Source organism: Rhinolophus sinicus, chromosome 18 (genome assembly GCF_057876585.1).
Source record: "Rhinolophus sinicus isolate RSI-liver-muscle chromosome 18, RSI-T2T, whole genome shotgun sequence".
Classification (NCBI taxonomy): Eukaryota; Metazoa; Chordata; class Mammalia; order Chiroptera; family Rhinolophidae; genus Rhinolophus; species Rhinolophus sinicus.
This window is the reverse complement of record NC_142518.1, coordinates 66,765,727-66,909,905: the sequence shown is the minus strand read 5'-3', so window position 1 is coordinate 66,909,905 and position 144,179 is coordinate 66,765,727. Positions and strand designations below refer to the sequence as shown.

Genomic DNA, 144,179 nt, shown 5'->3' with positions numbered 1-144,179 from the left:
CAAAGAGAATAGGAAAGAAGATAGAATCAATAGTATTTTGAAAGCTGGAAAGCAAATGGTGAAGTGGTTAGTTTACTCAGCAGATCTGAGGAAGCTGAACCTTATAATAATACTGAGAAAATGAAGGGAATGAAAATTTTAATATATTCATTCAAGAAAATTTCCAAAAACTGAAGGTCTTGAGTTTCCAGGTTAAAAGATCACATGACTAATGAAAATGGACCCACACTAAGACACATCATAAAATATCTCAATGTTGAATTAAGATCATTCAAGCTTCCAGAGATAAAAACAGACCACATATAATGGATCAGAAATCAGAATGGCTTTGGATTTCTCAATATCAACATTGGAAACTAGGAGATGATGGAGAAATGCCTTCAAAATTCTGAAGGATAATTATTTTCAACCTAGAGTTCTGTACCCAGCCATGCTGTCAATCAAGTGTGAGGGTAGAATAAAGACATTTTCAGACAAACAAGGTTTCAAAAACTTACCCTTCATGTACCTCTTGATTAAAACAAAAGTTTTAAACCAAGAGAGGAAAGACTTGGGTTATTGGGCAAAGGATCCAGCATAAGACAGAGGCAAAAGGGAATCTCCAGGATGACAGCTGCACACACATCAGGAAAGAATAGAAGACAACCAGCTCATATAGGCCAGAAGACTTCAGGAGAGATACCTGATACACCTGAACACATGGAAAGGAGATGGAGGTAACTGATGAAGAGTTTAAAGTTGAATTTCTGCTAAGCTATTTAAAGAAAACTATTGAAAGAAAAAATTACTAGATCCAGGAAAAGTAAAAGGTTGTGTCAGTAAGGAAAAGTATCTGTGATACTTCATCACTCAACTGCAAATATCTACTTAGCCACCATGCTGTAAACACTGAAGAGTGGTCTAACCAAAATCATGATATGCCTATATTAGAAGAATGTAGGGATAGAAAGGGTCCTTGAGTGATGTGGGGAGCAGGGTGTGTGTAGGTATGTCAATGGACAATGCCAAAAACTAAAAAAGTCAAGAAGTAGCAACAAGATAATGCTACTTAGAGAACCAAGATAATCACCAAAAGATTCAGCTAAAAGATTCAAAAGCTCTTGCCTCTGGGGAGTGGGAAATTATGGAGAAGGAGAAAAGCACTGCTTCTCATAACAAAACTTATAGAACTATTTAACTCTGTAAACTATGATAATGTATAACTGTCGTGCGGCATCTCTGGTCCCGCTCCCTGCACAAGAACAGGATATGGTGAGGCCAAAAAGGAACACCAACGGAGCCATAGACAGCGGAGTCATACCACTGTATTCTCTCTAGCAGCTGGGTTGGAGACACAGGAAGCAGGAGCCACATGATCCCCAATCCGCCGTCCATTTCTCTGCCAACCAACCAACCCTCTAGCGTAGCCACTGCAGTTATATTAGTGTCTAACGGCTAACTGGTAACAGCTGATGGCCAACTAGTTACAGCTGATGGCCATCTACTGCCTGAGCCAGCACCTTTCCATGTGAGGCCAAGAGCCTGAAAACTGCTCTCTGGGACTCTGCCCCCACACTCAACCCCTACAGGCTCTTGCCTTACAATCTACATGACAAGCGCCTTCCGCGAGCGACCCTGTGCCGCATTAGCCTAAACACATCTACGGGAAGAAAGAAATAGTAGTCATAGGAACCAACAATGGCAAATCCCTTCCATCTGAGAGGATACATGCTAGCTTTTTGTCCTGGGAAAGGAGGGTCGCTGCCGCCGGCATCTTTCCTGGTTTGGGGACAGAGTCCCAAAGAGCAGTTTCCAGGCTCTCGGCCTCACGTGGAAAGGTGCTGGCTCGGGTAGTAGATGGCCGTTGGCTGTGGCTAGTTGGCCGTCAGCTGTAGCCGGTTAGCCAATTGGCCACTAATATAACTGCCGTGGCTGTGCTAGCGAGTCGAGTCGAGAGTTGGTGGGTTGGCAGGCAGAGAAGCAGACTGCAGGTTGCAGGTCACATGACTCCAGGCTCCACTGAGACTATAGTGCCACCAGTGAGACTATAGTGGTATGACTCCCCTACCTATGGCTCCGTGGGTGTTCCTTTTTGGCCTAGTCATATCCTGTGTTCTTATGTGGAGAGCGGGACTAGAGACCCTGCAGGCCATCTCGCACGACAAATGACGCAGCAAGCAGGGTCCCCCGCACGACACCCGGTTTGTAGTACCAGACCTTCATGGCAGTGCTTGGGGTCCCTTGCATAGTTTCAACAAGTAACAGAACAGGGGACCCCATAATAGGCCATAGTGAGAGCACATAGGTTCCCCGCAAAATTGTGCCGGCATCGGGATCTCCGTATATCACAGTTACTCGTGGTGGCCACTCAGCCACCACCCCTGGCGTCACTCGCAAATCATGAGTCAAACCGGACCCCATGGGGCTATCAGGCCCAACCACTGACAGTGGGGGATTTTGACCTGCCAGGGCCAAGTCCATTGCTGCCGTTCCCTTGTTTTCAAGCATGTGGGTGCTGGCAGCAAAATGTTTCCATTTCTGCCATAGACTGGCTTTAACAGAATCTCACTTGTGGTAACTTGTAACTAAATAGGAGCTGCAGTTCAATGTAGCAGAGCTTCTACTGGTGCGGGCCCTCCCTTCCATGGTCTCTCATTCAGGATTCTCAAGACGTCCCACAGGCGAGAGGCCCAGTTACGCATTGTGGGAGGGTGTTTTGACCGGAGGCCTCCCATCAAAAGGCTGTTGTAGCGTTCAATCATGCCAGCTGCTTATGAATTGTACGGGGTATGAAACAACCATTGCATGTCCATCCTGGCAGCCCAGCGCTGCACTTTTTGCCCCGTAAAATGAGTGCCCCTGTCACTTTCAATGGCTTGGGGGCGCCCATAGAGGGCACACAGCCGTGTAAGAGCGACCACTGTATGCCGCTGATCCACAGCCAGACACGGCCAAGCAAACATCAACCCCATAGCAGTGTCCACTGCTGTAAACACGTATATCGCATTGCGGGTCTTAGGCAGGGGTCCAATGTAATCCACTTGCCAGTGAGTGAGGGGCACCCTCCCTCGTGTAATCTGCTGTGTCTCCCAGGGGAACCTCCACCTGTGGGGGCTGTCCTGGGCACAGATGGCACAGTCATAGCAGGCATCTGCTATCTCCTGCCATTTCAAAGGCAGGCCCCAGAGTCTGCTCACCTGCCACATGGTTCAGCTTCCAGCGTGCTGCAATTTCCTATGCAGCCAGTGGGCCACATCAGTGGCAGGAGCCCGCTCTAACCATCGTACCCGTGCTAGGGCGTCTGCTTCATCATTACCTGGGGACACTAAGGGGGAGTGACCTGTGACATGTATTAGGGTCACCTTCTTTCTCTGCCCTAGGTCTCAGAGGTCCTGCCACATGGCTTGACCCCACAGTGGATGGTGTCCTACCAACCAGTTTTGGTGTTTCCACGTAGGGAGCCACAACGTTAGGCCCCGGAACACCGCCCAGCTGTCAGTACAAATAACTAGGGGCTCGGGCTCGTGGCTGATTATCATCCACACAGCCCGTAGCTCAGCCCACTGGCTACTCTGGCCCGTCCCAGTATCAAACCAAATGGTGTCTGTTTTGGGCTGCACACCAATAGCCGTCCAAATGGCTGCAGCCCCTCGGCTAGAACCATCGGTAAACCAGGCATCCTCAGGTACTGGGAACTGTCCTTCTTTGTAGGGCGAGGGCTCCAAGTCCTCCCCTCTAGGCAGAGCACTTGGCTCAGCCTGGGCTACAAGCTCCACAGGCCCCAGGACCTGTAGTAGATCTGTGCTCAAAGGGCTTGAACTAAGGGTGCTACGTTGCTCCAAGTAGGCACCCCAGTTGGCAAGGGTGGTGGTCTGTGCCACCCCCGTTTTGGGTCCCTGGGTCCACATATGGACCTGGGTCCACATATGGACCCACCCCTGGATGGGATAGGTTGTTCGAACCAACACCAGTGCTGTTCCTGTGATAACTTCTGTGGCCACTAGGGCTGCATACACAGCAGCCAGCTGTTTCTCTTACAGTAGTGGACTTCCGCTCCTTTCCACAATTGGGACCAAAATCTGACTAGCGACCGGAGACGCTCCTGCCGTTGCCAGAGGCCCCAACCATACCCCTCTTGGGTCACGTGAACATCAAGTTCAAATGGGCAGCCAGGGTTTACTACTTGCAGAGCCTGTGCCTGCTTTGCTGCACTGCCCATTCTGTGGCAACAAAGCCTTGCTCTGTAGCCTCTGTCCAATCCCATGAGGCCCGTTTTTTTTTATCATGTTATACAAGTTCCTTGCCATTTGTCCAAAATGGAGTACAAACCCCTGCCAATACCCCAGCAGACCCAAATATACGTCTAAAGTTGGGAGACCTTGGTCGGCCGGGAAAAGGCTTGTATTTTATAAGTAATCACCTCAGATATGACGTTTGTCTTACCCAACCACACAACACCCAAAAACTTCCCAGATAAGCCTTGGCCTTGGACCTTTTCCTCGTTCACCGCCCAGCCACGTGACTTCAGGTGGCGGAGAAGAGAGGGAGCTGCTTGCTCTAAATCTGAAGGAGAATCAGAAGTTAGCAATATGTCATCAACATAATGAAACAAAGCCACAGAGGATGGATGATCCCACTGTGCCAAGTCCTGGGGTACAAGTCCATGGCAAATAGCGGGGCTGTGCAAGTATCCTTGCGGAAGGACTTGAAAAGTCCACTGCCGCCCGTCCCAAGTAAAAGCAAATTGCTCTTGACACTCGGGTGCAATGTCAATGGAGAAAAAAGCATTGGCCAAGTCCACTGCACAGTGATATGTCCCCAGGCGGACAGTCAGACGATCCATCAAACCGTGTATTGAAGGTACTGCTGCGTGCAAAGGTGGCGTCACCTTATTTAACTCCCTACAGTCCACAGTCATTCGCCAGGTCCCATCTGGCTTTTTGACAGGCCATACTGGGGGTTAAAGGGACTGTGCATTGGCCTCACAATATGTGCCTTCTCCAAATCCAAAATTGTACGACCAATCTCCTGCCCTCCTGACAAGCAGTACTGTCGCAGTGTAACCACGCACCAGTGCTGTGGCAACACTTGAGGAGGGTGGTGATCATGCCCGCGTGTCACCGCTTTCACCACCTGGATCCGGAGACGGAACTCTCCTACCGACGTCTGTAAGCTGAGGCCATGTACAACGTCCACCCCTAGAATATACTCCGGAACGGGGGAGACATACACCTTGTAGGTACGAGGGGGAAGCCTTCCTATACCCAGTGGTAAGGAAACAGCTTTTACAGTCACAGTCTTTCCCCCGTAGCCATCAATGCAGAGTGCTGGTCTGGGGAACAGTTCTAGGTTCCCATAAATAAGACTGCAGCCTGCGCCAGTGTCACCTAGGGCCAAAACCCTCTGCACATTAGAAGGGGACCAATGTATGGACAGTGCCACGTGGGGCCTTTGATCCCCGCTCGTCCCCTCTGACTGGGTACCCTCCCCCTCCCCCAATCAAGCTGAAAGGAGTTGGCCTCAACCGGCAGCATGAAGTCCTGGAGGGACATGGGTAGTACTTTCCCAGACTTCTCCTTTAGGCTTTGCTGGAATTGCTTTTCTGCACGCAGCAGTTTCTAAATTTCCAACAAGAGTGCATTGAATTGTCGGTCTACTTTTTCCAGATCAAACCCTGCTGCCACAAAATCATGCCACATCTGTGCACGTGTTACTCTCTGAGGCCCGCGACCTCGCCTCCTTACTTTTGACTTGGACTTCCAGGCCTTGACTTTTCAGACCTCCTGTCTTAACTTCCCTTGCTGCTGGCTTTCAACATCCCCCAGGGTGGCCATAGCGGTGGTAACTTCATGGATCCACCACCCCACATAGGGCATAAGAATGGCAACCAAGGATCCAAAAGCACTTGCAGGGGCAGTATCCAAAACCAGATCTCTCATGCTGGTTGTAAAACGCTCGTCATCCGTCCCCCGCATATTAGGATTGAACATAACGTGTCTCATACCCATTTCACAGATGATTTGAGTAAGTTCAGTATAGGATTGCCATTTATGCACAGTGTCTGGCAGTTCGCCAGCCTCTCCCCATACTGTGCGTACCGCAGCCGTGAGCCACTCCATTAGAGAGTGGTTGCCCAGGTCTTGGGCCAACCTATGGCAGTTCTGTAACCTTTGTCGCAGGGATGGATGCACTGTCACAAAGACTAGCTTTTCCATCTCGCCTGGGGAGCAGAGAATGTTGTCTGCTCCCTCATCCCATAAATGTAGCAGCCAAGCCAAGACTGGCTCTCCAGGGCACTGTCTGTACTGCCTCCCCAGCTCCTGCAACTCAGTGGGAGTGTAAGGGGTGTAGGTTGTGAACTCAGTCACAGCTGGGTTACCTGCAGCAACGCCCCTGGGGCCCAAAGGTCTCTCATGCTTTACCTTTTCCTTCATGATGGGCTGGGTATGGGGCTTGGGAGCTACACTGTCTCCACTCACATCTTCTGTCTCTACCTCAGTCTCCACTGTGGGGCTCCTCCTCTAACAGGCAGACCCGAACTTCTAGCGCCTCCCCCCAGGCCTGCTGGTCCGGCACCTGAGTTATTTTATTAAGTGCGTCTTCCGTGCTACGACACAAGGTGGCGAGGAACATCCAGCCCACACGGCCAACTGTACCCTTTGCCTCCTCCGGCAACTGCTCAGCCAGAGCCTGCAGGGTGCTCTCCACACTGGCCAGAGAGCCATCCATGTCCTCCCATCCCTCCTCGGGGGTCCAACTCCTGAGAACAGTAGCTACCGGGTACCACACACTGTGTGGAGGCCACCTGTCCTCCTGCCCAGAGTCAGACACCATTCCTACCTGGCTGGAATCCTGCTCGCCGTGCCAGGTGTCCGACTGAGTGGAGGCCTCCGTGTAAGATGTCCGCAACCCTCAGAGCCCACGGCAGCAGCAGACTACCAAATAGCAGGTGACGCCTGCTATGGCCAACAGGGTGATGTGCCATCCGGAGGCTCAAGAGGACCACCAATTCACCGAGGGGTCACGTTTCTCCTAGGCAGATTGCATTTCTTGCTACCAGTGCCGGCTCCTCACAGGCTTCCTGAGACTTAGTGTTCATATGCACAAACTGCTCCACCATCCTTCGGAGAGCTTTGGCCGGCACCAAACCCTACTTGCTACGCCATGTGTCATGCGGGGTCTCTGTTCCCTCTTCCTGCACAAGAACACAGGACATGGTGAGGCCAAAAAGGAACACCCACGGAGCCATAGATAGGGGAGTCATACCACTATATTCTCGCTGGCGGCTGGGTTGGAGACACAAGAAGTAGTAGCCACAGGATCCGCAATCTGCCATCTGCTTCTCTGCCAACCAACGCAGTCACGGCAGTTATATTAGTGGCTAGTGGCTAACTGGTAACTGCTGATGGCCAACTAATAACAGCTGACGACTGTCTATTACCTGAGCCAGCATCTTTCCACATGAGGCCGAGAGCCTGGAAAGTGCTCTCTGGGACTCTGTCCTCACAATAACTTTGATAAAAAATAAAATAAATCAAAATATAAAAGAACTGCATGCCAATTATGAATAACTTAGTAAACTTAGAAAAGAAAAAAAATTACAGAGAAACTCACTGCTTATCAATCACCACATTTAATATTTTGCTATATTTCCTTTCAGGCTTTTTGCAAGCCAATTTTACATAGTTGTGATTATCCTGATATGTTGGCTTTTCTCTCTATTAACATCAAAGCATATACAACTTATATCCTGTTATATTCTTTTAAATGGCTATGTAGTGTTCCACTGTATAGATATATTGTAATCGACTTCACTATCCTCTACTAGTATTTAGATTGTTTACTTTCTTTGCCATTATAGCTAATGCTTCAATGAACATCTTTATTCTTAATTTTTCCTGTATTTCAAATTATTTCCCTAGTGTACATTCTGCAGAGTGGTACTGTATTGTGTGTTCCCAAAATTCATACGTTGAAGCATTAACCCCCAATGTGGCTGTCTGTATTGGAAATAGGGCATATAAGTAGGTAATAGAGATTAAGTAATAGGGAATAGAGTCAATGGAATTGTTAACAGCTATATACAATGTCAGAGGGGTAGTAGATTGGGGGAGGGGTGTTATCACTTTGTGAGGGGTGTAAATGTCTAACTATTACATTGTTTTGTACACCTGAAACTAATTTAAAGAAACCTTTCAATCCAGTTAGTTTTCCCATTTCTGTCTTGTTAGTCTGCCCCTTGGCCCTCTTCTTGTTAGCAACAATTTTACTTCCGGAGAGTATAGGTTCAGAAGGAGGGGTGGCAGTAAAACAAATCTCCATTAAGCTGAAGAAATACAAGTTTTAAAAAAACCTCTGAACTTTATAACAAGCTACCCAGTCTTCTATTACTGCAGATAATTAAAAACTGATTATGATTATGTGAATTTTGTTTTTCTCAAATCTTATCAATATCATCAATTGGTTACATTTTCTGTAAAGATCTCATCAGATTATCTAAAACTTTAGTCCTAGAAGGGATTGTATGACATTATCTGTGCCTGCCCATATGTCCTTGCCCTAGATCTACCCTGAATGTCATCCCAGACAGGTCCAGGTCTTCCTGCATATTCCTGTCTGAGGAGTCTTTCTAGTCTCCTCTGCAGTTAGGCCTGCATGAAGGGCTAGGGAGTTAATCCCTGTGGAACCACCCTCAACTCCACTTTTCCTTGCCTTGTAGTGGAACAGTTTTGAGTTGTCCTTCACAGTCTCTCAGTGGACCCCAGCACGACTGAGCCCCAGTGGCCCACAGAGTTGATTATCTCATTAACACACCCTTATTTTTTTGTTTTCCTTTCTTTTCTGTCTTACTTCTCTACTCCTTCATCTTGTTTCCTAGATTACCTCTCAAATAAACTGTTTGCATCCAAAAAAGAAAAAGGTTAAGTGAGGTCATAAGGATGAGGCTTTATTTTGATAAGGCTGGTGTCCTTATAAGAGAAGAAAGAGACACAAGAGGTTTCTCTCTCCCTGTCTCTCTTCTTCTCTCCTTCCATCTCTTCATCTCTCCCCTTCTCTGTGCACACAGAGGAAAGGCCATGTGAGGACACAGGAAGAAGGCAGCTTTTCTGCAAGCCAGGAAAAGAACTCTCACCAGAAACCAACCCTGGTGGTACTTTGATCTTGGATTTCTAGCCTTCAGAAATGTGAAAAAAGTAAATATCAGTTGTTTAAGCCACCCAGTCTGTGTATTTTGCTATGGAAGCACGAGTAGACTAATATACATGCTTTCTTTATATTTGAAAGCATCCATGGATGGAAACTAGACTTTTGGTCTGTAATGTATACAGATATCAAATTATAATGTTGTACACTTGAAACTTATATAATGTTATTAACCAATGTTACTTCAATAAAAAAATAAATAAAGCACCCATGTAAAAATGTCAGTGTCCCTGGGGAAGATTCACACAAAGGGGTATTGTCAGTCATTCATACCCTAGTGCAGGGGTGTCAAAACTGCAGCCCGCTAGCCAACTGCGGTCCACAATCCATTGTTAATTGGCCCGCAGCAAATTCCAAAAATATATTTAGTTTACTTAAATAAACCAGGAGAGGCAATACATACTTTACCTCAAGTGAGTGGCCCGGCTGTTTGTGTATTTTACCACATGTGGCCCTAGGTAAAAAACGTTGAAAAAAGCTTTGACACCCCTGCCCTAGTGGGACTTAATTTAATATGCTGCTTTGTCTTTTGCAATGAAGTGAAATACTGGCACCTGGAGGTGGAACTCACTGCAGCTAATAAGGGATTTGTAGAGCTTCTGAAAGTCACAGAGACCTACATAGCGGTGCCGAGTTAATAAATGCCAAAACAAGAGTTAATAATGCTAAGAATTATTTAGATTTGGAGCAATGTTTTCTTTTTGCTCAATGAGTTGTCACATTGTTTATCAATATGAATAAACATCACTGGTCCTCGTCCTCCTCAAAATATATCCTAAATCCACCATTTCTTCCTATCTCCACTGCTTTGACTCTAGACCAAGCCACTCTGATCACATGCCCCACTCCCATAATCTGTTCTTTACACCACTACCAGAGTATACTTATAAAAAATGGAAACCAGATCCCATCTCTTCCCTGCTCAGTACTGCTTTCTATCATATTAAAATAAAATCCAAACTCCTTACCATTTTATATCATATATGTGCAATGTTTTATCTTATCTATAATTTACTTCAAAACACTTCAGTATCACTGTGCAATTTATCTTATTTAATCTACTCTAAGATGTATATTTTTTTCACTTTTTATCACCTCTGAAATTGGAATGAATTTTACCATTAATGGTACGTCATAGTTTAATTGAGAACAATTTTTATTTCTTGGTACATAAAAGAATGATGGGTCCTATAACCCATGACATCTTGGATTTATGGAAGCAATGATTTAATGAAATTATGTGTATCTGTTCACAAAATTATTTTTTGAAATACTGGTCTAGGGTGAGGACAGTGGAGGTAGGAAGAAGGCATGGATTTAGTATGTATTTGGAAATGGAGAAGAACCAGAAAATGTTTATTCATACTGATAAACAATTTATACAGGTTGTTGTAAATTAGTTTTAATTCAGACTCTCTGGGTGGTTAGTTAACATTTGAATTATACTAATCAGAAATATGCACTCAGGCGTGCTTAGTCAGCATTTGAAAGACCCTATTCAGGTTTCCACAACTCAACCCCATGATGTTCACATTTTCCTACCTGAACATGTGCTGAACCAGGAGTTCTTAAACTTTCTCTGTGCCATGGGCCCCTTTTGTCAACTGGTGAACCCTTTTCAGAGCCACATTTTTAATGCACAAATTAAAACACATAGGATTACACTTAAAACAAATTGTGGTGAAATGCAATTATCAAAATAATAAAGTTACAATTTTGACATTAATATGTGTGCTTCTTTATTAACCTAGCAAATAACAAGATCTGGCAGCAGGTCCAATAATTTTGAAATAGTTATGAGCATAAATGACCTTTTGAGATATTGGCGACAGCTGTAATGTGAAGTGAAAATATCTTCAATATGTGTTGGTGACCAAGTCATAGATACTGCTAATAAGACTGTTGACTACATTCAATTACAAATTGATAGAAATAAAGGCATAACTTTTCCCGTTAAAGTCCATGGGCTCCCCTGAGCTCTACCCACAGGACCCAAGGTTAAGAAAACTTGCACCACTGACTCTATTAATTAGCATGAGGTGTAAGAAATGATATTTCATTGGTAAAAAGAATTGTGTTCAAAATATGTGGAGTGGCTAGAAATATTGTCCAGGTACCTGTAATCTTTCATGAATAGAACACGGTAGTACCTCGGTTTTCGAACGTCTCTGTAGACGAGCATTTTGGTTTATGAATACCGTAAACCAGGACGTAAATGCTTCAGTTTTCGAACATGCCTCGGAAGTCGAACATGTCACAGCTTCCGCTGAGTGCAAGATCCTGAGGCCTAGCTGTTGGCTGTTTTCAAAAGTTTCAGAACACCAATGGTCTTCCAGAACGGATTATGTTCAAAAACCAAGGTACCACTGTATAAACATCTAGCAAGCCAGCCCCACAGCTCAGCACTCTTTGGAGTAGCATTCTAGGCCTCAGACTCTGTGTAGTCCTCTATGCCGCTATGTGGCACCTAGCCTGACAGATAGTCCCCAGTGATGCCTCCTTTCTGTAGTCTCTTCCCGCACTGAATAGGGGCAACCTGTATAACCAGTAGGATATTATGGAAACGACAGAGTGTGACTCCCAAGACTATGAAAAGACATTGCAGCTTCTGTCTCTCTCTACCTTGGATCCTTGCTGTGATCTTGTTATGAGAACATGCAAGCAGCCCTATGGAGAGGTCCAGGTGGGGAACTGAGATCTCTTGCCAAGAACTAACGTGAACTTACTAGACATATGAGTGAACCACCTTTGGGAGAAGATCCCCGGCCCTATCAAGCCTTCAGATGGCTGCAGCCTTAGCCAATATCTTGACTGCAACCTCATGGGAGACTCTCAGTCAGGACCACCCAACTAAGCTGCTCCCAGATTTCTTTTTTTTTTTTTATTAAATTTATTGGGGTGACAATTGTTAGTAAAATTACATAGATTTCAGGTGTACAATTCTGTATTACATCATCTATAAATCCCATTGTGTGTTCATCACCCAGAGTCAGTTCTCCTTCCATCACCATATATTCGATCCCCCTTACCCTCATCTCCCACCCCCCACCCCCCGCCCCCGTTACTTTTTTAATTTATTGGGGTGACAATTGTTAGTAAAATTACATAGATTTCAGGTGTACAATTCTGTATAACATCATCTATAAATCCCATTGTGTGTTCACCACACAGAGTCAGTCCTCCTTCCATCACCACATATTTGATCCCCTTTACCCTCATCTGCCACCTCCCTCTCCCATTACCCTCTGGTAACCACTAAACTATTGTCTGTGTCTATGAGTTTTTGTTTCTCACTTGTTTGTCTTGTTCTTTTGTTGTTTTCAGTTTATATACCACATATCAGTGAAATCATATAATTCTCTGCTTTTTCTGTCTGAATTATTTCGCTTAGCATTATACTCTCAAGATCCATCCATGTTGTCACAAATGTTCCTATATCATCTTTTCTTACTGCCAAATAGTATTCCATTGTGTATATATACCACAACTTCTTTATCCTTTCATCTATCAAAGGACATTTTGGTTGTTTCCATGACTTGGCCACCGTAAACAAAGCTGCAATGAACATTGGAGCACACGTGTCTTTATGGATAAATGTTTTCAGATTTTTTGGTAGATACCCAGGAGAGGGATTGCTGGGTCATATGGTAATTCTATTCGTCATTTTTTGAGGAACCTCCACACTGCCTTCCATAATAGCTGCACCAGTCTGCATTCCCACCAACAGTGGATGAGGGTTCCTTTTTCTCCACAGCCTCTCCAACACTTGTTACTATATGTCTTGTTGATGATAGCCACTTTAACTGGGGTGAGGTGATATCGCATTGTGGTTTTCATTTGCATTTCTCTGATGATTAGTGATGTTGAGCATCTTTTCATATGTCTGTTTGGCATTTGTATGTCCTCTTTGGAGAAATGTCTCTTCAGGTCCTCTGCCCATTTTTCAATTGGTTTGTTTGTTTTTTTGTTATTGAGTTTCATGAGTTCCTTGTATATTTTGGATATTAGCCCCTTATCAGCGGCAATGTTTACAAAAATCTTCTCCCATTCAGTTGGTTGCCTCTTTATTTTGTCAATGGTTTCTTTTGCTGTGCAGAAGCTTTTAAGTTTCATATAGTCCCTTTAGTTTATTTTAGCTTTTACTTTCCTTGCCTTTGGAGTCAGATTCACAAAATGCTGTTTGAACCCAAGGTCCATAAGTTTAGTACCTCTGTTTTCTTCCATGCAGTTTATTGAGTCTGGTCTTATGCTTAAGTCTTTGATCCATTTTGAATTAATTTTGGTACATGGTGACAGATAGCATTCCAGTTTCATTCTTTTGCACGTGGCTATCCAATTCTCCCAGCACCATTTATTGAAGAGGCTGTTTTTTCTCCATTGGATGTGTTTTGCTTCTTTGTCAAAAATCGTCTGTCCATATTTATGAGGTTTTATTGCTGGGTTCTCAGTTCCATTTCATTGGTTTATGTGTCTGTTTTTCTGCCAATGCCATGCTGTTTTGATTATTGTAGCCCTGTAGTACAAGCTAAAGTCAAGGAGTGTGATACCTCCATTATTGTTCTTTTTTCTTAAGATTGCTTTGGCTATTCGGGGTCTTTTGTGGTTCCAAACAAATCTGATATTTTTTTGTTCTATGTCTTTAAAAAATACCATTGGGATTTTGATGGGGGTTACATTAATCTGTATATTGCTTTGGGTAATATGGCCATTTTAACTATGCTGATTCTTCCAACCCATGAGCACAGAATGTCTTTCCATTTCTTTGTGTCTTCTTCAATTTCTTTCAAAAATGTCTTATAGTTTTCAGCATATAGATCTTTCACATCCTTGGTTAAGTTTATTCCTAGCTATTTTATTCTTTTTGCTGCAATTTGCAAAAGGAATTGTTTTTTTTATTTCTTTTTCTGAGATTTCATTGTTAGTATATAGGAATGCAATGGACTTTTGTACGTTGATTTTGTAGCCAGCAACTTTACTGTATTCGTTGATTGTTTCTAACAGCTTTTTGGTGGAATCTTTAGGGTTTTCTATATATAGCATCATGTCATCTGCAAAGAGTGACAATTTAACTTCTTCATTCCCAATTTGGATGCCTTTTGTTTCTTTCTCTTGCCTGATTGCTCTGGCAAGGACTTCCAACACTATGTTGAAAAGCAGAGGTGATAGGGGGCAGCCCTGTCGTGTTCCTGAACGTAGAGCAAAGGGCTTTAGTTTCTCACCATTAATTATGAGATTAGCTGAGGGTTTGTCATATATGGCCTTTATTATGTTAAGGTATTTTCCTTCTATACCTATTTTATTAAGTGTTTTAATCATAAATGGACATTGTGTCTTGTCAAATGCTTTTTCTGCATCAATTGATATAATCATATGATTTTGTCCTTTATTTTGTTTATGTGATGTATCACATTGATGGATTTGCGGATGTTGAAACATCCTTGTGCCCCAGGGATGAGCCCCACTTGGTCGTGATGAATAATCTTTTTAATGCATTGTTGTATTCAATTTGCTAGAATTTTGTTTAGGATTTTGCATCTGCATTCATCAGAGATATTGGTCTGTAGTTTTCTTTTTTTGTGCTGTCCTTACCAGGTTTTGGTATCAGGGTAGTGTTGGCCTCATAAAATGAGTTAAGGAGTACTGTCTCTTCTTCAATTTTTTGGAAGAGTTTGAGCAGGGTTGGTATTAGATCCTCTTTGAAGGTTTGGTACAATTCACTTGTGAAGCCATCTGGTCCTGGACTTTTGCTTTTGGGAAGGTTTTGGATGACTGATTCAATTTCGTTACTGGTGATCGGTCTGTTTAGATTTTCCAGTTCTTCATGGTTCAACCTAGGAAGGCTATATGTTTCTAAGAACTTGTCCATTTCTTCTAGGTTATTGAATTTGGTGGCATATAGTCCTTCATAGTATTTTTGGATCATCCTTTGAATTTCTGTGGCATCCGTGATGACTTCCCCTTTTTCATATCTGATTTTGTTAATTAGTGTCTTCTCTCTTTTTATCTTAATGAGTCTAGCCAAGGGTTTGTCAATTTTGTTAATCTTTTCAAAGAACCAGCTCTTTGTCACATTAATTTTTTTCTATTGCCTTTTGTTCTCTATTTCATTTAGCTCTGCTCTGATTATTTCCTTTCTTCTGCTGACCTTGGGTTTCATTTGTTCTTCTTTTTCTAGTTCTCTAAGGTGTAACATGAGGTTATTTATTTGGGATTTTTCTTGTTTCTTGAGATAGGCCTGTAATGATATAAGTTTCCCTCTTAAAACTGCTTTCGCTGTGTCGTGCGGGAGACCCTGCTCGCTGAGCCATTTGTCGTGTGGGGCGGCCTGCGGGGTCTCTGGTCCCGCTCCCCACATAAGAACGCAGGATACAGTGAGGCCAACAAGGAACACCCACGGAGCCATAGGTAGGGGAGCCATACCACCACGGTCACACTGGAGGCTGGGCCCACCAGACGCCGACCTGCCGTCCGCTTTTCCGCCAACCGACTGACCGACGACTCTTCTCCACTCTCTCCTCTGTTCCTCTCTCTCGGCTCTCCTCTTCCACTCTCTTTGGCTCTGCTCGGCTCTGCTCAGCTCCTCGGCAATCCTCCGTAGTCGCAGCAGTTATACCAGCGGCCAATTGGCTAACCGGCCACAGCCGACGGCCAATCAGCCACAGCCGACGGCCATTCACCACCCGAGCCAGCACCCCTTCATGTGAGGCCGAGAGCCTGTAAACTACTCTCTGGGGCTCTGTCCCCACACGCTGCATCCCCAAAATTTTGGTAGGATGTATTTTATGTCCCAATATATGGTCTATCCTTGAGAATATTCCATGTACACTAGAAAAAAAATGTATAGTCTGATGTTTTAGGATGAAGTGCTCTACATATGTCAGTTATGTCCATTTCATCTAATGTGTCATTTAGGGCTACTCTTTTGTTATTTACTTTCTGTTTGGATGATCTATCCATAGCTGTCAATGATGTATTTAAGTCCCCTAGTATAATTGTGTTTTTGTCAATTTCTCCCTTCAGTTCTGTTAGTAGTTGCTTGGTATATTTCGGTGCTCCCTGATTGGGGGCATAAATATTGATGAATATTATGTCTTCTTGTTGTATAGTCCCCTTTACCATTATGAAATGACCATCTTTGTCTCTTGTTATCTTTTTCTCCCTGAAGTCTGTTTCATCTGATATCAGTACGGCTACACCTGATTTTCTCTGGGTACCATTTGCTTGGAGTGTCAATTTCCATCCTTTCACTTTGATTCTATGCTTGTCCTTGTAGCTGAGAGGTGTCTGTTGGAGACAGCACATGGTTGGGTTTAGTTTTTTGATCCAATCTGCTATTCTGTGCCTTTTTTTGGAGAGTTCAATCCATTTACATTTAGGGTGATTATCGATATGTGAGGATTTCCTGTCATTCTATCTTTAGTTTTCTGGTAAGGCTGTGTCTGCATTGTTTCTTTGCCTTTCTGTTGTTGTCTATTATTTCTGTGTGGTGGTATTCTATGATGTTTCCCTCTGTTTCTTCTTTTATTACCATATGTATTTCAGTTCTGGATTTTTTTTGAGTGGTTACCCTTAAGTTTATGTAAAAGAAAGTTTGATATTTAGAGTATTCTATTTTCTTCAGCACACTTACTTTCTCCATTCCCATATTTCAGTTTAGGCCATTACTCTCCCCCTTTTTAAGTTTTGGTTGCACAAATTGTTCCTGTTGATGGTGGTCGAATAGCCTCCTTTAGTATTTCTTGTAGTGCAGGTCGTGTATTAGAAAATTCCCTCAGCTTCTCTAGGTCTGGAAAGTTCTTTATTCCTGCTTCATATCTAAAGGATGTCTTTGCTGGATATATTGTCCTTGGCTGATAATTTCTCGCTGTCAATAGTGAATATTTGCTTCCACTCCCTCCTGGCTTGTAGAGTTTCTGCTGAAAAATCTGATGATAATCTAATGGGCTTTCCTTTGTAGGTTACCCTCTTCTTTTCCCTGGCTGCCTTGAGGATTCTTTCTTTTGTTGTTGATTTTAGACAGCTTCAATACAATGTGCCTTGGAGAAGGCCTGTTGGGATGAAGGTAATTAGGTGTTCTATTTGCTTCTTGGATTCGAGGATCGAGTTCTGTCCACAAGTTTGGGAAGTTCTCATCAACAATTTGTTTGAATATATTCTCTGTTCCCTTCTCTCTTTCTTCTCCTTCTGGTGTGCCCAGTATGCTTATATTGCTCTTTCTGATGGAGTCAGAAAGTTCTTGTAGAGTTCTTTCATTTCTTTTAAGTCTCAAGTCTCTTTCTTCTTCCATCTGTGTCATTTCCAGGTTTCTATCTTCGATGTCACTGATTCTTTCCTCCATCTGGTCAACTCTACTACCTAAGCTGGCTATTTCATTCTTAATTTGTTCTATTGAGTTCTTAATCTCCAGGAGTTCTATTTGGTTCTTTTTTAAAATTTCAATATCTTTCGTAAAATGCTCATGATTTTCTTTAATTGTGTTTCTGATTTCATTAAACTGCCTTTCTGTGTTTTCTTGCATCTCGTTGAGTTTTTTCAGAATTGCAATCTAGAATTCTCTGTCATTTAAGTCACATATTTCCATGTCTTTAAGTGCCTTTTCTGGAGACTTTTCACTTTCTTTCTGAGGTGTCTTGTTGCCTTGGTTATTCATGGCAATTACTGATTTACTATTTCTCTTCCTAGACATCTACAGGAGTGGCTTCTGCAACAGGTTGATAGGAAGAGGTCTTTCTTTTGTTTTCCAATACTTGTTGGTAGAATGTTTTATTTTCTCTCCGACTGCATCCTTTTTTTCTCTCTCACACGGTAGTGCTATGTTTTCTCTGTACTATTCCAAGTTCTCACACAATGGGGGGGGATTCCCTGGGAGATGGGCTTCTCCTCTGTTAATAGTTCGCCTGGGTCACAGGGCGCAGTGTCCGTGTGGGTATGTGGAGAGCTTTTGAAGTTCCAAAGCTCTTCCTGCACCAGATTCAGAGCCCGTATGTTTCAGCAGTTCTGTTTACTCCTCCAGGGATCCGCCCAGATAGGTGGGGCCAGGGGCACGGTGAGTTGTGAGAGGTGGCCGAGAGCAATGGCTGTGACCACCACCAGAGCCGGTCATGTTTCCATAGCTCCCTCCCCTTTGCCGGAACTAGTTGGGCTGTGAATCTGTGTCTGCGGTCCACAGTTCTCAGAACAGCAAATATTCTGTTCTTTTGATCTGACACTGCTACTGTTCTGCTTCTAGCACCGGGCAGGTGGGGGTGGGGCGAGCTCTGTGAGGGTAGGGAGGGAGCGGCTAGACTCAGTGCCTAAGGCTTCCGTTCTTTGTGGCAGTGAGGGCTTAAAGCACCGTTTTCATCCTTCTTTCCTCAGTCTTTTCTCCGTGGTCTCCGCCTTGAGCATTGGGTTCAACCATGTTATGTGCTGTCCCCTCAGCCCTGTGGGCCATAAACAGAGCCCTAGCTGTCCAAGTTCTTCCCACTCCTGCAGCTTTGGTAATTCCGGGATGCAGCGAGCTCGGAGCACTGAGCTAGGTCTGCGTCCTGCGCCCATGCAGCTCCGTCTCTGCACTTCTCCCTTCCCTTCTCCCCCGCTCACGCGATTCGCCCACCTATAGGTGAATTCAGTAGTGGGCCTCTTCGTCTTGCCTGTCTGCTGTGCAGGGAGTCTTTTGTGGAGTTATAGTTGTTCGATTAGTTGTAAATTCCAGGGAAGATTTACAGAGGCTCACCTCACGCCGCCATTTTGATGATGTCTCTCCTCCTAGATTTCTGACACACAGAAACTGTTTATTGTTTTGAGGCACTACATTTTGGTGTAATTTGTAGCATAGCAATAGATAATCACTTAATAGAAGATTTTCCTGCTCCGCCCAGAAGATAGACTGCTCCCGTTACCACATTATTAGGCCATGTGTTTTAGGTAAATCTTTCATGCAAGGAACTTGCTGGAGTTCCTAAAGGTCAGAGAACATGTATGTCACCCAGTTCACAAGAAGAGGTTATATGATTGCTTTCGTCCATTATCACTAATAACTGTATGAGCCATAGAATTCAGTCTGACAATTACCTTCACTGTAAGGTTCTGTTTAGTAAGGAGGCTGAGGGAGAGGTGACCTATAGCCCTCACCTACCTCTAATCTTCAGAGACTCCCTAAAGTCTACTCAAAACAATGGGTTTAGATCTATTTGCAATACATTGCAAAGGCCTGCAAGGCCCTAGGTAGCTAATCTGACTTTTATCTACTTCTCTGAACTCATTTCTTAGCACCTACTATCACTTCCTTCCAGCAACACTGGCTGTATTTGTTTTCTAGAGCTGCCGTAACTAAGTACCACACACAGAGTAGTTTAAACAACAGAAATTTGTTGTCTCACATTTCTGGAGGCTGGAAGTTGAGATCAAGATATTGGAAGGATTTGTTCCTCCTGAGAGCTGTGAAGAAGACTCTGTTGAAGAATAATCTGTTCCATGCCTGTTTCCTAGTTTCTGGTGCTTTGCTGACAATTTGGGGCATTCCTTGGCTTAGGGAAGCATCGCCTTGATTCCTGTTTTCATCTTCACATAATTTTTCTCCCCGTGTACATGTCTGTGTTCAAATTTCCCCCTTTTATAAGGACATATTGGAATAGAAGTCCACCCTACTGCAGTCCGACATCATCTTAACAAATTACATCCAAATAAGTTCACATTCTGGGGTACTGGGGGTTATGCCTTTAACATCCATTTTTGAGGAGACATGACTCAACCCATAACACTGGGCTTCTTGCTGCTCCTCTAGCACACCAAACTCATTTCCACTTTAGGTCCTTTATACATCATACCAGTCCTTCCATCTAGAACTCCAAAGAAGCATGACTGTTTCCTTCTCAGCACTTAAGTGTCATCTCATATATGTCACATTCTCAAAGAGGTCTTCTGATTATCTAGAATAGCCCCTCCAGCACACACACACACACACACACACTGTTCTCTGTTCAGAGAGCCTTACCTGTTTCAGTTTTCTTTTCTTTCTTTTAAAAAAAAATTTTATTGGGGAATATTGGGGAAATGTGTATTTCTCCAGGGCCCATCAGCTCCAAGTTGTTGTCCTTCAATCTAGTTGTGGAAGGTGCAGCTTACTGGCCAATATGGGAATTGAACCTGCAACACTGTTGTTAAGAACTCATGCTCTAACCAACAGAGTCATCTGGCTGCCCCATGTTTCAATTTTCTTCATAGTACTCATCACTACCTGAAATATATTTCTTTTAACTTTTTAAAAATTACTTTTTAAAAATTATATTAGTTTCAAGTGTACAAAACAACATAATGATTACACAATAACAACCCTCACAAAGTGATACCCCCCAATTCTACTACCCCTCTGACATTGTATATAGCTGTTACAATACCATTGACTATATTACCTATGCTGTACTTGACATCCTGTGATATCTATATCTACATCTACATCTACATCTACATCTACATCTATATCTATATCTCGGTGGTGCCAAAAATGTATACACATTTTAAGAGACGTTAACACTTTGGTCAACGTTGCTCAAACAGTAGTTTGCCATAATCGAAAGTGTCCGGACACTGATGGTAACCACTTTGAGCACCTCTTGCAACTGCAGAAGTGAAACATGACTTGTATTCATCTTTTGTTATCAGTATATATTAATACAGTTTTTCCCTGTATACATTGTTTTGCTCTCTCTCTCTCTCTCTCTCTCTCTCTCTCTCTCTCTCTCTCTATATATATATATATATATATATATATATATATATATATATATATATATATATAATTATAGTTGACATTCAATATTATTTTACTTGAGCTTCAGGTGTACAGCACAGTGGTCAGGCATCTACACAATCTATGAAGTGATCCCCTCAATAAGTCCAGTAGCCATCTGACACCCTACATACCGTGTTTCCCAGAAAATATGATTTAACCAGAAAATAATCCCTAGCATGATTTTTCAGGATGACATCCCCTGAACATAAGTCCTAATGCATCTTTTGGAGCAAGAATTAATATAAGACCCGGACTTATTTTCGGGGAAACACGGTAGTTTTTACAACATTCTTGACTATATTCCCAATACTGTATTTCACATCCCCACGACTATTTTGTGACTACCAATTTGTACTTTTTAATCCCTTCATCTTCTCCATCCCCCAGACCCCCTCCCATCTAGCAACCATCTGTTTTTTCTCTCTGTATCTCTGAGTCTGTTTCTGTTTTGTTTGCTCATTTATTCTGTTCTTTAGATTCCACATATAAGTTAGATCATGTACACTAATTCCAAAGAATATATGCACCCCTATGTTTATTGCAACACTATTCACAATAGCCAAGATATAGAAACAAATGAAATGCCCATCAGTAGATGTATGGCTAAAGAAACTGTGGTACATTTATACAATGGAGTATTACTCTGTTATAAAAAACAATGAAATCTTACCATTTGCAACAACATGGATGGACCTAGAGGATATTATCCTAAGTGAAATAAGTCTTTTTACTTGTTTGTATTAGTCCTTGTCACCAGAATATTAGTTCCATGAGGACAGGGAACTTGTCCATCTTATTTATTGCTATACCATCAGCTCCTAACACAGTACCTGTTAAAGAGTAAATATTTAATAAATGTTTGTTGAATAAACATTGACTGAGCAAATGCTCACTTTGTTGATTCTCTGATTTAGTCTTTGGAAAGCCCAGTAGAATCAAGTTTTCCCTGAGAAAATGGAACTTATCTCAAACTCCTCAAGGTATTCATTTCCCCCTTGTAAAATGAAACAATCCCCTCTAAAAGACCAATTACAAAGCAATAAAATAATATTACTTTTCTCCCCCAAAGTTGTCTGTTTTTCCTCTGTACTACCTAGAAACCACCCAAGGGCAGCAAAAAATCAGAGTGAAGAGAGGTCTGTTCTGAGTCAGAGGCACATTTTCAATCTTTCCTCAAAGATTGTCCACCACCTGCTCTCTTTCCAGCCGGGCTATTTTCAGGTTCAGTAGGCACACATTAACAAGACTGTCTGGATTACCTATTAGGGAAAAACGGGGATCCCATCATTGGACCAATTTGCTCAGAAAAGGCCAAGGAACTAAGCTGACTTTCAATTGAGATTTCTAAATGTAAGAGCCTTAAGTCAAAGCAATAGCTATATTTTGTTCCTCAAAGGTTTTGTTTGTTTGTTTGTTTGCTTCCTTGCTTGTTTTAAGAATTGTCCACTTTGAGTTCTGACCTGCCTGAAAGTAGAAGCGTCAACTTATTGACCTTCCACTTGTCTCCCAGCTTTTGGCTGTATGACCTATAACAGGTGCAAAGATAAAGTGATATCTAAACAGTCTCTCGGGGGTTTTTGATTATTGTTTGTTTTCATATTTCCTTAAACATCAAAAGAGGACTCGAACCAGAACCTTTGGTATTTATTCACCTAAACTCCTGCTCTTCCTGTAATAAAAAAGGGACTGTTTGTGGCTTGTGAACTGGGAAGATTCAAGCAAGAGGTGGGGGGAAGGAGGTTTAGTTTCTAAGCTAATTTTTAAAAGACAAATTTTTGTTTAATAAAAGGAGAAATGAATTTAATACACTATTTTGTGAGATCAATTCCCAACATTTTTTCCATTTAATCTTTTCCCAACACTGCTTAAGTCTGAAGTTTTTGAGCCCTATGGGTTGCAGACCCTTTAGAGCAGGGCTTCTCAAATTTAATATGTGCATGAATCACCTGGTAATCCTGTTAAAATTATAATTCTGATTCAGTGGGTCTGGAGAAGAAATTATAGGGTGGATCAAGTGGGTTTTCAAGCTTTCCCTTTCAGGCACTTACTTTGGCTTCAGCAGACCTCCAAACACCCAATGCAGCCCTGTTTTCCAAAGCCCACTCCTTCAGTACCCCATTATAACCACCTTTCTTGCCAGAAACCTATTTACAGATCTCTCTGTTTTTACCTTGCCTTCAAATTTACCTGTCCTAGGTCCCTTTCTCTATGGATCCTGCCTTCTGTGAAAATATAATTGTTAAGCCATATTTAGGCCAGGAGCAGAAACCTTATCTTAAAAGCCATCTTGTCTTGATCTCATCTTGCTTTATCTCCCAGGAGCCTGTGATCAGGGGGCCTGGGAGGGCCTGGGTGGTCCAGATGGCGACCTGGGGCCAGGGTGTGGAGCTGGAGGGCCTGGTCATGCCCTGAAACACTTTGTCAATGAAAACCCCCAAAGCATTGAAGGGGGAACAGCCTCATTTACAACCTCCTATAAAACTTCATACCCTTCTTTGCTCAGAGAGGTTATGGTCTTTTCTAGCCTGACCTCCCGCAGCTCAAACACACCAAATAAATTCCAATAGACTAATTTTGGTCTCCCGCGACTCATTCCTCCAGCCATGCCTAACAATAATGAGTAAGAGGTAATAGGTAAGTGGAAAAAAAAGATCATAAAAGTCACATATGGTATGATTCAAAATGTCCAGAATAAGCAAATCCATCAAGAAAGAAAAAAAATAACAAGGAGCAGAAAACAATTGCTAGGGGCTGGGGGAAGGCAAGCATGGGGAATGACTGCTTAATGGGTATGAGGTTTCTTTCCATGGTGATGAAAGTTTTCTGTGACTAGATACTGGTGATGGTTGCGCAGTATTGTGAATGTACAAAGTGCCACTGAGTTGTGTACTTTAAAATGGCTAACATAGTGAATTTTATGTTATGTGTACTCTTGCCCATGTTCAGACCGGAGGAGCAGTAGGCACAGGCTCTGGGTGCAGGCATTACTGTTACGGGGGTCTCGGTTCTTCTTGCCGACACAGTGAAGAATCAAAGGTCAGCAAGCTGATTAATATGCAAGCAGAGTTTATTAATGATACATTCTCAGGAAAGAGAACAGGCCTAGCTGAGGTGTGTGTGTGTGTGTGTGTGTGTGTGTGTGTGTGTGTGAGAGAGAGAGAGAGAGAGAGAGAGAGAGAGAGAGAGAGAGAGAGAGAGAGAAGCCTAGGTCCCTGGTGTTAGTGTTACATTCTGTCGACGAAAAAACATCCAGGCTAAGAGAAAGCTTATAAGAGTTTATCTGACCCAAACTGACAATTGCTGGGAAGCAAAGTCTCAACAGATTGAGAAAATGCTCCAGAAAATGGCCATTTTGCAACTTGTTTTATGTTGCCTTACAGCTGCCAAATTGTTTGTTCCCCCACGCTTTTCCCAGAATTTCACAAGGGAGTGCATCAGCAAACTGAGGCCTGATGGAATCATATTGCAGAGCTTCCTTGAGGGGATGTCTCAGCAAATTGAGACCCAATGGAATCATATCCGTCCCTCGTCTTCAATGGATACCCTGGGTCCCCTGGGGATGTGCGTGTGTGTGAAGGCAAAGTACAAGCAGGAGCACAATGGGGACTTTTGGGAAGACAGCCAGCAGGCCCATAACTCACAGATCTTGAGATTGACAATCTTTACCTCCTCAATTGTTAACTAATAAAAGCCATGTGTTGGCCCGATTCGGGGCTCAGTCCTTGATGCTTGAGTCCCTTCGCCCTGCTTGCAGTCTACTCTTGGCTACTGTCTTTCTTAACCTTGCGCCGCCCTTCTTGCTTCCCACAGCTCTTGTCGTGCAGGACATGACAATTTTATACATTAGAATCAAAGGAGGAAGGTTACATGAAATCTATTGGTTGTAGATTAAGGGGGTGGGAGAAAGCAAAGTGGGGAAGTCTCTGAGATTGGATAAAAAGTGAAATGGAAAGGCACACTTTTGTTTTACATTGGTGGGTACAGGATAGTTAATAACATTTTACAACACATAGAGATAATATTTGGGGAACAAGATAACAATGAGGGATTTTGTAGTTTCCTGCTATGGTGTGGTGGTTTGTGTCCCCTTGGGGGTCTGGAAAAAGGGATTACTCTGACATTCCAAGGGAACATTATCTTACATGCAAAAAGATGACAGACAGACTCACTTAAGGTAAAGACTGACCTTTGTCAAGGAGGCTACAGGCCAAGGATGTGACTTCCTGCCATGGCCCAGCTTAGTTAGGAATTTTTATGTTCACGCCATCCTCTATGGTTATTTTCAGTTTCCTGAGCTTGTCAGCTTTAATATGTGGCCCCTTTTCCACCCACAGTTCTCAGGGAAGAGAATGGGCTGAGGTGGGGGGGGAGAGAGAGAGAGAGAGAGAGAGAGAGAGAAAGCCCTTGTCCCAAGGACTTAAAGTTTGCTGGGCAGGGTGAGGGAGTTACATATTGATTTGGCGGGAAAAGTGATGCATGCTCTTCCACAGGAGGGCATGACCTCCTAAGATGGGTGGAGGTCTGTTGACTCAGATCCTTATCTTGCTCCAGACCACCTCTTGTCATCTGTCGTAAATATGACTGGAGACAGTCAAAGTTAGTTATGAGCTTTTTCTGTAGGCACTATGGATCCCCTCCCACCCCTCCTCCTACATTTTCTGACTTCTACCTAACATTACGCTTTAGTGTGGCTCTTCTCTCAATACACTTGACTAGCTATAGGTGTGGGGACAGCCTTCTAGGATTGAGCCCCAGAGCACCTGGGCCACCTTCTCTAACCCATTTAGCAATTCTCTTCCTTGTCTCCCCCACTTGGAAACTTCCCTGGGTTTCAGGATCCCTCTTCTCTATTCAAAACCCAGTTCTATTTTCTTTGCCAAGAGACCTTGATGACCCAAATCCTTAACAATCAAAAACTTTTTTATTTGACATCAAGAAAAGCTCAGTCCTCAAAATTTAGGTAATCTCATCTTGTGCTCTCTGGAAAGGAAGACAAATATCTGCATCCTGTTGTGGGAGAGTTTCCTTACCCCTAGAATGAGCTGAATATTTCTAATACAACAAAGGAAAAGGGTTTTTAAAAAGCAGTTGCATTTCCTTATTAAAAAGACCAATCATTTATATCTTGCTTTACTTGCAACGAAAATAGTTCTAACTCAATTACCCGACTGCACGTGTTATGCTAATGGTAGAGATTATAATCTGTCAACCTTTAGCTCTGAAAACTTGAGGCTTATAATTCTTTGTTAGGTGGAGTAGGAAGTTTAGAGCCAGTGAATAGTCACAGGGAAGTCATTTATTGCCATCTGTATTCATTTCCTATTGCTGCTGTAACAAATTACTACAAACTTGGTGGCTAAAAACAACACAAATTTATTATCTTACAGTTTTGGATGTTAGAAATCTGCAATGGGTCTCACTAGCCTAAAATCAAAGTTTTGGCAGGGCAGCATTCCTTTATTGTAGGTCGTAGGGAAGAACCTGTTTTTTTTGCCTTTTCCAGCTTCTATACTCCTTGGCTCATGCTCCCCTTCCTCCATCTTCAAAGCCAGCATAGAGGGTTGAGTTCTTCTCACATCACATCACTCTGACCTCTCCTTATGCCTCCCACTTTCACTTTTAAGGATACTTGTGTTTACACTGGGCCTATCTGTATAACCCAGAATAATCTCCCAGTTTTGAGATCAGCTGATTAGCAACTTTAATTCCATCTGCAACCTTAATTCCCCTTTGCCATGTAAGGTGACATAGTCACAGGGTTTAGGATGGGACATCTTTGAGGGTCTTTATACTGCCTACCGCACCATCACTTGACAAATGTTTATTGAGTACTTACTGTGCATGGACAGCTTCATGCTCTGACTTAGAGGGCCATCTGGATGAGACAGGATTTATTCAGAACAGGTAAATAACAATAAAAGTTTTTATAGGCTGCAGGAGAGATAAGACAAGAGGAAATTCTGCTATGAAAATTAGAAGAGGGTGTGGTGTGATTGTTGAGGTGTTCAGAGAAGGCTTCCTGGAAGAGGCAGAACTTGCTCAATCAATCTTAAAGAAAGGACAAAACTTGAATATTGCTTCAACAACATTTAAATATTGAACTGAATTCAATGAGTTAAACAAGTCTTACATACTGTTAAATTAATTAAACAAGGAAGCCATTAGACTGAGGTGGCTCTAATGCTTTACATAGGCCACTGAGGTGGCCTATGTAAACAAACCAAAACCTGTGCCTGTAAATGTCTCAAGGTTAAGAAATAGAATCCTATGGATACCCAATCACGAAGAGCCAACTAGGCTTTAAACTATAGCCAATCAAATAATTTCTTTCTTTCTTTTTTTTTTTTTTTGCTTCCTTACTTTCTTTAAATAAGTCATTCCCCTAGCTCTTGTCCATGGAGCACTCATAACCACTTCCGGTTTGGTGCTGCCTGATTCAAAATGACTTTTGCTTAAAGAAACTCTTCAAAGTTTTAATATGCCTCCGTTTATCTTTTAATAACACACATTTCTGAGTGCAGCTTTCCAATGTAACATTTGTAAAATGAAAGTACTCACTGCTATTCAAGTGATGCCACCATAACACTTATCAGCTTCAAAAGCACTTTTATAAGTTCATTTGATGCTCCTTATAGCCCTGTGAGGGAAGTAGGGAGGGCAGAGAACCACATGAATTTGTCATCATTAAGTCCCCAAACCTAGGTCTGCTTCCCATGTTCCTTCTTCCTTGTAGCCACAGGGACACAGCCTGTTTACTCTCCCTTTGGGATCTGGCTTCCTAAGCCTAGCTGAAGAATGAGACACAGTCTCTCTACCTCCCCCACTTCCTTGCTGCCATTTAAGCCAAGCAAACAGGCTCATATAATTTAAGGTTTGTCTGCTAACTGTTTTGGATAAACAGAGAATAAAGCTAAGAGATAAGGGAGTGGCAAAGGTTCCATAATCTTACAAAGTTTATATAATCATGGCCTCTAATATATAGTTTGTATTCCCTTTTTCAGTGGTAAAAGAAGGTACCATTGGGTTCAGGCCCTCAGCTTATATTTTCTTAGGGATCATTATCAACATAGCAGCAAGCAACTATGGAGTACATTGTTCCAATTGCTTTACATATTTTAACTCATTTAATTTTCACAACATTTAATTTTATGGATAAGTAAAATCAGGCAGACTTCAAACCCAGGTAGACTGGCTCTGAAATCTGTTTCTTACCACTATACAATACTGCCTCTTCCCTACCACCACCCTCCTTCTGCGGTCAATATAGGCTACCACTTGGACATTTTCTCTATGAGGAACCACTGCACTAACTTACAGATGAATAAACTGAGGCCTAGAAAAGTTAGACTTTTCTAAGGCAACATTGGTAGTGAGTGGGGAGCTAGGAGTTAAATCCAGCTCCATCACTCCATGTTATCTTTAAGAGAGACTGCTTTGTGAGATCTGGTTCTGATCCAACATAGTGAAAAGAACTGATTTCAAATGATTCCACACGCATCAATCCCTCTTATCATTATGGGATATTTAATCTTTGAGCACTGTGATCAAAGACCGATTAATACCTTTAGAAGCTGTAAGCTCTAAAAAGAGAAGGATGTCCTCCCAGCACCATCCTCTATGGATTCAAATTAGAAACAATTATAAACAGTAAAATAAATACAACAGAGTACATATTTTCTCTATCATGACTACTTAAAGTTTTCTTTGTGAAATCCTAACAATCAAATACTTAAAATAATTCTTAGAAGCATTTTTTTCTGGGTGTCCTAAGCACATGTTTAAACTGTTAAGTAATTCAGTACTGACTGTTACATATTACTTCCTGGAAAAGGTGTACATGAGTTATAATTGTCAAGGCAAGTTGGGGACAAATGATGACAGAGACAAGTGATCAGGAAGAACACAGAGCAAGCAAGTCAGGGCAGGGCTCTGTGTTAGCAATTTATCAAAATCCACCTACCATGGGTGGGAACAACGGTCTACAGGAAATCTTTCCAAAAGACTGTGGCCTGTAGTATAACTGTGGATAAGCTACTGATGACACTTCAGTACTCCCTAGAGATCTCCAGGAAGCAGCCAACCTCAAACTTAATATCAATCTATAAACCTGGGAAATGCAAACATTAAGACAGTCTGGTGAAACAAAGAAGGAGGGGAAATATTATGTCTAGAGCCAAAAGAAGGAAAGTGTTTCTTGGAGGATTTACAAGAAAGGGAGATGGATGACAAGAATTTTTTAGTGTACAATATTATTAGAACTAATAATGAGTTTAGCAACATTACTGGATACAAAAATCAGTATGTAAAAAACCTGTTGCACTTTTATTATTTTATTTTATTTATTTATTTATTTATTTTTAAAGATTATTGGGGAAGGGGAACAGGACTTTATTGGGGAACAGTGTGTATTTTTTCCAGGATTTTTTCCAAGTTGTCCTTTCAATCTTAGTTGTGGTGGGTGCCGTTCAGCTTCAAGTTGTTGTCCCTTCAGTCCCAATTGTGGAGGGTGCAGCCCAGCTCCCTGTCCAGCCGCCGTTGCTAGTTGCAGGGGGCGCAGCCCACCATCCCCTGTGGCAAATCGAACTGGCAACCTTGTGGTTGAGAGCCCATTGGCCCATGTGGGAATCGAACCGGCAGCCTTCGGAGTTAGGAGCACGGAGCTCCAACCGCCCGAGCCACGGGGCTGGCCCCCTGTTGCACTTTTAAATAATAGCCACAATTAAAATAAAAAGATAGTTTACAATTAGATAACAATATAAATTACTTAGGAGTAAATGTAACATAGGAAGTTCAAGAGGAAGTTGAATATAAAATTTACATGAAAGTGCAAAAGTTCAAGAACAGCCAAAGCACTCTTGAAGAACAAAGTTGGGGTAACTGGCCTTATCGAATATCAAGACTTATCATAAGACAGTAGGAATTATGGCTGTGGCATGGGGTGAACTAAACAGAGAGTTCAAGAACAAACCCACCCATATACAGACATTTTATGTATAATAGAACTGACATTTTAGGTCAGTGAAGGAAGGGTACTTTTCAAAAATGATACTGGCACAATAAGTTTTCCCTATGGTAAAACAGTAAATTGCATATACAGCATATACGAAAAATGAACTCAAGATGGGTTTAAAATATAAATGTGAAACAAAAAGTATAAAACTTTTGGAAGAAAACATTAGAGAATATTTTAATGATATCTGTGTAGTGAAGGATTTCTGAAGAAAGGCAGAAAATGTATAAAGGAAAATACTGGTAAATCAGAGTACATTAAAACTAAGAACTTCTATTTATCAGAAAACCCTATTGACAGAGTGAAAAGACAAGCCACAGACATAACCAATCAAGGATTACTATCAGATTATAAAGAGAACTCTAAGAATCTATAAGCCATAGAAAAATAAACCAATAGAAATATAGGCCAGAAACTAGAATAGGGACTTCTCAAGAGAGAAACCTCAAACGGACAATAGTTGAATTAAAAGATGCTTAACCTCATTAGTAACCAGGGAAATGAAAATAAAAATCACAATAAAATAGTATTTCACATTCACTAGAATCATAAAGATAAAAAAGTCTGGAAAGTACCAAGTGTTGGTAAGCACGCAGAGGAAGTAGAATGCTCATCGATGGCTTGCTGGAGTCTACATTTATGTGAGCACTCCGGAAAAGGATTTGACATTGCATAGTAGAGTTGAACGTGCACAAATCCCAGGACTCAGGAATTCCACTCCTGGGTATATACCTTAGCGAAACTGTAGCACATGTTCATCATTCCATCAACATTGTTCCATCATCATATCCAACAATAGTAGAATGGTTTATTTAAACCATGGTATATTCATGCCATGGAATATGATACAGCAGTGTAAATAAACTGAAACTATATGTACCAACATGTATGAATCTCAAAAACACAATGTTGAGTAAAAGAAATCCCAGGAGCATATATACATACGAACAGCTAGGTTCCATTTATTAAAAAGTTCAAAAACAGAAAAAGCTAAATAACAGATTCAGGGATGCATTTAGTTAGTTAAAACTATAAAGAAAAACAAGGCAATGATTATCCCCAATTTCAGGATAGTGGTTATATCTGATGGACGAAGAGAGAGGGCCAGCAGGGGGATGTGATCAGGGAGGGCCCCACAGCGGGCTTTAAGATACTGGAAATAAATGCTCTATTTTTTTTTTTAACTTAGGTATTGAGTACATAGATATTCGTTCCTTAAAACAATTCTTTAAGTTTCATATATGTTTTATATACCCTTCAGTGAATATTTTGCCATTTTAGAAAAGGAAAAACTCAGTGCCCAGAACCAAACACACAACTCTAGCTAATCAATCAAACTAGGAGACAATCACCTCCCTCATTTTGAGTACTTTGACTCCGTTTTGTGAACCGAGGTGTACACTTATACCGTTCACTTTTCTCTTATTCTATTTGGCCATTCTTTTCACTTGTCCTCCCAGCCAGTCAATCTCTCCCCAGAGCCAGATCATCCCCTTGGATACTGATCACCCTCCAGATACTGAAATTTCTAAGCCAGCCAGGCTTGATGTCCAAATCGCAGCTGGCAGATGTGGAGGCTCTTCTGAAAGCTCATGTTAAAGCAACTTCCTAAATATGCTTGCTTCCTGTCCTGCTTCTTCTGAGCTTATCTGTTGTTTATAGCCCAGCTTAATGTCTTTCTTGCAAGGAACCTTAGCAAATGCCTTATCAAGGAAGGCAATGCTTCACATTAGGTCATGTTGATAAGATGATGAGAGCATATTCTCACCCAAGAAGACTGCTATTTCCTGAAGGGATAAATCCCCACTAGGGAAAACCCCGGTGGTTCTCATAGGTAGGGCTGGTCTACCAAAGCTGATAACATAGTTCCGTCCAGAGGAGGAAGGTCGAATGTACTTATTTATTCCTGGAAGCTTTGTGGGTAGATGTGCGTCTTTCATCTCTTAAAGATTCACAGACCCTAGCTGGACAGAGGTTCCAACCCTGAAGAACCTCTCCAGAATCCAGGTTGCTGAATCTTCCTGCTACCTAGAGAGGATCCAAAGCACCTCTTGACAATGGGAAACTGGGTGGTTAACCACTGGCTGTCAGTTTTGGTTCTGGTAAGTGATGTTGTACTGCCTATTAATTACTTTTAACAGAGTAAAGAGACATCATGTTTGTTAATATTTGTAAAGTTATTTAAAGGGAAAGATTCCATGCCAATATTGGGCTTATCAAGGCCAGTTATCAGTTAAAAAGTCCAACTCTAGGACTGAAGATATGTATTTTATATAGTCTTCTATGTATGATATATTTCACCATTTTAGAAAAGGAAAAATATCCAACTCTAGAAATTGATAAAGGGACATGTAATATGCAATTGCTCATGTTTTCAAGCCACAAGTATTTGAAATTTCAATCTGTTTACATTTTCAGTCTTCTCTTTTCCTTTTCCATTTCACTTCTAACTACTGTTATGGAGCATTCATTTCTCCCCATCCTTCCTATACTGCTCACATCAAGATTTCATAAAATCATTGAACATTTGAGTTAGAGGTGATTTTAGAGACCATCTGGCTCAGGGCTGTCCACTAGAAATATAATGTGAGCCACATATGTGATTTTTAAATTTTCTAATGCTTACATTGAAAAAGGTAAAAAGAAATAGGTGAAATTAATGTTTAGTAATATATTTGTTTAACCCAATATGTCAAAAATGTTATCCTTTCAACATGTAATCAATATTGAAAATATTAATAAAGGTGTTTCTAGCTCTCAAATCCTCTGCGCTTTTTATCCCTCTCTTATTTTTTTCACAGAGAGTTCATCGCCCATGGTGGTGACTCACATTTAACAATCTATCTTTGAATTTCCTGTATCCCTCACCAATCCTGCTGGCAGGCTCAGACTTTTTGCTCTCTCTGACAGATACTCCTATGCACTACTTTTTTTAATGAAAAATAAATTACTCAAAAAATATTTTTACTCCTTTTTCCTGAAAGGTATTCTACTGCACTTTATTTTCCATTTATAGTGGAGGAAATGATAGGTGAGGTGAGAAATGGAACTCCTGACTCCCAGATGTCACTGTATCTCATCATTTGTCTTGTCTGCAATTGATTATGGGCGGACACAGAGGTTCTTGCCTCTGTGTCCCTCTCGGATCCCGAAATGTTTCTGCTCCCTCTAAATAAGTTTCTCTCCTCTATCTTCTGAATCTTGAGGTATCTGTGGCTTTCATCTCTTTTTCCATTAGGGTCAAAGAATCTCTGGAAGACACTCATCTCTGAAAGGGTATCTAAGCAAAGGATGTAGGAAGAAATTAATTGGTAAAGCCAGTCTGGTAACAATGCAACTCTGTAGCCGGCATTCATTGAGCTCTTACTATGCATCAAGCAGTGTATTAATTACTTAACATGCATTATTTCACATAAGCCTCACAGCAGTGCTGTGAGGTAGATATTGTCATTATTCTCATTTTACAGGTAAATAATTGAGGTTCAGAGAGTTAAATCACATGTCTGTCTAAGATTAGAGCTAGAAAGTGGTAGAGCTAGAATTTGAGCCCAAGGAGTTTGATTCCAGTACCACACTTTAAATCACTAGGCCATGCTGCTAGAGGTGTGTAAGTAGTTCAGATCTAGTGAATCTGAATGGGCAGGGATATGTTTTAGAAGTATCCCAGTGCCCTAGTGTCCTGTGCAGTTACAGACTAGCACCTCCAAGCTTGGGCTAGATCCCAACTGGTTGGTCTCCAAGGCAGTGGGCAGTGGGTTCCAATTATCCCCCTTTGCCAATGCAGAGGCAGAGCTTGGAATAGACAAAGCACTCTTAAGAACTCAAATGAGTCCAAAGCAATGATAGGTTAATTTGCAAAGAGACTCACAATCTGAAAACAGGAAAATGTGTGTCAGGGTGTAATTAAAGAGGCAGGCCCATCTGGAATGGTTTAGTTCTTTTCAGATGAATATTGTTACAGCTGTTAAATTTGTTCTTTTACTTTTTTTTCTTTAGAAATCTATATTCACTGATTGCCATATTTTAGGTAATATAGTTTAAATGCTCTAGTCCAGGAATTGGCAAATGTTTTCTGTAAAGGTCTGGATAGTACACGTTTTAGGCTTTGCAGGCCATATGGGCTCCATCACACCTAATCAATTCGTTCACTGTATCATGAAAGCAGTCATAAATAATACAGATGTAAGTAGACATGGCTGAGTTCCAATACCACTTTATTTTTAAACACTGAAATTTGAATTTCATATAATTTTCATGTAATAAAATGTCATTCTTCTTTTGATTTTTTCCAACCGTTTAAAAATGTGAAAACAAAAAAATGTAAAAATTGTTCTCAGTTGTAGGTTGTACAAAACAGGTAATGAGCCAGATTTGGCCCATGGACCTTTGTTTGCGGACCGTACTCATTAGTGTCTAATGCATGTATCGAAGTGCTAACTCACTCCGAAAATAAGTTAGATACTAGAGGAATTATACTGATTTAAAATGAAAACAGATAAATGCAAAATAGCCAAAGGATGACGCTATTTTCTACTCCTTATCTCCTCCTGCCCACCAAATTTCACTTAATTCTTTGTTTGTTTTACTTATTTTCCTCTAGGCTACTTGGTTGGGGCTGAATGTTTTCTTGTTTGTGCATGCCTTCCTATTATATGAGAAGGCCGACAAGTACTACTATACTAGAGAAATCCTGGGGGTGAGTATCACAGTTGTAATGTGGGGAATCTCGGCATTTTTCTTATTTCTGACCCTGGCTCCTTTGAGACACAATGCCCCTATTTCCTCTAAGGCTAGAGTTGCCAGAAAAAATACGGGATGCTCAGTTAAATTTAAATTCCAGAAAAATCACCATATATGAAGGAGAACTGACTCTGGGTGGTGAACACACAATGGGATTTATAGATGATGTAATACAGAATTGTACACCTGAAATCTATGTAATTTTACTAACAATTGTCACCCCAATAAATTAAAAAAAAATTCCAGAAAAATAACAAACCATCTGTTTTGGTATAAGTGTCTTCCAAATATTGCATGGGTCACAGGTATACAGTAAGTCCTCACTTAACGTCATCATTAATAGGTTTTGCGACTTTAAGCAAAATGAAGTATAACGAAACCAATTTTACCATAGGCTAATTGATATAAACAAGAGTTAAGTTCTTATGGCTTCTGATTAATACTATTATGAAACGACCTTAAATAAAAGACTTTATTCTAGAATCTGCTGTGCTAAAAAATTACAGGTTTCCCCTGCTATCTGAAAGTAGAGTGTTCCTATGAAACCTTTTATAAGCCAAAATGGCATAAATCAAAGAAGCAATTACCATTAATTTATATGGAAAACTTTTTTAGCATTCCTAGAATCCCCCCCAATAACCTACCAAATCATACCAAATATGTTTAATTACGTCCAGTTTTATGCTAAGTGTAACATCCTTACAAGCTCTGATACCTTAAAATGCATCTGGCTAACATATGCATGAAATGAATCCAGATAAAGCACAGATGTTCACAGACACAGTTCAAAGCTATGGTGGCTTGGTGCTGAGATGCTAAGTGTGGTTCCTGGGAAGGGACGTGGCTGGCCACTCTTGCTGTTGAGTGTTCACTGTGCCTCTATAAGGGCTCACTGCAAAACAAATGCTGAACGCTGTTTTCACTTTTCATTATTTTTCTTGTCTTTTTTTTTTTTTTCGGTTAAGGCAATAATCCTCTTTGGATTTTTATCAGTTAGTGAAAACAGGTACTACCATGTATGTATGTCATTTGTAAAAGCTAAGTGGAGTAATGCGAACTTTCAAAAAGAAGGAGATATCTGTATTCATTTTTTAAGTTTGATGTTCAAATTTAGCTGGATGTTCTGTATTTTTGTTCATTAAATCTGACAGCCCTATCAAGGGCACACTCCCCAGACCTATTAATGAAGAAAATGATTAAGCAGTGTTTTCAAATTGGTTTCTGCAGAAACTCAGGTGCTCCTACAGGGTGTGAGGAGACGGCTGACTGGTAGTGCTCTTGCCCCAGGCCCTACTGCAATCAAAGCAGCCTTCATCTGTCTCACGGACTCCTGCTTACGATTTTACGAGTTTAGTTAAAAATAAATAAACAACTTAAAACCACCACTGTGATGACCTTCCATCAAACAAGATGGATACTCAGAGAGGTGTGCGGGGCTGCAGAACTGAAGGCCTGCAGAAAGGTGGGAGTCAGGTCAGAGTAAGAGGATGGAGAAGGCGAGGGAAGTGGCAAATTAAGAATAGAAGACATGGTGCTTATATACAAGAGAATACTAGTCAGCCATAAAAAAGATGACATATTGCTCTTTGCAACAACATGGATGGATCTTGACAGTATCATGCTAAGTGAAATAAGTCAAAAATAAAAAGACAAGAACTGTATGATTTCACTCATATGTAGGATATAAAACAAAAGGTAACAAATGGACAAATAAACAACCCCCCCCAAAAAAAAACCCAAACAAACAAAAAACTGGTAGATACAGACAACAAAATGGTGGTTACCAGAACAGAAGGGGAGGATGGGGAGGATGAAGAGGGCAAAGGGGGTCAAATACATGGTGACAGAGGGAGACTAGACTTCGAGTGGTGAGCACACGATAGAGTATACAGATACCGTTTTATAAAGTTGTATACTTGAAAATTATATGTTATTAACCAATGTCATCACAGTAAATTTAATAATAAAAAAAGAATAAAAGAGGAAGGGTGGGGGTGGATAGGGCACATTGGTGTGGAAGTTTCTAGGAGGAAGCAAGGAGGTGAGAATGGTTCTCTCACAGGCTCATCAATCTGGCCACTACCCAATTAGAGAAGCAAATGTGACTGCTAACTCTAGTAAGTTATTCAGTAACGGGTAAAGGATTTAGTTAAATCCCTTTCTTGATGATGTCTTTTTCTGCTAGCTTTCCACAAAGACCTGTCTCATGTACGAGTTTAAAGAGAGCCTGTCTTTTTGAAAAAAAAGAATCCTTCTTTTCTTTCTATAATCAAAGGATTCATGTTGAGATCACAAATAATTTGAATGTTCTGTTCATGGCTTATTTCACCCTGCTGTTTTCCATTTTAAATGTTGGTTTTTGATCCTTCTTTGGAAACTATAACTCCAAAGGAAATGCTAATTTGCTTTATAATAGCTTTTAATGAAGAGAATGATGCAATAAATGTGACTAATTATTAAGAGCTGAATTGCTTTATGACCAAAAAGTCAACAGCGGAAAAATGAATCATGCCTCATGCTGATATCCTGTGGACATTTCATTTTTAAAGGTCTTCTCTATTAAAAAAAAATAATTATAAACGATACTGCTTTCAGTGAGGTCAAATGATATAGGCGTGTATAAATAAAATGTGAAAATCACCTTCCCATCTCATTGCCTAAAGATAACCACTGTTAATAGTTTGGTGTGTGTGCATATGTAGACATACTGAAATATGCTCACAAATACATCAGACATATGGGTTTTGTTTTGTTTTTGAGGTAGGTATACTATTCTTATTCATTTTTTTTCCTGTATATGGTAAAATTTGCACTTTTTGGTGTACTGTTCTTTGAGTTTTGATAAACACATTCAGTAGGACACATAGTTTTTGTTTTTGTTTTTGTTTTAACCACAAAAGGAGTCACGTTGTAGACATTGGCTAGAAATTTCTTCTTACACTTGGTTTATCTCAGATATCTTTTCATGTGGGTATGTAACCAGTGATGTGCTGGAACCAGCTAATACCAGCTTGCAATAGCCAGTTGTATGAATCTACCAACCCTTCATTCAGTGGTGTTCAATGACATCAAGTTGGTATCTTGAGATCTGCCACAGTGGGAGTACATACATCATGTAAATTGGCAAATGCTGGAAATCAAGACCCCTGTCTCCCCCCAAAAGCTGATTATTAAACATTTACCATCCCTACACCATTTCATATAGCTCTCATCCTTTTAAGAGCATAGCAGTCCATGGCATTGATGTGCCGTAATTTATTTAATCATTCTGTAGGGTATTTCTTAAATTCATGCTCCCTCTAGAAAAATGCAGAGACTTCTTTAATTCACTATGAAGCAGAGCAAATAAGTAGCTGAAGAAGGAGTTTAAATCCATAGTCAATGAGGCATTAATGACAGCAGCAGTTGAAGTAGAACATCAGTTACTGTTGATGTTGAAAAGTGCACATAAATTGGGATATTTCAATGTGCTGCAATGGGAAAAAAGATTTTCTCTAAAAAGAATTCATCCTATACAAATGGCCCCCACTGTGTGAAACTGTAGTTCTATATTTTCAATTCACTTGCCAATTTTAGCCTTAAGAAACCTCTGTGACTCAAATAAGCAAGCTGTGGGAACCAATGTGGAAATGCAGGATCTTTGAGATGAGCAGAGAAGTTTTACTCAGAAATGGAACAGGCTGTCTCTACCAAAAGCAGTTGGAGTGTGACTCAGCAGAGGGAGAAACACAGGTCATGTGGAAGAGCAAGAAATGAAAAACAGTAGGGCAGCTCTTGTTCACTGTGCTGCCTGACAAATTGTAAGCCATTATGGATGTGAGGCAGATCTTGTTTTGGCTTATTAAACCGATGTCATGTTGTCCTGGGTTTGGGGTGTATGGAAAAATAGTTTTTGTGCCAAAAATATTATTAGAAAAAGTCTGAGAAATTGTTAACTCGAACCCATATTCTTCCTCTTAGCAAGTCATTGACAGGCACACACGTAAGGCTAACCTGTTAGCTGAAGTGCAACAATAGCTGTGTGGCTGCTGTGAGACTGTCACACTCTCATAGCCTGCAGTTAGAAGTACATGGAGCTGACTCAGACCAGTTGTACAGGGTTGAGGAAAGAATTTGGATTTAGCTACCATGGAGTTGAGCATATTCTGTCCAGCCTAGACCTAATCAAGCCTGTTTCTGGGCTAAATACTTCTTTGAAGCACTGATTCCTTGTCTCCTTTTCTAACAGTTTCTACTGGTGGATCAGATAAGTCTTGATGTCTGCTGCCTGGCCACCCTAGGAAATCAGTTTGAAATTCTGTTTGCAGAAGCTCTCCCTTTTCAAATCTCTAAGTTTAAACTTTTTGCTCTGAGAGGTTCACTAGATTTGCCTAAGCTTTATTCAATTATTAAAAGCATCTTAAATACAAGTGCTTAAATCTTGAATTATTTTTATTACACAATTATTACATGCTTATAATTGCTACCTTAGAAAATACAAAAAAGAGAAAAAATAGTCACCATCTGTAATTATACCTTTAAATATATACACTTTATTTAAAATGCAAACAAAATATATATGATCCTCAAGATCGTTTCACAAATGATAATAAAATCACAACTGAGTACATTAAGCAAACATGCTTGTTGCAAAGTATTACAACCACAGATTGTGTTTTTTAACGTGGAATTATTAAATCCTGTTCTTTTTCATACTGATAAATGTATAGTCAAACATTTCCAAACCACCGTCATGGGAATTTCTCAAATCGATACTAAATTCAGCAAATTTTTGGTCATTTGCAAACGGAGGGCCTGGCCTGTTTGTTCTAGTTACTGAGAAAGAGGGGAGGAAGCTGCAGCCTGCCCATTTTAAGGTCTCAGACAAGTGCTCCCCTGCTAGATGGTGAAATGAAGCAGCTGATGGTCTCTTCTCTCCTCTGCTCTAGTCGGCGTTGGCCTGGGCCCGAGCCTCTGCTCGCTGCCTGAATTTCAACAGCATGCTGATCCTGTTTCCCATGTGTCGAAACCTGCTTTCCTTCCTGAGGGGAACTTGCTCAGTGAGTTCCAACCACTCGTAGGTCAACTTTCACATTAAAGGCAAAACACCCTGGACTCCTCAGTCGGACAGCCCTACACCAAGGTCATAGGAATAGAAGCTAGAGGTCTCCTTTGGTAGCCAAGGGTATGGGCAAATGTGGGTGGGTATTGGCGTGCTCTATGTAAGACATGTTGGTTATGGGTTAGTGAGTTTCATAAAGCCATCTGGAGACACCTGACTTCGATCACTTTACATTTATAGTTTTGCAGGTGCAGCCTGAGAAAGCAACTGGATCACAACCTCACCTTCCATAAGCTGGTGGCATATATGATCTGCCTACACACAGGTAACTGAGGCTTCCAGATATTCAGAATCTAGTTTCATTCATCCATGCATATAGACATTACAATATGGTAACAACTATGTATAGTTTCAGGTGGGTACTAGACAAGTCAGGGAGATCACTTCTTAAATTATGTAAATGTCTAACCAAATTATGTAAATGTCCAACCAAATGGGTATACACCTGAAATTAATATAAAATAATACTGAATGTCAACTGTAACTGAAAAATTTAAAAAGCAGGGGGAAAAGTGGAGGGTAATAAGAGGTTCAAATTTCCAGATAAAACATATAAGTCATTGGGATGTAATGTACAGCATGGGGAAGATAGTTAATAATATTGTGATGATAGTGTGGTACAGTGTCAGATGGTTGCTGGACTTATCATGGTGATCACTTCTTTAGGTTTATAAATGTTGAATAACTATGGTGTACCCCTGAAACTAATATAACACTGTATGTTAACTACAGATTTATTTTATTATATTTTAACTATATTCTTAATAAAAACATTCTTAAAAATAAAAAGAAATTTTTATTTTATACCTGGCACTGTTTGCCAGGTAGTATTCTAGGCCTACATTTTTTTTTTTTTTTTTTTTGGAACTTACATTCTATTCCTTTGGGAACAGAATATCAAAAAGATCTTGGATCTCTCTGCGATCAAGGTTTATTGGGCACTTTCTGTGGACTTGGCATTCTGCTAGACACTATCTATAGGATTCTCATTTTCTAAAGTGCATGCCTGCCATGATGTTCCTGAGACAGCTCTCATATTTCTTTCCATTTTTCCATTTAGCTATTCACATCATTGCACACCTGTTTAACTTTGAACGATACAGCAGGAGCCGACAGGCCACAGATGGATCCCTTGCTTCTGTTCTCTCTAGCCTATTTCAAGAGGAAGAGGGGGTTTCTTGGCTAAATCCCATCAAGTCTCCAAACACGGTGAGTTGACTCAATGGCAAAGCATCTGAGTTCTTGTCATGAACATCGAAGGCATGCTATCCTTAGTAGATATTGTGTCAAGCTGATATTTCTTCCTTTTTTTTAAAATCAAAGTTTATTGGGGTGACAAATGTTAGTAAAGTTACATAGATTTCAGGTGTACAATTCGGTATTACATCATCTATAAATCACATTGTGTGTTCACCACCCAGAGTCAGTTCTCCTTCCATCACCATATACTTGATCCCCTTTACCTTCATCTACCACCTCCCACCCCCTTACCCTTTGGTAACCACTAAACTATTGTCTGTGTCTATGAGTTTCTGTTTCTCATTTGTTTGCTTTGTTCTTTTGTTGTTTTTGGTTGATATACCACATATCAGTGAAATCATATGGTTCTCTGCTTTTTCTGTCTGACTTATTTCACTTAGCATTTATAATCTCCAGATCCATCTATGTTGTCACAAATGGTCCTATTTCATCTTTTCTTACCGCCGAATAGTATTCCATTGTGTATATATACCACAACCTCTTTATGCTTTCATCTATCGACAGACATTTTGGTTGTTTCCATGTCTTGGCCACCGTAAACAAAGCTGCAATGAACATTGGAGCACACATGTCTTTATCTATAAATGTTTTCAGATTTTTGGGGTAGAAACCCAGGAGAGGGATTGCTGGGTCATATGGCAATTCTATTCGTAATTTTTTGAGGAACCTCCACACTGCCTTCCATAACGGCTGCACCAGTCTGCATTCCCACCAACAGTGGATGAGGGTTCCTTTTTCTCCACAGCCTCTCCAACACTTGTTACTATTTGTCTTGTTGATGATGGCCACTCTAACTGGGGTGATGTGATATCTCATTGTGGTTTTTATTTGCATTTCTCTGATGATTAGTGATGTTGAGCATTTTTTCATATGTTTATTTGCCATTTGTATGTCCTCTTTGGAGAAATCTGTCTTCAGGTCCTCTGCCCATTTTTCAATTGGATTGTTTGTTCTTTTGTTATTGAGTTGCATGAGTTCCTTGTATATTTTGGATATTAGCCCCTTATCGGAGGCACTGTTTGCAAAAATCTTCTCACGTGCAGTTGGATGCCTCTTTATTTTGTCGATGGTTTCTTTTGCTGTGCAGAAACTTTAAAGTATGATATTGTCCCACTCACTTATTTGAGCTTTTACTTCGTTGCCTTTGGAGTCAAATTCATAAAATGCTCTTTGAACCCAAGGTCCATAAGTTTAGTACCTATGTTTTCTTCTATGCAGTTTATTGTTTCAGGTCTTTCTTTCTTTCTTTCTTTTTTTTTTTTTTCAGAGACTTGTTAGCTTTTTAATGTAACATCGTTTCCCTTTAAGGTTACTTTTTTAAATTTATTGGGGTGACAATTGTTAGTAAAATTATATAGATTTCAGGTGTACAAATCTGTATTACATCATCTATAAATCCCATTGTGTGTTCACCACCCAGAGTCAGTTCTCCTTCCATCACCATATAGTTGATCTCCCTTACCCTCATCTCCCACCCCCCAAACCCCTTACCCTCTGGTAACCACTAAACTATTGTCTGTGTCTATGAGATTTTGTTTCTCATTTGTTTGTCTTGTTCTTTTGTTGGTTTTGGTTTATATACCACATATCAGTGAAATCATATGGTTCTCTGCTTTTTCTATCTGACTTATTCAGGTCTTATGCTTAGGTCTTTGATCCATTTTGAATTAATTTTGGTACATGGTGACAGATAGCAGTCCAGTTTCATTCTTTTGCACGTGGCTTTCCAATTCTGCCAGCACCATTTATTGAAGAGGCTGTCTTTTCTCCATTGTACGTTTTCAGCTTCTTTGTCAAAAATTATCTGTCCATATTTATGTGGTTTTATTTCTGGGTTCTCAATTCTATTCCATTGGTCTACGTGTCTGTTTTTCTGCCAATACCATGCTGTTTTGATTATTGTAGCCCTGTAGTACAAGCTAAAGTCAGGGAGTGTGATACATCCAGTATTGTTCTTTTTTCTTAAGATTGCTATCGCTATTCGGGGTCTTTTGTGGTTCGAAACAAATCTGATGATTTTTTGCTCTATTTCTTTAAAAAATGCCATTGGGATTTTGATGGGGATTGCATTAAATCTGTATGTTGCTTTGGATAATATGGTCATTTTAACTATGTTGATTCTTCCAATCCATGAGCACGGAATGTCTTTCCATTTTTATTTTTTATTCATTTTAATTTTTTTTAAATTTTAATAATGTATTTTATTACCCCACTATATACAAAATATTACTATTTTATGATGCAATCTCTACTTAAAATCAAATGCTTACATTTTTCTTTTTGTACCAGTCTTCAAAATTCAGTATGTGTTCTTTTTTTTTTTTTTTTAATTTATTTTTTTAATTTATCGGGGTGACAATTGTTAGTAAAATTACATAGATTTCAGGTGTACAATTCTCTATTACATCATCTATAGATCCTATTGTCTGTTCACCACCCAGAGTCAGTTCTCCTTCCATCACCATATATTTGATCGCCCTTACCCTCATCTCCCACCCCCCACCCCCGTTACCCTCTGGTAACCACTAAACTATTGTCGGTGTCTATGAGTTTCTGTTTCTCATTTGTTTGTCTTGTTCTTTTGTTGTTTTTGGTTTATATACCACATATCAGTGAAATCACATGGTTCTCTGCTTTTTCTGTCTCACTTATTTCGCTCAGCATTACTCTCTAAAGATCCATCCATGTTGTCACAAATGTTCCTATATCATCTTTTCTTACCGCCGAATAGTATTCCATTGTGTATATATACCACAACTTCTTTATCCATTCATCTATCGAAGGACATTTTGGTTGTTTCCATGTCTTGGCCACCGTAAACAAAGCTGCAGTGAACATTGGAGCACACGTGTCTTTATGTATAAATGTTTTCAGATTTTTTTTGGGTAGATACCCAGGAGAGGGATTGCTGGGTCATATGGTAATTCTATTCGTAATTTTTTGAGGAACCTCCACACTGCCTTCCATAACGGCTGCACCAGTCTGCATTCCCACCAGCAGTGTATGAGGGTTTCTTTTTATCCATAGCATCTCCAACACTTCTTACTATTTGTCTTGTTGGTGATAGCCATTCTGACTGGGGTGAGGTGATATCTCATTGTAGTTTTTATTTGCATTTCTCTGATGATTAGTGATGCTGAGCATTTTTTTATATGTCTATTTGCCATTTGTATGTCCTCTTTGGAAAAATGTCTCTTCAAGTCCTCTGCCCATTTTTCAATTGGATTGTTTGGTTTTTTGTTGTTTAGTTGCATGAGTTCCTTGTATATTTTGGATATTAGCCCCTTATCAGAGGCACTGTTGGCAAAAATCTTCTCCCATTCAGTTGGTTTCCTCTTTATTTTGTTGATGAATTCTTTTGCTGTGCAGAAGCTTTTAAGTTTCATATAGTCCCATTCGTTTATTTTAGCTTTTACTTCCATTGCCTTTGGAGTCAAATTCATAAAATGCTCCTTGAACCCAAGGTCCATAAGTTTAGTACCTATGTTTTCTTCTACGCAGTTTATTGTGTCAGGTCTTATGCTTAAGTCTTTGATCCATTTTGAATTAATTTTGGTACATGGTGACAGACAGTAGTCCAGTTTCCTTCTTTTGCACATGGTTATCCAATTCTCCCAGCACCATTTATTGAAGAGGCTGTCTTTCCTCCATTGCATGTTTTCAGCTTCTCTGTCAAAAATTATCTGTCCATATTTATGTGGTTTTATTTCTGGGTTCTCAATTCTATTCCATTGGTCTATGTGTCTGTTTTTCTGCCAATACCATGCTTTTTTGATTATTGTAGCCCTGTAGTACAAGCTAAAGTCAGGAAGTGTGATACCTCCATTATTGTTCTTTTTTCTTAAGATTGCTTTGGCTATTCGGGGTCTTTTGTGGTTCCAAACAAATCTGATGATTTTTTGTTCTATTTCTTTAAAAAATGCCATTGGGATTTTGATCGGGATTGCATTGAATCTGTATATTGCTTTGGGTAATATGGCCATTTTAACTATGTTGATTCTTCCAATCCATGAGCACAGACTGTCTTTCTATTTCTTGGTGTCTTCTTCAATTTCTTTCAAAAATGTCTTATAGTTTTCAGCAAATAGGTCTTTCACATCCTTGGTTAAGTTTATTCCTAGGTATTTTATTCTTTTTGCTGCAATTGCAAAAGGAATTGTTTTTTGTATTTCTTTTTCTGAGATTTCATTGTTAGTATATAGGAATGCAATGGACTTTTGTATGTTGATTTTGTAGCCAGCAACTTTACTGTATTCGTTGATTGTTTCTAAAAGCTTTTTGGTGGAGTCTTTAGGGTTTTCTATACATAGCATCATGTCATCTGCAAAGAGTGACAATTTAACTTCTTCATTCCCAATTTGGATGCCTTTTGTTTCTTTCTCTTGCCTGATTGCTCTGGCAAGGACTTCCAACACTATGTTGATAGGGGGCAGCCCTGTCGTGTTCCTGAATGTAGACTAAAGGGCTTCAGTTTTTCACCATTAATTATGAGATTAGCTGAGGATTTGTCATATATGGTGTGGGGACAGGGCCGGGAGTGCAATTTCCAGTTTCTCGGCCTCACGTGGAGGGGTGCTGGCTCCGGTAGTGGATGGCCGTCAACTGTGATTGCATGGCCATCAGCTGTGGCTAGTTGGCTGTCGGCTGTGACCAGTGCGCTGTTGGCCACTAATATAACTGCTGTGGCTACGCTAGCAGAAAATGGAGGCTAGCAAGAAGATGGTGGCTGGGCTGGCAAGCGCGATTGCAGTTAGCATGGCGGAGAGCGGGTTGCGGATTGCAGAGAAGTGGACAGCAGGTTGCAGACAGTGTGGCTTCTGCTTCCTGTGTCTCCAACCCAGCAGTCAGCAAGAATTTAGTGGTGTGACTGCCCTATTTGTGGCTCCGTGAGTGTTCCCTTTTGGCCTCACCATATCCTGTGTTCTTATGTGGGGAGCAGGAGCAGAGAGCCCGCAGGCCGCCCCACACGACAAATGGCGCAGCGGGCAGGGTCTCCTGTATGACATATGGCCTTTATTATGTTACGGTATTTTCCTTCTATACATATTTTATTAAGTGTTTTAATCATAAATGGATGTTGTATCTTGTCAAATGCTTTTTCTGTATCAATTGATATAATCATATGATTTTTGTCCTTTATTTTGTTTATGTGATGTATCACATTGATGATTTTGCGTGTTGAACCATCCTTGTGCTCCGGGGATGAACCCTACTTGGTCGTGATGAATAATTTTTTAATGCATTGTTGCATTCGATTTGCTAGAATTTTGTTTAGGATTTTTGCATTTGTATTCATCAGAGATATTGGTCTGTAGTTTTCTTTTTTTGTGCTGTCCTTACCAGGTTTTGGTATCAGGGTAATGTCGGCTTCATAAAATGAGTTAAGGAGTACTGTCTCTTTTTCAATTTTTTGGAAGAGTTTGAGCAGGATTGGTATTAGATCCTCCTCTTTGAAGGTTTGGTAGAATTCACTAGTGAAGTCATCTGGTCCCGGACTTTTGCTTTTGGGAAGATTTTGGATGACTGATTCAATTTCCTGACTGGTGATCGGTCTGTTTAAATTTTCCATTTCTTCATGGTTCAGCCTAGGAAGGCTATATGTTTCTAAGAACTTGTGCATTTCTTCTATGTGATTGAATTTGGTGGCATATAGTCCTTCATAGTATTCTTGGATGATCCTTTGTATTTTTGTGGCATCGGTGATAATATCCCCTTTTTCATTTCTGATTTTGTTTATTAGTGTCTTCTCTCTTTTCATCTTAGTGAACCTAGCCAAGGGTTTGTCAATTTCGTTAATCTTTTCAAATAACCAGCTCTTTGTCAGAGTAATTTTTTCTATTGCCTCTTTGTCCTCTGTTTCATTTAGTTCTGCTCTGATTTTTATTATTTCCTTTCTTCTGCTGACCTTGGGTTTCATTAAGTTATTCTTTTTCTAGTTCTTTAAGGTGTAACATGAGGTTATTTATTTGGGATTTTTCTTGTTTCTTGAGATAGGCCTGTAATGATATAAATTTCCTTCTTAAAACTGCTTTTGCTGCAACCCCAACATTTTGGTAGGGTGTACTTTCATTGTCATTTGTTTCTATGTATCTTTTGATCTCTCCTCTAATTTCTTGTTTGACCCAGTCGTTCTTTAAAAGTATGTTGTTTAATCTCCATGTATTTGTGGTTTTTCCTGATTTCTTTTTGCAGTTGATATCCAATTTCAAAGCCTTGTGATCAGAGAATATGCTTGGTATGATTTCAATCTTAAATTTCCTGAGGTTAGTTTTATATCCCAATACATGGTCTATCGTTGAGAATGTTCCATGTACACTAGAAAAGAATGTATAGTCTGATGTTTTAAGATGAAGTGCTCTACATATGTCAATTATGCCCATTTCATCTAATGTGTCATTTAGGGCTGCAATTTCATTATTTATTTTCTGTTTGGATGATCTATCCATAGCTGTCAATGATGTATTTCGGTCCCCTAGTATTATTGTGTTTTTGTCAATTTCTCCCTTTAGCTCTGTTAGTAGTTGCTTGGTATATTTCGGTGCTCCCTGGTTGGGGCCATAAATATTGATGACTGTTATGTCTTCTTGTTGTATAGTCCCCTTTATCATTATGAACTGTTCATCTTTGTCTGTTGTTACCTTTTTCACCCTGAAGTCTCTTTCATCTGATATCAGTATGGCTATACGTGATTATCTCTGGATACCATTTGCTTGGAGTGTCAATTTCCACCCTTTCACTTTGAGTCTATGCTTGTCCTTGTAGCTGATATGTGTCTCTTGGAGACAGTATAGGTTGGGTTTAGTTTTTTGATCCAATCTGCTACTATGTGCCTTTTTATTGGTGAGTTCAGTCCATTTACATTTAGGGTGATTATTGATATGTGAGGATTTCCTGTCATTCTATCTTTAGTTTTCTGGTAAGATTGTGTCTCTATGGTTTCTTTACCTTTCTGTTGTTGTCCATTATTCCTGTGTGGTGGTATTCTTTGATGTTTCCCTCTGTTTTTCTTTTATTACAGTATATGTTTCAGTTCTGGAGTTTTTTTGAATGGTTGCCTTTAAGTTTATGTAAAAGAAAGTTTTATATTTAGATTATTCCATTTTCTTCAGCATGCTTGCTTTCTCCATTCCCATATTCCGGTTCAGGCCTTTACTATCCCCCTTTTTATGTTGTGGTTGCCACAAATTGTCCCTGTTGATGGTGGTCGAATAGCCTCCTTTAGTATTTCTTGTAGTGCAGGTCATATATTAGAAAATTTCCTCAGCTTCTGTATGTCTGGGAAGGTCTTTATTCCTCCTTCATATCTAAAGGATTTCTTTGCTGGATATATTATTTTTGGCTCATAATTTCTCGCTTTCAATAGTTTGAATATTTGGTTCCACTCCCTCCTGGCTTGTAGAGTTTCTGCTGAAAAATCTGACGATAATCTAATGGGCTTTCCTTTTCAGGTTACTGTCTTCTTTTCCCTGGCTGCCTTGAGGATTCTTTCTTTGTCGTTGATTTTAGACAGCTTCAATACAATGTGCCTTGGAGATGGCCTGTTGGGGTTGAGGTAATTAGGTGATCTATTTGCTTCTTGGATTCGAGGATCCCGTTCTGTCCACAAGTTTGGGAAGTTCTCGACAATTTGTTTGAATATATTCTCTATTCCCTTCTCTCTTTCTTCTCCTTCTGGTATGCCCATTATTCTTGTATTGCTCTTTCTGATGGAGTCAGAAAGTTCTTGCAGAGTTCTTTCATTTATTTTAAGTCTCAAGTCTCTTTCTTCTTCCATCTGTGTCATTTCCAGGTTTCTATCTTCGATATCACTGATTGTTTCCTCCATCTGGTCAACTCTACTACCTAAGCTGACTACTTCATTCTTAATTTATTCTATTGAGTTCTTAATCTCTCTAGAAATTCTATTTGCTTCTTCCTTGACATTTCAAATCTTTGTAAAATGTTGTTGTTGTTCTTTGATTGTGCTTCTGAGTTCATTAAACTGCCTTTCTGTGTTTTCTTGCATCTCGTTGAGTTTTTTCAGAACTGCAATCTTGAATTCTGTCATTTAAGTCACATATTTCCATATCTTTAAGTTCATTTTCTGGAGACTTTCACTTTCTTTCTGAGCTGTCTTGTTGCCTTCATTATTCATGGCAATTAATGATTTATTATTTCTCTTCCTAGACATCTACAGGAGTGAGTTCTTCAACAGGTTGATAGGAAGAGGTCTTTGTTTTGTTTTCCAGTATGTGCTGGTACAATGTTTTATTTTCTCTCCAACTGCAGCCTTTTTTTCTCTCTCACACACTGTAGTGTTATGTTTTCTCTGCACTATTCCAGCTTGTCATACAATGGGGTGAGTCCCTGGAAGTGGGGCTTCTGCTCTGTTAACAGTTTGCCTGGGTAATACAGTGACGCGTCCCTGTGGGTATGAGCTTTTGAAGTTCCGAAGCTCTTGCTGCACCAGATTCAGAGCCCGTGTGCTTCAGCAGTTCTGTTTACTCCTGCAGGGATCCACCCAGATGGGTGGGCACAGGGGAGGGATGAGTTGTGAGAGGTGGCCCAGAGTGATGGCGGGACCGCCACCACAGCCAGTCCCGTTTCCATAGCTCTCTCCCCTTTGCTTTAACTAGGTGGGCTGCAAATCTGTGTCTGTGGACCACAGTTCTCAGAATTACAAATATTCTGTTGTTTTGATCTGACACTGCTACTCTTCTGCTTCTAGCACTGGGAAGTTGGGAGTGGGGCGAGCTCTGTGAGGGTAGGGAGGGGGCAGCTAGTCTCAGTGCCTAAGGCTTCCGTTCGCTGCTCAGCAGTGAGGCTTAAACCATCATTTTCAGCCTTCTTCCCTCAGTCTTTGCTCCGAGGTCTCTGCCGTGAGCGTTGGGTTCAGCCACGTTATATGCTGTCCCCTCAGCCCTGTGGGCCATAAACGGAGCCCTAGCAGTCCGAGGTCTTCCGTCTCCCGCAGCTGCCGTAGTTCCGGGATGCAGCGAGCTCAGAGCAGGGAGCGGCTCCGTTCCTGCACTTCTCCCTTCACTCCTCCCCTGCTCGTGCAATTTGCCCCACTTTAGGTGAATTGAGTAGTGACCCTCTTCATCTCGCCTGTCTGCTGTGCAGGGATTCCTTTGTGGAGTTATGGTTGTTCAATTTGTTGTAAATTCCAGGGGAGATTTCCAGAGGTTCACCTCACGCCGCCATTTTGATGATGTCACTCTCTGATATTTCTCCTTTCATAGACAGTGACGTATGTGACATTCACCAGCATTCCTGGTCTCACTGGAGTGATCATCACAATAGCTCTGGTTCTCATGGTGACTTCCGCTACGGAGTTTATCCGGAGGAATTATTTTGAGGTCTTCTGGTATACACACCACATTTTTATTATTTACTTCATCGGCTTAGGAATTCACGGCATTGGGTAAGGTCCTCAAACTCCTTTCTCATGCACCAGACCCTGACCTTGCATAATTCTTCGCTCCAAACTGTCCTCCTTTGTCTATTTTAGTGGAATTGTACGGGGTCAAACGGAAGAGAGCATGAAGGAGAATCATCCTCACAGGTGTGCAGAGTCTTTTGAAAAGTGGAATGATCATAACTCCCACTGCAAGCCGCCCAGGTTTGAAGGGAACCCCGCTGAGGTAAAAACCCTATGGACAAGGATAGACTCTTGTTAGGAGCTGTTATTGTTGTTATTATTACTTATTATTATTATTAGCTCAGCGGCTATATTCACAAGGTTCCTACCATCAAGGAATTACAGTATCACTGGCAACAAGCTAGTGAACTATCATTAGCAGATAACCCTGAAGAGGAACAACTAATGGTTAATGCATTTTGTGAGACCCTCTCGAAAGGAAATAATGATAACCTGCATTATGAATAGTATTTACCATGGGCCAAGTTTGCTGCATAGCATAGATTATCTCATTTATACATAGCAATAACCTATGAGGTAGATACTTCTTTTGTCTCCATTTTGAGATATAAGGGCTGGGATTCAGAGAGATTAAGTGAATTGTGAAGCTCTCACAGTAAGTAACTTGTGGAGCTAGAATTCAAGCCCAGGCCTTTTGAATCCCAAAGATTATGCTCTTGACCATTGACCACTGTACTATCCCAAAACTTATTTGTAGAACCCAGTCGATGTTTTTGAGAAAAAGAAAACTGTTTTTTAGCTTTATTGAAGTATAGTTGATAAAATTGTATATACTTAAAGTGTATAATGTGATGAATGATATATGTATACTTTGTGAAATGATTACTGCAGTGAGGTTAATTAACACATCCGTCATTTTACGTAGTTACCATTTGTGTGTGTGTGTGCATGCGCGTGCGTGTGTGTGCATGCACGTGCGTGCGTGTGTGTGTGTGTGTGTGTGTGTGTGTGTGTGATGAGAATGCTTAAGATCTATTCTCTTAGCAAATTTCAAGTACACTATATGGTACTAGTAACTAACATCACCATATTGCACCTTAGATCCCCATAACTTATTCATCTTATAACTGAAGGTTTGTACCCTTTCACCAACATCTCCCCATTCTGCCCGCATCATGATCCCCACCACCAACCCCTGATTAACCACCTTTCTATTTTGTTTCTATGAGTTCAACTTTGTTTTTAAAAGCATTCTTGAGGTTGGCTTTCATTGGTGTTATAAGAACATACTTGGAAATTATTGTTAGACAATGGATGATGAAGAAACTGGGTTCCAGGGAACCCAAGGTGTGCCTCAGTGTAATTATGTAAATATAATGACTTATCTTTGATTGCTCATAAAATATGTTAGATTGAGGAATAAATGGAAAGGAAAGGTTAACTTGTGTTGCCTCAAAGTGATCTCAGGGTGATTAAAGTCTTTAAATCAGATGCAGAATGAAGAGCAATAGCTCAGTCCTCATCAAGAAAGGGGAAAATATCTTTAAAAATATGCCCTAAAGTTGTCAATTTAAATCAGTGGGGAAAAGATACAGTATTTAATAATTTTCTTTAGGATAATAGAATAAACATCTAGGAAAAAAAGCTGTATCTTTATTCTACACTTTACACTAAAATATGGATCAAGGATGCATGTATCAAGAATTTAAATGTTAAAAAAAAGAAAGAAATCATAAAAGCCCCCAAGACCACATGGGAATTTTTTTTCTCTAATTCTGGAGTAGTAGTAAAAAATACTCTCTAAATAAGATAAAAAATCTCGAAGCCAGAAAAGGGAAGATAATACAATTGGATTAAGTATATATTCAAACTTATTATCTTTATATATTCAAATTTATTATCATATATATATATATATATATATATATATATATATATATATATATATATAATTTTGTGTGGCAAAAAAACACATCATAAATAAAGACAGGCAACAAATTACTAAGGAGGAAAAGTATTTACAACTTATAGACCATGAACTAATTTCCTAATATATGACTCCTACAAATCAATAAAAGCCTACTATGCTATATACTTGAAACTAATATAAAATAATATTGAATGTCAACTATAATGGAAAAGTTAAAAAGGGGGGGAAAGGTGAAGGGGAATAAGAGGCTCAAATTTCCAGGTATAAAACAAATAAGTCTTGGGGATGTAACATACAGCATGGACAATATAATCAATAATATTGTGAGAGCATACTACAGTGTCAGATGGTTGCTGAACTTATCATGCTGATGACTTATTTAGGTATATAAATGTTGAATAACTATGGTGTACCCCTGAAACTAGTATAATATTGTATGTTAGCTACATTTTAATAAAAATCTTTTTAAAAATTGTCAAGATCATCAAAAACAAAGTCTGAGAAACCATTACAGCCAAGAGGAGCCTAAGGAGACATGATGACCAAATGTAACATTATATCCTGGATGGGATCCTGGAAGAGAAAAAGGTCATTAGACAAAAACTGAGGAAATGTGAATAACATATAGATTTCAGTTAAGATTCATGTCTCAATATTGGTTCACTAATTGCAACAAATGTAACACACTAATGTAAGATGTTATTATAATAACAGGGGAAACTGCATGTGGGGTATATCAGAATTCTCTGTACAATTTCTCCTCTTTATTTTGGAAATTTTCTATAAATCTGTTCAAAAATAAAAAGTTTACTTAAAAATAAGAAAAAGCCTAACAACCAAATAAAAAATAATAGAAGATATGAACAGAAAGATCACAGAAATGAAGATTTATGTTAATCTTAAATATATGAAATGATGCTTAATGTTATTCATAATGGAAGAAATGCAAAATAAAACTACATTAAGATACTCTTTTTTTAAGCAAACAGATTAGCCAAGATCAAAGAGCCTGTTTGTTCACAAGCTGTGTTGGCATTGCTCTCGTGCATTACTGGTGAGAGTGTAAACTTATACAACTGCTTGTAAGGGTGATTTGGCAGTATTTACCAAACTTTAAAATTCTACTTCCAGGAGGTTTTCTAAAAACATACTTGCATAGGTGTTAAATTACATGTGTTAGGTTATTCATTGTAGCATTGCTTGATAGAACAAAAGATTAGAAATAAGTGCCCATCGATATAAGACTAGTTAAATTATGGGAACTTCCTACAATGGAATACTCTACAACTATTGAAGTGAAAGAGGCAGCTGCATATGTACGAACAGGGACCGATCTCTAAGAAGTTAAATAAAAAAAAGGCAGGGTAGTGTGTATGGTCTGCTACCATTTGTACTTAATGCAATGTTATCACTTAAATGTGTATTTCCAGAAGGATTCACGAAATAATAACATTCTTTGTCTCTGGGGAGCTGGGTGACAGAGATGGAAGGCAGATTTGTACTTTTAAATTTTGTGCAATGTACATGTATTACTTATTTAAAAAATAATTTTGAAAGGACATACCTGGCATATGTTAACAGCACCTTTCATTTCAAAAGTCAGAGGAGCTGTAAGTTATAACCAGAGACCTTCTGTAGTATTTGACAAGAGGCCCTTAAAGACAGGAACCTATAAAGTTTGATCAGCCCATTACTAGCTGTTAATTCCCTGTCTTACCTTGCACATCAGTGTCTATCATTTTCTCCTAGATTGCCTGAGATAAGGTATATTTGGCCTATTTGGGGGTAGACTGAAAACTCAAGTGTTGCTTTGATTGGTCAAGTGATACCCCAAGGGAGAGGACACCAGTTTTGCCACCTATTTGAATGTACTGGTTTGTTTCTTTCATAAACATTAAAAAGTACTCTCTCCACATTCTCCCTATTTAAAAATTATAAAAATAACTCACTTTTATGTACAATTTGGAAAACGCAGAAACATATTCAGAGGAAAAAAAATCAAAATTTCAGAGTTCTACCACTTAGAGGTAATATTTTTTTCCTCTTCATCTATATCATTGGATACTTTCCTCTGTTGTCAAATATTTTTTCTGAAACATCTGTTTTTAGAAAGCTGTATGGTATACCATTTTTCATATTTTTTCTACATGGTTATTTTTAATGACCTTGCGGGCAATAGGCTAAGTGAAATAAGTCAGACAAAGACAAATACCATATGGTCTCACATACATGTGGAATCTAATAATAATAAAAAAAAACTGAGCTCATAGATACAGAGAAGAGATTAAAGGTTACCAGAGATTAAAGAGGCAGGGGATGGTGGTGGACAAAATGGGTGAAAGTGGTCAACAGGTACAAACAAATAAGTCCTGTGAGTGTAATGTACAGCATGGTGACTACAGTTAATACTGTATTGCGTATTTGAAAGTTGCCAAGAGAGTAGATTTTAAAAGTACTCATCATAAGAAAATATTTTTGTAACTATCTAAGGTGTTAACTAGACTTGTGGTGGTGATCATTTTGCAATATATACAAATATCGAATCATTATGTTGTACACCTAAAACTAATATAATATTATATGTCAATTATCTCTCAATACAAAAAAATAAAATTTTAAAAAGTTTGGTATTGGCAAAAAAATGTATAGTACACCATTTTGTCTTTTTTTTTCCTTAGGAAAACTAATGCGGCCATTACTATACTTGTATACTTTGTGCACACTTTCTTTTCTTTCTTTTTTTTCGGGGGGAGCTGAATTCATGTCTTCTGAATTCAGCTAGGGATTTTTTCCAAATAAGAAGTAGCATCAGATTGTATAATACCCACTCTCAGGTTCACTAGCCCTATCTCTGCCCCTTTTCTCCCCAGAGTTACCCAAGGAAGTTATTTACCTGAAACAGTATAAGAAACCTCATTCCACACAGTTCTGATGTATCACACTTGAACAATTGTGCAAGAAAGGACATTACTTAACATTGCTAGGGAATACATTTTCAGTAGCTCCTGTGCATATAGAAGCAACTTGCTACCTTTAAGAAGATCTCAGGGATAGAAAGGTTGCTTTGAAAAAAGTGTAGACAAGATAAAAAACATATTACTATGTTAGGTGTTTTGATTACCTGAGAAAAGAGGTGATGGATAAATACCAAGTTTTATATATTGTTGTTATCAATAGTGTCAGCCACGTACTTTCCCTTTTGTGTTAGTTTTGTTATTAATCATCTGCTTCTATTACACATCTACCGTGTCTGTTGGTTTTTCAGATTAGACAAGTTGTCTTGCAAAACAGTCTTAGATTCTTAAAATTATATATATATATATATATATATATATATATATATATATATATATATATATATATATATATATTTATTTACTGTGTACTTAATTTCTGTGCTTTTCTTTTGCTTCCTGGTGAAACCTGTAAAATTTCAGGAAGTGATCTGCTTTATGAGTAACAGATTAGCAAACAAAACCATTGTAGTTTATTCCTTTCCATTTGTGTCCTCAAGATTTGGTAAAATTAGTGGCTTAATAATGATACACATCAGACAACTCAATCAATATTTATTGAATGAGGGAACAAACTGCTACACAAGTAAATTCTAAATAAGAGATTAATGTATAACCACATTCTTTACTCTGTTTCTGTGCAGTCTTGGAAGTGGATCCTTGCACCAGTTGTTCTTTATATCTTTGAAAGGATCCTCCGATTTTATCGCTCCCAGCAGCCGGTTGTGATTACCAAGGTAAAGCATATGCAATTACATCTTGCCATGATAAGAGTTCTGTTCTTCCTGATTATAGAAATAAATTGCCATGTCGTCACCCTGAAGAGAATAAAAAAAAAGAATTTCGGGGTAACATAATACTTCAGTTCCTCCAGTGCTGGACAGAACCATGGGAAGAGGGTTTAGACAGAAATCATCACCATGGGTCTATGTCTGAGACTGCAAAACTGGCAGCCTGCGCCAGATCTAACCCACCGACGTATTCTATTTGGCCCACACATCTGATTGTTTAGAAAGTCAAACTGGTTGCTAACACTTAAAAATCTGGATGGAGGCTTTTACATTAGAAATGGCATTTCTGGCTTCTCTTGAAGAATCAGGTGAACTGATAGTATTGAGTCGCCACCTGGTAGTGCCAACATTGTCTGGCCTAAGTAACTGCTGCCCCCATTTGAAAGGACGTGCTCACAGTTCACCACTGTCACCAGCCCTCAAACTTTACTCATTTACTTTGTCTACCTGCCCCTGTCTCCATTTGAAATTGTCTCCTTTGGTCTCTGTGCTTCATTCACAGGTTGTCATGCATCCATCCAAAGTTTTGGAATTGCAGATGAACAAGCGTGGCTTCAGCATGGAAGTGGGACAGTATATTTTTGTGAATTGCCCCTCAATCTCTTACCTTGAGTGGCATCCCTTTACTCTGACCTCTAGTCCAGAGGAAGACTTCTTCTCCATTCATATCCGAGCAGTAGGGGACTGGACAGAAAATCTCCTAAGGACTTTTGAACAACAGCATTCACCGGTTCCCAGGTAGGTCCTGGACAGTAGCAGAGACCCAGATCAGGAATGCCAAAAGGCAGGAAAGAGAAAACAAATCGTTGTTGAACCTTAAGTCTGGTACAATATAATATGATGAAAATAAACAGGCCCAAAATCAGCCGTGGAAACCACTAAGTCTCTAGGAGGATGTTTGAGGTTGGGGGTGAGACTTCACTTGCCTGTTGTCTTCTGTCTTCTGCCAGGATTCAGGTGGATGGTCCGTTTGGTACTGTCAGCACGGATGTTTTCCATTATGAAGTGGCTGTGTTGGTTGGAGCAGGAATTGGGGTCACCCCCTTTGCTTCCATTTTAAAGTCCATCTGGTACAAATTCCGGCATGCAGATCACAGCCTCAAAACACAAACGGTACACTCCCTCATACCACTTTTCATCTGGTCTGGGCTTGACTAGTGCATTGCTTTCATGGGTTGAGCTCTTTAAAATTGATAAGAGTAACCCCTCCCTGGAGTTATGAGAGCAAGTGATCACTTCTTTCCGCCAAGGCATCTGCTTCTACAGATTAGCCATAAGAACAGGGTCTTCATTTTCAATTTGGAGTTTAAAATCACCTTGAACCAAAGATGACATTGGAGGTCTCTCTCCATAAGGCAAGTTGTCAGGACTCTGGACATTCATGCTGCCTAATGTTTGCTGTTCTGTAGAGGTGATTTTTCAGGTCACCCTTCACTTGACCAACAAATATAGAGTATATGTACCTAATCATGTCACCACAGTCCATATTGTAAAGGGAACTTAATAAGGCTGTGTTTTCTCTTGCTGGTTCCAGATCTATTTCTACTGGATCTGCAGGGAGATAGGTGCCTTTGCCTGGTTCAATGACCTATTGGCTTCCCTGGAACAGGAGATGGAGGACTTAGGCAAAGTGGGTTTTCTAAACTACCGTCTCTTCCTCACTGGATGGGACAGCAACATCGTGAGTTCAAACAACACACCAATTCCCATGTTGGATGCAAGCTGAATGTCAGACAAAAGATCATGCATGCTTATTGGAAATAATTATTTCTTGTGATTTCCTACCTGTCCTCACCCTCACGTCCAAGTTTTAAAATGGCTGAAAGAAGAGACAGTTATCAGGATCTGATTTTTCTAACTTTTTATTTCTCTGACTCCAGGCTGGTCATGCAGCATTAAACTTTGACAAAGCCACTGACATCCTGACAGGTCTGAAACACAAAACCTTCTTTGGGAGACCTATGTGGGACAATGAGTTTTGTACAATAGCTACCACCCACCCCAAGTAAGTGTATTCTCCTCTGGTTAGTTGAGTTTGCAGAACTAAGGTTTGGGAAAGGTATTACAACATGTTGAACACCCTTTGGAAAAGATCTCTGGGGCAGAAACTATTTGCACCATTCTTAGATTCCTGCTTAAAACTGAGGAAATTCCATCCGAGGTTTTAGCCAAATAAGGGTCATGATCTTGTAATTGAGAACATGTTTGCTGCTCCTACAAGCTCCTATTCAAATAGTGAGGCAAGGAGACTCAGTTCTGATCTGTATTACTAAACAAAATAATACAATTCAAATGCATTGCTTTTGGCCTTAGTGAGCTCTACTCAAAGTAGCAAGTGTTGGGAGTACATTATCTAATTAACTGGTTACCTGACCTTGGTCTTTCTGGAGGGGTTTTGAGACATGATAGAGCGTATAGGAAAATGTGGTGCCATGAGAGCAGCCATTCTGATGGGAAAGAGATTAAGCTGATCATGTTAGATAAATTCCCAGAACAACTTGGCAGGTGAAGATCAATTCAATTCCACAAACATTATTGGTTACCTTCTATAAGCTCAGCACTCACTATTCAGGAAGCTTTGGAGGCTGAGAGACAAACTCAATATGGTTCTTACCTTGAAGGAGCACACATTTTAATATGAGATGCATACAATCAACTCAAAGCAGAATGACGCACTCCGTGAAACAAGTGCATGGACATTGAGGGAGGGAAACTCTATGCCCACATGGGGTGATCTGGAAAGGATTAATGAAGGCAGTGGTCACTCAGTAACTTGAATTCAGTTGATCCTGGGTCCTAATGCTAGTTCTGAGACTTCCCAGGTCTGGGATCTCGAGCTAGAAGACCCTCTGATCTTCAGATTTCTCATCTGTAAAATGGGGGTTATGTTAATAGATGCCTGCTCTCTCACTTGCAGGATTGTTGTGAATATTAAGCGAGACAATGTTCTGTAAGCAGCAAATAAGCAACAGAGATTATTTTAATTAGTGGGTCGAGTTGACCATAGTTGAAATTATGAGATTGTTAACAGTGATAGAGACAGACTACAGGGTATTAAGGAATGCTTACATTATGTAGGAAGGGAGAAAGATGAACCAAGGAAGGAGGAGGAGAATGTGGAGAAGTAGTGTCACAGAATCCAAGGGAGGAAATATCAGAGAAGTGTGGTCAACAGTTTTGGAGGAGTGGCAGGGTCCGGGAAATGCTTGTTTAATATAAAGATGATCTAAGCATATTTAGACAGACCAGGAGCAAGTAGATAGGAACAAAATAAATATACAAAAGGGGGAGAGGGCTAGGATTGCCACAATAAAAGACCGGCAATAATAAGAGTTGACAAGGAAGTGGAGAAATTATAGGAGGGTTCCTCCTACATTGCTTGTTGGAATGTGAAACGGTGCAAACCTCGGGGAAAACGCATTTCTTCAAAATGTTAAACATAGAGTTATCACATGACCCAGCAATTTCACTCCTTAGTATGTTCCCAAGAGAAACAGAACATATGTCCCTGAAAAAACTTGTACACAAATGTACATAGAATAGCCCAAAAGTAGAAACAACCCAAGTGTCCATCAATAGATGAATGGATAAACCAAATGCAGCAGATGCATACAATGGAATGTTATTCAACTGTAAAAAGGAATGAGGTACCGATACATGCTACCACATGGGTGAACCTTGAAAATAGTATGTTAAGTGCAAGAAACCAGACAATAAGGCCACATACGATTTCATTTATATGAAATGTTCACAATAGACAAATCTAGAGACAGAAAGTAGATTTGGTTGTCTAGGGCTGGGGGTGAGCAGTTAGGAAGAAATGAGGAGTTACTGCTAATGAGTGTGGGGTTTCCTTCTGGGATGATGAAAATGTTCTGATTAGAAAGTGGTGATGGTTGCCCACCTTTTGTCTATACTAAAAAGCACTAACTGCACACTTTAAAAGGATGAATATTATGAAATGCGAATTACCTCAATTAAGTAAAAATGAGGGGAGAAGGTATGAGAGAAGGAGGAAGAGGGTGAGACCCTGAGAATAGATTACCCTCCACTGCCTCTTCAGTGAGAAATTTTGAAGTGGGGTTCAAATGGATGGGTTTAATGGCAGCTGACACATATGCACTTGCTATGTGCCAGGCATTTTTCTGATTGCTTTATGTATATTGTTTTCATTTAAACCTCAAAACAACCCTATGAGGTGGGTACTCTTTTTGTGTCCTTTTGACAGGTGTGGGGTGGGGTAGGGAACAGTAACACAGAGAGGTTAAGCTTCCCGAAGTCACACAGCTGGGACAAGTGTCGGAGCTGGGATTTGAACTCAGGCAGACTTGCTTTCTAGTCTAGCTAGCACTTAACCACCACAGGGCACAGAATCTCCTATCTGTTCTCTATAGGCTAGGCAAGGCTGAGTGCTAAGGACTGGAAGCATATTTGGGGCTTACAAGCAGAAAAGGTGAGAAAAGTACTATGAAGAATGTGAGGGGAGTCAACGGAATTTTTATGCAAGGTTGTTTGGAGTAGTAAAGGCCTGCAGAGGCCGGCTCTCCATTCTCACGAACATCACAGCCTTTGATGCATTCTAGCCCTGACTACTGTTCTATTCTTACAGGTCTGTGGTGGGAGTCTTCTTGTGTGGCCCTCAGGCTTTGGCAAAGAGCCTGCGCAAGTGCTGTCACCAATACTCCAGTCTGGATCCTAGGAAGGTTCAATTCTTCTTCAACAAAGAAAATTTCTGACTTATAGGAATAAGGATGCTAATCTGCATTTAAGCTCTCCTTTGTATCGTCAACAACTGACTTGGTATGGTCAGGTTTGGGCAGCTACTTAAGACAATATCTCTTATAAGCCTTGACTCCCTGGCATTTGTTTTTTGGATTCAACTTTGTTGTCACTGAGGTTCAAGAACCTAAGAACTTCAGAAGTCACAATACTTGCAAAGCCCACGGAATCTTTCTTGGGAAAACAACTTAATCATTCTGGAATGCCATGACTACAGCAAGGCCTGATAACAGAGGTGGTTAACAACTTAACCCAGGGTGATTTTGTTGATTCCAGTCGTTACTATTCCTGGACTTCGGGTCATATTCTCCCCTCCCTCCCACCCTCAAAGAAAATTTCTAAGTACAGTGATTTTTTAAACAAAAATTTATTTAAGAATTATTAACAAAAACATAATAATAAGCATAAATAATAAAACAAACATGAAATTACCAAGAACCCCATCACTATATTACACTATGTACATTCTTACTGTTATTTTAAACATGGTCTTTTCCAGTGTGAACAGCAATTTATGCTTTACTTATTTTTGCTTGTCAAAAAACGAAGGATTTTCTTGTTTTCTCAATAACTCTTTTGTTATTTTATCTAGGCTCTTTGTTTGGGAAAGAAAGTCTGGAAAGTATGCTAATCATAATTGTATAATAATTGAAAGTCAGCTATATTGTCATTCTCATGCATTGCTCTGTTGGAAATAATTGTGAAAACTTGAACTCCATCTTTGGATGACTTAGTCAACAATGGCTCTTTATCACCATTTTTATTAAGAGGGTTTATTAATGTCTAGTTTTAGAAGAAGGCAATTTAGAATTTTGATAACTTTTTTTGCTCCTACTTACTTATTCATTAGGGAAATCATTCACCTAATGACATAAGCAAAATGCCTTTTCCTTCTGTCAAAATGCTTTTTATTTCTCCCATCCACCTGGCTCTGGGATGTTAGTAGTCACAGTGAATCAGCAGAAAGGAATGAAGACAGGTCCCTTAAAAGAGGGAAAAAACCCATACTTTATTGTGCCCAAAGACAATTCAACTCCTTAGGTTTATAAGAATGTTTCTACTCAATTAGCATTATAGCACCTATTTTGCTACCATTTAGTGATCAAAAATGGATAAATGGTTGTTTCAAATTACCCAGAAACCTATATGACTTGAAGGATTAGTAAGATTTATTTTTTCAGTCACTAGTCTGAACAAAATAAAGGTAGGTCAGGAACTCATGGTAGCGAACTGTTTCATTTATTAATTGGACATAAGTAAAAAATACTACCGTGTTTCCCCAAAAATAAGACCTAGCCGGACAAGCAGCTCTAATGAGTCTTTTGGAGCAAAAATTAATATAAGACCCCATCTTATTTTACTATAAGATGGGATCTTATAATATCCAGTCTTATATAAGATCTTATATAATTTTTTATATGTCTTATATTAATATTTGCTCCAAAAGACGCATTAGAGCTGATTGTACAGCTAGGTCTTATTTTCGGGGAAACACGGTAACGGAGGCTTCCAAAGGAATATATTGGGATACCCCCACTGTTGCCAATTTCCTGGATGTCAGCTGTCTAAATTAAATTTAGTAAGATTTTAGAAAAATGCACAATGGAACCTTGACAATATGGTTCCTATTAGACAACTGCTGACCAAATGATAATTTGATCTTCAATGACTTTGATTTGGAATCTTAAGGTTCCTTGAAACTTATAACGAGTTCCTAATGAGAAAGGCTTCACTCTTTGTCTTAATGTCTAAATATATTGACACTTCAGGTTATGACTGCTGCTAAAATCAACATATCAAGGTCTAGAATATTCATGGAAGTAGGCAGAAAAGGTAATAATAACAAATCCTACATGTAATCAACATTCAAGCCCAAATTGGGGATGTGCAGGATACTCAGAAAGCTCCTCAGCTGTTTTGAGCAAGTTTTCCTTCTTCAGTTGTAATATGAAGTATCTTATTCAGCAAATTCATTGTAGTAAAGGCTTATATATGAGAGTAGAAAATCCCTCAATTTCAATGTCTCTCATAAAGTTGATTATCTTGGTTATCTTTGCATTCTTTTGCTTGACATGTAAGCAATATGCTATTACATTCTCTAAGCCTATGGCAGGCTTTTAATTCACTTGACCATAATCCTAACCTGGGGGTAGGATTCTGAGAATATAAATAGGCTCGAGTAGTTCCAGTGGAACTTTACTAATTATTAAGGTACCTCATAACCTCTTGAGGTTGGCCTGATGGAGAGACATCATGTCCCTCTTTAATGCCACTATGAGAGAGAGAACAGTAGGCTGGAAGAGCCATAGGGTAGAGCTGGGGAACTAATTATGTTCGGATCTATCTGCAAGGAAGCAGGTGGGGGAGGGGCTAATGTGCACTCTGACTGCTTGTGCTCTACATTTGGTCCTCTTAAAATAAATAAGAATGTAAAAGTTTCAGGTTTTCTATGTCCCAGAATAAATTTGGTTATAGGTTAGTGACTATCTAGAAGGTAGGATAACATGTATTTTGTTCACATGATTTCTGTTCAGTTTTTCTTTCACTGTGAACATATGGAAAATTAGTGGATTTTTAAACTTTTAGGGTTGACTACCAAGACTGAAGAGGGCTTTTTGGTATCCATGCTTTTCTTATCAAATATGCATTAGAACAGACAAGTAAATGTCAACAGTCTCTTGTGTTGTCGACACACTCAAACCAGTGGTTTATACAACATCTTTGTCTTAACTCTGAACTATGCATGTAAATAGACCTACTATTGACAAAAAAAGCATTTTGATATTTGAATTTTTCTAAACTAAATACACTAGCCTTTTTGCTTTGTTTGGCCTTCTGACCATTTTATAGCTCTAAGCACGTGCTATTTTCTCCCAGTAGACTCAAAAGTTCTAGCAAGTTCTCAAAGGGCAAATCTCATTATTCCTGCTGGAAGCAAACTAAGTAAAAACTAAGTTTCAGAAAACATGGTTTCTGAGAAATTCTCAAATATCATTAAGAAGAATAAATGGTTAACTTAAAAGGAAAAACAGAGCTACAGCAATGTAACAACCAAGTACAATACTGCGGTAAGGGCAGAAAATACATCTAAGGTTTCACCCTTGGTATTCAGCTTTTTAAAAGCAAAAAGGTCATGTATATCAATTTGCAGTATACTAAAATTGTGTTCAAAGTTTATTTCAAGTCACAGAAAGTATACAAACTCAGACAACAGAATGAACTGGTTTCGTTCTGAGAGAAGGTGATGGGAGGCCTCCACCTGGCACCAATTTGAGTCATTCAAGGGTTAGGATGTAGAAGTCATCTTTTTGTAACATTTCAACAAGTTATGGAATTAACTTCCAGACTTGTTGCCAGGTATTTTTGAAAACCTGTAAGGAAAAGTTGGGAGAAAGCCATTAGAAGTGGAGACAAAGTTCTCTTCCCCAAACCTCAGGGGAAAAAAATTAAAGGCGCGGGAGGGAGGCTATGCATAAGAGCCAAACACCAGGGGCAGAATCCCAAGGTATCTGCCTCCTGCCTCCCCAAAGTAATCATCCTTTACAGCAAGGTTTCTCAACCTCAGCACTACAGACATTTGGGACCAGATAACTCTTTGTTATGGGGGGATGTCCTGTGCATTACAGGATGTTTAGTAGCATCTCTGGTCTCTACCTACTGAATGCCAGCAGCCCACCATAGTCCCTAAAGCTGTGACAACCAAAAATGTCTCCAGACATTTCCAAATGTCCTATAGTGGGCAAAACTGCTTCTGGCTGAGAACTGGTGATCTAATGGTAATGGCATGTAAACCTGTCAGTGACAGTAGAGATGGATTAAAACTAGCGAGGTATAGGATGGATGGAGAGCCAACATTTTGACTACAGTATGCAGATACTAGCAAATACACGTTAAAACTTTGCCTGTGTAAAACTGCATAGAACTGCATGCACACAATACACACACACACACACACACACACACACACACACACACATTAATGTAGTTTTAAAGAATGGTGAAAACTGAGTAAGGTCTGTAGTCTAGTTAGCAGTAATGTACCAATGTCAATTTATTGGTTTTCTACTACAATCCAAAAAGGTATCGTACAACAGCTTCTCAAGATGTTATCATTGGGGGAAGGGTACAAGAGGCTCTTGGTACTATTTTCCCAACTACCTGTGAATTTACAATTATTTCAAAATAAAAGATAAAATAAAAACCTTACCCTGTGGTTTATGTGCAAGTCTCTGATATGAGATATAAGCAAGAATACATAATGAAAGAACTTTCTGAAACATTTTTATCTCCACTACCCCAAAATAATCATTTCCTGACATTGTAGGGAATACTTTCTCTGGCATAAATAAATTAGAAAAAGTAAAAGAGGAAGTGTTTGTTTTTTATCTGTTCCTCTGAATATAAGTAGTCTATACTTTTACTGAGGAACACAGAACGCGTTGGGTATTTGGACTAAAAAGTTAAAGTGCTGGTCATACCGATAGTCTAGCTAGCCATTCATCCATTACAGATATGATGCATATTTCAGGTTTGGATGCTTCAAGGACATTACAAATACGGATTAAAATACAATGTATTTGGTTAAGACTGCTAATTAGTGTAAATGCGTTCACTATTATATGATACTATATGGATGGAAATTATAATACAAATGGGGTGAAAAGTAGAAATTCAAAATATGATGTTCCAATTGACACTGGGACAATGTGACTTGTAAAGTGTTCTTGGGAAACAATTGTTTATGAAATACAGATGTTGGGGGGAAATTTTTTAAAAGAAACACCAATACATGTAATCTAGTTAGGTCACATGATCATGATCCTTTTTACCTGGCCGATGAGCAGGAAAGACAAGGGCAGCAGCGTACAGCAACCTGTAAAATGTATCGGAACTGATGGTGACGGCGGACACCCACGATCTTAATTATGCGCCACAGTACTTCAACCTCCAAACAGTCAATATAAAATAAATACTGGGAACTAAAACATTAATACATTTTACTAAAATGCTTTGTATTTTTTTCCATTTATATGGGACAGTTTGGAATAAAATAACTGATTATCTGGAAGAATATACACTAAACTTTATTTTAGAAGTTATGTCTGGGGATCAAGATTGAGGATACAGTGCTTTTTACCCTGAACTTTTTACTTTCTTGTTTTTGATTAATTTTGTTAAACTGATTGTATGTTACTTTTGCCACTAGGAAGGAAAAGTTAAAAAAGATGACAACTAATGCAACAAATGCCCTGTAGCCTTCCACTATCCTGATAGGGCTGAGCGACTGAAGGGTGAAAAGTCTAGCCAAGGAATGCAGGCCTTAGAGCCTTGAGATCAGGACAGTTTTGTTGGCCGAGGTTGAAAGTACATACCCCAAATACACATGGAGCTTGTTTCACTCAGGTGGGGTGGGTCTGCTCACCTTTCAAGGTGCTCCAGTGGATTTCTGTATCTGTTCCTTTAAGATCAGGATACTCTGCCTCTGCTCAGGAGGCAGCATGGCGATCTGGTCTGCAGTCAGTTGAAGGACCTGCATGATCAAAGCAGCCTGTGCAGAGAAAAAAAAAGTAGGAAGTTTTCATGACAGCAGCTAAAAACAACAACATCAGCTTCTGTCCAAAAAGGACGGATATTTCACACATAGGAAACAGCCCCCGCCACCAAATCAACCCAAACCACACAAAAAACCCAAAAGCAGCTGGTGAGAAAAGCCACACTAAAAAGCTCAGGGACAATAATACCCAAGATTAGAAGACTCAAAACAGACACCATCATGAACCCAAAGCTCTTGCAGACTAAATTGGTATCTGTGAGCCCTGGGAAGTCTTCAATTTTTAATCCTGTTTTGAAAGTCTCTCCTTTTTACAAGTTTCAGCCTTTTCATCAGACATAAGCTTCCCAAAATGGTAAAATATAGAAACAGAAAGATATTCGTGGGGAATCTGCTACTGTTTTCAGGGATAAGGTAGAAAAGGGAAGGAAGGGATTTGGATTGTCAGGTAAATCGGGCCTGCACAAAAAAACTGCTATTGGCAGATAAGCCTGAAATGTAAGATAAGCTGCCATTTACATACATCCATTTAAGGATTTTAGGACCGGCCCACAAATTTTCAGGTAACAAGAACATCAAGAGTTCTAAGAGTAAATGTCATTTCCAAAGGGACTCCGAAAACCCAGGACTTGTACATGGTAACTAAAAAGAGGAAGACAGCATATGGAGGCAGTCAGCACTGCTTACCTTCTCATGGTCTTGTGGGGTGACCTGGTTCTGGCCAGGACTAAAGCCACCAGGCTGGCCTCCACCCTGGATGCTTGCTCCTTGCATCCCTGTACCCTGCATGACTGGGACCTATGTGCACAAAGAGAGGAGAGATTTCGGAACTTGTCATCTAGGTAACCAGAATCCAGTAACAGCAATGTGAAAAACAGGATCTGATTATGGATGTAACAGAAGCAAATTAATGACTATGAAGATCAGTTCCCAGTGCTAGCAATGGCAGAAGGAAGGATGTAGGCAGAGGCCAACGAGCAAGTTAGACACATCTGCTTACCACAGCTCCAGCATCATCAACAAATACCACCGCACAACAGGATACCATCAAATCAACTAAAATTTAGCCACGTGAGCACAGAGAAAACTGAGAGCATCCAGGAAACTAGTGCTCAGTGGAAACCGACAGTCTAAAGATAATGTGTGCTGGTCCATGGGGAAACTCCATTCACAGGGACACCGCCTACCTCTGGTTCAATTAGACACAGGTGGTTCATCCCAAAGGGCCTATCCCACAAGTAAGGCAGAGATGATAAAGCCAGCAGAGGCAGAAAAGAGATGGGAAGGCCTCTGGGAAGAAGACTGCCATTAGCCCAACATTTGCTTTTTGTAATTTCCAGCGAATATACAGCAGATGCTTTCTGCTAAAGACAGACCAAGAAATATGACTGACCTGAATTAAATGAACAAAGTGCAGTTATATCATACCTATTGGTATTTAAGATCTTCAGTGAGTTCAACCTTTGGGAAGACTACCAGAACCCAAGAAAAGGCCTCAAAGCACTGAGAATAAGTATTAAAAGGTCCCTGTGCTGGAGTTATGTTCACACTGAGGCATTCACCCAGAGCTTAGGTATTCTTATTAAACACAAACTGTTAATAAACATGTTACCTGCTTCCCCAGCATATTAGAAGCAACGAAGCATAAAAGAAATGTCGACAGACCCTTAGAAGCAGACACCATGACAGAAATGGGAGGAGCCAGGTGACAGCCTGATGGTGAAGGAACCAGAAGCTAAACAGGAGATAACTGTGTTTTCTATTTCTATCATACATATACAATAATGGGTACATGTAATGAAGGCCTTGAGTAATCAAAAGGATTAGAATAATTTTGTATATCCTGTTTAAGAAGGGAAGGAAGCATATACACTTTCTAAATTATTTTTCACTCAAGTAGTTTAAAAACTTGGTAGAATATTCCTATTACCTGAAACATTCACTTACATGTATTGCTCATTTCCCAAAGACACCAGAGATGATACATGATGAGTACAGCTTTGTACAGATTGCTAGAATATTATCACTTTCTGTTCTTTATTAATACTGAATCCAGAGACTGGTCTGAACTTTCAAAATCTGTTACGGATTGGAAACATCTCTGAGAAGAACCTTTTTGAAACTTCACTCAATACTAATTTGAAGTACTGCAATGTGATCTGACCATCCACTAATTGCCATTTAAAGTTTCCAGGAGCACCTGTTCTAGGCAGACAAGTAGTAATATGGGTGATCACACATCTAGGTTTGCCTAAGACAGTCCCAGTTTATGCTTTTGTCCCAGAGTAATTACCAATAGCATTTTCACTGTCAAACATGTCCCTGTTTGAATAAGTTATATAATCGCTAATAAGCCTTTTACCGACCAATTTCCAACTTAGGTGCACTGGAGTTAATTTTAAAATCTGATTTAAAATTATTAAGGATATACTGTTAAGTAAAAAACCAAGGTCCAGAAGAGTTAGAGGAGGGAAATATAAGAGTATATGTATATTCATATTTGAAACAAATAAGAATATATATTCTTATTTGCTAGAAGGATACATAAAAAAAATCTAGTGACAATTACCTATAGGAGATGGGTCACAGGGAAGATTGGTACAGGGGAGAAAGTAAGATTCTTATTGTGTATCTATTATATATGAGTGAATGTATTTTATATATTTATTTATAAGTAAACACTGATTTAGACAATTTTTAAAAGGTTTGAAGATAATTTTTTTTTATTTTTTTCTACCTCAGATCTAATTAGCTGTATAGAATCTACTAATGAAAACTATATAAATCTAATATTACATAGTAATCAGTTCAAGCACTAGCAGAGATAAAGGAGCAAGATATTATCCAGAAGTGGTCTTCCAACCATTCTTTTCAATATCTTTCTCCACAGAATTATCAACAGATTTATATAAGCACATCATGTAGTTATTTCTTGTTTGCCTCTCCAACTAGAACACGAGCCTAATGGGGCAGGGACTTCGTTTTGTTCACACTGCTACATCCTAGTACATATAGCTCTGTCTGGTACATAGTAGGTGGTCAATAAATATTTGTCGAATGACTGAATGCACAAAAACCATTTCTATGAGGCTACTGACCATAGAGGGCACAATAAACATCAAGGTCCATGAACACATTTTTTTTTAAAGCACAACTTGAAAAACAACAGAGATTTCTTCTACACATACCAGAAACAATATGCTCAGATTTCATATTAAAGAGGGGGCGGTAGACACATCTGTACACATATACAACATGCAGATAACAGTACAATGGAAAAAACAGTGGATCCTATTCCTTGCTCTGCCACTTTTCAGTTGTGTGAATTTAGATTAAGTCAACTGAATTCTTGGGTCTCAGTTTCCAAACTTACAAAATGAAAGAACTGGAAAATTGACATGTTCCATTTTAGCTCTCACATTCTCTCTCTCTCTCTCTCTCTCTCTCTCTCTCTCTCTCACACACACACACACACACACACACACACACATTCAAACATGGGGAGGAAGGCACAGAAGCATATGGAAGAGGAAAGAGACAGAAGTATAGGAAGGAGAAAGACACATACAGGAAAAAGGAAGGTGGAGGGGGTCGAGGGAGATGAAGGTTCTAGCATATAAAAACTCAGGGAAGAAATGCATACACCACCTCCCCATAACAAATTGGGGGTGAAGAGGGAGGTGGTGACAACACAAAAATAATCAGAGACTACCATATACTCATAGATGGAGAGAGGTAAACAAAGAGAAAGCAGAGATAAAAATTCAGTCCCATGGGTTTTAAGGTTAGCATTAGTAAATTGCCTTTCATACTCCACTGTTCACTGAGGCTATGCAATCAAAGTAAATTAAAATAGGTTTATACAAACCTAAGATTATCCAAACGACCACTAAGTGCTCTTCACATGCTGTAATGCAAGTGGCTCTTAGTGTTGTACTTTAGAATAGCTTGTGGGAGACTTTCAAATGACCCATGCCTAGATTCTACGGATATACTACCTCCTGAATTTCCAGGGCCTCTTCTCTGAATGGAAGAGCTCCTGAAATAGTGAGACAAGGTTGCTCTTTTGGATTACAATCTTGGTCGCCAGAAAATCACCACCCTAAGTGACAGAGAAAGCAAAGGAAGGGAGATTCTAATCTTCCCTTTCTAACAAACTGAGAAATAGCCCAAATCAGAAAGCAGTAATAATCAGGCTCAATAATAAATTCCTCAATAGATCAAGATTTCACATAGAAGCTAGAAGTATTTCACATACCTGTCTGGACCCCTGGGGGCCAACTGCCCCCATGTTCATTGGACTGGGACCCTGGATTCCACTAGGTATAGGGCCTCTAGGACCAGGGACAGGGCCCCTTGCATCCATACTTCGCGCCTCCATCCCTCTGACTTCCATTGCACGGGCCTCCATTGCACGGGCCTCCATTGCACGGGCCTCCATTGCACGGGCTTCCATTGCACGGGCCTCCAATCCTCTAGCATCTAATCCTCTTGCCTCCATGGCTCGTGCCTCCATGGCTCGTGCCTCCATGCTTCTAGGATCTCTTCCACCTATAAAACAAGGCGCAAGAAAACTACTGTGTACCTATTCACCTTTACTGCAAAAAGAACCAACAACCCAAGAAAGAGAGAAATCTGTTCCTTTAGTCACATCTCCCCCTAACTACGTAAGACTATTTCTCCTCCCCAATTTCTCAGATTTGCAGATAAACCTTAAAAATACTTACCAACCCTATCACCCCAGCATTCTGTATCCTAGATTAGCGCCTAACAGTCAAGTTTATCATCAGCTCGCCATTACCAGTCGGTCTTGTGACGTGGTCTACCCTTACCTCTGCCATCCAAGGGTGGACCCCTCTGATCTAGCATGGGTCCTCTTGGCTCTGCCATTAGAGGTCTGGGCTCGGCTAATGGTCCTCCCCTCATCTCATGTGGGGGTGGGCCACGGCCGTCATGGCCAGGGACATGGTGCATGGGTGGGCCCTGATGAGGTGGTCCCAGGTAACCTCTACAGATGGAAAAACACGTTATATTTTAAAACAGAACAAAACAACAAGATAAAAGTGTCAGCCAGAGGATCAGTTAAGTAAAAATCAGATAAAGAAATGATGCAAACATCAGTCTATAAATGCTAAGAGAATAACATCAAACAGGTTGAAGAAAAGCTATGGAGATGTAAATCAACATATTTTAGAATTTCATATTTGGTTAGGGCACTTATAATTAAGGAGGGATTAATGGATATCCATTATATATAATGAGTATGCAGTATAGTGCTTCAGGACATGATTACCGTATGGGTTCAAATATAGGCTCCATCACTTATTAGCTGTGTGATCTTGGGCACACTTACTTAAGTTCTCTATGCCTTGGTTTCTTCATCTATAAAATGGTACTGATATTAGTATCAATCTTACAGGGCTGTTGTGTGGATTTAATCAGATGATCTAAGTAAAGTATTCAGAGCAGAGTCAGAGGCACAATCACCATGAATATCAACTACTATTGTTGCCATGATTAATATGACTATTACCAATAAGCAATATGAGTTTTTCCTGTTCAGGTATGTGTGCTAGACTTTCCAATTTCTGAAGATGGAGTAGCCATCGTTCAAAATGACAGACTCAATTACACAGTTCTGCCCAAGGAGAGGTGCTTAGTTTTGGACAGCAGCCTACAGATACAACTGGTATGGAAAGACTTTGTTCTCAAAGCAAGGGAAAACTGTGATTCCTCTAAGCTTTTCCTTCTATGTCACTGCTTACCTAGGCTCTACTTCTCCAGTTACAGAAAGTAAAGTGCCTCCACGTGGGTCATTGGGAGCGTCTCCTAACAAACCGCGAGGAGTTGGGACGTTGGCAGGCAAGGGCCCACGCTGCATAGCTGCTCTGGGGTCTTGCATTGGCACTGACGGGGAAACAAATGGGGAGTTACTGCTGTGAAGGACACAGAAGGAAACCAGAAATGACTCTATAGACCATTGACAACATAATTCAGAAGCCTTACAGTGGGTGAAACCTCACCATAGCAGACTCCTCTTGCAGCTCAAGAACAGTGTAGGCAGAGTCTGTGCCATGTCAGAGGTATGGATGGAATTATACAGAAGAGCAAACTGGGGAGGAATGTGCCCAAGACTAGCACTGCAACCTGAAGAAACTTATGCTCCTGGTTCTCCTTATAATTAATCTTAGTTCAAGGACCAGAGTCACAAAAGAGAGGTAGGCTCTTGGCATATGTGAACACTGCCATGGCTCTGCCAGAACCTGCTGTCTCCTTACACTCTGCTATTTCATCCAAGCTTCCTGACACCAGATGGGAGGGAGTACAACCTTGGACAGACCCCCGTATCATCCATGTTCTCTGCCCTGTGTGAGATGATCAATCTTAGGCTTGTGGCCCCCAACAGGAAAAAATTAAAAAACAAAAACCCAAAACACTATCTTTCTGGGTTCTGACAGTGAGGATGACTGCCAAGCAGCCCTTGTCCTTCCAACGTCCCACCCTGAACACCACAGGCAAAAGGAAACCTGCAGACACAATGGGTACCTTGAACTCGCTCAATTGATGCAGGCCCGGCAGGTCCCACGGGCGAGTGCTGTAGTGTTCCTAGGTGAGCAGTAAGTTCAAAAGGAGAAAGAGCAGACACTTAAAATAGCTTGCACACACATGCAGAAACATACGCGTACAGACATTGGAAATTTATACACGTACGTTAAGAAGCCAAGAGTTCATTAGATTGCCCCAGGCTACAAAATCTTCCTAAACTATACTAGTTTCTTTGGGATCTGAAGTTCTTCTGCTTTGATGAGATTGCTTCCTAAGCTGAAACAGTTGGGCCACTGATTTTATTTGGGCAGGAATAACCAACTACTTTCAATTTTCACCTCTGCCCCTGATTCCCCCTAAATCTCCTTATGATACCATTAGAAAAAGAAACAAAATGTTGAAAGGATGGTTCTGAATCTCTAGTTAGGTAAAAAACAGACATATGACATAAGGAAAAATCAAAGAAATTATACTGCATCTGGAAGGCAAAATTTATTCTGGAGAGGCCCATAACAGTTACTATTTTGCCATATTTTAAAGCATAACAATTTCTGCTATCAAAAAGTGTCAAATGGGGAAATGCAGTGAATGGACTTTAGACAACGAGAGAGTATCACTCCTCAAGAAATACTCCACTACTGCGAGTCTTTGATAATAAATAATCACGACAACAGCAAACAAAGATTAATGCGATGACAAGGGCACCAATACTAGACAAAGGTGGCACAAGGCAAGAGGAAGTATCTTCTTAAACATATCACTGTCTCCTTTCTCCATTACAAATGTGCAAAAGAAGCAAGCATTCCAGGGCGGAAAAAAAAGACAAACTAAGTATAAAGGGAAAGATTCTTGCTTCCTCTGCTGGGTACTGAAGGAAAACTATAAAAGGAAACTCATCTCACTTTGTCTCCTCATGAAGACAGCCTTGATATACCTTCAAAACTTGAGTCATTTCCCTTTGTTAACTTTTGACCAGGAGGATGAAGATAACTACAGCAGGAAAGATGTCTGACAATTAAGTTTGCGAACTTGCTGCAATGATGTTGCTAACTTTTCTGATATCAGAGGGATTATTATGAATTTGTACCAACTGGACAGTTAACCACATTTACTATTTGGAAGTGCTGAAAAGGCTGTGCGAAAAAGTTCGATGACCTGAACTTTTTGCCAACAATCCCTGGCTCTTGCATCACAACAATGTACCAGCTCACCCGGCACTGTCTGTGAGGGAGTTTTTAGCCAGTAAACAAATAACTGTATTGGAACACTCTCCCTACTCACCTGATCTGACCCCCAATTACTTCTTTCTTTACCCAAAGATCAAGGAAATATTGAAAGGAAGACATTTGGATGACATTCGGGACATCAAGTGTAATACGATGACAACTCTGATGGCCATTCCAGAAAAAGAGTTCCGAAATTGCTTTGAAGGGTGGACTAGGGGTTGGCGTCGGTGCATAGCTTCCCCAGGGGAGTACTTTGAAGGTAACCATAGTGATATTCAGCAATGAGATATTGTAGCACTTTTTCTATGATGAGTTTGCAAACTTAATTGTCAGACCCCTGTATATTAAATAGCTCTAGCCTGACTGATGACTTGGGGAGAGGTAAAAGTATGACTGAAACCCCAATTCCTTCTCACTACTGCAAAAATACTTTGGGGTAATACACAATCTACTGATTAGCCAAGGGGTGGGGCACAATAGCATAAAAGCATGGGCTGCTCAGATGAGGTATTTAGTCAAGAGCTTGTCCCACTGTCAACCATCTGACAAGATTATTAGTCTGTCACTTCAGTAACTAACCCCAGTGTACAAACTATAGACAAAGAGTACAGTACATATGCCTATTTCTTAATATTTTGCTTAAAAAATAAGTTTCACTTACAGGCCGTGTGCTAAGAAGAAGTAACTTAAGCTTCTCTCTGTGTGTCCAAAGTTGTTCTTTTTCATCACAAGGACATAATGAATAAGAAAAGGAGACACTGCAGAATATTTTTGGAAGTTAATATAGGCAGTGTGGATTGACAAAAAGAGGATAGATTCTAGAATCAGAGACTTCGGAATTTTAGCTCTGCCACCTACTAGATGGAAAAGAAGATGAGTGCACCAAGTCCAGTCCCTGCTACTCAGATATTGGTATTTTTACCATGTCCCCTTGAGTAAGTAACTTAAAACTCGGCTTCCATTTCTTTATCTGAAAACTTGAGGCGCTGCCCCTTAACTCACAAGATTGTTTATGAAAATCCAAGTGCCTGGCCTATAGCATGCACTGTTTTATGGTTAGTTCCTCCTGTTTTCTCACTCTCTCTCCTCCTAACGTCAATTTTAACTGAACCACTGCACTTTCTTTTTCTTCAAACTCCAATAACATAGAGAAATACCCTGGAAATTTTTGAGCAGTTGCTACTGTGGTATCCAGTGTTACTGGCACAGTATAACATTCATCCATCAAATAGGCTTCATAGATCTTTGATCCCCTCCCAGTTTTCTCTGGGGTTTCAATGTAGTCTTCTATATAACTGGCTGCATATTACTTGCTCATTATTAAAATTCCTTACTCAGTCAATAGATATTCATAGAGGGAGAGCAAACATGTCAGCAGAATCATTAGACTATCAGGAAAAGGTGATGTAAATTAAATGGAAACAAAGAATCCATTTGCTTTGTCATCAGTTCTTGCAGACCTGGGCTTTGAATCACTAGATGGAAAGTCTAGACCAGTGGTGTCCAACAGAATTTTCTGCAATGATAGAAATGTTCTATATTTGCAATATCCAGTAGGGTATCCACTGGCCACATGTGGCCATTGAGCACTCGTAACGTGGCTAGTGTGAATGAGGAACTGAATTTTAGATTTTAGCTAACTTAATTACTTTAACATTCAAATAGCTGTATGTGGTTAGTGGCTGCCACATTGCCATCTTAGTGCAGGTATAGAACATTTCCAATCCAGTCCACATTAATCAGACATTACTATTTATTTACCTTGTCCCCGTTCCATGGACACTGGTCCACTTCCTGGCATTCCAACCTGGGCCTGCATTCCTCCTGGAAGACAAAGGGCCAGAAAGAAAACATAAATTAGGACCGCTGGAAACAAAATTGCGATAATGGCGGAATTAACAAATTTCCTTTTTCTGCCCTATAAGCAGAAACCTACCAGGAAAATAACTACCATCAAACAATGCAGTTATACAGAAGATGGAATTTGTTAGTACACTTTAGACTTCAGTGACAGAAAAGTGCATTATAAGAATACTTAATCTCATTGGTTATCAATACCTTGGCAGGAAGTTCTTCTGTAATACAGGAGAACAATGGCACTTACCCATGTAACTCCTCTCACAGTAATATTCACAGGGTATTTGGTAATGTGTGGGTATACTGTTTTGGTTGTGACAAAGATTTGTGAGGGCAAAGGTGGTGTTTAATGACTATTCAAAAAGATATATGCACCCCTCTGTTCATTGCAACACTATTTATAATAGCCAAGACATGGAAGCAACCCAAGTGCCCATCAATGGACGATTGCATAAAGAAGATGTGGTACATATATACAGTGGAATATTACTTGGCCATAAAAAAGAATGAAATCTTATAATTTGTGACAACATGGATGGATCTAGAAGTATTACGCTAAGTGAAATAAGTCAGACAAAGAAAGACGGGTACCATATGATCTTACTTACATGTGGAATCTAAAGAACAAAATAAATGAATAAATAAAACAGAAACAGATTCATAGATACAGAGAGCAAACGGATGGTTGCCAGAGCGGAGCTGGGGAGTTCAGTGAAAAAAGTGGAGGGATGACAAAGTGCAAAATTGTCACGGGGATGTAAAGTACAGCATAGGAAACATAGTCAATAATGTTGCAACAATTCTGTATAGTGCCAGGTGGGTACTAGACTAATAGGGGGGATCACTGCATAAATTACATAAATGTCCTACTGCTACGCTGCACACCTAAAACTAATATAAAATAATACTGAATATCAACTGTAACTAAAAAAACAAGACATAAATAATTAAAAAAAAATAAAAAACTCTGGCGTTTAATGAGAACCCAACAGGGATAATAGATGTCCTACAATGTATGAGATAGACCCACAAAATTAAGAATTACCGTCTTGTAAACTTTCACTGATGTCAACAGTTGTGTTATTTGAGTTGCCAAAAAAAATACCTATATCTGTCTACATTTGTAGCTTTTACATTTGTGGTATAGGTGCAAGCATCTGATTCCTATCTTTTGTTTTCTAGTGCAGTTGTGCCTAAACACTTGCATAATAAAAAATACTTTTTATTATAAATTGATTTCCTTTTACTTACCCTTTATGCTATAGTTAGGGCATTATACTGATTTTTTTGGAAATCATGTTTAGTAGCTTCTATCATCTGTGCATTTCCTTTCCGGATAGTAAAGAGTCACTGCAAACTACTTGTTATGAAGAGAGACCGCTGGGTCTTACAGAGTTGAGAAGCACTGGTTTATTCTAACCAGTCAAGGTATGATGACTGCTCCATAAAGAATAATCATGTACCACAAGTCCTCGTCTGGCCCTTTCCACAAAGCAATAATTCTCTTTTCCTCAAAGGAACAATATATGCTGTGAGTGGGGAGAAAAGACAAGCTGAACTGTTTGCAGTCATTAATACTTACCTAAACTATCAAAGTACAGTTCACATTCACTTCCATTCCATTTTAACATGCCAGGCATCAAAGAGTCATGGATAAAAAACCTGAATCTGTGCTATCTCTACCCCTGCTACTAAGTAATTGTCATTTTGAGCAAGTGATCTGATAAAATTAACATATTTCCAGGCTTCCTCATCTGTAATGTGAAGGAGCTGGCTTAAACCAGTGGTTCTTAGAACATGGTCCTCAGACCAAGTGTTAGCATCACCAGGGACTTGTTAGAACTGCAAATTCTCAGTACCCTACCTCAGACCTGCTGAATTAGAAAGTCTGGGGATGGGGACCAGCAATCTGTGTTTTATTAAACCCCTTATGTGATTCTAATGCACACCAAAGTTTGAGAACCATAGGTCTAACTGATTTCAAAGCTCTCTTCTAGCCATAACATTCTATGATTTATTTAGACTACTCACCAAAACAATACAAAGATTTAGGATTTGAAGAAATTGGTAGTAGAAGAGATTATGGGCATCATTTCTCATATTATACACTCACATAGCAGTGCTTTCCTTGTATGGGCTAGCTTCCCAGAAATGGAATTGGTGGGTCAAAGTGTATATGAGTTTTTAATATGAGATTACTTTCTTAAAAGTAGCTTCACAATTGCACCCAGAATCTATACCACATTCCCCACCAACATTCCCCACCAATAGTAAGTGTTATCTCTCTTTGAAATTTTTGCTAGTCTGAAGGGTTTAAGTAAAGTGAAATGTCCTTATTTAATTTTCAACCTCCTGACCATAAGTGAATTTGTTTTTGTTGCCATTTGGATTTGTACTTCTATGAAGTGCCTACTCCTCCACCCCAACTCCAGTTCAAGCCGTTGTTCTCAGTCTAATTGTGTAGGATGCAGCTCCCTGGCCCATGCTGATATTATGAGCCTTGTGCTCCCCTCCACCCTGCTGAGGCAGTCGGTCACCACCCACGGCAGCCCAAGGCTGCCCAGCTCCAGGTCGAGCTGTTGTTCACAATCTTAACTGTAGAGGGCGCAGCTCACAGACCCATGTGGGAATTGAACTGGCAACCTTGGTGTTAGGAGCACAGCACTCCAACCACCTGAGCCACTGCGCTGCCTTCCCTACTCAATTTCTTTGCCTACTTTCCTAATGGGTTATTCCGCCTTCTCATCAACTGTCAAAGCTTTGTACAGGGTACCTCAAAAATCTTAAGTGAAGTATTTTTTTGTTTGTTTGTTTTAAATTTTATTTTATTAAATTTATTGGGGTGACAATTGTTAGTAAAATTACATAGATTTCAGGTGTACAATTCTGTATTACATCATCTATAAATCCCATTGTGTGTTCATCACCCAGAGTCAGTTCTCCTTCCATCACCATATATTCGATCCCCCTTACCTTCATCTCCCACCCCTTAAGTGAAGTTTTAATAACTTCAGAAGTATAAATGGTACAAACACAAAAAAACACTTGAAAATTAAATTATTTTAAGTTTCTTTTACACTTACTTTCAGCTTTTATATGTATTAATTTCCTCTTCTTGGTAGCTTTATTAAAAATTATTTTTCTAATTCTTTAAAACTAGTCGAGGTCCTTTATTCCTTAATAGTATAGGTATTCAAGGATATTCATTTTCCTTTAAGTACTGCTTTCACTATTTCCTGTACTTTTTTTGTATGAAGTGTACTACTTTTTGTTCTCTTGTAGTTAATTCATAAATGTCTTTCTATTTCCTCTTTAATTCAAGGGTTACCTAGAGTATGTCCCTTAATTTTCTAAGTGAAGGTTTTTTTCAGTCACCTTTTAATTACTTATTTCTAATTTTACTGGCCTATAATCAGTGAATACAGCCTGTAAAATACCCATATTTTAAAATTTGTTTTTATTTTATGGCTAAGTACGTGGTCATTTTTTTTTTCTTTTTACTGTTCCATAGTCATTGGTGGGGGGCAGTGCATTCTCTAGTCAAGAGATACAAGGTGCCCTCTATATAGTAAATCAGGCTTATTGGTTCCACTATTTTATCCTTAATGCCCTTACTTATTTTTTGTCCACTAACACAAATGCTACTCAAATTGTGGTTCACAGACATTGTTGATCCATGCTCTGTGTGTTAACAGTTCATGACAATGTAAGTATAGAAATGGAGAGCAGACACTTAGAAGCTTTTATAGCAATCTGGCATTGCTGTGACATCCAAGTGAGTGATCAGTGCACTTGTCTCACTGAACAGGGTATTCATGTGTTTTTCAACTCATGTAATGAGCTGCATATGTCCTAGCTTGTATACTTGTCATGTGTAGTAGGCCCGCATTACAAATTGTGATATTTTATGATAAACTACTCACCTACAGCTCAAAAACGTATAAATTACAGACTCTATTTCTTTCACCGAAAGATAATTTAACTATAACTCTATAGGATAAATAAAAATTTTGAGTTTGCTGGAATTTCTTTAAAAATCCCTTCTTCCATTCCTTGTCAACTTTGCTCTGTATAAAACAGAACAATTTAGATTAAATTATCCCCCATGAGTAGTGTTAGTCGATCTAACCTAAATTAGATGAATTATCAAGAAGCAAGTTCGTTGCACAAAAACTTTCAATATTGATATACTTGTGTTCATACAGGCATTTCATATGGAGATCACTATTTCACCCATAACTTTTTTAGTTATGATTGTTGAATGATAAAAAGCTACAAGTGTAATAGCAATACTCTATTAATTCCTATATATACACTTCCCGTGAAAATATAGTTTCTAAAATTCTCTTTTCCTTTTGTTCTTTGGTCTGATTATTTTTATGAAATGCAATTTTATGTCTGTTAAGTATAACAAGGAGAAACATGACCATGTATTCTGTGTGTTTTTTTCATGTACTTTTTAATCTCTGGCTTTTAATGGGAGAATTCAGTCCATGCACATTCAGTAAAATAATCATTATATGAGATGCTATTCCTTCCATCTTACTCTACGTTTATTACTACTTATTTTACAACGTCATATCCTTTTCTCTGTATTTACTGGATTGGTCTAGTTTTCATTCATTCTAATTTTCCCTTCGTTAATTTGGAGGTTTTACTGTACTTTTCCACTTTACTGTCCTGTTCTTGTAATCAGACATATAGGATTTGTATATTAAAAAACAACTATTTCCTCCATTTAGGATATATACTTCCTAGCTGTGTATTAGTCTTATATCGAGATTTATCCCATTCGCTATAATAAAACCTGAGCAAAATACCAATACAGTGAAGGCTGTAAATGAAACCTACCTCCAGGAGCTAAGGCACCAGGGCCAGGTCCTGTTACAGCGGCTGGTATCTGTCCTGGTGCTGGGACTCCAGCCTGCATAGAAGCTTGCATCAAAGGAGGTGCGCCATTGACATGCATTCCACCCTGACCAAGAGAAAAACTGCAGTCAACACACATAGCTTACGGCCTTAAAGAACTCTTCAAATTGACACCCTCCAATAGTCTACCAAATACCCTTTCTGCAGAGTGTATCTCATGCAGCATTAGATTCATAAAACACTTTGAACAGAAGTTACAATACACGCGAAGAGCATGGTTATAACATGGTTAAGATGGACCCTATTCTAAAAGTCGAGACTGACACGTCTTATCTGTGTGGTGCGGCTGCAGGCAGCACCTATTGTTGACTTCATGACTGGGGCCTGGTGATAAGAGTCGGAAAAAAAAGTGCCTTGAATCCAAGGAGAAAAAGAGGAGACTGGGACTTTTTAATAAAGAAACTGCTGGCAGCCTGCACTTTTAACATGAAAAAAAAATTCATTTGACCAATCTTTTCTCATCCCTGTCCTCAGATATAATTCTGGTTTGGGGGCAATGTTAATTTTTTTTAATGCTACATTAAAGTTCCTGGAGGAGGGGTAGGCGGGTGGGGGCGAAAACAGGGCCTAAGTAGAACGGCGGCGACAGCAGTGGCTACGGCAGCTTGGGACCGAGTACAAATAACAGAATCACTATGATATTTCAGAGGCTCTTCAGGGTCTCCGGTCATTCAGCCTGCAATCTCAGTCCATTTGAGGAGGAATATTGGTGTTACAGCAGTGGCATTTAATAAGGAACTTGATCTACACAGAAACTCTTCGTGGACAAGATTAGAGCATGTAGTACTAAGTGACAGTCATCTGGAGAACCTGTTGATACTGGCACAGATTATCAGCAAGATTTGGAGAGGGGGCTTTCTGAGCTTAAGCAAATGTATGGCAAAGTAGACAGGATTTCTACTTTGAAGTTTTAAAGGATTTTTAAATTTGAAGTCATTGAAAAACCCCAGTCCTGAAAAAACAGTGTAAAATTTATCTGGTAATTTGTCCTAGATAAATTGTACAACTGATCACAAGTATCAGAATAAATATACATTTCACAACTTAAAAAAAAAGAAAGTAAAAAAGCTCCAGGAACAAAAGGGAATGTTATGTTTTCACCTGTGTAGTCTCCAGAGAACTGAGCAGTCCCTTGGAATAGAAAAGAGCCCAATTAAGAAAGAATAAAAGCCAAGTTATAAAAAAAAAAAATCACATATACTCTCAGAGAACACAAAACTCTAGAACAGAAAATTGTATAGTGAGGTGGCTAAGAGAAAACAGGCTATGAGGTCAGACAGAACCAGGTTCAGTTCCTGAATTTGCCATTTGCAATTGTTATTTTTGGACCAGTTAACTTCTCAGGGTCATAATTTATTTTCTTTCTATTTCCAAAAAAGTATTTGTTGAATTAGAGCAGGGGTCAGCAAACTATGGCCCATGGGCCAAATCTGGCTTACTGCCTAGTTTCATACATAAAGTTTTATTGGACTGTAACTACGCACATTTGTTTATGTATTGTCTGTAGCTGACTTCAAATTCCAACTGCAGAATTGACTAGTTAGGAGAGACTCCACGGCCTGCAAAGCCAGAAATATTTACTATCTGGCCATTTACAGAAGTTGTTTGCCAGCCGCTGTCTTAAACCTTTGTATGATCCATCCAAGTTGTTTGCCTCTGCCAATCTGAAAGGTGAAAAATGGTAGTTTATTGTACTTTCTGTTTGTATTTATCTTGTTTTGTTGTTGAACACTTTTCATATATTTAACATATATTTGGATTTCCACTTTTGTGAACTGTTTATGTCCATTGCATACTTTTCTACTGGCTTATTGGTAATTTTCTTACTAATTTATAGGAGGTCCTTTTTTATTATGAAAAATTCCAGATATATGATTTACATATAAAATAAAATTAACCACACAGCTTAGGAAATAAATTATATATACAATTAAAACGTCCCATGTGGTCTTCCCCAATTGCACCCTATATCCCCCTTTTAGACAACCACTTAAGAATTCTTATAGATGTTTTGAAATTTTATGTAAATCATTACATACTGAACATATTCATTGCAACTCATTCAAAATATTTTTGGGACATATGCAGACACATATTTCCCATATTTTGGGAATGCTTCCACATTCTTATTTTCACTTCCGTATGGTATTGTCTTTAAGTTATCTGTGTTGATACTACATATCCTAGTTCATCTTAACTGCTGTATAGAATTATGTTTTTTAAAGTCATTCATGGTGACACATGTAGTTTATTTAACTGTTACAGAGTATAGCACATTTTCACCACTCTTCTGCTGATGTACATTTAGGATGTTTCTAATTTTTCACTTTATAATGTGGCAATAAACATTCCTGAACATGATTGAGGGCTCTTAGGCAATCAGCCTGTTGTCCATCATGTGTATGGCAAATACTTTTCCCCCAATCTGTCATTTGTCTTTGGTGTTTATTTCTTTTTCTCCATAGAAAAATTTTTCAATTTTCAAATGTACTGATCTTTTATGGCTTCAGGGTTTTGGTGTCACTTAGAAAGCTAGCTTTATTTTTTTCATTGGTAAGAATGGAGACAATAAGAGTGCCACACTCATACAACTGTTATTAAATGAAACAGTGTATATGGAAAAACAAAGTGTTAACCACAGTGCCACGCATGCACATACACACAAAATTAACTTATAAAAATTTTTATAACTTATAAAAATTAACTTAGCATACAGGCAGAATCTCTTTGTTTTACAAACCTGGCACCCGATCTATATTCATTCAGATGCCAAATAGTCTGCAACTTGGAAACTGCTTTCATGCCTGGAAATTCAAATTATCATCTCTGGCTCCTGACTACTCTTCTTTCAATATATCCTCCTAAAATGAAAATGACATTCTAAAACAGATAAAGGAAATGTTAAGGGGCAAAGCCCTACCAAAGGCTGGGCCTGAGGGGCCTGAGGATTCTGCTGGTTCATTGACACACTGGATCCTGTGGCAGGCCCAGCATTGTGGACTGGCTGCGGGTTGCCTGCAATTAGCGTTGGGATATTTGTCTGGCGATGCAGAATTTTCTACAAAGTGAAAAGACAAATCTATGAGCTGCCTGTTTAACAAAGCAATCAGGTAGTTCCTACCCCACTCATGCATTACCCTGGCATTTCCATAAAAGAACCAGAAGTACTCACCAGAGCAATCTCTGGATCCACAATTCTCATTACTACCTGTGCTTGTAGCAAAGCATAAGCCAGTTGAGGATTTTGGAGTAACATGTTCCGTGCTTCCTGGGGACTATTCTGGACACAGAGCTGAGAAGATAAACAGATTCATCATCGGGTTTAATATTTATTACTTAGAAATTGACAGTTATTTAGAGCCATTCCCACCTGAGAAGTGTAATATTCCAGAGGCTTTTTAAGCTGTCACTGGTTTTTGCACAGCACAATCTTGGTCATGGCAGGCAAGAGAAGAGGCATTTCAAATACCACATTATCATTCAGGGAAAAAGCCACATTTTAATATCTACATCTGTTAGCTATGGGTCACAGAAACACAACCAGATGGTGTTGGTGTTTGTGCACAAAAATGGAAAGCTCTCTGCATGAAATACAAAACACACCAGGCACACATGGAATATTGAAGGTGCAAGAAATGGTGGTCAACAGGCACGCCTTCTATTGAGCTCAGGAAATCATTTCCATTAAGTTTATCAACAAACTCTTGAAAATTTGATGTGATTGGATTTATTCATAACTTAATCCCCCTCCCACCTTCATTTGTTTCATCAGCTCAAACATCTGCTCTGGTGGAAGACTGGCAACTGCTTTGCTAATGGACTCAGGGGCATCCTCAGGACTGATGGTCTCTCCATAAGGTGATTCAATGACGGGGGCACCAGTGCCAAGACCTGATTAGGAAGAAAGTACAAAAAAGTTAAGGAGGCAAAATAAAGAGATAAATCATTTCAAGTATCTACTTTCCAGGGCTGTTTAAGGACCCACTGATAACTTTAAATTCTCTAGAGCTGAGAAATAAATGATTTCCAAGTCTCTTACTTCTGTGGAGGAAAGTGACAGGATGTATTTTCTGTTCTCAAGAGTAAAGCTGGGACCAGGATCATATAGGTGGACAATGTTAACCTAAATTAGGGATTAGGCACATTAACTTTCTTTGATAAGCCATTTCAGAAACAAAAGGTTTAAACAGAAAAAGATGCTAATTTCAAAATGGAATTCCTGGATCTATAAACCTCATTAAAAAAAAAAGCCGTAAGAATGCTAATATCCTCACCAGATATAGATCTGGCAACATAGTTACAGGAGTGGCAAACACCAACGACATAGTTAGCACTATTAATCGCTTGGTGAGCCTGAACTCATCTTCAACTGGAATCAACTCCTTGGCAACTGAAGGACTTCTAAAGTCAACTTTACCTTGTTTCTCAAAGATACACACTTCCCTAATGCAAACACCTCAGGTGAGTCAAGTAAAGAAGCTGAGTGGGTAACCATTTCAGCAGATGCTAAAACGTATCATAAATGGAAAATCTTCATTATTACATCTTTACTAACTCGTGTTGCATACAACTTGGGTTTATACTCACTCTTCAGCTCTTCTTTGTTCTTTTCACTGGCAGCATTGTCTACTCGAAGTGCTCTCCCACTGAATTCACGCCCATTCAGGTTTCGCATGGCACTAAGTGCCGTCTCTTGGTCTTGGTATTCACAGAAGCCATAACCTTTTGGCTTTCCTGTCTCCCTATCATATACCAACCTGGAGAGCAGAACCAAGTATAGGCACAAATGTTACATACACACAGGGTTCCTGCTAACATTGACATATTCCAATTTGGTCAACTGTAAGACAAATAACCTTATCACTCACTGAAATATTTTTTAAACACTTTTTTTTTTTTATCAATTACTGTTGACATGCATAAACATTTTTTTTTAAAAATGAATCCCTCCCCCAGCTCAGTTGACAAGAAGATTTTCCAGGGCAGGACAGGTCATAAGGACCAGTAACTTCTCTGTGACTAGTGAAGGGGCTTGCTCAATTTGGTGTGGTGGGAAAAGCCTACACCTAGCAGTGTTGTCTGTAGAAGTAACAATTACAGGGGCAGTGGAGTAGGGAATGCTCACAGCTCCACTAGCGTGAGGTTGTAATCCTTGTTGGAGAGAGCGTATTTTTGTGCTTGACTGTGTGCACATACAGCAGATTCTGCAGAAAACCCAAACCAGTTACACATACCTGGCTGACCCTGAAGCTGAACACGTGCATGGGAAACACAAAAGTGCCTAGCAGACAGTAAAAGCCTGGGCATACTTGAAACTGGCATGCACTTTGAATGCCACCTGCCCATACCCACATACATTTAAAGAAATCTATCTTTTAGTAAAAATGAATGGGAATTGTATGGTATGTGAATTATATCACAATGAAGCTGTTACAAACAAAGAAAGGAGAATGCATAGGAAAAGTCACCAGTATAAACCTTGTCATAATTACTAAGGGCCAAATTTTGTGATGATTTTAAAGAAAGTCCCACCAGGTAGTGAAAAGGAACCTCACCTGAAACTAACAACAGGTCCAACTTCAGAAAAGATGTCCTTTAATTGCTCTTCAGTAGCCTCGTATGGAATGTTTCCCACTAAGAAAACAGATAACATTAAAATTCTGAGTTTGTAACCTACATCTTTATTAAGAAAATACAGTACCAATTTATATCAGAAAATGTGACAACTTGCTCAAAATACAGTGCTGCTCCAATCCCAGTTCCAAGATTTCACTCTTGTCTGCTAACTTTAATTGCAAGAGAAATAAACCACTGAAACTAAACACAAAAGGTGTAGACATTCCTAAACACCTTTATCAATTCTCAGACTGATCTGACAAGTGTTGGATTTTCCTTAGTTTTGGTGAAAAATACTTAGGCATTGCTATTTACCTGAAGGGCTGCAAGTATTATCAATAACTACTAAAAATAGCAACATTTTAATTCTTAAAACCGACTCATATGTCCGGATCACTCCCCCTCCACCCCCTACACACATTCACTCAAAGGAGAATGATCATGGAAGTAGTGGAAGATGTTTAATAATTATTCTTAAGTGTTTTGTCATGTCCCTTCCAAACAGTGATTTAAAATCACCACACATACTTTAAAAACACAACTTATTTCGGCTGAAAAGATTCCTTAGAATAGATTCGATCCTCTTTAAAATTTCTTCGACGAGGTCTTAATCGTTCATTCATTCATTCATCTACAATCCACCTTAAGATGCCAGGTTGCCGCTACCACTATTAACGAACTAAAATGTTACGGGCTAAAAGCAGAGGATGAAAGTCGTTAGGAGCAAGCGGGAAGTGGACACAAGGATCCCAGCACATAATCTGTATTCTGGGAGAGGGGATGAGAAGTAGTAGGGGACAGCTGCCATGCGCATTCGCTTCTAGAAAATTGAAGCTCGTGAAAGGAGAAACGCATAGAAGTTGAACGCTAGTTTAACTTCTTCAGCCACATCGTGGTAGGGCTGCAAAACCTCGGAGTAAGGGGAGCATCCCTTTGCCCACGAGTCCACCAGCTTGCCCGCCGCACAAGAGGCAGGGAGAGCTGCACGCCGGCCCCATCACCGGTTCCCGCGTCGATTCATGAGATGCAGGGGGCGTTCCTCGCCGCTCACTGCCTCTTTCTGTCCCTTCCCCATGCTTGGTTCCACCGAATTCCTCTCACCGAACACTGAACGTAGAGAACGATCCACCGCAGGGTCTCTCACAGTCAAACCCGCCATCGCTCTTCTCCCGAGGCTTCCGGTGCGCCAGGGCACACTTCCGTAAGACGCGTGCGTCCAGCACCCAACACGCTTCCGTATTGTGCGTGAACCGGAAACACCTGGCCGGGGGGACGCAGGGCCCCTCCCCTGGCGTCATTGCGTCACAGCCCGCGCACGTTACTTCCCAGAGAGCATTAACCCTTCCGGGCAGGGCTGCCGCTTGTCGTTCACGGTCGGATTCCGGTAGGCCCAGGGTAATTTGAAACCTTTATTGTTCATGTTTTACTTAAGCTAACGCAAGTAATTGTCGACCACAATAAAGATGGAAGCAGTGGCTTTACCATAGTAACAGAGAAGTCATTTGCTATCAACCGTGGCACTTTCATTTTAATTACGCCCTGTTGGGGGAGGGAAGTGCTTGGCCGCGCCCCAGCGGCGTGCACATTATCATTTTGCAAATACTGTGAGTTTACGGAGTGCGATGGGGAAAGAAAGTCGCGGCAGCCTAGAGAATAAGAGCGTGAGGGGCACTAAACGTTATGGCGTTAACATAGCTGAGCAGATGGGGAGGTAAAGGGAGAACAGACCCATATCTACGCTGGTCTAGCCCCTGGGCTCCATGTTCCAGGTAATGGGGGGCGGGGCGGGGCGGCCGAGGACATTGGCCGGCAGGGTATCAGAAAACATCAGAACAGGAAACACCATTGACCGGTGGTACACAACAAGCAGCTAAAGCATGATTTGAACTCAGGTTGCTTTGGCTCCAGAGACTGAACGCTTACTGCTGTATCTGTTGCCTCCCAGGATAACTGAGAGAATGTGGGTGGCTCAACGTATTACCACTGCTGGAAAAGAACTTAGAGCATGTGACCTGATGATGTTGGGTCAATGACTCACAATAATAAACCACCCAAGACTAGGTTGAAGCACTTAGCCAGAGCTTGTTCTGCTGTGATTAATCATTTGTGGAGAACTTACTGTTGGTTCTATCATTTCATCAACCAACCCTACTCTACTGGTTATAAAAGAGGAGGTGTGTGCAAGGAATATTTCCTAAGTTTTGTTTTTTTTATATTTGAGTTTCACTTATAGGCTATGTGCTAGTGACCCCATCCTCAGCGTCTTTTGTCTATGAGAGTGTTGGGAAACTTCACTGTGGCACTCCCAGAGTGACACATTTCCTTTGCCTTCCAGTTATAGCAAAATAAAGACGGAAGATGGGACGTCTGACACTGTTGTAGGTATCATGGCTCGGCCTCATTTAACAATGATACAGGTACAGTATGAAGAGGTAGGAGGAAAACTAGGAAAGATACATGACTACACAAAAGGGACTAAATATATAGGATAGGTGTTATTTGGGGGCCTTGAGCAGAAAACGGCTTTGTATGTAGCGGAGAACCAAAGAATTTGGGAAATCACAGGCAAGATTTGTGGGTCATTGGCAGAAAGTTTTGTGGAAAAGTTCTGAGTTCTTATTCAATCTTGTTGATGACACTAAGAATCTTAGATAATGTACAATTGAAGCAAGCAAAGATGTTCAGAATTGTGAGGGCCCAGAGACTTGGGTTCTTTCTTCTGACCATACAAGGTCAAACTTCCACAGCTGGTTAAGTACTACTTCATGTTTGACCCACATTTAAAGCTCCTCAAAGAGTCATGGAATGAAATCCCTCATTGTTCCTCCAGGGAATATCTGGGAAGGCAGCAACTCCTGGACAGACATCATAGCATGAAAAAGATTCCAGATGGCACTGTACCCGTGTTAGGAGAAATCCTCAATAATTAATGCCTGAAGAGCTACGGAAACTAGGAGCCCTCAGAGAGCACCTGAATGCTGAAACAGATCCTAGTCTGTATCTGGACGTAGGTACCAATTGGTTTGTTTTCCAGAAAGAAACATCATTCCTAAGTTTTGCACTACTGCATTATCACACTGCTTCTGCAGCAATATCTGTACTTTCTGGGAATATTTAAGGGTTCAGCTCTGAGGCTACTCTACAGAGAGTTGTCCAGTCCATCCAAGCTGGTCATTCTGGTCTTTTGATTTTAGCATTTTCATTTTTTATTTCTTATTTAACTGCTTTTGCTCTCAGTTCATGCTCAGTGAATACATTTTCTGTATTCTTTTCCCAGAAGGTTCAGAATTCTTCACCTGCTCAAAGGCTGCCTTATAAGATACATTGCTTGGCAGCAGGCCAAGGAGCTGGGTGATCACCTGAATTGGAGGAAGATTTCCACTGTTCTTGACAATGGCATGGTGACCTCTTCTTGCTGAATGAGGACTGCTTCCAAGCCAAACATTAGGGAAAACAGAATAAGAGGAGGAAGTCTGAGTTCTTTCCTTAGAATCCACCAACCTTGTCTAAAGCTTAAGTCTTTTGGCGGACTTGTTCTGTTTCAGAACCAGAACTCTGGGAGACTATTGGCTTTGCACTTGGAATCCAAAGTTTAGTAAAACAAAAGTGGATGTCACTGGACAGCATTTAAACTCCAACAGTGTGCTGCTGGGTGAGCATGACTGGATAGAGAATGTGGATAATGGTGTCAGATTGGGGTTAACGGTAATAATGATTAAAACAGCTAATATTTGTGAAGGGCCATATAGAATACAAAGCTTTTCTACATAGATCTCACTTGATTCTCATAATACCTGGGAAATAATTTTAGTATGCAACTTTTTTATTGTGGTAAAATAAAATTTACCATTTTAACCCATTTTAAGTGTACAATTCAGTGGCATTAAATATATTCACATTGTGCAACCATCATTACTATCCATCTCCAGAACTTTTCATTTTCTTAGACTCGAACTCTATACCCATTAAGCATTAATTTCCCATTCTCCACTACCCCTGTCCTCTGGCAGCCACCACTCTACTTTCTGTCTCTATGAATTTGACTACTATAGGTACCTCATATAAGTGGAATCATAACACTATTTTTCCTTTTGTGTCTGGCTTATTTCACTTAGCATAATGTTTTCAAAGTTCATCCATATTGTGACGTGTCAGAATTTCCTTCCTTTTTAAGGCTGAATAATGTCCCATTGTATGTATATACCACATTTTGTTTATCCACTCACCCATTGATGGACACTTGGGTTGATAAAGAGATACATAGGGTGAGGTCTGGGAGGGTCCCGACAGCAGGAACTTCTTTCTTTCCCCATGGAGTTGGGGACCCTCCTGGTACATGGATGTGTTCACCCACCTGGAAATTATTTGAACTCCCTCCATTTGTGACAGATATGGAGGCATCATCACATAGGCATGATCAATCATTAACTCCATTACCAGCTCCTTTCCCTCTCTGGATGATGGGGGGGTTGGGCTGAAAATTCTAAGCTGCTAATCATGGCTTGGTCATCCCATCCAGGAATCCACCCAGAGTTGCCTCATTAGAACAAAAGGTGCTTCTAATGCTCTTATCACTTAGGAAGGCACAAGAGTTTTAGGAGCTCTGTGCCAGGAACTGGGGGCAGAGACCAATATATTTATATTTCTGTTATCTCATACTTTTTTTTTCTAATTGGGGAATATTGGGGAACAGTGTGTTTTTCTAGGACCTATCAGCTCCATGTCAAAGTCGTTGTTTTTCAGTATAGTTGTGGGGGGGCGCAGCTCAGCTCCAAGTCAAGTCTTTGTTTTCAATCTAGTTGTGGAGGGCGCAGCTCACTGGCCCATGTGGGACTCGAATCGGCGGCCTTGGTGTTATGAGCACTGCACTCTAACTACCAAGCCAACCAGCCGCCCACCGTGGGCTCAGCCCGAAGCTCAAGCCATTGTTTTCAGTCTAGTTGTGGAGGGCGCAGTTCACAGGCCCATGTAGGAATAGAACCAGCAACCTTGTTAAGAGCTCGAGCTCTAACCAACTGAGCCGTCCAGCTGCCCCGTTATCTCATACTTAATGGTCAGTGAGGTTGAACATCTTTTAATGTGTTTATTGCCCATTTATAAATCTTTTTTTGGAGAAATGTCTATTTAAGTCCTTTTCCCTTTTTTTAAATTGGATTGTTTGTTTTTTAGCTGGTTAAGTTGTACAAGTTCTTTAACAGATTCTGGATACTAATCTTTTATCAGATATATGATTTCTAAATATTTTAAATATTTGTAAATGTTTTTTCCTATTCTGAGGGTTGCTTTTTTACTCATTTGATAATGTTCTTTGATGCATAAAAGTTTTTAATTTCTTTTTCATTTTGATGGAGTTTATTTTTTTTATTTTTTTATTAGTTTCAGGTGTACAAAACAAAGTATTAGTTAGACATTTATAATTTATATCCCTCCCACAGTGATAACCCCCCACTCCCCATCTACTACCCCTCTGACATTGCAAGCAGCCATTACATTTCCACTGTCTGTTCCTAATGCTGTACTCCACTTCTTGTAACTATATATGTGTATAAAATTGCAATTGACATTCAATATTGTTCAGCTTCAGGTGTACAGTGTAATGATCAGGCATCTACACCATCCCTGAAGTGGTCTTCCTAATGAGACAAGTGTCCATCGGATACCCTACAAAATATTTACAACATTATTGAGTACGTTCCCCAAAGTGACTTTCGTATCCCTGTGGCAATCTTGTGGTTACCAATTGTGCTGTCTAATCCCCTCACCTTCCACCTTATACCCACCACTCCCTCCCATCTAGCAACCCTCAGTTTTTCTCTGTCTCTGAGACTGTTTCTGATTAGTTCATTCATTTATGCTTTTCTTTAGATTCCACATATAAGTGAGATTATATGGTATTTGTTTTTCTCTGTCTGACTTATTTCACTTAGCATAATGTTCCCTACGTCCATCCATATTGTTGCAAATGGTAAGATTTCACTCTTTTTATGGCTGCCTAATACTTCATTGTATAAATGTACCACAGTTTCTTAATACAATCATCTACCGATGGGCATTTTGGTTGTTTCCAAGTCTTGGCTATTGTGTATAGTGCTGCAATAAACACAGGGGTGCATAAGTTTTTTCGAATTACGGATAGATACCTAGGAGTGGAATTGCTGGGTCATAAGGTAGTTCCATTTTCAGTTTTTTGAGATACCTCCATACTGTTTTCCGTAGTGGCTGCACCAATCTACAACCCCACCAACAGTGCACAAAGGTTCCCTTTTCTCCACATCCTCCCCAGCACTTGTTGTTTGTTGATTTATTGATGATAGCCATTTTGACTGGGGTGAGGTGGTATCTCGTTGTGGTTTTTATTTGCATTTCTCTAATGATTAGTGAGGTTGAGCATTTTTTCATATGTCTGTTTGCCATCTATATGTCCTCTTTAGAAAAACATCTCTTCATGTCCTCTGCTCATTTTTTAATTTGGGGTTTGTTTTTTTGGAGTTAAGTGAGTTTTTTATAAATTTTGGATATTAACCCCTTATCAGATATATCATTGGCAAATATCTTCTCCCATTCAGTAGGATCCCTTTTTGTCTTATTGATGATTTCCTTTGCTGTGAAAAAAACTTTTTACTTTGATGTAATCCCACATGTTTATTTTTTATCTTACTTCCCTTGCCCAAGGGGATATATCAGTAAAAATCTTACTCCGGGTAATGTCTGTAAACTTTTATCTAGTAGTTTTATGGTTTCAGATCTTACATTTAAGTCTTTAATCCATTTTCAAGTTATTCTTGTATATGGTGTAAGGAGGTGGTCCACCTTCATTTTTCTGCATGTATCTGTCCAGGTTTCCCAGCACCATTTATTGAACAGACTGTCTTTACCCACCATACATTCTTGCTTCCATTGTCGTAGATTAAGTGACCATATAGGCATGGATTTATTTCTGGGCTCTCTATTCTGTTCCATTGATCTATATGTCTGTTTTTATGCCAGTACCGTGCTGTTTTGATTACTGTAGCCTTGTAGTATAATTTGATGTCAGGTATTGTTATACCTCCCACTTTGTTCTTATTTCTCAAGCTTGCCAAGGCTATCTGGGGTCTTCTATGGTTCCATATAAATTTTAGGATTATATGTTCTATTTCTGTGAAAAATGTCCTTGGTAGTTTGATAGGAATTGCGTTGAATCTGTATATTGCTTAGGCACTATGGACATTTTAACGGTATTAATTCTTCCTATCCATGAGCATGGTATGTGTTTCCATCTATTTGTGTCTTATTTAATTTCTCTCTTCGGTGTCTTATAATTTTCTGAGTACAGATCTTTTACTTCTTTGGTTAAATTTATTCCTAGGTATTTTATACTCTTTGAAGCAATTGTAAATGGGATTGTTTTCTTAATTTCTCCATCTGATATTTTATTATTGTTACATATAAATGCAACTGATTTCTGAATATTAATTTTGTATCCTGCTACTTTACTAAATTCATGTATCAGTTCTAATAGTTTTTTGGTGGATTCTTTAGGGTTCTCTATATATAGTATCATGTCATCTGCATGACAATTTTACTTCCTCCTTCCCAATTTGGATGCCTTTTATTTCTTTTTATTGTCTGATTGCTGTGGCTAGAACTTCCAGCACTATGTTGAATAAAAGTGGAGAAAGTGGGCAACCTTGCCTTGTTCCTGATCTTAAGGGGAATTGTTTTAGCTTTTCCCCATTGAGTATGATATTAGCTGTGGGTTTATCATACGTGGCCTTTATTATGTTGAGATATGGTCCCTCTATTCTCACTTTCTTAAGAGTTTTTATCATAAATTGCTGCTAGATTTTGTCAAATGCTTTTTCTGCATCTGTCAGTATGATCACATAATTTTTATTTTTCATTATGTTAATGTGGTGTATCACATTAATTGATTTGCGGATGTTGAACCACCCTTGCATACCAGGAATGAATCCCACCTGATCATGATGTATGATCTTTTTAATGTATTGCAGAATTTTCTTCGCTAATATTTTGTTGAGAGTTTTTGCATCTATTTTCATTAGGCGTATTGGCCTGTAGTTTTCTTTTTTTGTAATGTCTCTGTCTGATTATGGGATCAGGATGATAGTGACCTCGTAAAAAGAGTTTGGGAGCCTTCCCTCCTTCCGGATTTTTTGGAATAGTTTGAGGAGAATAGGTGATAATTCTTTTTTGAATGTTTTGTAAAATTCACCTGTAAAGCGATCCGGTCCAGGGCTTTTGTTTGTTGGGAGCTTGTTGATTACTGATTCAATTTCCGTGGTGGTCGTCAGTTTATTCAGGTTTTCCGTTTCTTCTTGAGTTAGCTGTGGAAGGTTGTATGTTTCTAGAAAATTGTCCATTTCTTCCAGATTGTCTAATTTATTGGCATATAGGTTGCTCATAGTAATTTTTAAATTTTTTTTTTTGTATTTCTGTGGTGTCTGTTGTCACCTCTCTTTCATTTCTGATTTTATTAATTTGGGTCCTCGCTCTCTCTTTTGATGAGTCTGGCTAAAAGTTTGTCAATTTTGTTTTTCTTCTCTAAAAACCAGCTCTTGGATTCATTCATCTTTTGTATTGTTTTTTGGGTTTTTTTTGTTTTTTTTTTTGGTCTCTATTTCAATTATTTTTGCTTTGATCTTTATTATCTCCTTCATTGTACTCCTTCTGGGCTTATTTTGCTGTTCTTTTTCCAGATCCCTTAAGTGTGAAGATAAACGGTTGATTAGTGGTGTTTGTTTCTCTAGGTAGGCCTTCATTGCTATGAATTTCGCTCTTAGGACTGCTCTCGCTGCATCCCATAGATTTTGGGTCAGTGTGTTTTCATTTTCATTTGTTTCGAGATAGCTTTTGATTTCTTCCTTGATTTCATTGTTGACACATTCATTATTTAGTAATATGTTATTCAGCCTCCATGTATTTGTGTGTCATCCAGTTTTTTTCCTGTAGTTGATTTCCAATTTCATAGCACTGTGGTCAGAGAAGACAATTGGTATGATTTCATTTTCTTAAATTTATGAAAACTTGTTTTGGGGCCTAACGTGGTCTATCTTGGAAAATGTTCAATGTGTGCTTGAGAAGAACGTGTATTCTGTAGCTTTGGAGTGAAATGCTCTGAACATATCGATTAAATCCAACTGGTTCAATGTGTCGTTTAAAGCCATTGTTTCCGTATTCATTTTCTGTCTGGAAGACCTGTCCCTCGTTGTCAGAAGTGTTTTGAAGTCCCCTACTATGATAGATAGCGTCACTGTTGATCTCTCTGTATGTCAGTCAATATCTGTTTTATATATTTAGATGCTCCTATGTTGGGTGCATAGATGTTTTCTAGTGTTATGTCCTCTTGTTGGATCGATCCGTTTATTATTATATAGTGCCAATCTTTGTCTTTTAATATATTCTTCGTTTTAAAGTATATTTTGTCAGATATGAGTATTGCAACTCCAGCTTTTTTATCATTTCCATTTGCATGAAATATCTTACTCCAACCCTTCACTTTCAGCCTGTGTGTGTCTTTTGATCTAAGGTGAGTCTCTTGTATACAGCATATGCAAGGGTCTTGCTTTCTTATCCACTCAGCCACCGATCAGTCTTTTGATTGGTGCACATAATCCATTGACATTTAAAGTGATTATTGATAGGTCCATAGTTATTGCCATTTTTTAAATTTGTAGTTAGATTGTTTTCATCTTTCTTCTGTTTACAGAAGGCTTTTTAATATTTCCTGCAATGCTGGCTCGGTAATAAATTCCTTTAGCTTATTCTTTTCTGGGTAGCTCTTTATCTCTCCTTCCATTTTAAATGATAGCATTGCTGGATAAAGCAGTCTAGGTTGTAGGCCTTTGTTTTCCATCACTTTGAGTATCTCCTGCCACTCCCTCCTGGCTTTTTAATGTTTCTGCAGAAAAGTCATTTGATAGTCTTATGAGAGTTCCGCTGTATGTAACCCTCTGTCTTTCTCTTGCTGCTTTTCGGATTCTTTCTTTGTCTTTAACCTTTGCTATTTTAAGTATAACATGTCCTGGTGTGGACCTGTTTGGGTTTATCCTGGTTGGAACTCTCTGCACTTCCTGGGTTTGTATGTCTGTTTCCTTCACCAGGTTAGGGAAGTTTACGGTCATTATTACTTCAAATATTTCCTCGGTCCCTTGCTCCCTCCCTTCACCTTCTGGTATTCCTATGATGCTCATGTTGTTGTGCTTGATGTTATCCTAGAGGTCTCTTAAACCATTTTCATTGTTTGTTTATTCTTTTTTCTTTCTGTTCTGTTTGGGTGATCTCTGCTAACTTGTCTTCTAAGTCGTTGATTCAGTCTTCTGCCTCATCTAACCTGCTGGTAATTCCTTCAGGTGTGTTCTTTATTTCAGTTATTGTATTCTTTAGTTCTAACTGGTTGTTGGTTATGATTTCTCTATCTTTCATTATGTCATCACTAAGCTCCTTAAACATTCTTATCATCAGTGTTCTGAATTCTGTCTCTGATAGGTTGGTTACCTCTATTTCATTTGGTTCCAATTCTGGAGGTTTCTTCTGTTCTTTTATTTGGGACATGTTTGTTTCTCCATTGTGGGAGACTCTCTGTGTTTCCTTTGATATATTAGGTAGATCCCCTAGGGTTCTTGGTTTTTGCTAGGTTATCTTATGTAGTATGTGTCCTTTATATTTGACTTGCACCACTTCCCTATTCTCTTGTGCGTGTGCTCCAAAGGTGACCCTTGTGTTGTGTATATATATTGTCCTGTTAAAGTTGAGCTTTAATTGCTTTTGGCTTGTCAGTAGGTGGGATTTACTCCTAGGCTGACTAGTTGTGAGACTTGGCTCTGCCCACCGCAGGGTGTTCTGCTACGTGAGGGTTGACCACTTAAATGTGGTTTGGCCCCTTTGGGCTCTGTGCCGGTAGAGAATTCCCTCTGGATGTGTCCCTTGTAGGTCAAACCCGGTAATAGTCTGGTTTGGTCTGGAGTTGGCCTCTGGGTGTATTGAATCTTGTGCCTCTTGGGCTGGGCCCTGGTGTAGGACAATTTCAGAACAAAGGAAATCACCAAGCACAACAACAACAAAAACAACAAAAAAAGAACCAAATACACTCATATGTAAAACCAACCGATAACCCACACTCAACACCATCAAAAATATATAAAAAATACAAAAACGAAAAAAGTAGCGCCAGTCTTGGCTTAAGCCCACCAAATAATCTCCAGGTTGTCCTCTGCTGTACCAAAGAGTCCTCTACATCTTGTGCAGGCAGAGCTGGTCACCTGGTGCCCAGAGTGACCCTGGGACTGCAGTTCTAGATGAGTGGGTCTATGGGGTCTGGATGATACTTTTTACAAAGTCAGTGCAGTTTCTGCTTTTGCCTGCACATATGCACACTGAGAGTAACAGAGCCAGCCCTGTCCCCAGGTCTCCTGCGTTAGGGCACTTCTTCCGTGTGTGTGTGTGTGTGCTTGTGCTTGTGTGTGTGTGTGGAGTGCGCGAGATTTCTGAGCTGCTGAAAGACCAGACCTGCTTTTGCCACCTGCTGCTGACCCCTGGGGAGTGTCTCTGCAGTTGTAATTACCCTGCCCTAGGCAGGCCAGAAGAGGTGGGGGCTGGGGATGGAGGAGTCTTCTGTCTCCCAGCCTAGCAGTGTCACACTCTTCCCAGCCTCTTCCCTGGGTCAGAGTTGCAAACTGTGTCCTCCCAGATCCTGAGCACTACTGCTCCTCTGTAATCTGACACTACTCCTCAGTTCGGAGGCCAGCTTGAGTCTCTGGAAGGGCGGAGGTACGATTGGGAGAGTCGCATGAGGGGCCCAGGTATGCTGCTTATGTTCTTTGTCCAACCTAGGGCCCAGCTGGAGATCTCAGCTAAGGTTACTGCCTCAAAGGCTGGATATGCTGCTCTCTTGTCAGGAGAGATCAGCTGTGGGAAGCAGGGAGAGAGCCCACCTCCTGGCTCTTGTGGTCTCTATTTTGTTCTGGAACTCCCTGCGTCTCTGCAGCAGCGGCTGCGGGCTATGTCTCCACTCTGCTCCCTTCCCTCTTCCCCTGCTTGCCCAGTTTGCCCACCTTCAAGTAATCCTCCTACGAGTCTCTTAGCTGTTCTGTGTGATGAGCAGAGAGTCCTTTGATGGGTTATAGATGTTCAATTTGTGTTAAGTTCCGGAGGAGAACTCAAGAAGACCATCTCACTGCTGCCATTCCTATGACGTCCCAAAGTTTTTAATTTTGATGGAAACCAACATCTATTTTTGTAAAATTTGTGGCTTGTGCATTTTGTGTTATATCCACGAAATCTTTGCCAAGTTCAGTGTTAAAAAACTTTTCTCCTCTATTCTAAGAGTTTTGTAGGTTTAGCTCTTACACTTAGGTCTTTGATCCAACATGAATTAATGTTTTTATATGGTTTAAGGTAAGGGTCCAACTTCTTCGTTTTGCATATGAATGTCCAGTTTTCCCAGTGCCGTTTGTTGAAAAGACTGTCCATTCCCAATTGAATGGTCTTGGTACACTTGTCAAAAGTCATTTGACCTTGTATGTGAGGGTTTTTTTCTGGGCTTCCTATTCTATTACATTGATCTATGTTTCTTTCTTTATGTCATTACCGCATGTTTTGATTATTGTAGCTTGGCGGTAAGTTTTGAAATCAGGAAATGTGAGGTCTCTAACTTTGTTCTTTCTCAAGATTGTGTGACCATTCAGAATCGCTTGAGTTTTCATATGAATTTTAGGTAGATTTTTCTATTTCTGCAAAAAATGTCATTAGGATTTTAATAGGGATTACTTTGAATACATAGATCATTTTTGGTGGTATTGACGTTATTAACAATATTGAATCTTCATGAACATGGGATGGCATTCCATTTATTTGTGTATTCCTTAGTTTCTTTCATCAAACTTCCATAGTTTTCAGTGTAAAAGTCTTTCACCTCCTTGGTTAAGTTTATTCCTGAGTATTTTATTCTTTGATAGATAGATAGATAGATAGATAGATAGATAGATAGATATAATTGACATATTATATTAGTATCAGGTGTACAATGTAATGATTCGATATTTGTATATATTACAAAATAATCACCACAATAAGTCTAGTTAACATCTATCACCACACATAATTACAACTTTTTTTCTCATGATGAGAATTTTTAAGATCTACTCTCTTACCATGTTTCCCCAAAAATAAGCCCTAGCTGGACAGTTAGCTCTAATGTGTCTTTTGGAGCAAAAATTAATATAAGATCTGGTCTTATGTAACATAATATAATATAATAATGGGTCTTATACCCCATCTTATAGTAAAATAAGACCGGGTCTTATACTAATTTTTGCTCCAAAAGATGCATTAGAGCTGATTGTCCAGCTGGGTCTTATTTTTGGGGAAACAAGGTAGTAACTTTCAAGTATACTATACAGTATTATTAACTATAGTCACCACTCCCAGGACTTATTTATTTTATAATTGGAAGTTTGTACCTTTTGACCACCTTCACTCATTTCACTCATTCCCCATCCCGTGCCTCTGGCATGCATCAATTTGTTCTCTGTATCTATGAATCCATTTTTTTTCCAGATTCCACATATACCGTGTTTCCCCGAAAATAAGACCTAGCCGGGCAATTAGCTCTAATGCATCTTTTGGAGCAAAAATTAATATAAGACCCAGTCTTATTTTGCTATAAGACCAGGTCTTATATAATATTATAATGTAATATATAATGTAATGTAATATAATATAACATAATATAAAATTTAATACTGGGTCTTATATTAATTTTTGCTCCAAAAGACACATTAGAGCTGATTGTCCGGCTAGGTCTTATTTTCGGGGAAACAGGGTAAGTGAGATCATATGGTATTTGTCTCTCTTTGATTTATTTCAGTTAGCATAATGTCCTCAAGGTCCATCTATGTTATCACAAATGGCAAGATTTCATTCTTTTTCTTTGGCTGAATAATATTCTGTTTTATATGTATACCACATTATGTTTATCCATGCATGCATCCATGGACACTTAGCTTGCTTCCATGTCTTGGCTGTTGTAAATAATGCTCCAGTGAACATAGGGGTACAGACCTCTTTTCAGGTTAGTGTTTTTGTTTCCTTTGGATAAATGCCCAGAAGTGGGATTGCTGGATCATTTGGTAGTTCTATTTTTAGATTATGAGGAGTCTGCATACTGTTTTCTGTAGTGGCTGCACCAGTTTACGTCCCCCCAACAGTGCATGAGCATTTCCTCTTTTCATCCTTGCCAACACTTGCTATTTCTTGTATTTTTGATAAGTCATTCTAATAGGTGTGAGGTGATACTTCATTCTGGTTTTGATTGGCATTTTCCTGATGATTAGTGATGTTGAGCACCTTTTCATGTACCTGTTGGCCATCTGTATGTTGTCGTCTTTGGAAAACTGTCTATTCAGATTCTCTGCTCAGTTTTTAATCATATTGGTTCTTTTTGTATTGTTATTGACTTTTATGAGTTCTTTATATAGTGTGGATATTAACCCCTTTTCAGATATGATTTGTAAATATTTTCTCCCATTTGGTAGGTTGCCTTTCCTTTCATTTTGTTGATTGTTTCTTTTGCTGTGCAGAAGCTTTTTAGTTTGATGTATATGCACTTGTTTATTTTTGCTTTTGTTGCCTTTGCTTATTCTTTTTGATACTATTGTAAATGGTATTTTCCTAATTTCCTTTGCAGGTTGTTCATTTTTAGTGTATAGAAACTGATTCTTGCATATTGATTTTTTATCCTGTAGTTTTGCTGAATTCATTTATTCTGCTGGGGTTTTTTTTGGGGGGTTGGGTATTTAGGGTGTTCTACATACGAGATCATGTCATCTGCATACAGAGGTAATTTTAATTCTTCCTTCCTTTCCAATTTGAATGCCTTTTATTAATTTTTCTTGCCTAATTGCTGTGACTAAAATCTTTGTGGTGTTGAATATTGTTTATCTGAAAATGTCTTAATTTTGCCTTTATTTCTGAAGGGCAGTTTTGCTAGGTATAGAATTCTCAACCGACATTTCGTTGTTTTTCTTTTAGCCCTTTATTACCGCATCCCTCTGGTCTTCGAGGTTTTCACTGAGAAATTTGCTGATAATTTTATTCAGGATCCCTTGTATATGAAGAGTTGCTTTTTTCTTTTTTCTTGCTCCTTTCAAGATTCTGACTTGGGTTGTTGAGAGTTTAGTTATAATGAATCTTGATGTAGGCCTCTTTTGGTTAGTCTTATTTCATTGTGATTCTTGGACTTGTAAATCCATGATTTTCCTGAGCTTTACAAAGATTTTAATGATTATTTCTTCAGATAATCTCTCTGCCTAAAGAGAGATTCCTTTGTTTCTCTTTTAACCTTCTGGAACTCTCATAATGCATATATTGCCTGCTGATGTTCCATAAGTTTCTTCATCTTTGTCCACTTTTTTCTTCATTCTATTTTTTTTCTCCTTAGACTCGATAATTTCTAATTATCTATCTTCACCTTCACTGATTCTTTCTTCCTGTTTGAGTCTGCTGTTGAACATCTCTGGTGAATATTTCATTTCAGTGATTATATTTTCAATTCTAGAATTTTTGTTTGGTTCCTTTTTATAATTTTTATCTCTTTGTTGTTATTCTCATTTTTAAAATACATTATTTCCCTCATTCCCTTAGTTCTTTGTGCTTTCTTTAGCTCTGAGCATATTTCAGACAGTAGTTTTAGTCTTTGTGTAATACTTCTGATGCCTGTGTTTCTTCAGGGACAGTTTCTGCCATTTTCTTTTGAATATGGTACATTTTCTTGTTTTCTTGTATGCTTTGTGATTTTTCTTCTGAAAATTTATTATTGGAAAAAACAGTTTTGCAGATGGACTCTGTGCTGAGGAAGACATTCACTAATTATCAGGGCTTGCTGTGAGCCTTGGGATAAGCCTCATGTGAAGGCTTAAAGTCTTCTTAGATCTTTTCTAGGCATACATCTTGTCTCGGCCTGTGTGGGTGCTTTTTTCAATTCCCCTAAATACACATCTGTTTTTAAGTGTCTTCATTTCCCAGAGTGTCACCTCTGCTTTTTCTGGGTACTTTTGACGTTCTATTGTGTTTTCTAACACTAATCTCTTACCCCAGGTGTTGTTAAGCTATAGTCCTTCTATAGCTTCCAGAAGCAATGTCCACCATTTCTTGTGGATTTTCCTAGCCTGAGATCCAAGCTGTGCCACTTTTCTCTGTCTGAACTCCAGATTAGGTGACCCTGCAGGCAGATTAGAACATTGTGAAAAAAAGGTTCAACTTTCTCTAGTTAGAGGGATGAAACTGGCAGCTGGGCCACTGCTTCCCCTGGACGGTGCTGCAGTGCATATGTGGGAAGGAGGGGGTGGGGTACAGGTAAGTAAAAATACTCTGGTATTTCCTATCATTTTCCGTGTGTCTTTTTCTTGATTAAGCATTTGCTTGGTTGCTGTAGACTGTGTTTCAGAGCTCCTATAAAGTTATTTTAGCTAGTCTCTAGTTAAAATATTTGTTAAAATGTTAGCGTGGTTGGAGGAAGGAGGGCCTGGAGCTTCCTAGTCTGCCAAGTTGCAGATGTCACTAAAAAAAAGTAGTACTGTATCTGTTTTATAAACAGGGATACCAAAGCTTAGAAAGTGACCTTTGTATGGTTACACAGTTAATAAGGATAAAAGCTGGGATTTAACTCTATTTCTTCTTTTTCCAAGTTTTGTGATTATTTAAAATAGACTTTGTATTTTAAAATAATTTTAGATATACCAAAAAGTTGCAAAGATAGTACAGAGAGTTCCCATATCCACCTATCCCCTGCCCTGCACACAGTTATCCCTTTTATCAACATGTTAGATTAGTATGGTACATTTGTCACAATTAATGAACCAATACTGATTCATTATTATTAACTAAAGTCCATACTTTATTCAGGTGTCCTTAGTTTTTCCCTAGTGTCTTTTTCTGTTCTAGGATCCAGTCCAGGATACCACATTACATTGTTGTCATATCTCCTTAGACTCCTCTTGTCTGTGACTGTTTCTTAGAATTTCTTTGTTTTGATGACCTTAACAGTATTGAGGAGTACTGCTTTCAGTTATTTTGTAGACTTTTCCTCAGTTGAGATTTGTCTGATGCTTTCCTCATTAGACTGGGATTATGGGTGTTTGGGAGGAAGACTATACAGCTAAAATGCCATTCTTATCATATCATATCATATCATATATCATATCATATCATACATCATATCAAGGCCTTGATCAGTTGGACAAAGCAGTATGTGCTGGGTTGCTCCTCTGTAAAGTTACGTTCCCCACTTTCTATACTCTGTTTTTTTCCCCCCTTCTGCCTTCCCCCGGTTGAAGCTATTGTTTCTCAGTCTAGTTGTGTAGCACACAGCTCCCTGGCTCATGCTGGTATTATGAGCTTTGCCTCCCCCCAACCCCCCCGCCCCCCCGCCCCCCCCACCCCCCCACTGAGGCAGTCGGTCGCCAGGCATTGGTAGGCCGCTCAGGGCAGCTCTCGCTGGCTGCCAGCTGCTCACGATGGCTGCCGGCCACTCATGCTGGCTGCAGCACTCAGCATCCTGCAGCCATTCAGGGAAGCCCACGGCAGCCCAGCTCCATGGAGAGCTATTGTTCACAATCTTAGCTGTAGAGGGTGCAGCTCACTGGCCCATGTGGGAATCAAACCGGCGACCTCAGCGTTAGGAGCACGGCACTGCAATCAGCTGAGCCACTAGGCCAGCCCTATACTCTGTTTTTTTAGAAGTAAGTCATTAAGTCCAGCCCACATTCGAGAAAGGCTGGGAAAGATAAAGCTCCACTTTATGGAGAGCGAGAATCTACATAAATTCAGCACTCTTCTATAAGGAAGAATTGTTTGTCTCAAATTGTTTCAGTTTTGTCCATTGGAAGTTCTATCACTTTGGTTCCTATGTCCCCTTGGCATGACCCCATTGTTTGTGTTTTGGGCACTTTCTTACTTTCTGGCACTATGAGATACTCATTTTATATATTCTCTGCCACAGCCATTGTAGAATCAGCCATTTCTCCAAGGAACCTTGGTTCCTTTTAGTAAATCACAATGTCTTCTAGAATATGAAAGATCTAGTAGATTGTGGTAGAGCCAATGGAAACCCATTTGGAAGGGTATGTATGTATAGGAAGTGGTTAAGAGGGTCAAAAGAAAAAGAGAAAGGTGGAAGGGTCATAATCTAAACTAAAGGATAGTTTACTATACAATTTTTTTCCCAACAAGTACCACTATACCACACACACACTCGCATGCACACATGGACTGAAAATATTAATGGTTACAACACAAAAAGAGCCACAAACTTTACTACTAGCTACAAATAAACAAAGCTATTTTTGTATTATTAGTTTCAGGTGTACAAAACAATGTAATAGTTAGATGTTTACACACCTCCCAAAGTGATAACCCCCCCTCCCCCGATCTACTACCCCTCTGACATGGTATATAGCTGTTAAAAGTCCATTGACTCTATTCCCTATGCTGTACTCCACATCCTGTGACTATATATAAATTAAGTTATAGTTGACATTCAGTATTATTCAGCTTCAGCTTCAGGTGTACACTGCAGTGTTCAGGCATCTATACAGTCCATGAAGTGGTCTCCCTAATAAGACCTGTCCACTGTACTATACAATTTAAGAGCACAAACTATGAGTCATACACCTTAGGTTCACCTGCCAGCTCTGTCACTTTTTAGCTGAATGTCTGTGGACCTCAATTTTCTCATTTGTAATATGGGTTTAATAGCCTCATGAGGTTGTTGGGATGATGATTAAATAATATAGAACCCACGCTTTGCACAGTGCCTGCCACATAGTAAGCATTTATATTTTAGCTATTGTTATTAGTTTCGATTCTTGTCTGAACTAGCTACTATAATGAACAACTGTGAGCCCTCGCTTTTTTTGTTTGATGAATGTGTTATTCAGCTTCCCTCTTGTTATATTTTTTTTCCTAGGAATAATTTTGATGTGAGCCAGTGCATGTTCTCCTTTGAGATCATCACCGAGAAGCTGCACGTGCCATCACTGCCCTGTGCTGGACAAGCACTAGGGGATTTCTATGAAGGTGACTTTTTATTGGGGAATATTGGGGAACAGTGTGTTTCTCCAGGGCCCATCAGCTCCAAGTCATTGTCCTTCAATCTAGTTGTGGAGGGCGCAGCTCAGCTCCAAGTCCAGTTGCCGTTTCCAATCTTTAGTTGCAGGGGGTGCAAGCCACCATCCCATGCAGGAATTGAACCAACAACCTTGTTGTTGAGAGCTCGCGCTCTAACCACCTGAGCCATCTGCCTGCCCCTCCAGAAGCTCAGCTGCAGCTCCTTGTCTTCAGTCTAGTTGTGGAGGGTGCAGCTCACTGGCCCATGTGGGAATCAAACTAAACCCTGTTGTTCAGAGCTCGCTCTCTAACCAACTGAGCCATCCAACCACCCCTGAAGCTGACACTTTTTGAGACCACTGGCTTGAAATAGCCACCTCTTCCCCAAAACCCTGTTCAGGTTCAGTCCACTCTTGAGTCTTTATCAAGGGGAGAAGATAAAGCTCCACTTCCTGGAGGGTGAAAAATTATGTTGTTTGAATATGATATATTCATATTAAAGTGCACTGAATACCAAAATTTTTTTTGTTAATAGAATAAAAATTCTTTGTTGCCCTCCTAACAAATTTAATGTCCCCTTGCTAGGTTAGGTGAGCTCTTTAAAGTGATTCCTTTAAGAAGAAAATGTCTTCCTTTTGATCATGTGGTTCTCCTCCTAACAGGACTTCCTATTTCACTATGGATGAAGTCTAAAATCGTCCTCCTGAGTGTCAGCACCCACATTTTTTATACCTGTGAGTCTTCTCCCATGATGCCCATGCCTGACATGTTCTTTTCTTATAATTTCCTTTACTAGATTATCATTCAAATAACTTTTCAAACTCCACCTGGAGTAATTTAAGGAGTGCTAATACCTCCCTGTCTACTGTCTTTTGAACACTACTGTTCAATTATCTCCTAGAATGAACTGGCCCTTGATATGTATATGGTATAAATATTCTAACGTATTCAACGTTTGGTCTATGTATCTTCTAAATATTTGTGATGTTAATGTTATGTTCTCTCTAAAGAACATGTATATAAGTATTCCAGTTAAGATAGTACTAAGTATCTGCTTACTGGTAACAAGGAGAAAGATAAAGACTCTCTCTAAGAGACCTAGAGTCTAGTCATCTACAAATTTGAATAAGGGGAATTCTTACGTCTGAGCTCATCAGTTTTACTGTGCCTTTAGTCCATTGGCTGTGATTATAAGAAATTAACTCCCAACTCAGTCCAAAACTGGGTGTTCCCTCAAGGCAATTGCTATTTCTGAGTCTCAGAAATACATTGGAACCTTTCTTTATGGTTGGCCACTGGGGCCCATGATTTCAAACAGTGTCTAATTTTTCTGTAGGAATCTACTGTTCTACATTGCCATTTCTAGTGCATGCTACTGCTGCCTCCGTCCATGCCTGTGATTGGAATCCTCATGCTGTAGCTGCTCTGAGGCAAAAATCGAGAGATAAATGGTATAGCAGATGGGTGTCAAATATACTTTGAGGATAACAAGAAGGTGAGTGCAGGGTAAATACATCTTCTGACAACTCCGAGTGACTTTCCATATATACTATCAGGCAGTGACTTTCAGAAAACATTTCTCCAAAAACCAAACAAGACCAACTGTATTGCTTGCCTTCATCATCTTACTATACAAAGTACTAGACTCATACTGAAGGATTTTACTCAGAGAATTTGAGTGACATAATGTAGAAAGTTAATTGCATGTTATTGGTTGGGGGAGGAGACGAGGTAAGCAGCCAAGGTCTGGAACCAGTAAAGTAAGATAATAAAATGGTTGAAATAAAACTATGGGACTTTAGACTGTGAGTGCTATTTAAAGATGTGGACTGCCTGCTCTAAAAGAAATTGGAGAGGAAAACAATGGGGAAAATGTTAAGCTGGAGTGATAACTCATGAAATGTGAGTCATCCTCATTGTCTACAAAATAAAGTGGAGAAGAACTGGCTTTTTTCCCCCTTCTTTTCTTTTCAAAATACACAACTAGAAAAGAGAATTGGGAAAATCTACGTGGTCATTTTTCTTCTTGCCATGCTATGGCTGTGTCCCATTTGACGGTACTGCTGTTTTTCCTCATTTCGTTGTCTTTATACCTTTTGTAGCTGAAACTGTTCTGCAACGCTGATGGTGTAATCCTGGGGATGGTCCTCAGCGCTGAAAAAAGCTGCTTCATTGCGTGCCAAATGTTACATCAGGACCCTGGGAGCATTTTGCATGTCCACCAAAATGTGGAATCTTTTCTGGGGGAAGAATTTCAGCTTCCTGGAAGCAGAGAAATAGAGGAGCAGAAGCACTGTCATTATCCTCAGCAAATTATCAGTGACCAGCGGAAATATAAAGCTACCAGGGTTTCTGTGAGGGAAATGCTAGTGGTAGCCACCAAGCCAGAGTGGCAAAAGTGGACTCAGTCTGTAGAAACTCCCATTGCCATTCTTCATCAGCAAGAGTACAGTAAGGCATGGAGGACACAGATCCGGAAGACTCAGCCAGTGAAATCCTATGCTGCTCATGTGGATCACAGTCCTGGATCTGAGCTGTAACCCCTGTCCTCTGCTAGAGGAGATACATCCTGCGGCAAGGGTTCCATGTGTGAGTTACCCTCCTTAGTCAATCCCCTTAACTTATTAGCTCAACCCAAGTTCTAATCCCCTTGCCTCCTCGTGAACTGTTTTAATTTGTTTTTTTGTTGTTGTTGTTTTTAGAAAAACAGCTTTATTGTGATATATTCACATTTAAAGTATGCATATTCACATTTAAAGTATGCAATTCAGTGGTTTTTAGTATATTCACAATTGTGGAACCATTATCAGTCATTTTTAGAATATTTTTATCACCTCAAAAAGAAACCCTGTAACCTTTAGCTGTAACTACCCTAATCCTACATTCCCTCAAGCCTTGGGCAACCACTAATGTATATTTTGTCCTATATATTTGTCTGTTCTGAACATTTCATATATGGTAAATGGAATCATATAATATGTGGCTTTTTCTGACTGGCTGCTTTTAGTTAGCATAGTTTTCAAGGTTCATTCCTGTTGTAGCATACTAGTACTTCATTCCACATATATGTGTGAGTGTGTATGTGTACACTTAGCAGCTATATTGAGATATTATTCATATAACTTACAATTCACACATTTAAAGTGAATAATTCAATGTTACTTAGTATAATCACAGAGGCATGCAATTATCAGTAGTTTTAAATCGTTTTAGAACACCTGTTTTCAATTACCTAGGAGTGGAATTGCTGGGTCATATGGTAATTCTATGTTTATCTCTTCGAAAAAGTGCCAAACTTCACATAGTGGCTGCACCAACAATGTACAAAGGTTCTAGTTTATCCACACACTCAGCAACACTTGTTTCTGTTTTCTTTATGGCCAGCATAGTGGGTATAAAGTGGTATCTCCTTGTGGTTTTATTTCGCATTTCTCTAATAATGCTGTTGAGCATCTTTTCATGTGCTTGTTGGCCATCTGTATATCTTCTTTGGCAAATGTCTATTCAAGTCTTTTGTATATATTTTAATTGGGCTGTTTGTCATTTTGTTGTTGAATTGTAAGAGTTCTTCAGACATAATTTGCAAATATTTTCTTCCATTCTCTGAATTGTCTTCTTTGTTAAAGACTTTATTTAGAGTAGTTGTAGGTTCACAGAAAATTTGAGAGAAAGGTACAGAGATTTCCCAAATAGCCCCTGCCTCTACACATGTGTAGCCTCCCCCACTTTCATCATTCCTCACCAGAGTGGTACTTTTGTTACAATTGATGAACCTATATTGACACATCATAATCACCCAAAGTTCATAGTTTACCTTAGGGTTCACTCTTGATGTACATTCTTTGGGCTTGGACAAATATATAATGACATGTATCCATCATTGTAGTATCCTACACAATATTTCTAGTGCCCTAAAAAATCCTTTGTGCTCAATCTATTCCTGCCTTGCAATCCCTGTCGACCACTGATCTTTTTTTTTTTTTTTTTTTAGATAATTTATTGTTAAATGAAGAAGTCACAAAGCAAAATGGAGTGGGACAGATGATGAAGATAAATTAAAAAAAATAATATTTGTCAAATACTATTTTGGATTCCTAAGGTTAGGAAAAGTGTCAGATGAAAAGGTAATCATTCTTTTTAAAATATCTGGATTTGAAAACAGCTTTTCTCTGAAAATACAAATAATCCTTATTACATAATTTAACAGACTGAGAAAAAAGAGTTTTTAATAAGTAAGCTGTATCTCCCACATACACTTAGGAATGTTTGGTTTTATTGAGTGAGTTTTAAAAATCCTTGTTTCTACCGTGAAAACCAACATGAATCCACCGTTTGCAGATGTCATTTACCTACCCTGAAGTGTCCCATTGTGTCTTCACATGCTTCCTTTTCTGCAACTTGCAGCCAATCAGGTTTGAAGAAAAAGGATTAGAAAGAACTAAAGTTGGTTCCCTAGTGAATAACTTAACAAAATAAAACCTGTTTTTCCATTAGCATTACATGTTCGTAGTGGCTCACTTCTACTTACTTTATTGATATAGTTCAGATTCTCTCCATACCTAGAATGATTTGCTGGATCTTAATCCAATCCCCTAAGCAAAATCTCATGGACCTCTCAGAACATCGCTGTGATCAAAGGTCATGTTCTCCCACACTTGTCTCTTCTGTCAAGCTGCCCACCATAGTTATAGCATTCTGAGCTCATTTAAGTGTCCCCATGGGGCCAGAGCAAAGCTTTAGGAATTCTCTTAACATAACTTAAAAATTATGTTAACCATTTGTCTTAATTGACAAGATCATGGAATCAGAGAGAAAAATCTGTTTTTATCACCAATGCAGTGGCATTTACTCTTCCAAATGCAGGACGTATTTGTTGCTCTGTGTGGCTGAGGAGACTACAGGGTCCCAGAGTGCCCATCTGAGGGGTCTCCGCTGAGCCTCACCGTGGCAAACTCCAGACGACCAGCCCACTGCAGGCTCCCCTGAGGGGGTGCCTCCAATTAGGAGCACGGACAGACTAAACTGTTAAATCTGAAGAGGACACCTGACAATTTGGCTTTGTAGGCCTTCAATCACTTTAAATGAGTGTGATTATCATCACACCTGCTCTCCTCAGAACAAATCCCTGCTGTGGCTCCAGGGTATGCATAGAGCCATCAATTCTGCTTTCAGGACAGATGGAAGCTGTCAACAGAAACCTGGAGATATAGTGGGAGTCCAAGCTTACAATACTCTGTAACCCTTGAGCAGTTGAGCACTTGACATAATTTGGATGTATTCAGAGGATGGACTTACAGTTTGTTCTTTCCAGAATTGGAAGAGAAAGAGCTATCTGCCCCTTTCTTCACTCAACCTCAGGGATTGGCAGGCGGAAGAAGTAAGGGTTGGGGTGAGGCTGAGCGGGCAGGTAGTGAAGCCAAAGGTGGCCTAGCCCACTGTACCCTCCTAGCCCAGCTGCCCTCCCTGCTTCTGAGGCCAGTTCAGCTGAATTTAGTATCTTCATTTCACACCTGACAACATCAGTGTCACACTAAACTGAACGCTTGAATGTGTACCATCAAAACTGCACCCAGGTTTTGGAGTTGGACTTGTGACATCATTCCCTATTTTGAATTCACCTTTGCTTCACCTGAGGGAGAAGGGGCTGCAATTTCCTTGCTTATGGCTTAGACCTAAGGTACCTGCAGTATTGTCTGCAATGTTGACCCAAAGTTCTAAGAGCAGTTGACCCAGGGTACCTGGAGACGACATCCGTCCTGATGAACCAGATCACCTAAAACATCCACAGCCACCTCCTGCCAGACTTCGCCAGATCCCAGGTGTGGCCACCTGTTCCTGTCGTGAGTGAAACCACCCATCGTGTAGTCCCCAAATGCATTTTTCCTAAGCATTCTTTTAAAATGCTATTTCTCAAAAGAAAATTCCATTCTCTTTGCTGTGTTTCACCTTACTAAAAAACCAGAAAGTGTTCTAAAACCCCAAAATACATATCAGGAGAGTTACATAAGCCTGTGGACACATTACCAGGTGCCAAGAGTGTGAGGCACTATGCCAGAACCTGAGCTCAGAAACAACCCGTGGAAGGAACAGGAACGGAAGCCATTGCTCCCAAATTTGGTCAGTTGACCTGACCCTCCTGAAGAGGTGAAAACAGGATGAACTATTTATTTATTTATTTATTTATTTATTTATTTATTTATTTATATTAGTTTCAGGTGTACAAAACAACATAATGATTAGACATATACCTTACAAAGTGATAACTCCAATAAGTCTATTACCCATCTGACACTGTACATAGTTATTACAATATTATTGACTATATTCCCTATGCTGTACTATATAGCCCACTATTTTCTAAATTGTAATCGCCATTCAATATTATGTTAGTTTCAGGTGTACAGCATAGTGTTTAGACATTTATATAATTTATGAAATTATCTCCCTGATTAGTACCCATTTGACAGTATGCATAGTTTTCACATTGTTATTGACTGTATTCCCTACACTGTACTTTACATCCCCATGACTATTTTGTAACTACCAATTTGTACTCTTTTTTTAAATTAGTTTCAGGTCAGAATGGCTATAATCAATTTGTAGTTCTTAATCCCTTCACCTTACTCACCTCCTCCAATCTAGCAGCCATCATTTTGTTTCCTGTATCTAGTTCATTTATTTTGTTCTTTAGATTCTACATATAAGTGAGATTATATGGTATTTGTCTTTCTCCATCTGACTTATTTCACTTAGCATAATACCCTCTAGGTCCTTCCATGTTGTCACAAATGGTTAAGATTTCATTATTTTTTATGGCAGAGTAATATTCCATTACACACACACACACAGACACACACACACACACACACACACACACGGTGCCAAAAAATGTATACACATTTTAAGAATGAAATCTTATCAGTATCATGTCATTTCCAAATAATGACAGTTTTACTTCTTCCTTTCCAATTTGGATGTCTTTTATTTCTTTTTCTTGTCTGATTGCTGTGGCTAGAACTTCCAGCACTATGTTGAATAGAAGTGGAGAAAGTGGGCAACCTTGCCTTGTTCCTGATCTTAAGGGGAATGGTTTTAGCTTTTCCCCATTGAGTATGTTGTTAGCTGTGGGTTTATCATATATGGCCTTTATTATGTTGAGATACGGTCCCTCTATTCCCACTTTCTTAAGAGTTTTTATCATAAATGGCTGCTGGGTTTTGTCAAATGCTTTTTCTGCATGTATTGATATGATCATATTTTTATTTTTCATTTTGTTTATATGTTGTATCACATTAATTGATTTGCAGATATTGAACCAGCCTTGCATCCTAGGAATCCCACTTGATTCTGGTGTATCATCTTTTTAATGTATTGCTGAATTCAGTTTGGTAATATTTTGTTGAGGATTTTTGCATCTATGTTCATTAAGGATAATGGCCTATAATTTTTCTGTAATGTCTTTGTTTGGCTTTATAAGTAATAATTTTCCACCAAAAGCCCCATAATCCAAATGATGTACTAAGTCCCCTAGCCTAGGGGTTGGGTCACTCAGATCATTCACTTGTGTCCTCATTTGGTTTAATAAACAAGGCACATTAGCAGAGTCATCAGGTATGAACACAACATCCTTTTTGGGTAATGGTACAGGTGTCTCCTTGTGAGGCAGGAATAATGTCCAAGGCCATTATATTTTGGAGGACAGTTTTTCTTATTAGAGATATCTCAGTGTTCAGTAAAGACAGGTTTTGCCAGCTATCATTTAAAACTTGGGTGAATTTAGTAAGAGCTTCTGTGTATGCTATAATGTCCTCTAGGCCAGTTGAGGGAATAAAGACAGCAGCCAAACGATCATACAACAGGATGTGCCTATCCCATGACTGAACACCACAGAAGCAGCGGAAGTTTAATGTCAAAAAGACAGATATTCAGTAAAAACTTGTATCGGGAGGTCTTCCCCTTTTATAACAATTACACTTGTGGTCTGGTCTTTAGATGTTAATATGGCTGCAGCTTTAGGAACTGGACTTAATTGTGCATACCATACATATTGGCCAGGGGAGGCAGCTTGTGAGGCGTGAGGAGATAACACTAGGGGTGGGATATACCAGACCAGGACTCCCACATTCTTCCTTGTTTCAATGGTGTGTGTTTTATTCCAGGTATAGTACATTTCAGTAAGTGCAGCTTACAGAAGGATAATGGGATTCCAGTGGAGATTGAGTAACTCCCCCTTACCCAGGGATGCAAAGTAAGTCACCCATCCTGGTGGGATGTCCTATTGCAAATTCCAGTAGATAATGCCTTTCCCAGGTGTGATGGGGCTTGGTGTTCCCAGTAGCATAGCACATTGTTCCATGGTGAGAGCACAATGGCTGTCTGCTGCCACTTCCATACCTTTACATACCTTCATGGTGTTAGATGTCTCCACAGGGGTCCCTGGTCTGGTATATGGAGTAACAGGACCTATTGGTTGATTATTCAGATGTATGAAAGCCTGAGATGGCACTTTTGCTCACCCAGTCAAGGTGGTTTTACTTGTTAGTTATGTAATCTGCTGCTTTAATAGTCCATTCTTTTTTTCCTACCAAACCTGGCTGCTTGTGGGTTATAGGGGAGTTGGAACCTCCATTCAATGTCATGTTCTTTTGCATATCATGACCTTTGTTGTGCATATCATGACTTTTGGAATGTAACCCCTTCCCATCCCTGTCTATTCGACAAGGGTGTCCATATATAGTACTCAGTTTTTCTGATCCCATAATGGTGGGCAGCCTGGTTTGTGTGACTACAGGGGAAAGCTTGGGTTAAACCAGACACAGTGTCCACACAAACCTATGACAGACCAGCCGCCACAAGTCGATCAGTACCTAAATGGTGGAGTGGGAATGGATAAAAAGACACTCACACAAATGCTGATGCGGCCGGTCTTCAGTGATCCTGAAGCTCCGAGTTTATTTCCCATCACCAATATATACCGTTTGAGTACGTGCAGTTTAGCAATGAAAATATGCATTACCTCAGCGAAAGTAAATCTTTAACTTTTACATAGATACTACAAAATCACCGAAACTCCCAAAAGTAATTATCCCATAACAGAATCTACCAATTATCCCGATAGCCATCAATCCTCTGTGTCCGGGAACTGGCCGCTCCCACCACATACCTCAGCAGCTTGTAAGCACCCTCCAGGTGTAGGCAGAGACAATGCCTTAGGGGCAGAAACAGGTTAAGCATAAACCGAGCCATTCTATAAGGCTCAGAGTTACCTGTAACCATGGCTCCCCACATTTCCCCCTTTTTTATTTTATAGGAACAAAATCCATCCAGCCAGGATGGCAAGGTGACGGTGCCTGTGTTAGGTGTCCCAGGATGCCCGCCTCAACTTACCCGTCTTTGGTACTCATATTTCATCATACAAGCCCTGTCTTAGGTGTTGAAGCGGCTCCCAAGCATTTACCCGTCGTTGACTAACCCGTCCCTCTTAATGCACAGGGGTGAGAGGCTTAAGGCTTCTCCTTAAGCTCAAGCTGATGGATGTCAGCTCGTAAGTCTAACATCCTGCTGATGAAACATCTAATGAGGATGGGGAGTAGGCACAGAACCAGACAGACACAGATGCCCAATGCAAGGAATATCATAACAGAATGGGTAATATAAGGCATAGAGGGCAAAACATTCCTAAGAACATCAACGAACTCAGAAGCAGCCTGAGCTGCATCAAATTTCAAGGGTTCAGCTTCTCTCATATTTTGGATTTCACCATGAAGCCGAAGTATGTCTAAAGATAGGTTAGCATCATGTCAAATTCCTTGAAGATGTAAACGAACCCGATTCCAATCATATTGACTATTATTATATTTTTTAGAAGTAACACATATCCAATGATATTCTGAATGACATTCTAAATGAGATTTAACTTTCATACCTTGAATCACATCTCCCATATACTGAACCGTATCATAAAGGGCATTCACTTTTTGCTCCAATTTCTCATCAATAGCTTCTTGGATCCCTAAAGCTAAAGTAACATTTTTTGAAAGAGTATTAACATAATGAGCATTTTGAATAGTCTGAGAAAGAGCCACAGCTGCTGTAGCAGCAGTTGCAATTATAGTAACCAAAGCCATAATTTCTGCAAGTAGAAGTCCAATAAACTGCTTTGGTCTACTCAAAGCATATTCAATTTCTTTGAAGATCTGCAAACTTCTTTCAGCATACCAATGCCCAGAAATATTAACAGGAAGCATAACAAAAGACGGTTGCTTAAGTATCATAACATGAGTTCCCAATGGTACCCAAGAAATACAATTTGCTAAATAACAATTACTACAGGATACATTAAATTGATTTCCTATAAAATGTACATTAACATTTCCAATCAAGAGTGCATAAGGGGAAGGAACACAAGCAGATACATTAACAGTTTTAGCAACAGTAGTCCAATCTCTAGTCCCATCTTTCAAGACACTCACATGACTGCAGGGAGTGCCTGATTTACAGAACTCAACCATTTGAACAACCTCATCCATTACTCCCATACGTCTCCATAGTGAATTTGCTGATATTGCGTGTCAGAATTCCAAAGTCCAGAAGTCAGTCCTCGGGCCCATCCTGACCGGTTACTTTTTGACCAGTCAATGATGTATCTGTCTGTCCCAGGGATGTTATAACGAACAGGATCATTGCCAGGACAGTCTCTCCATGGGACAGTCTCAGTGTGCAATTTCAACCCTTTTTTGCAAGATGGACGCGATGGAGGGACGGGCAGATTTATCTTGCGTCCTCCGGACCAATCGCCTAGCATGTTAAGACGAACAGTCCATCCAACTAAAGAGTCATTAATGTGCATAGTGACAGGAGAACCACGCAAGCACCCAGATGTTGACATATTTTTTGCAATACAAATAGGCAAACCTATTCCTATACCATTATAAGTGAAATTCTTTTCCAGATGCTGTTTCATGTGCCCATCAGAGGGCAGTCCTAAGGCATGGGTATCATTAACATAGATTGGTATCTCAGGACCGTCCCACACAACGGGGTGGAGGATTGGTGGATCAGGTACATAGGCCCAATACGTCTGGTCGTCTTCTGCATTGCTGAGGGCTATCAGCCTCATCAGTAGGTAGAGGGTCCACATGTCGCACCAATCGTTCTGGCAGCCACCGGGGGCCTTCTGCATCCTGTGGAAAAACACATACATGTCCTCATCCCCACATGAGGACTGGATCTGGGCCTTGCCAAGAGCCCGTAAGTGGATCTCTCCATTTGACCAAAGCCTGAGGGGCAGTAGAAGGATGCCAAAAGCGCTCCGCAGCACACTTGCCATGGGCATCCAAGGTCAAAAAATTTTGAATAAAGAGAGAATGAGACAGATAATTATGAGGCGTCAGGGGATATAACTCCCCCTTTTTTATTTTATGCAAATTGACTTTTAATGTACCATGAGTGTGCTCAACAATCCCTTGTCCTTGGGGATTGTAAGGAATGCCAGTAACATGATTGATCGAAAATTGCTGGCAAAATAGAGAAAATTTTTTGCTGGTATAACCTGAGCCATTATCTGTTTTAAGTTTTTTTGGAGTTCCAATCATGGCGAATGCAGCAAGACAATGCCTAATAACATGGGATGTAGCTTCACCAGTCTGAGCTGTGGCCACAACAAATCCTGAAAAGGTATCAATGGAGACATGAACATATTTTAACTTTCCAAATTCAGGTATATGAGTCACATCCATTTGCCATAAGTCATTAGGACTTAGGCCTCGAGGGTTGACTCCATAATGAGGCACAGGCTGGAGATGTGAACAGTCCGGACACTGTTTTACTATCTGACGTGCTGTTTCTCTGGTTATATTAAACTGCAGTCTCAAGCTCTGGCTGTTTTGATGGTGGAGGCTATGGGCCTTTTGTGCCTTTTTTATTTGAGTCAAGGCAATGAGCTGAGTGGCAGAGTCTGCAATTTGATTTCCTGAGGCTAAAGGGCCTGGAAGATTAGAGTGAGCTCTGATATGGCCAATGTAAAATTTCTCACAGCGCAGCTGAATGGCCTGCTGTATCTGAAGAAACAGGTCCTGAATAACAGGATTACTGGTGCTAATAAAAGGTACCGTTTCTAAATTCCTGATGGCACGAACCACATAATGGCTGGCAGAGAATAAATTAAAAGACTGGGAAGCAAAGTCAAGCAATACCATATGAACTGCTCGAAGCTCAACTATCTGAGCTGAGGCTGGAGGTGTCTGCACTCTCTTGGTGACCTTTTTATTGAGCGCATAGACAGCTACACCATTGTTGGATCCATCAGTAAAAACATTAGGTACAGCAGGAAGAGGAGCATGTGACACTATTGAAGGGAAAATTGGATCATGACGTTGAAAAAATTGAAGCAATTTATGCTTGGGATAATGATTATCCAAAGTTCCCACAAAATGAGCCAATGCGACAGGAAAACTATTTGTAAACTGCATCAGGCCTTGAATCTGTGTTTTTGTAAAAGGGATAACAATAGGATCTGGCTCCTTTCCATAATATTTTCGAGCTTCCAAGCGGCTCTCCTGAATTAAACTGGCCACAAATTCATAATAAGGAGTAAGATTCTTTTGAGCAGCCACATGGAGGTATATCCATCTAAGTGGCCCTTCTTGCCATAACACCGCTGTCGATGTATGCTTGGTGTTCAGAACATACACATATAGAGGTTTAGAATAATCTAAAAAGGAAACATGCTGTTGCTGAATGGCTTCCTCAACCTTAGAAAGAGCCTTCCGTGCAGGCTCAGTAAGAGACCTGGGGGAGATCGGATCAGAATCTCCTTTTAATATTTCAAACAGTGGTTTAAGATCTCCAGTAGTTAGTCCCAAAGAAGGATGCAGCCAATTAATATCCCCCAACAGCTTCTGAAAATCATTAAGAGATTTAAGATGATCTTTTCTAAGCTCTATTTTTTGTGGGGCGAAATACTGAGCAAACAACTGAAATCCCAAGTAAGAATAAGGCTCACTTTTCTGTACTTTCTCAGGTGCAATAATAAGACCCGAGGCCAGAAGATTCTTTTTCATATCTACAAAGCAAGCTAACAACATTCCCTCTTTCTCACAAGCCAATAAGATGTCATCCATATAATGAATGATATACACAGAAGGGAACTGTTTTCTGGTGTTATCAATTGCTTCACTAACAAACTTCTGACACAAGGTGGGGCTATTAGCCATACCTTGGGGAAGGACTCGCCATTGATATCTTTTCATAGGCTCCTGGAAGTTCGGGCTAGGAATACTAAAAGCAAATCTCTTACAATCTTGGGGATGGAGTGGTATAGTATAAAAGCAGTCTTTCAGATCTAGCACTATTTTATAAGTATCCTTTGGAATAGCAGAAGGATGAGGTAACCCTGGCTGGAGAGCACCCATAACTTCCATAGTTTCATTTACTTTTCTCAAATCCTGCAACAATCTCCATTTCCCCGATTTTTTCTTAATTACAAAAATGGGTGAATTCCAGGGCGAAGTAGATTCAATTACATGGCCTTTATCAAGCTGCTCCTGTACTAGCGCTTGAGCAGCTAATATTTTTTCTTGTGTAAGGGGCCATTGATCTATCCACACAGGCATATCAGATTTCCAAGTTATTGCTTCTGCAGTTTTTTGGTGGAGTACAGGTAGATCTATGACCCCTGGGGAAAATATCCTAGACCTGCTCTTTGTAAATTAGGGGTAGGTGAAACAGGTTCCTGATGACCTTGTCCCTCAGTGCCTAAGCCTTGTCCTGGGAGGAGCCCTTTATCAAACATCTGTTGAGTTACTTGAGTGCTTGGGCTAAAAAGATAAACTCCCATATTGCTCATAATGTCCCATCCCCATAGGTTAACGGGCAGACCGGGGACAATGTACGGCTGAAAAGTCCTCTGATGTCCTTCCTCATCTTGCCATGACAATAAATTACTGCTTTGCTTAGGGGAATGAGACTGACCTATGCCCTGTAAGTCTGTGTTAGTGCATCGCGTAGGCCAACTGGAAGGCCAATGCTCAACAGCTATACAGGATGCATCAGCTCCAGTATCCAAAATCCCTTGAAAACTCTTCCCATTAATTTTAAGCTGTAAAACAGGTCGATCTCTTTTTATTTCCTGAACCCAATAAGCATCAGAGGAACCGAATCCTTGGTCTCCACGTTTCTGATTTTGTCTATTTTTCCCTATTTTTACACGAGGCAAAATAATTAGCTGAGCTATGCGAGTCCCAGCAGGTATAACTGAGATGTTTAAAGGTGAATGAGTCATAATTTTAATTTCTCCGGTAAAATCCTCATCAATAACTCCCGGGGAAACTTGAATCCCCTTCATAGTGGTACTACTTCTTCCTAACAACAAACCTACAGTTTCTGGTGGTAGTGGCCCAAAGATCCCTGTGGGCAATGCTTGCATTCCCATTTCGGGAGTTAGTACGATGTCGATGGTGGAACACAGGTCCAATCCTGAGGTGGCTCGGAATAAATCTGTGATGTATTTCCTCTCAGAGGCTCGTTCCCTTTCTGTCCCTGCATCTGCCCTGGGATCTGCAGTGCCCCATAACATTGTTGATTCAGGGCCAGGGGCTGGCCCCTCACCCAGTTTCCCTGGATGGGTCTCCCATCTTTATCTGTCTTGGATTTGCATTCATTGGCCCAATGTTTTCCTCTCCTACATTTAGGACAAATATCTGGAGGCTTTTTTGCAGGAGCGGTCGAGTTCTTAGACTCTCCTTTACGAGGGCACTGGGCAGCTCGATGTCCCAATTTTCCACAAGTAAAACAAGCCCCAGAGCGACTCCCTGCATTGAGTCTTGCCTGTTGATACATTATTTCTTTCATAGGCTTCCCTTGTATAGCTGCTGCTATGGCTATGCCTTGGGTAAAGGAGGATCCCACATCAGCACACAAGCGAATATAGTCAGATAATGTCCCTTTCTTTCTAAATGGCCTAATGACTGCTTGACAGGCAGAATTAGCATTTTCATAAGCAAGCTGCGTTATAAAAGACTGAGTGGCAGCCGATGGCCCAAAAATCTGCCCTGCGGCTGTGTTGAGGCGAGACACAAATTCCTGAAAAGGCTCATCTGCTCCCTGCCTTACCTGAGAAACATGTTCCTCCTTGCGGGAAGTATCAGGCAACATTCGCCAAGCGTCTTTTGCTGCTGCAGTGGTTTGAGCGTAAACTCCCGCCGCAAAGCCCATCTGGTTTTTTAATTCAGCATATATGCCTTCTCCTGCCAGCATGTCAAAAGTAATAGGAATTTGCCTTAGGGCATTTTGATTAGCCTTCTTTTTGCAATTTTCATAAAACTCTGATTTCCATAAGAGATAGTCGCCCCCAGAAAGGCAAGCATGAGCAATATGCTTCCAATCCTCTGCAGGGGTAGCTTCACTAGACAAGGCATCCAAAATTGCCATGGTGAAAGGGGCGATAGGACCGTATTGTGCGCAAGCCTCCTTTAATTCCTTCAATTGTTTCCATTGAAATGGCCTCCATTCTCTAAACCTATTCCCTGCCTGGTCAAGCCTTTCAAAGATAGGATATATTCCAAATTGATCTGTGGATTCCCCCTGCTTGTGAGCTTCTTCACAAGCCATTTGAAGAGGGGAGCGCACAACAGAGTCCAACCCTGGCTTAACACAACCTGGTGGAGGCTTAGTAGGCATGTCCCAAACCGGAGGCTGCAGCGGAGGACCCCCATACAGGGCTCCTCAGGAGGTGGTGCAGAGGGATTAACTGTGGGGGGATCTTTACCCCGAGGATTCCATTGATCTCTAAAAGGAATCTGGGGACCCCGAGGACAATTTCCTCCATCCACAGCAACTTTAAGTTCTATCAACTGTCCCTGAATCTTCTTTAGCTGATCTGCAAAAGAAAGTGTAGTGCCTGCAGGTTGCTCGTCTTCTTGAGCCATAGCCACCAATGGAGGGTATTTGTCTCTATCATATTTGACTGCCTCATCCTCTAATTCTTCCTGATCTTGAGGGTCTAAATCTTCCCAGTGCTCGACCGGAGGTTCCAGATAAACAGGCTCTTTGTTAACCTTAGAAAATCCTTCTGTGTGTTTGGCTCCCTCCTTCTCCTCTCTCTCCTCTGGAGAAGCGGCAGATGGAAGAATGTCCTCATTTCCAGCTTGTTTCACTTTCTCTAGCTTACAGCCCTCACGCTTAAGATCTAAACAATCCCTGATCAAAGTCCATAACCCGAATGTTTCTACAGGGACCTGCTGAGGTCTGTGGACAGCATAATAATCTTGTAACTGTTCTCCCACTTTCTCCCAAGTTCCCAGACTGACAGTGCCTTCTTCTGGAAACCATGGACAGACTTCTTTTACAAATTCTAAAAACTTGTCTAGCTGTTCTCTGCTCACCCGACTGCCACGGGCGGCAAGCAATTTCTTAAGTCCTCTGACATACAGGTCCTTGCTGCTCGCGTGACCCATTTTTTCTGATGTGTCTCACTCACCGCGCATCCACTGAAATAAGCTCCTCTTCGAGCCGGGCCCTTGCCACGCGGTGTTCCTCACTGTTACCCCCGTATTCAGGTCCCTGTTCGGGCGCCAGGTATGACGGACCAGCCGCCACAAGTCGATCAGTACCTAAATGGGGGAGTGGGAATGGATAAAAAGACACTCACACAAATGCTGATGCGGCCGGTCTTCAGTGATCCTGAAGCTCCGAGTTTATTTCCCATCACCAATATATACCGTTTGAGTACGTGCAGTTTAACAATGAAAATATGCATTACCTCAGCGAAAGTAAATCTTTAACTTTTACATAGATACTACAAAATCACCGAAACTCCCAAAAGTAATTATCCCATAACAGAATCTACCAATTATCCCGATAGCCATCAGTCCTCTGTGTCCGGGAACTGGCTGCTCCCACCACATACCTCAGCAGCTTGTAAGCACCCTCCAGGTGTAGGCAGAGACAATGCCTTAGGGGCAGAAACAGGTTAAGCATAAACCGAGCCATTCTATAAGGCTCAGAGTTACCTGTAACCATGGCTCCACACACAAACCAAGGCATATTTAGAACCATCACTCATAGGGAGGGGCCAATACAATCAATTTGCTAATCCCTCACCAGTTAGGAACTCTGGCGAATGGTCCAGACTCCTTTGGCAGTTGCCTTGGCATTGTTTAGAACACACAGGATGTACTATTACTGCATAAACCAAGTCACAGTATTTTAAGGGCAATTTAGCATCTTTGGCATTACACTACCCACCTGGGCCCTACGGTGGCCACTCTTTCTGTGCACCTAATCTGTTGTATCTACTGAAGGGTCAGTTGCTAGGGCTCGTATCTGGGATAGGGCATCAGCTTTCTGATTGCCAGGGGGTGGAAAACAGTGAGGACACTGTCTCAGGCTCTTACAGGCAAACCCAAATGCCTTTCTACATATGCTGACTCCATATTTATTTATGATCTTATTTATGATCACCCACCCCTTGGCTTCCAATTGTTCATGCCATAGGGTTAATCCCTTTAGAACAGCCCAACTGTCAGTGCAAAGGGTTAACAGCCAGGGCTCATGAGTGATAACCAGTCAAACTGCACTAAATTCAGCCACTGGCTGCTACAGTTTGTTCCTGTTTCCATCCAGATGGTGTCAGTGTTGGGCTGAATGGTGACTGCAGTCCATGTGGGCAGGTTGCCCCAACTAGACTATACCAGGAATAAGTGGGAATTTCCCCTATTCTCTCTCTACAGGAAATAGGTGGCAGCATAGAAACAGGGATGCAGGCATTTGGAGGGTCTACATATTCTCCAGGGTCTAGTAGCACCACATTTCTAAAGACAGTGTGCTGGCAGACAGGGTGCTCCTCTACTCCACATAGGAATGCCCCTTAGTCAAAGTGGGAGTTTGAGCCATGGCAGAGGTGGGTCAATAGAACGTATTCCCAATCTACCTCTTGATAGGAAGTTCTTACCATGGTATGCTATTCCTTAAAGGTGTCTAGTCATATCTGATTCTGTGCACATTTTTTAATGTGACATCCCAGTCAAAACCTTGGTAATATAACCTATGATTCCATTTATGTCCTGTTACAAGGAGAACAGATTCTTATTGGACTTATGCAAATAACCACATTGCTATGAAAATAAGAATGCTCACTAAGAGTTTCCGAATTCTGGAGGAACCAAGTAGGGAGAAAAAGATGTTTCATCTTTGTTTATCAACGTATATGTTAACAAATTGCTGATAGCATAAGAGAAAACAGTTACCTTATATCTGGAAAAACAAAACATAAAAGAACCAACAACGTTTCAAACAAAGAGTTATAAAATTATTCTCATCAGTTCATTTAGTCCCATGTAATTAATTCTTGTTTATATTCATCTTTTGTTAGCAGCCTTATCAGTTCATCAATTTTTTTCATTAGAGTTCTGTAAATTGTTGTTCAGTTCAGTGGTATGATCTTAGTTATCAGAAATCTGTACTTGTCGGAGTCTTTTCCATTAATCCCTTTGATGATGAAGCATTTTTACAGGAATACTTTTGCAAAAGCATTAGAGTAAAACAATAACTGTCTGTAAATGACAAAAGAATTAAATATGGTCAGGGCTAGAGATCTGATAAGAATTAATTATAATGCAATTGACAAGGGAATTTGGTTGTTTTTTTGCGGCATATTTTTCAAAATTACTAGAATTATTATTGGAGGGGGTCATTGAGAGGACGTGACTGGGAGTGGACCAATGAGCTGGACCCAGGCGGCTGGAAATTCCTTATCCCCTCTCGTGTTCTCGGAATGTACATTCTACCCACTATTCACAAGTGGGAGCATTTTCAAGCGTGGAGTCTTAAGAGATCAATGTGTTTTTAAGATCATCTGGACTGAATATGTTACTGTACCTAATTAAAGCCTCTATATAAACGTTTGAGATTCTCGTTCGTGAGTGCAAAGATCTACTCGTCTTGCGATTGCCCAAGGCAAGCCTCATATGTAAGTTAATACTACCATCTACCAGTTGGGCGTGGTCTGCCTGTCTTCAGTCTCTCCTTACTCTCCTTCTATGGGGGCCAGTTTGTGAACCAACAATTGGTGAGTCAGCCAGAAGACTGGAGAAATGTGCCTTGGGAAAGAAGCATTTATGGGGGAAATTCCAAGTTGGTCATCAACCTTTATGTGGAGAGGGCTTGACCATATGTTAGATGCCTGTGGAGTGACACATGAGTATGGGGATGTAATGAAAAAACTGGCTGGTTTGAAGCTCCTATTCGAGAAACCGCATATTGCACTGTGGCAAAGAAAGGAAACCAATGGCTGCCGCAGTGGGCTGGTCTCTGTTGTGGGCAGTTCACCTGGCTACTGATGCCCCATTCGAGTGTGAAACTTTAGTCAGAAAGTTGGAAAAGGAGTTGAGATTAGAGATGGATATGGAGTTGTGCACTACTCTTGTAGTGTCCAGACTAGCAGACAAGGTAGGAGAGCAGGGTCATAAATTGGAGACCTAAGCATGACAATTTTGCAAAGCTAGGAGGACACAAGCTGCCATGGATTAAGGTCCCAGCACTTGTGAAAAAGCCTGATTGAGACATTCTAAGAAGTGGAATCCCTGGGAAAGTGAGGAAAATAAAGGGGAGGATATTGTGGTGATTGACAAACAGATGAAGTGCCCCATGCTGTCCAACAACCCCTAATACAAAGAAAAGTTTTAAATAGTAATTACACGAGACTTTTTTTTTGTATTTCATTGTTTCTTTTTATTATTATTTTTATTTTTCAATTACATTTGACTCTCAATATTATTTTATATTAGTTTCAGGTGTACAGCATAGTGGTTAGAAATGTATATAATTTACCAAGTTATCTCTCCAATTAGTCTAGTACCCACCTGGCACTATACAGAATTATTACCATATTACTGACTAGATTCCCTATGCTGTACATGCGTTACGTCCCCGTGACTATTTTGTAACTACCAATTTGTACTTAATCCCTTCACCTTTTACACCCAATCACCCAACCCCCTCCCATCCTACAACCATCAGTTTGTTTTCTGTATCTGTGAGTCTGTTTCTGGTTTATTTGTTGGTTTACTTCGATCTTTGGATACTTGATAGTAGAAAAATATACCCCAAAACTCCTAGGAGAAAAACTTGCATTTTTTTCTCTGTTCCTTTAAATTGTAAATGTTATTTTTGTTTTTAAAATGTAAACACCCCAGGAGATAACTAAAACACTACCTACAAACACCTGAGACTGAATTTTCAAAAAAGGAAGAAAGAGGCTTTTTAAAATACAGACTTCTATAAAAGCTCCCTTGCCCCAAATCTAGTCAACAGCTACCATAGGATTACTCGACAAGGGAAAATACAAATCTTAAAAGTCTTTTCTACAAATATTAGTAAAAAGCTTTAGCCATTTCAGCAAGTAATGTTAACTAGTTATGTTTGCCAGAGACACAATTTGGATTCAACAGTTATTATACTTATAAACTAATGAGCTTTATATTGTTGTACCTGATTCATGGCTAAAGTTTTGGAATGCAAGCTATGGTGTCTGTGTTTATGTAAGTCTGTGGATACATATTATGTATATGTGATATTTGTCTACCTTTTGATGGTATTGTCAAAATTAATTTGTAAAAGCTCATTTAATTGGCTTAAAATAAGCTTTAATATCAATAGTGTACTTATGTAAAACTGAAATTTAATTTTCTTTCGTATGCTAAAATAACAGTTTTTCTTGACTAGTGGTCTGTTCTTGATAAAATTGTGAAGTTTTACCTTTTAAGTAATCCGCCTAAAAAGAAAAAAAAAACCACAAATATTCTGTGTACCTTTCAAACAATCCACCTATAAATCAAAATTCTGTTTTTTATCAAAATAATTTCCTGTGCTCCATGTTGTCTTCATTAGTTCTTTGATTGCTTAAGAAAATGGAATCTTCTCTATTAAAAGAGCTAATTTTTTTCAATTATGTAACTTTCTGTTTTTGAAGTCTTTGTCATTTTGGTTAAATGGGTAAGTACATTTTGTTTCATGGTGACCTATGATCCTAACTAATCAAGTGTTTTAAAACCTTTTGATATTGTTAACAGTCTTCCCCCAAATCAAATTTTCAATGAAGACTTTTTGACCATGAACTAACTGCGATTTCTCAGAGGGTCCCAAGAACATCTCAAAAGATTTGTTCTCTCTCCCGATAAGAGAGATATTAAACTAACTAGACTCATTTGATGTATTAAATTACATAGGCAGCATTGTCAAATAAGTGATACTAAACTTTCTATAGGTTATATTTATGTAAATTTACATTAAGTGTTCTAGAAATTGTATGAAATTCCTAAAAATCTATGTCCTAGTGTGTTATCAGTCATAATTCTAGTTATTATTTTTAAAAGGTTATCAAAGAAATAACAAAATTCCCTTGTCAATTGCATTATACTGAACTCTTATCAGATATTTAACATGGCCATTTTTTAAGTGTTTTGTCATTTAAAAACAGTTATAGTTTAACTCTGATGCTTTTGAAAAAGTGTTTCTGCCAAGGTACTTCACCGTAGAGAAAATTCAAAGAAAAGACTTTGACAAGGATAGGTTTCTTATAACTAAGAACAATAGCCTTCACATGGGAGGGGCAAAAATGAACTTTTCAAGTGTTTTCCCAAGGCCACTGACACATCCCGTCAAATGGCATGGGATGGTAGCCTCAGAGCTGTCTGTGTTCTGCTTTCCCATATCAGTAAAATGGGCTCACTACATTAATGATACAATGTTAACATGTGAAGATTTGCCTCTGCTGCAGACTCTCTGTAGACTTTGCTGGAGTATCTGTGAGGGAGATGATGGGTGATGAACCCTCAGAAAATTCAAGGCCCAGCCACTGTGGTAAAATTTGGGGAGTCATTTGGTCAGGTAAGGTACACAGCATCCCAGAAACTGTGAATAATAAGGTGCACACTTATCTAACCTCTAAGTGTCGCGTCCAGCGCAACACAGGTAGTGAGCGAACGAGAAGTGGCGGCGAAAGGTTAAGAAAGAAACCAAAATCAAGAAAGTTATGAAATGGGGCCAAGGGTCTCACAGCCTCAAAGGACTGAGAGCCCTGAATCAAGCCACCTTGTGGCTTTTATTGATGCACACACAAGAAAGTAACATTGTTTTCTCCATGGTCTGTGAGTCTCATACATATACTAGGAAACTGATTCGAACCAATCACCCTCACCTGCAAGCAGTGGAACCGTAAGTCTCAGGATGTACCTCCCCAAAGGATAAAACCTTTATGCTGAAACTTACTGATAGGAATAGATGGAGAACTGATGTTATTACACCATTGAATCTCTTCCCAAGCAGGTTGTGGGAAGGAATGCAGCCACAAAGGCAGAAGCTCTCTTTAGCCAGGGGAAGGTGGGGGTCTATGCCCACCTCTATCAACCCCGTGGACTTTCCTGTTGGTCCTCATGTGGCTGCACCTGGCTTAGGTTGTTCCCTCCATGGGGAATCTTACCCATCATTGGCTGACCAGCCATCCCCTGGGGCCAGAGAGACATGAAGTGTAAGCACAAAAGTGAAGCACAGTCCCTGAAAGGATTAGTCTCATAGACTCTCCTTTCTTTAGGGGTAGACACGAGGGGACAGACGGGTAGGCTGCTGTGTGGCAGCATCTCCCCCTTTTTGCTTTTGAAATACAAAAATCACAGACCCTGCAGATTTTTCATTCATTGCCGATCGGAGGGCTGTTTGTCCACTTCTGAGGACTAAACAAAACTAAACAAAATAAACATAAAACAATAAACAGAATAGTAGTAGCACCAGCAAACCCTCCACCCAAAGTCTTTATCCAATTGACAGGATTTAAAGTAGAAAGTCCTTCTGCAACCGCAGAAAGTGTCTCCTCTCCAGGGAGGAGTTGAAGCTGGCATTAGACATCTGATCAACTTCTTGTTGTAGTTGTAAAATGTCCACAATGAGATTGGGCACATGTCCCAGGAGATGGGCTCGTACCTCAGACCAAGGGGTACGAGTTTGATTATAAGAGAAAGGGGTTACACAATAGGTAGATATATTCCAATCATATTTTAAAGTAATCATAGTACAGAGATTTTTCCAATTGATCAAGAAATACAACAGTAGTTTCTAAATCAGCTAATCTAACATTAATTTCCTGATCTATCTTGTTGATTCCAAGATTTACTAGCATTTTCATGCCATTTTTGTACAAATTCAGTGGTCTGTACCGTTTGGTGTAGAGCTTCTCCAGAAACAGCAGCTAGAGTGGCTACAGCAATTATTCCCATGATAGCTGCAATTAAAAGTCCAATAAATCTTTTGGTTCTTCCCGCGGTTGACTGTCAGGCTGGTCTTCGGTGTGTTATTCATGATATGGTTTAATACACTGACTGGGCACCCACACAGGATGTTCTTTCGGTCCTGGAGAAACACAAGCACAGCCTCACCCCCATGTTAACAAGGTTCCTAACTGCCATTGGTTAGTTTGAATATCTTTCCACCAAATGAACACATTCTCCAAAGCTTTAGGACTATGGCGATTGTTAAAATGTCTTTCTGCAGCTGTACGCCCAAGGTGCGGTTCTGTGCTAGAGCCAGAATTTAAAAAATTTAAAGTAAGCATGGCTTTAGCTAGCTGTACTTGTGGAGGATCCTTGCTGTCTCCCCCTTTTTGTTTTTGTAGTTGTTTTTTTTCCAAAGTACAATTAGCACGTTCAACAATGGCTTGGCCTTGTGGGTTATAAGGGATTCCTGTGGTGTGGTTAATTTCCCACAGTTCACAAAACTTTGTAAATTTTGTGCTGGTATAAGCAAGGCCATTGTCCATTTTGATCGCTTGAGGGAGCCCCATGGTTGAAAAACAGACAAGTAAATGGCTGCAGGAGTGTGTGGCAGTCTCACCTGTCTGCACAGTAGCAGTGAGATAGCCAGAGGTGATATCCACAGTTACATGAACAAAGGACAGACATCCAAAAGGGGACATGAGTCACATCCATTTGCCAGATAGCATTGGGGACTAAACCCCGGGGGTTGACCCCTTCAGGACACTCCTGTGGGGCACTAAGAATTTGACAGGTTGGACAAGTTTGAACAATCTGTCGAGCCTGTTTATAAGTAATAGGAAAATGGGCCGGAGGCCACCAGCATTTGTATGAGTTAAAGAATGAAAATGGGTTGCCTCAGTAACCTGGGCACTTGTTACTAATAAATCAGCAAGAACATTGCTGTTCGTCAATGGTCCCAGTAAAGGGGTATGAGCGTGAATATGTGTGATTAAAAAAATGATGTTGATGGTCTCCTACAAGTTGTTGGAGTTGATTAAAAAAGTTGGAGAGACAGGTTTGAATTATAAGATAAAGACGCTGTCTCAATGTTTTGTACTGTATGTACAACATAAGCAGAATCAGAGACAATATTTAAAGACTCAGTAAAAAATTTTAAGGCAGTTAGAACAGCTACTAACTCTGCTCTTTGTGCAGAGGTACAATTAGTTTGTATGATCTGTTGATCTGTTTCACTGAAAATTGCTGCCTTACCATTACTAGATCCGTCAAAGAAGACTGTGACACCCTGTAGCATAGGGGTCTGTCAGTTTTTTAGGCAAGATCCATTTAGTTTTTAAAACAAACTGGAATAACTTGTTTTTTGGATAATGATTGTCAGTTACTCCAAAAAATTCACATATAGCAGTCTGCCAAGGTTCAGAATGAATATATAAATGTGTTATTTGTTGTGTCTTAAGAAGAACTATTATTTTATTGGACTCATGCTGTGAGCTCTGAAATTAATTCCACATAACTTGGGAGTGATTTAATGAAATTATTAGGCAAAAAAATCCACTCTACCAGGTCATTTTGTTGAATAATAACTGTTGTAGGCGAATGTGGAGTGGGAAAAATTAAAATTTGTAAAGGTTGAGATGGATCTATGTGCTGAATTTGAGCATCCTGAATTTTCTTTGCAACTGGTTCTAAGTCTTTGTTGGCCTGAGGGGCTAGAGTGCGGGGGGCTATCTAGTTGAGGGGGCCCCCGCAAAAGACCAAATAGGTTACTAAGCGCATAAGTAGGAATACCCAAAGTAGGACGTAGCCAATTAATATCTCCTAATAATTTTTGTAAATTATTCAATGTAGAGATTTGATCTCTCCTAATTTGTACCTTTTGTGGCTGGATGGTTTGCCTATCTACTGTAGCTCCTAGATATTGTATAGGAGTTGTAGTTTGAATCTTATCAGGAGCAATACAGAGACCTGCTGACTCGAGCTGTTCCTGGAGGAACTTAAAACAATCAGCTAAAATCTCTGTAGATGACACCTCACAGAGAATGTCATCCATATAGTGAATGATATAGCAATCTGGAAATTTTTCTCTAACTGGCAAAACAGCTCTAGGTACAGAAAACTGGCAAATTGTGGGGCTATTAAGCATTCTCGGTGGAAGAACTTTCCATTGATATCTTTTGATAGGTTCTTTGTTATTTATAGAAGGTATTGAAAATGCAAATCTAGGACAGTCTTGAGGATGTAAGGGGATAGTGTAAAAATAATCTTGTAAGTCTATTATTACTAATGGCCAATTTTTAGGAATCATGGATGGTTGTGGGAGTCCAGGCTATAAAGGACCCATAAGTTTAATTAGAGCATTAATAGCTCACAAATCAGTGAGCATTCGCCATTTTCCTGATTCTTTCTTTATTACAAACACTGGTGAATTCCATGGACTAGTTGAGGGTTTTATATGGTCTTGTTCTAATTGGATCTGTATTAATTCTGTCAAAGCCTCTAATTTTTCTTTTGAGAGGGGTCACTGTTCTATCCAAAGAGGCTTGTTATTAATCCATTTAGGAGCTACAGGAGTCCGTAGCTCTGCAACAGTGGCCCCTACATGAAAGACTCCCGATTTTCTGATTTAAATCCCAGTCCCTCACGTCCTTGTTAGAAGAGGGCTGTATAGTTTGAGTGATTCCCTGATTAAATTTTCCTAAATATTTTCCTGGCTGATAGCCCATATGACTCATCATATTTTGACTTCGAGTACTATATTGTCCAGGGGGTATCCAGATTTCTGCCTCCCATTGAGTGAGCAGATCTCGACCCCATAAATTTACTGGAATGTCAGCATCATAAGGTTGTAAAAATCCCTTTTGTCCCTCAGGTCCGAGGCAAGAAAGAATGCAAACACTTGGACATAAACCTGAGGCTCAGCCCACCCCAACGATATTAATGTTGGGCTCCTGGACTTGGCAGTTCGCTGGCCATTCCTGAGAGCTAATTATAGAAACATCAGCTCCAGTATCTATTATACCTCTAAATTTCTTGCCTTGTATTTCAATTTGACAAATAGGATGGATTCCTGAGATTTTTTTCTGCCAGAAAAATACCTGCCAAACCGGTACTTCCAAATCCTCCGGTTCCTCTCTTTTGAGTTCCCTTTTTTCTTGGGGGTATATAGGGGATCAGAAGGAGTTGAGCAACTCATTCCCCCTTTTAAGCTGACCAGGGAACAGAAGAGGACATTGTAATTTTAATTTCTGCCTCATAGTCTGGATCAATTATTCTAGTGTGGACTGTAACTCCCTTTGATGTTAAGCTTGAACGACTAAGGATAAGTCCAACTGTATTTGGAGGGATGGATCCAAATATTCCTGTGGGCGCACGAAGGGGGATTTCCCCTGGAAGCAGTAGAATATCTTGAATTGTGCAGATATGTACTGCAGCACTTCCCTCGGTGGCAGGAGTTAATTGTTGTACTGATAATTTTGGGGAGGAGACACAGGCTGATAATTTTGAGACATTGCCTGGCTCATATTTGTCCTGATTGTTGTCTGGGCCTGGGGCCGGCCCTGTCTCTCGTTTCCCTGAAGGAGGGTTCCATCCTTTTGCTATGTTGGTTTACATTCAGATGCCCAATGATTTCCTTTTTTACATCGAGGGCAAATCTCAGGTTGTTTAGGACCCTGGGGAACAGAGAAATTTTGTGGTTGAGAGCCTTTTTACTTTTCTTAAGGCACTCCCTTTTAGTGTGTCCTGTTTTCCCACAATTATAACAGGTGCCTGTGAACTTGTTATTTCCTTCTGTAAATCCTGTAATTGCCTGGGCTAACATAGTGGCCTTGAACTGTTCTGTCCCTACTCCTTAACATAATCAAAGATACCCCATGGCATCAGTTTTTCCTTTCTGTGTTCCAGTTGCTCGCTTACAATCCTCATTTGCATTATCATAAGCCATAGTTTGTAGAATTATATCTGCTGCTGGAGAATTAGTCACCTGTTTGTTAATAGCTTCCTGTAAGCAAGTGAGAAAATTGGACTAAGGTTCCTGTGGGCCTTGTAAAATCTTTTGGCAAGAAGATGGAGCTTTACCTTCCACCTCTGTCTTTTCCCAGACCGTCAGACAAATCTGTTTTAATTGACCAATAGCATGATCTTCCATTCCCAATTGATCTTGTGTTTCTACCCAGTCTCCTTTTCGTAATAATTGGTCCTGATTGATATCAAGATTACGAGTCTGATTATATTTTCCCTGAGTCTCTGCACCATCAATCAACCAGGTTTTAAATTGTGAAAATTGTGAAGGGGCCAGACAGGTTTTTGCTAATGCATTCCAATCTATAGGAATCAACCAATTGCCATCGGCAATGCCTCTAAGAAGGCCTATAGTATAAGGTGAAGTAGGTCCAAATTGCAAAACTGCCTGTTTTAATTCTTTGAGTAATTTGAAAGAAAAAGGTTCATGAACTGCCTCATGAATCCCATGGGGGTGTTCTGCAGTAGGGGCTTCGCGTTCCCTAATGACTACAGGGAAGGCCAAGGCGTCTACATCCCCTTCTAACCTGGCCTGGCGTATACCACGCTCTATGGCTGATAATGAAGAGCGAGTGCCGTTTCTCAGCGTGGGAGGTACACTTTTGCAGAGCAAAGGATTGTTACTTCTTATTACTGATCTTGAAGGCTCCCCCCCGCCCCCCGTCTGTTCCCTAAAGGAAGGTGGTGGTGAAGGCAAATGAGACAAGCGAGTGGGAGGGGGACAAGCATCCTTTAAACAGTCTCCCAAGTTTGGATATAATGATTTTGGGGCTACTGTTGGCGTTGTCTCAGACTCTGTCTTCATCTTCTCTGTCCTCTCCCTTTCCCCTATCTGGTCTTCTATCTCTCCCTCCGTCTCCTCCTCCGAGTCTGAAGAGGTTCCAAAACTAAACGAGCTAGTTCCCACGTTTCCCAGATTGAACCGGGCAAAGAGACCCCATTGAAATGTAACTTACAGAGGTCTCGTCCGACTTCCTCCCATTGATCTAAATCAAGTGCTCCAAGGTCTGGAAACCAGGAACAATGAGTTTCAGTCACCTTAAGAAGTTCCTCTACTTTCTTTTCTGAGGTTTTGTGTTTTTCCTTCTTAAGAAGTTGTTTAAGCAGGCAAATACAAGGTTTATATTTACTCTCAGCATTGCCCATGTTAGTAAAAGAAAAGAGGAAAGAAAAGAGCTTTCACTTCAAGTTCACTCTGATGCTTGTCTGGCCGCGTCCCTCGCGGGACTTTAAGGTCTGTCTTGGCTAAGTTATACTCGTATAAGCCCGAAGCCTGGTTGGCTAAGTGCCAAATCACTGTTTTGCCTTATGACGTGGCCACGGTACTGCAGATTACAGCCCACACAAGCTCCGTAGTCAAGGTCGTGGAGCTAAGATCAATCACTCACACAATCACACTCTCACATACAAAAGTGTTTAGTAAGGTTTTATCCAATTCCCCCTTTCCTTGGTTAAATTCTCCGGGACCTTCCCTACCTCCTTACCAGGTAGTTGTCACGTGATGGTTGCCCAGAGCCCTTGCTGTGGCTCCACCGGTTAATGTCGACTCCTAGTTGTCCTTCCCTCCACGAGCCTCACAAGTGAGTCCCAGAATTGGGACCCTAAGTTGGGCGCCAGATGTCATGTGCAGCGCAACACAGGCAGTGAGCAAATGAGAAGGGGTGGTGAAGGGTTAAGAAAGAAACGGAAATCAAGAAAATTATGAAACGGGGGGCCAAGGGTCTCCCAGCCTCAAAGGACTGAGAGCCTTGAGTCGGGCCACCTTGTGGCTTTTATTGATGCACACACAAGAAAGCAACATTGTTTTCTCCATGGTCTGTGAGTCTCATACATTATACTAGGAAACTGATTCGAACTAATCACCCTCACCTGTAAGCAGTGGAACCGTAAGTCTCAGGATGTACCTGCCAAGAGACAAAACCTTTATGCTGAAACTTACTGATAGGAATAGATGGAGAACTGATGTTATTACACCATTGAATCTCTTCCCAAGCAGGTTGTGGGAAGGAATGCAGCCACAAAGGCAGAAGCTCTCTAGCCTGGGGAAGGTGGGGGTCTATGCCCACCTCTATCAATACCGTGGGCTCTCCTGTTGGTCCCCATGTGGCTGCACCTGGCTTAGGTGGTTCCCTCCATGGGGAATCTTACCCATCATTGGCTGACCATTCATCCCCTGGGGCCAAACAGAGAGACATGAAGTGTAAGCACAAAGGTGAAGCAAAGTCCCTGAAAGGATTAGTCTCACAGACTCTCCTTTCTTTAGGGGTAGGTACGAGTGGACAGACGGGTAGGCTGCTGCGTGACAACGTGTAAGAATGTGAAAGAAGTGCAAGGCTTGTAGGGATTTTAGGGTTTTGAAGGACTTTCATTCCCCACCTGATACACTGCCTCCATTCCTTACACCACCTGATAAAGGGCACTGTGGGACTGAGGATCAGAGCAGCAAGCTTCTTTTAAGAAGGCAAAAATACTAGTTAAACATATTAAAGCTCTGGGCATCTCCCAAGCATGGCTACCGTTTGAGTTGCATGTATCTGTGACTACAGAAGCTATGGGTTGGGCTATAGCAGAAACAGAAGGAGAGCATGCCTCTAGGATTTTGGTTCCATCTCTGGAAGGGGCAGAAACCAGATATACTCCTATATAGCAACAGTGCCTAGGAGTGTACAATCACTCCTCCAGGTAGAGCCTCTCATGAAGGAACAGTATATTATGGTAAGAACTTCTCTTCCTATGAAGAATGTGTTCCATCAACCCACTTCAGCCAGGGTTCAAATTCCCACACTGAGTAAGTGGCGTGCCTATTTGCAGCAGAGGAGCACCTTGTTCAGCAGCCCACTGGCTCTAGAAATGCAGGTAGTACTAGGCCCTGTAGAGTATGTAGATCCTCTAAATGCCCTCCCCTCTATTCCCATGGGAGCCCTTGTGGCCTGTAGAGAAATAGAGGAAAGTCCTACTGATGCCTCGTGTACAGATCGGTCTAATCGAGGCAACCCACCCACTTAGACTATGGTCACTGTTTAGCCCAACACTAACACCATCTGAGTGGAAACAGGAATGAGCCACAGAAACCAGTGGGCTAAACTCAGAATGGTTCTGCTGATGGTCACTGGGGCCGTTGGAATCCTCATACATTGCTAGTAGGAATGGATAATTGTGCAGCTGCTGTGCAAAACAAAACCTCAAAAGGTTAAGCATAGAGTTAATATAGAGGACTTTCACTCCTAGGTATCTACCCAAGAGAATTGAAAACATATATTCACACAAAAACTTGTACACAAATGTTCATAGCAGCATTGCTGATAATAGCCAAAAAGGGAAAACAACCTAAATGTCCATCAACCAATGAATAAACAAAATGTGACATATCCAGTAACGAATAAACAAAATATGACATATCCATACAATGGAATATTATTCAGACATTAAAAGCAGTGAGGTTCTAATACATGATACAACATGAATGAACCTTAACAACATTATGCTATGTGAAGGAAGCCTGTCATAACCACATATTTCGTGATTCCATTTATATGAAATGTCTATAATAGGCAAAAACATAGAGCTAGAAACTAGATAATTAGTTGCGTAGGACTGGAATGAGGAAGCATTGTGGGCAGGAGAATGCCAATTGATACGGCCTTTCTTTTAAGGGAGATGAATATGTTCTAAAATTAATTGTGGTGATGGTTGCACAACTCTGTAAACATACTAATTCACAATTGTACACTGTATAAGGTTAGATTTTATGGTATGTGAATTATATTTCAATAAAACATGTTCCCATAATGAAAATCCCAAGACCACATCACTTCACTGGTGAATTCTACCAATCGTTTAAAAAAGAATTAATATCATTAGGAATAGAGACAGTGGAAATATAATGGCTGTATGCGATGTCAGAGGGGTAGTAGATGGGGGGAGGAGGGTTATCACTGTGTGAAGGACATAAATGATAAATGTCTAACTATTACATTGTTTTGTACACCTGAAACTAATAAAAAAATTTAAAAAAGAATATCAGTTGTATGTAAACTTACCAAAAAATAGAAGAAAAGCGAACAGTTCCAACTTTCTTTTATGAGGCCAGTATTACCTGATGCCAAAAGTTGCCAAACACAGCACACACACACACTCACACACACACACGCACACGCACACGCACACACGCACGCACACACTAAAACTACAGAACAATATTCCTTATGAATATAGATGTAAAAATCCTCAGCAAAATAATAGTTCCCTTCTATTCTTAGTTTACTGAGAGTTTTAAAAATAGCTTTATTGAAATACACATATGAGTGTTTGAATTTTCTCAAGTCTTTTTTCAGCATGAATTGATATGTGACTTTTTATTTAGCTTGTTAATATAATGCATTACATTGATATTAAAATACTGAACAAACCTTACATAGTTGGAAGAAACTGGTCCTGGCATATAATTATTTTTATACATTCTTGGATCCAGTTTGTTATTTTATTGAGTATTTTAATCTAATTAAATGAGAGAATTATCTGTAGATTTCCTTTTTGGTATATGTGGTATAACCATACAATGGAATATTAGTCAGCTGTAAAAGAGTGATGATATACAGGCATACCTCAGAGATATTGTGGGTTTGATTCCAGACCACTGCAATAAAGTGAATAGTGCAATAAATGAAGACACAAATGTTTTGGTTTTCCAGTGCATATAAAAGTTGTGTTTACATTATACCATAGTCCATTAAATGTGCAATAGCACTATATCTAAAAAAAAGTACATACCTTAATTTAAAATACTTTATTGCTGAAAAATACTAACCATCATCTGAGCTTTCAGCGAGTCGCAATCTGTTCACTGGTGGAAGATCATGCTTCGTTGTTGATGGCTGATAACTGATCAGGGTAGGGCGGTGGTTGCTGAAGTTTGGGTTGTCTGTGGCAACTTCTTAAAATAAGACAATAATGGAGTTTGCCACATCAATTGACTCTTCCTTTCATGGTTGAGTGCACTGTAGCATGCAATGTTGTTTAATAGTATTTTATCCACAGTAGAACTTTCAAAATAGCAGTCAATCTTCTCAAACCCTGCCACAGCTGCATTAACTAAGTTTAAGTAATATTTTAAATCCTTTGTTGTCATTTCAGCTTGTTCACCAGGAGTAGTTTCCATTTTAAGAAACTACTTTCTTTACTCATCCATAGGAAGCAACTCTTCATCCATTAAAGTTTTTTTCATGAGATTTCAGCCATTCGTTCACATCTTCAGGCTCCACTTCTAATTCTAGTTCTCTTGATATTTCTACCACATCTGCTATTACTTCCTCCACTGAAGTCTTGAACCCCTCAAAGTCACCCATGAGAGTTAAAATCCACTTCTTCCAAACTCCTGTTAATGTTGATGTTTTGACCTCTTCCCATGAAGGTTCTTAATGGCATCTAGAATGGTGAATTCTTCCCAGAAGGTTTTAAGTTTATTTTGCCCAGATCTATCAGAGAAATCACTATCTATGGCAGAGAGAGCTTTATAAAATGTATTTCTTAGTTAATAATACTAGAAAGTTTAAATTACTCCATGATCCATGGGCTACAGAATGGCTGTTGTGTTAGCTGTCATGGAAACAATGTTAATCTCACTGTATATCTGCATCAGAGCTCTTGGATGAACAGGTGCATTGTCAATGAGTAGTAATATTTTGAAAGGAATATTTTTTATCCGAGCAGTAGTTCTCAACAGAGGGCTTAAAATATTCAATAAATCATGCTGTAAACAGATGTGTTGTCATCGAGGCTTTTTTGTTCTATTTATAGAGCACAAAGTCAATTTAGCATAATTCTTAAGGGCCCTAGGATTTGTGGAATGGTAAATGGACTTTGGCTTCAACTTAAAGTCACTAGCTGAATTAGCCCCTAACAAGAAAGTCAGCCTATTTGAAGCTTTGACGCCAGGCATTGACTTCTCCGCTCTAGCTATGAAAATCCTAGATGGCACCTTCTTCCAACATAAGGCTGTTTAGTTTACATTGAAAATCTGTTATTTAATGTACCCACCTCCATTAATTACCTTAGCTAGATCTTTTGGGTAACTTGCTGCTGCTTCTACATCAGCACTTGCTGCTTCACCTTGCACTTTTATGTTAATGGAGATGGCTTCTTTTCTTAAACCTCACAAACAAGTCTGTCCTAGCTTCAGACTTTTCTTCTACAGTTTCCTCACCTCTCAGCCTGCATAGAATTAAAGTGTCACTGGTTTGATCTTCTATCCAGATGAATAAAAACTTTCTTCATATCAGCAATAAAGCTATTTTACTTTTTTATCATTCATGTGTTCACTGGAGTAGCACTTTTAATTTCCTTTAAGAATTTCTCCTTTGCAGTCACAACTTGTCAGACTGGTGCAAGAGGCCTAGCTTTCAGCCTGTCTCAGCTTTTGACATACTGCCTCAATATACATAATCATTTCTAGCTTTTGATTTAAAGTGAGAGATGTGCGACTCTTCCTTTCACGTGAACATAAAGAGGCCATTGTAGGGTTGATAATTGGCCTAATTTCAATATTGTTCCATCTCAGGCAATAGGGAGGCCTGTGGAGAAGTAGATAGATGAGGGGATGGCTGGTCAGAACATACACAACATTTATCAATTTAGTTCATTGTCTTATGTGGGTGCGATTCAAGGCGCCCCCAAATAATTATAATAGTAACATTAATGATCACTGATCACAGATGACCAGAGGAATCATAATAATGATGAAAAAGTTTGAAATATTGTGAGAATTACCAAAATGTAAGAGACGCAAAGTTAGCAAATGGTGTTGGGGGAAAAATGGCACCCAAAGACTTGCTTGACGCAGAGTTGCCACAAACCTTCAACTTGTAGAAAACACAAATATCTTCAAAGCACAATAAAGCAAAGTGCAATAAAATGAGGTATGCCTGTACTGATACATGTTATATATAATATGGATGATGCTTGAAAACTTTATGCTAAGCAAAAGAAGCCAGTCTTCAAAGACCACGTATTATGTGATTCCATTCATTTGAAATGTCCAGAATAGGAAAATCTAGATAGACAGAAAGTAGATTAGTGTTTGCTTAGGGATTGGGAGGATGGGGGTGAGGGGGATTGATAGCTAAATTGTACAGGGTTTCTTTTTGAGGTGATGAAAATTTTCCAAAATTGACTGTGGGGGTGGTTGCACATATTTGTGAATATATTATAAATCGTAGAGTAGTATATTTTAAATGGATGGGTAAATTATATGGTATGTGAATTATAAATCAATAAAGTTGTTAAGAAAAAGAGAATGACTTGACTCATGGGGCGTGTCATCTGCAAAATGGCAGAATAGGAAACCCCAGAACTTCTTTCCCCACAGAAACACCAACTTAACGATATAGAGACCGATTGCCTTTGTAAGAAATCAAGAAACCACTTAAGAGGTTTCTGCACCCAAAGGAAACATGAAACCAACTGCATCAAAGCCTGTTAGAAAAAAACCCCAAAAAACAACTTACAGTTTTCATTCACAAGAGCCCCTCCTCCCAGCACAGTAGGCATAGTTGGGAGAAAACTTCCAACTCCCTACTTCTCCCTGGGGAGAGAAACATACGAGTAGAACACAATTCCAACCTTCTGACTTTTGGGGATACTATCTGAGCGACTGGGTTTTGTCTTGCCTGGATACAAGCTGTGACAAGAATTTGGGTGCCAGGTTCAGAGCGGGTGAGAACAAAGATTAACATGCACCAGAGTCTGCAGTACCATTAATAGTCACTAGATGGCAGTCCAGTACCATGGCTTAGTACACAACCAAAGAGGCCGAGGTACCGCAAACAGACACCAGAGGGAACTCGTGAGTAGAGACTGGCAAATCTAGTCAATTAGGAGATTACACACAGTCTCTTGAATCTCTAGCTGAATGATTGGGGAAAGTCTTCCCTGTACCAAACCACACCACAAAGACTGGTAGAAGTAGCTGATTTTTTAAATGCCAAAATCCCAACAGAAAACAAAGTACACAAAGAAACAGGGAAACGTGACCTAATCAAAGGAGCAAATTAAATATCCTGAAACCAACCTTTAAGAAATAGTGACAGATGAATTACCAAAGAATTCAAAATAACTTCCATAGGGATAGTCGATGAATTCAAAGAGAACACAGATGGACAACCAAACAAAATCAGGAAAACATGCATGAAGTAAATTAGAATATCAACAAAGATTTAGAAATTATGAAGAAGAAACAAATGAAATTCAAGAATTGTAAAATATAGAACTGAAAAATTCACTTGAGTGGTACAATAGTAGAATTAGTCAGAAAGATTAGTGAAGTCAAAGAAGGTCTTCAAAATTATTGAAGCACAGGAGGAAAAAAAGAAAAAGAATGAAGAAAGTAAGCAAAGTCTAAGGGACACCATAAAAAAGAACAACATATGCATTATGGGAGACCCAGAAAGAGAAAAAAGGACAGCCAATTTGAAGAATTAATTCCCAAATCCAAGGAGAAATGGGCATACAAATTCAAATAACTGAAAAATGTCCAACTAGGATAAATATAAAGAGAACTACACTAAGACACATTTAATCAAGCTATCAAAAGCCACAGCCAAAGAGAATCTTGAAAGCAGCAAGAGAAGAACAATTCATCATACACAAGTGAGCTACTATTATCTGCAGATTTCTCAGCAAAAACCTTGTAGGCAAGAAGGAAGTGCAATGATATATTCAATGTGCTAAAAGAAAACCACACCTGCCATTCGAGAAAAAAAGATTACATGACAAACGTATTTAAAAGAACTATAACTACAAATTTTGTTAATGGATATACAATATAAAAAGATAGAAATCATGACATGAAAACAACGTGTCTGTGTGGATGGGTGGGGGGTAGGCAGTAAAAGGGGAGAGTTTTTGTATGCGATTGAAATTACATAGTTATCAGATTAAAATAGACAAAACTGTTAGCTGTTTTACATAAGCATCATAGCAATAACAAATTAAAAACTTAAAGTAGATACACAAAAGATAAAGAGAAGGAAATCAATACATAGCACTATGAATAATCATCAAGTCACAAAGGATGACAGCAAGAAAGAGAAAAAAGCAAAGGAACTACAAAACAATCAGAAAACAATAATGGCAATTGTAAGTCCTTACCTTTCAATAATTACTTTAAGTGTAAGTAGATTGAATTATCCAATCAAAAGACATACAGTTGAATGAATAAAAACACAATTATATGTTGCCTAAAGGAGACTCACTTCAGTTTTATTTAAGGACATACATAGAATCAAAGTGAAAGTATGGAAAAAGATGTACCATGCAAATGGAAACCAAAAGAGGGCAGAAGTAACTATACTTATATCAGAAATGATAGACTTTAAGTCAAAAACTGTAACAAGAGACAAAGAAGGTCATTATCATGATAAAGGAGTTAATTCATCAAGAGGATATAACAATGTATATATCAATATCAGAGCACCTAAATATTAATATATTAATCTCTGGAGGGAGAAATAGATAACATTGTAATAATAGTAGGGGACTTCAACATCGCACTTTCAACATTGGATAGATCATCCAGATAGAAGAATCAGTAAGGAAACATTGGCCTTGGACTATAATTTACACTTAATTGATCTAACAGACATATAAAGAACATTTCATTCAACAACAACAGAATACACATTCTTCTTAAGTACACATGGAAGATTCTACAGGGGAGATCATATGTTCAGTCACAAAACAAGTCTTAACAAATATAGAAAGCTTAAAATCATACCAAGTATCTTTTCTTATCACAATGGTATGAAACTAGAAATCAGTAACAGAAGGCAAACTGAGAAATTCACAAATATGTTCAAATTAAACAACACACTCCTGAGCAGCCAATCAGAGAAGAATCAAAAGGGCATTGAAAAAAAAACACCCTGAAACAAAAATTGAAGAGACATTTCTCCAAAGAGGACATACAGATGGCCAATAGACATATGAAAAAATGCTCAACATCACTAATCATCAGAGAAATGCAAATAAAAACCACAATGATTTATCACCTCACCCCAGTCAGAATGGCTATCATCAACAAGACAAATAACAAGTGTTGGAGAGGCTGTGGAGAAAAAGGAACCCTCATACACTGTTGGTGGGAATGCAGACTGGTGCAGCCGTTATGGAAGGCAGTGTGGAGGTTCCTCAAAGAATTACGAATAGAATTGCCATATGACCCAGCAATCCCTCTCCTGGGTATCTACCCAAAAAATCTGAAAACATTTAGAGATAAAGACACGTGTGCTCCAATGTTCATTGCAGCTTTGTTTACGGTGGCCAAGACATGGAAACAACCAAAATGTCCTTCGATAGATGAATGGATGAAGAAGTTGTGGTATATATACACAATGGAATACAATTGACATGATCTTATATGTAGAAAACCCAAAAAATCCCCCACACAAAAAAACCCTGTTAAAACGAACAAATCATTTTAGAAAAATTGCAGGATACAAGATCAACAAACAGAAATCAGTTGTGTTACACTAACAGTGACCAATTTGAAAAGGAAATTAAACAATCTCACATTGGTGTATATATCTAAAATAATTGAAACCAGGATCTTGAAGAGATAACTGCTCTTCCATGTTCATTGCCATATTATTCACAATAGCAAAGATATACAAACAACCTAAGTGTCTGTTGACAAATGAATGGAAAACGAATATATGGCATATATATACAATGAGTAATGTTCAGCTTTAAAAAGAAGGATATCCTGCCATTTGCAATGACATGGATGAACCTGAAAGACATTATGTGAGATAAGCCAAACAAACAAAAAGGACAAATACTGCATGATCTCACTTATACATGGAATCTAAAACAGTCAAACTCATACAAGGAGACAGTAGAATAGTAGTTGCTAGGGGATGGGGCTGTGGGAAATAGGGAGATGTTGGTCAAGGATACAAACTTTTTAGTTATGCAGGGTGTGTTAAGTTTTTATCTAATTTAGAGTATAATGACTATAGGTTATAATACTGTATTGGATACTTGAAATTTGCTAAGAGAGTAGATCTCAAGTGTTCCTATCACAAACAAAAGAAAAATGGTAACTACGAGGTCTGACAATTAAGTTTGCGA

General features: G+C 39.8%; 2 protein-coding genes, 1 long non-coding RNA gene and 1 pseudogene across 9 annotated transcripts; 3 read left to right on the top strand and 1 right to left on the bottom strand.

Annotated features, from left to right (window-relative positions):
• Positions 1-36,116: 36,116 nt before the first annotated feature.
• NOX1 (NADPH oxidase 1) lies at positions 36,117-61,446 on the top strand. Its single transcript, XM_088794753.1, has 12 exons — positions 36,117-36,185; positions 39,635-39,745; positions 39,988-40,072; positions 40,868-41,016; positions 50,289-50,470; positions 50,558-50,690; positions 56,017-56,109; positions 56,666-56,901; positions 57,114-57,276; positions 57,698-57,844; positions 58,044-58,168; positions 60,773-61,446. Exons 1-12 carry the CDS (start codon positions 36,117-36,119, stop codon positions 60,897-60,899), a joined length of 1,620 nt encoding a protein of 539 aa, XP_088650879.1. The 3' UTR covers positions 60,900-61,446.
• A 2,657-nt stretch (positions 61,447-64,103) lies between these two features.
• On the bottom strand, positions 64,104-87,889 carry CSTF2 (cleavage stimulation factor subunit 2). Of its 6 annotated transcripts, XM_019716664.2 has the most exons (16): positions 87,769-87,889; positions 86,607-86,685; positions 85,639-85,808; positions 84,806-84,942; positions 84,224-84,343; positions 83,972-84,109; positions 80,974-81,097; positions 76,027-76,089; positions 73,040-73,099; positions 72,259-72,400; positions 71,326-71,501; positions 70,752-71,044; positions 67,181-67,291; positions 66,365-66,490; positions 65,772-65,815; positions 64,104-64,313 (listed from the first exon to the last, which is right to left on the bottom strand). In XM_019716664.2, the coding sequence occupies exons 1-14, from the start codon at positions 87,824-87,826 to the stop codon at positions 66,368-66,370; spliced, it is 1,794 nt and encodes a 597-aa protein (XP_019572223.2). In that variant the 5' UTR covers positions 87,827-87,889; the 3' UTR covers positions 64,104-64,313; positions 65,772-65,815; positions 66,365-66,367. The 6 variants fall into 6 exon arrangements, with proteins under 6 accessions (XP_019572223.2, XP_019572220.2, XP_074179444.1 ...); XM_019716661.2 differs by lacking the exon at positions 65,772-65,815; XM_074323343.1 differs by lacking the exon at positions 73,040-73,099.
• A 92-nt stretch (positions 87,890-87,981) lies between these two features.
• LOC148754633 (uncharacterized) lies at positions 87,982-90,486 on the top strand. The gene is made up of 4 exons (XR_016020001.1): positions 87,982-88,062; positions 89,003-89,084; positions 89,498-89,674; positions 89,945-90,486. It is a non-coding gene; the product is annotated as an uncharacterized LOC148754633 (long non-coding RNA).
• An 11,000-nt stretch (positions 90,487-101,486) lies between these two features.
• LOC109437434 (tRNA wybutosine-synthesizing protein 2 homolog) lies at positions 101,487-108,378 on the top strand (annotated as a pseudogene). Its single transcript, XR_016019913.1, has 5 exons — positions 101,487-101,505; positions 101,698-101,773; positions 105,632-105,741; positions 107,108-107,266; positions 107,874-108,378. The product of XR_016019913.1 is annotated as a tRNA wybutosine-synthesizing protein 2 homolog (transcript).
• The last annotated feature ends 35,801 nt before the right edge of the window (positions 108,379-144,179 follow it).

Excerpts from the sequence above, each read along its gene's own strand:
- CSTF2 (XM_088795310.1), bottom strand. The coding sequence starts at position 87,826 with ATGGCGGGTTTGACTGTGAGAGACCCTGCGGTGGATCGTTCTCTACGT. Across the intron at positions 86,686-87,768 it reads TTCTCTACGTTCAGTGTTCG|TGGGAAACATTCCATACGAG; the intron begins GTGAGAGGAATT and ends CTGTTTTCTTAG. Across the intron at positions 84,110-84,223 it reads TGGATCCAGAGATTGCTCTG|AAAATTCTGCATCGCCAGAC; the intron begins GTGAGTACTTCT and ends TTCACTTTGTAG.
- NOX1 (XM_088794753.1), top strand. The coding sequence starts at position 36,117 with ATGGATACTCAGAGAGGTGTGCGGGGCTGCAGAACTGAAGGCCTGCAG. Across the intron at positions 57,845-58,043 it reads CTGGATGGGACAGCAACATC|GCTGGTCATGCAGCATTAAA; the intron begins GTGAGTTCAAAC and ends CTCTGACTCCAG. Across the intron at positions 58,169-60,772 it reads ATAGCTACCACCCACCCCAA|GTCTGTGGTGGGAGTCTTCT; the intron begins GTAAGTGTATTC and ends CTATTCTTACAG.